Consider the following 144,179-nt stretch of genomic DNA (forward strand, 5'->3'; position numbering starts at 1 on the left):
ATAACCTCAGACAATGTATTCGCACTCTGGCTCTCCTCTGTGATCCTGTTGATGGTTTTTGAAAAACACAGGCTACAACATCCAGACGTGGTAGGCCACTTCCTTTTCCAGAAGTGATTTCACAGGTGAATGTTGTATCAGCAAAAATGAGTAAAACAGTCCAAAATGGTCACAGACTTTTGTCAAAGTTTAGAGCACCTACCAATGAAACTTAGTAAAAGCAAAGGCTGGAAAATAGAATTTGTCTAGGTATTTGTGAAAATGAAAAGGCTGTAAAAAGACTGCTTGGAATGGCTCAAAAATCCTCTTGCTGCGCCGGACTGCAGAAGTACACTATTTTAAAATTCGAGTTTACATATTGCTTGTTAGACACTCAGAGAGGACCTCTCAAGTGCGGCAGCACTTCCTCAGGACTGACATTTATAAGACTTGAATTTTATTTCCAATTATTCTGGTAAAAACAAGGAGTACATTAATTTTGGTTTTTCAGAGCAGGAGTCTTTAACTTATCGATGAACATCTTTAAGATGTTGTAAATATTACTGTACTGTAATAGATCCCTCCACCAACCCTTACCAGGTCCTCTAAGTTTCATGGAATAAACAAAAAGTGACATGCTTAGTAACAAACATTTAAAACCTACTTTTTTTTTTTTTTTTTTAAATAACCAAATAGGTCACAGTTTACTGATACCAGTGGTAGAAAAAATTCTGATTAATAAAGACTCTCCATGTTTAAGTCATTGGCCCTATCTTGTAGTGAAGTGAACAACTAAGTTGTTGTTCTCTTCTTAAAAATCCCTTGGGGGGTGCCTGGCCGGCTCAGTTGGAAGAGCATGCAGACTCTCGAACGTGGGGGTGACGAGTTCAAGCCCCATGCTGGATGTAGAGTAATGTAGAGATTACTTAAATAAACAACCAAACTAAAACAATAAAAATAAAAATAAACTAAAATAAAAGAAACCCTTACTAGGCAATTACTCAATGGTCTTGTTATGTATTTTCACAGTATAAATCAATAAATAAAACAAAACATGGTTGTGCATCCATCTTTTGATGCTAACGATGGTATCCATATATTATCACAAAGTGTAACTTCAATATTTTAATAACAGAATAGCTGAATGCATTCTGCTCCTCAGTTATTTTTTTAGACAATACTTATAAACGTTGGGATAGTAGCTGCAGAATTTTCATTACAGACTTATTTTAGTGCCAGAAAATAGACCTTCATTTTGGGAAAATGCCTTCCTCCTAAATTATCATTAATAATATATATGTAAAAATACAAGTTCCCAGGCCATTGGTTACAAGAATTCCTTTTTTCCTAAATAAATTGGTCTCCATTACTTATTACATATTTTGCTTAGCATGGTTAACTACTAATTACTATATACATATATATTTACATATAGATGTGTGGGTACACACACATATATGTTCATTTTGGGGAGATGACTGAAGACCTTTATTTTCTGTTTTTAAAATACTTATGTATTTTTAAAGAGAGAGAAAGAGCGAGTGAGATCAAGCAGGTGGGGGGGAGGAGTGGGGGGAGAGGCAGAGGGCAAGGGAGAGAATCTTGAGCAAAGTCCCTGCTGAGCACAGAGTCCAACCTGGGGCTGGCTAGATCCCATGACCCCGAGATGATGACCTGAGCCGAAATCAAGAGTCAGACACTTAACAGACTGAGCCACCCAGGTGCCCTTTTTTAAAATTTAAAATGAACATAACACTCAGTGAAAACTGGATGAAAACCTAGTAAAATTTATCAAATCTTTATTTCTGAACACTCACAAATTCTTCCCACTTTGAAAATCTCCAGTGATCATTCAGTTACACACCAAATAACAGAAGTGAGGCTAGGTAGGCTGGTTGTCTTTTTGAGCTATGCTTCAATTGCCCTGCCTCTAGATACATTAACTCATGGCCACCTTCTTTTTCTTCTCTTTTCATTTTCCTTCTTTTCCTGAGAAGGGTAAAGCAGTCTTGAAGACTTGCTATTTCCATGACCAGAGAGTTTTATATTTATGGAAGACCTAAAAACCAGAGAAAACCCACAAAATAACAGTCATTTGAAACCATAGACAATGCATTTTTTCTCATTTATTCAAATTCACTGCAGGAAGTAAACACTAAAAGATTAAAAAACAAAACAAAAAAAATTCACACCGCAGTATGTACAGTTTCATGATATCACATGAAGAAATTAAATTTCTAATAAAAATGACAAATTATATTACTAAGCCGATAGCATTAAAATTGGTTGTGTAAACCCCAAAATTCATATGAACGGTAATGTCCCTGTATTCCAGCAGACTGGAATACTCCTGGTATAATATTACATTTTCAATGGGATTAAAAAATTCATGAAAGTAGTTGTGTGAACTCTTAATGTTGAAAAGTGGTTGACTTGATTTTAAAAAGTTTTAAGACCCTTGGATTCAAAGCACATTCTTTCACAAAGCTTAAACCACAGAAGTCATATCCAGAAATGGAATACTGTCATGTTGGGATGAACATCTGATCTGACTTGTTAAGACATTTTGCCAAATGCACAGATGCACAGGGTCCCCCATGCACTTTTCATGCAGCAGGTAATCACAACTTAAATAAAAGGTTTATTCTATACATTTGTCCAGACTTGCAACTGTATACATCATGCACAATTTTTAAACCTGTCTGATTATATTTACACTTATACATGGAATATACAGAAACTGAAGAGGTTAAAAGGCTTTTCTGTTGCATTAGAACAATACAAAATATGTATTTTTCATTAAGGAAATCACTATTTACATCACCTTTAAAAACTGATTTTAACATCTTCATGTAACAAGTCAATATATATATATACATATTATATATATATATATATAAAATATATACTCTCACCAGTTTACTCTTCTGTAACACGTACCAGAGAATAAACAGGTAATGCTACCTTACTGATGTCAATGAGAGCTGTAGTACCCTTTCACAAACGACTTCATCGGGAAGAAATTGTCTAGATATCTAAAATAGTCCTTGAAAACGTGTGTATGCGCGTCTTGTAACTACATATGCATAAACAAAGTGAAGTTATGGATGTATGCCCTTTCTGACTGTTCTTTAAAATCACCCTAAAGTCAAACTGGGGACATTCTCTAGTAAATCAGAACATCATTCTTCTGGTCATGTTTATCTACGTATTACATATCCTCATTCCTTTAACTGTTAACAATGACAACAACAAAAACAACCAACCAATCAAAGAAACAAACAAAAAGATAGCAATGCTGGCCCTTGATACTCTTTTCCCTGACCTAAATTTCACTCCCTTGTGAAAGCCCATTTTCCCCCGACCAAAGGGGAATACCAACAATTTTTCTAGCATACCTCTAAGGCTGCAGACCTTTCACAATGGCAGGAAAAAAAAAAATGACTTGCTTAAAAACTTATTTATATGGTGGAGACAATAAGATTGTCACAGAGTCAATATGGGATGGAATAGAATATATTCACTGGCCAGTGGGATTTTCACTTCAGAATAAGCATACGCCTTCATCTCTCCATGATGTAGCATAATATTCACTCCTGACTATTGTTTTATAATATATCCAGTAACTATTTACAAATCATTTTGAGAAAAAAATAATCATTTAGGGTTTTAGATCATATAGGAAATAACGCCCATTTTTAATATAAAAAATCTTAGAAACAACTTCAAGTAGAACAACTTCAAATAGATTTCCTTCTAATTAATAGTTGATTATATAACAATTTTTTGATAGGTCAGTTGCAAACCTGGTTCACTTTTAAAAACAAAAGTATTATCTGGTGAACAAACTGTGGACTGTGAAAGCTGAACTTAAAACATAGGGACTTGTTTCAAGATCAAAACCCCATGTGGCTCGATAAGAAGTTCTTCCAAGAGAACATCAATGTTTATGTCTTAATTGCAATTTTAAAAGAGTAGGACCAATGGAGGGACTGTGTGCAACTTTGTCATGTATATGTGCCCTCTGTACTTTTCTCTTTAGTCAATCTGAGTTGAGTGCCTTTCTTGGGTTTGAGAGAAATATTTTTGTCTTGGTCAGCAATGTTCTTAGGACAATGATTTTAATAGAAACTAAGGATGTATTCAGGAGAAGTTTCCAAACCATCCTGGAATCACCTGAGTTTGGTAAGTGGCCCTGTTATTCCATCCCTAAGGCTAATTAAGTAGATGTTACTCATTAGAACACACAAATAATCACAGATTTTCCTGAGATGTTGAGCCAGATATGAAAGTTGTCCCCTCCACCCAATTTTTTTTTTTGTCATAAAAAGTATTCTGAACCCGATTTCCAAAGACATAACGGTTATATATGAACTACAATATTGCAAATTTTGAGTTGATGTATAACTGTATTGGGGAAAATATAGGCATCAAGTAGTTTGGTTTTTTGTTTGTTTGTTTTTTACAGTCCTGTGTTCTGAGAAAAGTCATAAGCAATGGTTCTCAAACTTGAGTGTGCAGAAGAAACATCTAGGAAGTGTGTTAAGATGCAGCTGGGAGATTCCCAGGTCCACTTAGCAGAGATTCTTGATCTGTAGATCTGAGATGCTGCCTAGGAATCTGCATTTTAAAACAAGTGCTCCAGATGATTCTAATGCAGGTGGTCTGAGTCCAGCTTTTAAGAAACCCTGGTCGTAAGACTCACAGGTACCACAGAAATGGTGAGAAGTAACTTTTACAAGAGATGGTGAAAATTGTCCAAAGAAAAGCCATTTTGCTTCTGTTAAAAACAACTTCTTAAATAGTCAACTATTCAGGAAACCACCTGAAGGTAAATGGTTAACTTTCCTAATTCTGTAAAAGGAGGAATATTAATTTAGTAAAGTAGCTAAAATACAAAAATGGAAATCTGCCTTTTTTTAAGGATCTATCAAACTTCCATCAATTGTAATCAATTTTTACTAAGTAGTACAAGGTTTAAAGAAATACATATTGAAAAGGACTGGGGTGGGGCAGACACATTGGGAACCACAAAACCCCTTCCAAGAGTTAAAAATAAATACGTCTTCTTCTTCTTCTTCTTTTTTTTTTTTTTTTAGCAAAAGTGAAAAATGTAAGCCTATTTTTTCTAATTTATTTCTGAATCGGATAATGAGAAGTGAATTAGGTTCTTTTTTTTAATTCAACGATTAATATTTAAAGAGTCATTGAACAATTTGGATTTAAAAACAAATGTGTTATGTAGGCCGACGTCTGAAAAGCAAAATAAAGTACCCTAATAAAGGCAGCAAAATGCATTAATCCACTATGGATGGAGATTTACATTTTAATTTACGCCTATTACTGGATTATAAAAGATTTTTCATTCATAGGCTACTCACAGTTGTTGTTTGGTGCATACAGAGTGTTAAACAACCAATTTGCTAGTTCAGTAGTTTCCTCATGACATCTAACGTAAAGCAAAAAAGTAGTGTGCATATTTAGACATCACCAGCAACCAATACTTCTCGAAATGAAAAAAGTTTCAGTTATACCATGCTTTTCTCAAATCATGCTCTTATTTATACAGGTCGCAAGTTCATACTAAGCAGTTTGCAAAAAAAAAAAAAAAAAAAAAAAAAAAAGAAAAGAAAAGAAAAGACAAGGAAAGAGAAGATCGGGAGCTGGATGGCGGGTACATTTCACTCGGCTTCTTTCTTTATGGCCAGCACGTTTCCCAGCAGTCCGTACCCCTCCCCGTTCGCGCTGTGCGGGCGAGGGGCGCTCCTCCCCGGGGGGCTGCTGTAGGGGCCTCTCAGGCTGAAGCCGGCCGCCCTGGTTTCCGCCGCGGGGAGGAACTCTTCCTTGACCGTGACCTGCGCGACGCTCTCCGCGGAGGAGGGCTCCCCCCACGCGTCCTTGTCCTGCGTGTCCCGGCCGGCGACGGGGCCGCCCCCTTTCTGCAGCATGTAGTAGAGGATGGGGTTGGTTTTGGTCAGCCGCGGGCAGTCCCTCTCGTACCCGTTCCTGTCCGCGTCGGCGATGACCCACTTAATGGGGCCCTTGTCGCCGGCGCCGCCCGCACAGCCGTTCGCTGGCCCCGGCTCCGGCCTGGAGCCCGCGCAGCCCCCGGGCTCGGGGAAGGGGGGGCTGGGCGGGGCGCGCGCCGGGCAGGGGCAGGGGCGGGGGCGGGGGCCGGGGCCGGGGCCCGGGCGGGGGCCGGGGCCCGTCCTGCTGTCCCCGCAGCCGCCGGGCTGCGCGGGGCCGTACAGCAGCCCGTCGAGGGCCGGAATGCTCAGCTCGGGCTTGCCGCCGCCCGCCGCGCCTCGGTGTCCCTTCCTCCTGCCCTCCCCGGCGGAGCCGCTCCTGTGCTGGGACAGATCCCGGACGCAGTTTTCCGACAGGAGCAGCTGCTTGAGGACGTTGAAGCTCTTGCTCTCTCGGGCCCACGCGCGGTGCTCGGCGTCGCCCGCGGGGCCCTGGCTGCCGGGGAATTTGAACTCAAGATCACTTCTGCTGCATTTCAGCTCCTGCTGGCTCAGCGGGGGCCCGTACAGCCCCTCCGGGGCGCCGTGGCTGTCGGCGGCGTCAGCTACGCTGTTCCTCATCCTTTTAAACGGGTTTTCCAAGGGCTCGCTATAAAGCTTCCTCTTCTTGGGGACCACGCAGAGGGTCCTGGCCTCCAGGAGCGCCAGCTCCCCGCTCCTGCGGCTGCCGTCCCCCTCCTCCGCCAGGTAACTCTCCTGGTTCTGCCTCAGCAGCCGACTCAACAGGCCGTTCTTGGAGAAGGAGAAATCCTGCGGTGAAACGGGCTCCGCCTTGAGACCGTCGGGCGCGCTCCTCTGCGCGGGAGGCGCCGCCCCTGGGAACGGGGCGCCCCTGGCGTCGGGGCTCAGGCGCACGCTCGGACTGGGGCTGCGCGGGTCATCGCAGGGCTCGGATTTTATTTTCACCGTCAGTATCTGTTCGCTTAAAGCCCTGTCCGCGTGTTCCTGAGCACTTTCATCTCTCAGAGGAGTCTTGTCTTTCTTGTCGCCCTTCCCTTTGTTGGGGTTCCCCAGGAGCAGCTGGAGGACAGTGCGCCTCTCCAGCAGATTCTCGATCTCGGAGCCAGAAAGTCCCGCCTCGGGGCCTGCCGCTGGACTGCCGAACGCCCTGTTGTCTTCCGCCGCGTTGGTTTTGTTTGAGAGCAGAGGGCTACTCAGCCTCTCCACCATGCCCAGGGGCCGGTCCGCGTTCACGCTCAGCAGCTGCTTGCTAGGCCGCTGCTCCTCTCCCGGGGCGGACGCCTGCACTCCGCACTGAGCCAGGTTCTGCAGCAGCTTGCTGGCACTGAAGGTCGCGGAGTTCTGTGCGCCCTCGCTGTGGGCCGGCTTCTCTCCCAGCGGGTCTTTGCTCTTTGTAAGGTCCATCAGGGGGTTCGACGCGGAGGTCGCTGGCTTTTCAGCCTGGGAGCCGCAGGCGAACGGTGGGGGATTCCACTTGATGACCAGAGAGTGTTGGGAAAGGTTGATGGGAGACTCTGCTTTTGTGGAGGAAAGTAAAGGAGGAGTGCTCACGGGGGTAGTCCTGCTCGTACTGGGGCTCTCTATTACGGAAGTCCTCGCGAAGTTCTGGCTACCGAACTTGGTCACATCGCCGTGTACTTCCTGGGGGCTGCTGTTTCTTTCTACACTTTCTTCATTCTTATGGCCAAGTAGCAACTGAAGAAGAGTCACTTTCTGGTGCGAATTGAGCTTAGAATTCTTTGAGGTATCTTGATCTTCTTTGACGTCTACAGTGGGGACTTTGGGATCCCAAGTGTTTAGCAAGGACTGGGTTAAATTATCAAGAGAAACAGGCTGGTCAGGTTCTGGTTTCTCAATTCGATGTTTGCAAGACAAGTCTATGGGAACACAGTTGGAATAGGAACTTTCGTCACCACTGCTATCATCTGTAAAACTAGGGTTGTTATCCGAGTACTCATCGATGGTTGTAGGGGTACTACTATCCTCAAAGATGCTTCCTCTCTCACTGTGATTATGTCCATTCATCGGCTTTGGTATGGTCTGGCTCTTCAGAAGATGTAAAAGCAAACTATTATTAGCAGCTTGTTTTAGATGGTTTCTTTCCAGTGAGTTCTTATAGCCTGCATTTTTGGGGGAAGAAGGAACAACACCCATCGGGTTCTGAAACGCTGTATTTTTGCTCGCCATTAGCTTGCTCGATGATGTTCTCGCCTGACCATTGAGATGGCTTGACATTCCTTTTGAGAGCTGGAAACTGCCAACCTCCTTCTGGCCATTTTCTTGTAATCTGGCCATGGCGGCAAGTCTTTCACTTGCTGCCTGATTCGCATTTTGCGTTTTTAAAGCGTGTTCTCGAGAATACTGCTGCAAATGGGCTTCACTTGAAAGGAGTAACGCTAACTGGCTACAAGCAACACTAGGTTTGGGTGAAGTGGCTGGACTAGCCCTCTTTTCCACCATGCTTGCAACAGCCTGTAACCTGGCAGCACATGACAACGGTTCGCTCATGACTTTTGTTCCACTTTGTCCAACATGATGTGGTGACTCTACGAACCTGTCTCTGATGAGGTTTTTACTTACGTCAGGAAGATTGGTATCAGGCTTTTGATCTTTAGCTTTACTTTTCTTCAACAAAGTTTTTAAGTGACTTGATGCAACACCATAGCACCTTAAATCTTTCTCCACTTTTAAAGAATCATGACCGAGTGCATATCCTTGCTCCTTGAGGCTCTGCCTAATTTGTTGCGACAGAGCAACGGTCTGCAGCCTGGAGCTGAATGACTGAAGCAAAGAGGCCAGTAATGTGCTATCTTGTTTGCCTTTAGGCACATTGTCAACCATGCCAGCCAGCAAAGCTTCCTTCTTCACGTTTAAATTTACGATGGAATCAGACAGCCTCTTCCGCTTCGCGGCATTCCAGTCCTCAGAAGACTGCAAGAGCCTGGCTTTTTTGAGGTGCAGCATGCCAGATCCCTGATATGAATGTGTATTGAGAACTGGACCATTACTTTGACAGGCGGGAAATGCATTACCAGAAATGTTAAAGTTCTGATCTTCTTCATTATGCCCAGCAGACTTTTTGTCAACGGCAGTACCTGAGCCCTCTGCTGCCTGATGCATTAGTAATCCTTCTAGGTAAGTTAAAACAATAGAATCCTGGTGCACATCAGAGCCAAGCTCTTCTCCATGAGTCATGTTCAATAGAAGTGTTCACAAGGGCTTGGTTTCTATTCACGTTAAAGAATGGTTTTCTGTGGGTGAGTGAGATGTAATTTTAATAAGTGAGTGTCAGTTTATCACCTTCCATAGTCATCAGACAGAGATGCACGGTTACATTCCAACCAGGGTTCCCTGTGACAAGAGGAAAGGCAGGCAGATTCCAAAGTAGTTTGACCACAGAGCTGATCAACTCCACAAGAAGCAGCAGCAGAATTCCTTAATACACAGGTCTGCGGCGGCGGGCGGATAGAATCCTTAGTGAATACACTGCTTCTCCTTCTTCATCTTTTGTTTCCAATTAAATGCCAACAGCGGTGTTCTGAAAATAAAAATAAAAAAGTTAAGAAGAGGCATAACTAATATTATGTTACGATACCAAGAAGCAAAAGAATCTAGTATTTGTAAGTCTATATATGTGTGTGCGTATATGTATGTAAAACATAACGTACATACGTATATATGCATTATAGCCACCTCTTTAGTAACATAGTTTGCCATTCCTATTAAATTGGAAATCGCTACCGGAAGTCCTATAAATTAACCCATATTGTTAAAGTGATCAAATCAATTAAAGAAAATACTTTGGTGTTATATAACTGTCTTCCAAAGCACACCGAGTTTCTGAATTTTCGTGGAGATGGGAGGGAGGGAGAAGGGAGGTGAGGGATGAGGGCGGGAGGGAGGGAGGGGGAGGGAGGAGGGAGGGAGGGAGGGAGGGGATGGAGTGAGGGAGGATTGAGGATGGTGGATGAGAGGAGGGAGGGGAGAGAGAGATAAGGAAGAAAGAAAGAAAGGGGAGGCAGGATGGATGGAGGGATTGGAGTGAGGGAGAGGAGGGAGGGAGGGAGGGGATGGAGGAGGGAGGGAGAGGGAGGGAGGAGGGAGGGTAGGGTGAGAGGATGGGAGGTCTGATTGGAGGTAGTTAGTCTGGAGGGATGGATGGAGGGATGGGGAGGGGAGGGATGGAGGGAGGTAGGGAGTAGTGAGGAGGTAGAGGGAGGGAGGGAGTGAGAGCTCTCTCTCTCGCCTCCTTACCTTCCCTTTTATTCCTCTTTCTTTTTCTTTTCTTTCTTTCTTTCTTTTTTAGCTTCTTCTTTATTTCTTTATTTCTTCTTTTTTCTTCTCTTCCTTTCTTTATTCTCTTTCTTTTCTTTCTTTCTTTTTCTTTCTTCTTTCTTTTCTTCTTTATTTTTTCTTTCTTTCTTTCTTTCTTTTTTTTTTTTTTTGAGTTTCTGAATTTTCATGAGCACTTTCCACATAGTAACAATAAGGATGCTAAGTCTCTTTTATAGTGACATAGCTCTATATGGGAGCTAGAATTAGCTTTCTTACATTACTGGGAGCTTATGAAGGAAAAAGTAAAAGTGCAGAAAAAAAAAAGAGAGAGATGCACATGACATGGACTCATGTGATGAGCTAGATGCAGGGTTGAATACTACAGATTAGGTTCACTTCTGACATCGTTCTTGAAACATTACATATTCCATAAGTAATCCGTGGGATTTCTGTTTTTAAAGAAATGGAAGCACTGACAAGTATCTTGTAGGCCTATGCAAAGTGTGACAGTCTTAGTCATATTCATAAATACTGAAGTATAATCACAGGCTTCATTTTTATCATGACCTATTGGAAACAGAAGAGAGTGATTCTCTAGATGCTCATCAAGTCTATCAGAGGCTTAATGTATCCATTTTTAAATCTTCACTCATTTGCTGTATGTAGAACTTTTAATGTGTGGTCCATTCCTAACAGAAGCAGAAGACAGGTTACAGGTGAACCCGTAACTCTGTTTCTAAGGTGTTCCTCACAGAAAATACTCCTTTTCCCCACCCATGCTATTTCTTTTTGTGTGACTTCGCTATTATAAGTATAAATAAATTCAAATATTATACATGATTTGAAAAAGTTTTATAAGGTTTTAAAATAAAAATCATTAATTTAGAAAAATGTGTCAAGGTACTTGTACCAATTTCTTAGTTCAGAAAATGTGGTTTCTGGGACACTTGGGTGGCTCAGTAGGTTAAGTGCCTGTCTTTGGCTCAGGTCAGGATCCCAGCGTCCTGGGATCGAGCCCTGCATTGGGCTCCCTGCTCAGCGGGGAGCGTGCTTCTCCATCTCCCTTGCTTGTGCTCTCTTGCTTTCTGTCAAATAAATAAATAAAATCTTAAAAAAAAAATGTAGTTACTATAATATGTGTAAATGTAACTGTGTACACAATAGGTAATCACATCATCCTGTAGAAAAGTGGGCAGGAAATAAATTTAGGATAGATTTGAAGGGAAGATGAATAATTGCTTTCAGAAAATTCTAAGTCAATGTGGTTATTTTTCATTAATTTTTTTTTAAATTGTATAAACATCACCATTATGAAACAGGGAGGAAGACCTTCTAATAGAAACCTATTTTTTAATAAGATGAATCTGTAAATCAAAGAGTATTTCCTGAGATGCTGCTTCCAGAAGCACTCAGTTGTAATACCTTCCATCGTTCTAGCAAAAAATGAAATGCTGAAGAAAGAAGGAATTCTGAGACTATCTAAAGCCTGAATTTACTCAGATCCTACTATTAAAACTCTTCAGGGAACTAAGTGAGCCGAATTTCTTCAGATAACTTCCTTTTCTTTCCTTTAAATAACTGAAGCAGGAGAAATCATTAACAATCCTTCCTACCTTTCCCAAATCATGCCTTTTCATATTTCTATAATAAAGAACAGAATTTAATTGAGAAATTTCTTAGAAAAGAAACAAAAGGAGGCAAGGTGCTTGGATACAGTACAGCTCACTAAGACTATAGATATTAGGGTATAATGTAAAATATTACTGCCACCTAATAAATAGACTTCTTAAAGTTAAAATCATTTAAAGTTAGTATTAGCCTGATTCATTTTCTTTTAGCAAAAAGACAACCACATTATTTTTGAATCACCAACGTATAGTTTGTTTGCTTTTTAAATTTTATATATGTATTACTTAGGAATGTTGCCAGATGTTTAACACTACTTGAGTATATTTGGTTAAAAATATCTAAATGTCAACACACTATTAAGAATCAGACTTCTTGAGAGATTGGCAAGCAATATATTTTAAAACTGGAGTATTTTACAAAATGCTGTGATGCAATGGCTTATCAGTGTACCTACTTGCATGTCCATAACTTCAAGAATGATTTTATTAGAGCCCGTGTCTATTTAAAGATACTCAATGGTCTCTTCATAAATATAATAAGGAAGAGACTTTGCTTATATGACATATACTGCTAAGTGATTTCATTGCAAAGGTAACAGAATCATCCACAACATTTGGTTTATGGGCCCGGGGGTGTGTGTGTAAAAGACAACAAAAGAGAGTAAAAGTAAGGAGGAGGCAGGAAAAAAAATTATAAATGAACAAATGTAGGCCTCATAAGTTTTGTAACTCTCATGAGATTTTACAAGAAAAAATTTATTTAAGAAACTAAAATAGGTTATATTAATATCCTATCTTTAAACTTTACGTTGGCAGATATGACAGGCAAACCCAAGAAAGATTTTTTTAATGAACACTAAAAATACATGTATATGAAGGAGAAAAAATAAAACCTACCCAGTGATAAAAGCTGATTGAACAATGTTTGTTTCAACTTACTTGTCATTTTTATAAGGTGGTTCCATAAAATTTTTAGAAAAACTGACTTTGACAAAAAGCTTAGTGTAACCTTTAATCATATATGGAGGGGTGACTTAATCTCAATTTTAGATTTACCATCCTAAATCAAAATCAGCTCTTTGTAATTTTAATGGATTCGTTTAACCCTCAATATACCAAGAAAAATACCATCACCATTACCGTCTGGGTCCAACAAACATTTTATTAATATTTAAGTCAATTTATGAATAATTAACAGAGTAAGAAGGAAGAGATACCATGAAACAACATCAGAATTTTAAATAAAAATGTACACACACTAAATCCATTAACCTCCTGGTTTTGAAAGACAACATATCCATAATGGGCAACTGACAGCTCATCAACTGTCATGCATGAACCTGGAAACATTTTCTAAGTACCAATTCCAGATTGGTAAATCTAAGAGGTAAGCTTTATCACCACTTCTGGGTCTTCTCTTTGTACTTGTATAATTCAAAATGTGTTACTTTGGAAATCTTCAACAGCTCATAATTATGCTGAAGAGAGGATAGAAATCTTCCTTGTTCCATAATTGCCAAATATATTTATCTTTTAGTTTTAGTTTTACTAAAACCAATTACAATGATCAACACAATGGATTATCTCATTTTCAAGTCATCTATTTTCTTCCAGTCTCTTTTATTACACCCCAGTTTTCAATATTTGCCCACTTATGAAGCATTTCAAATAAATCTGGATGTGTCAACGTCATAAAAGAAAGAATACTGTTATTATTCCTTTGAGCTAAACAGGACCATTGAGGTTCTTGTCACAAAATAGTGATGAAACAAACCCTTCTTACTGATCAATTGACTATATAAAATACTGTATTTCCTTTTTATCTTTAGAAATATATTGTTAATGAGAACAATATGAGGTGATGGATGCATTAACTAACTTTATTATGATAATCATTTTGCTATGTATATGCATATCAAATAATCACACCGGACACCTTAAACTTTCACAATGTTATTACACGTCAATTATACCTCAATAAGCCTGGGAAAAAAACGAACTATATTGTTGAACTATATTGTTCACTCATTGATGCCTGAGCTTGAAAAATCCATTTAGGATGTTGTCATCTGAAGACAACAGTCAACGATGTTGCTTATACAGTCAATGTCACCATCATCATTCATGCCTAGAGTACTACCATCATTCTCTTTGCAGTCATCCTCTGATTCATCTAATTGAAGCATCTTCCTATGCCAACTTTCTTTTCTTTGATGCTATAGATGGAAAATGAAAAATACTGAGTTCTCCATTGTGTTTACTAAAAACTTAGAATAGGAAGACTACAAAGACGATTGTCTCTAGACTTTTTAAACATTCATGAAAATGTTATAGAATAATGGGCTATGCAATAAGAAAACTGAAGGTGATATAATGATGACTTATTTCACTATTGCATCATCCTTCTAGGCACTTCCATTTTTCTCTTGACTTATTATTTTAGTCCTTACTTGGCATATTTGGAAAAAAAAATGAATTAATTCTCAAGATCAGAAAATAGCAAAATACTTAAAGACATAGGAAAATTAAGATCACTAAGGTTCCATAATGTATCATTGATTTACAAAAGGTTCCAACAGACACATATAGTAATGGCAAAATAACTGTTTTTTTCTATTAAAAACACATTTATTAAAACTTTAAAAAATAAAAGTCATGTAATATAATCATTCCTAATAGTTAGAAAAAAAAAGTTTCAAAAACTAACACCAGGGCCAAAGAACCCTACTTGACAGCATATCCAGGGTTAATGCATTTCATGACAATTTAATAAAGTTCATGTACAACTACTAATGTTAAAATTATAAACTGAATCTTTTATTAATTTAAAATTGTTTATAAGCATGAAAATCTTTTGAATTTTATAAAATTGACATTTTATTGCTCTAGCTAGCAGACTGTAAAAAATTATTATTGTTAAATTTAAAAAAATAGTAAAATCAAACTAAATCATTAAAGAATTCTTGACCATATGCATAGATTTGGAGAAAGATCCAAGTTTCAACACAGGCTAGTTTAAATATCTAGTAAAATGTATGAATTCAGAGTGTATTTTTTTTTTAAGTTGCATGTTCTTTTTTTAAGTATCTGAAAAATATGTAATTATTTTGAACTTTTTTTCGAATGTTAATCAATAAGATAGTTGTAAATAATTTGCACGTTAACAGTTCCCAAATGAGTGTTAATATTGATTCTTTGAAGTAGTTAAACTATTTTCATTGCAATGCACTTTGCACTTTCTATTTGGAAATGGCTTATTAAGCAAAGGGAAAATCTGAATTTTTAAACACTTTTAAAAATGGTAAAATAAAATTTTACTTGGATAAATGAAGGATAAATCTAATAGAATTCTTATATATGGGACTACTTTTGTTTGACAATAAATAAATAATGAATTGGTTTTCCTCCAGCTTTTTTTTTTTTTTTTAAGATTTTTATTTATTTGACAGAGAGAGAGCAAAAGAGAGAGAGCATCAGCATGGGGAGGGGCAGAGGGAGAAGCAGATTCTCTGCTGAGCTCCATCCCAGGATCCTGGGATCATAACTGAGCCAAAGGCAGCTGCTTAACCAACTGAGCCACCTAGGTGCCCCAGCATCCAGCTGTTTTTAAGGAAAAGATTCAGTATCTTACTTCCAAACAAATTCTCCACTGAAACACATTTAAGTGATTAAACATCTACGAAGTCACTTGTATGGTATTTAAATTATATCTAGTGAATACCTCATGACTTCCAATTGTTTCCATGAAATCTCTTCCACTTGCTTATCCATTATTAAGTAATACCTGTTTGAGTATTGAATTTAAAGGTATTTCTCCAATGCCACTTTAATGAGCATTTTAATTTTTGGCTCTGGTTCTTCAAAATGCAAAAGTAACTAAATTGTAACATTCAAGAATAACTCCCATTGGACAATATTACTTAATTTCCACCTTCGATTATTTTAGGGATGCTTTTTACAAAAAAAAAAAAAAAAAAAAAGACTAAGAAAAATATAAAGATGTTCCCTTAAGGATTAAAAGAAAAATATCTAAGTACTAGGAAGATTCCAAAGTCCTAAATATTGAACCTTTTATTAAAGCAATACAAATTGAGGTAAATAATTTAGAATACTCTTGGTGTTCTCTAGGGTGAGACTGTGAAAGAAAGTTTTAAAAGGTGAAAAGGAAACAAAAATCCATGAAAAATTTATCAAGAGGACATGACACCAAACATTCTATACAAATGTGTGAGATTAAGCTTTTCAAACCAAGGGCCAACGACTCAACACTAAATTTCACAAAACAAGAAATAAAATGTAACATTTCAGATCAAGGGTTTTGGGACTTCATTAAAAAGTAAAGACAATAGCAAACCCTCTATTATAAATTAAAATTTATTTTTTACCCAAGTCAACAAAAACTATAAATAAAAAGGGAGACATTACCATCACTGATGCCCCAGAAATGAAAAGGATTGTACAGGTTACCACAAACAATTATACTCCAACAAACAGACAATCTATAAGAAATGGAAAAATTTCTAGAAACATACCACTAACCAAGGCTGAATCAGGGAAGAAAAAAAAAGGAAATCGAAAATCTGAATAGACCAATTACTAGTAAAAAGATTGAATTAGTACTCAAAGATCTCCCAACAAAAAAAAAGCCCAGGCCCAGATGGCCTCACTGGTGAATTTCATTTAATTCTGAAGAATCAACACCAATCCTTTTCAAGCTCTTCAAAAAATCAAACAGGAGTGAGCACTCCCAAACTCATTTTATGAGGCCAGCATTATCTGGACACCAAAACCAGAAAAAGGACACTACTAGAAAACAAAATAAAGCAAAAGCAACCCCCCCCCCAAAACTATAGGTCACTATCCTTCATGAATATAGATGCAAAAATTCTCAATAAAATACTAGTAAACCAAATTTAGCAGCATATTAAAAGAAACATTTACCATGATCAAGTGGGACTAATCCCTGAGATGCACAAATGATTCAACACCAGCAAATCAATCAATGTGATACATCACATTAATGGAATAAAAAAAAAAAAAGAATGATGGTATCTCACTAGATGCAGAAAAAGCATTTGACAAAATTCAGTATCTTTTTGTGATAAAAACTCTTAACAAATTAGGCATAAAAGAAATATCTCAACATAATAAAGGCCTTACATGACAAACCCACAGCTAATGTCCCATTCAGTGACGAAAAGTTGAAAGTTTTTGCTCTTAAATCAGAAACAAGACAATGGTGTCCAATCTCGCCACTCCTATTTTTTTTTTTCGCCACTCCTATTAGACATGGTACTAGAAGTCCTAACAATCAGGCAAGAAAAAGAAATAAAGGTATCAGAATTAGAAAGGAAGTAAAACTTGTCCCTATTTGCAGTTGAAATGGTTTTATATAGAGAAAATCCTAAAGACTCAACCAAACAAAAAACTGTTAGATGTAATCAATAAATTAAGTAAGGTCACAAGATGCAAAATGAACATACAAATATCAGTAGCATTTCTATATACTTAGCGACAGATTTTCTGAAAAAGAAATTGATCCTATTTACAATAGGATCAAAAACAAAATACTTAGAAATAAATGTAAGCAAGTGATTCATCTCCACTCTGAAAACTACAAGACACTGATGAAAGAAAAGGAAGAAGACAAATAAATGAAAAAGTATCCTGTATTCATGCACTGGAACAATTAATACTGTTAAACTGTCAATTCTACCAAAAGCCATCTATAGATTGAATGCAATCCCTGTCAAGATTCCAATAGCATTTTTTTCTTTTACAGAAGTATAAAAACCACTCTTAAAATGTATATGGGACCACAAAAGACACCGAATAGCGCCCCCTTCCCAAATCCTAGGAAAAAAAAGATTAAAGCAGGAGGTATCACTTTCTGATTTCAAGCTATACTATAAAGCTATAGTCATCAAAATAGCACATATTTGCATAAAAAGAAATAGACCAATGGAACAGAATCAAGAGCCCAGAAATAAACCCAAGCACACACAGTCCACTAATATTTGACAAAAGATTCAAGAATACTGAATGGAGAAAAGCCAGCCTTTTCAATTACTGGTGTTGATACAATCGGATATTCATATGTGAAAGAATAAAACTGGACCCACGTCTTCTACCATTCACAAAAATTAACTCAAAATGGATTAAAGACTTAAAAAATGTATGACCTGAAATCATGAAATTCCTAGAAGAAAACAGGAATAAAGCTCCTTGACATGGGTCTTGGTAACAATTTTTGGGATATGACACCTAGCAACAGAAGCACAAGCAATGAAATAAAAAATAAACAAGTTGACTAATAAAACTAAAAAGCTTCCACACAGCAAAAGAAATCATCATCAGAGTGGAAAGACAACCTATGGAATGGGAAAAGATATTTGCAAGCCACATATATGATAAGTATTAATATCCTAAAAATATAAAGAACTCATATAACTTAATAGCAAAAAACCCCAAGTAACCCATTTTAAAAAAGGGCAAAGAACCTGAAGAGACATTTCTCCAAAGAAGATACATGAAAAGCTAACAGGTACATGAAAATATGTTCACCATCACTAGGCATTAGGGAGATGCAAATTAAAAAAACAATGAGATATCACCTTATGCTTGTCAGAATGACCACCATCAAAAGATAAGAGATAACAAATGCTGATATGAATGTGAAGAAAAAAAGCCCTTGTACACTCTTGGTGTGACTGTAAACTGGTACAGCCACTATGGAAAACAGTATGGAAGATCCTCAAAAAATGAAAAATAAACTTACCATATGATCTGGTGATTCTACTTCTGGGAATATGTCCAAAGCAAACAAAGATACTAACTTGAAAATATATCTGCGCTCCCCATGTTCACAGCAGCATTATTAACAACAGCCAAGACATGGAAATAACCTAAGTGTCTATGGATGGATGGATGGATAAAGAAGCTATACACACACAGGAATATTATTCAGCCATAAAAAGAGGTAGAAATCCTACCATTTGTGACAACATGGATGGCCACTGAAACATTATGCTAAGTGAAATAGTAAGTCAGACAGAGAAAGGCAAATATGTTATGATCTCACTTATACATTGAAACTAAGGAAAAACAAAAACTCAAAGAGATCAGACTTATGGTTACTAGAGGCAGAGAGCTGTGGAAGGGCAAACTGGAAGGAGGTAATTAAAAGGTACAAACTTCCAGTTATAAGATACATAAGTCCCAGGGATGTAACATGCAGCTAACACTGCTGTGTGATACATAGGAAAGTCGTTAAGAGAGTAAATCCTAAGAGTTTTTATCATGAGAATAATTGAATAATTTTTTTTCTTCTTTTTAAAAAACTGCATTTATATGAGAAGATGGAAGTTAGCTAAATCTATTGTGGTAATCATTTCGCAATATATGTTTTGTCAAGCCACTATGCTGTACACCATCAACCTGTAGTGATGTATGTCAATTGTTCCTCAAACTGGAAAAACAAAAGAATCCTAAGTATTTGTAAACTTTTGAAAAACTGAGTTATTTTGTCTGAAAAACTGTAAGTATCAATTGTTATTCTCTTAATTATTGCAACTACTGTTTTATTCCACTTTAAAATGGTCTTATCTATAAATGGATGTGGCTTTATTAAAATAAAATCTAACAGACCACCACGACATAATAGAAGCGTAATAAATCAGTGACAGAAATGGGAAAAACAAAAGTTTTTGAAAAAAAATTAAGGAAAAAATAGAAGGAACATGCAATTGCTGCCATTTCAAGCAGGGAATAACGAGGGCATGGTAAAAGAGGAAGCCTGAAATTTCATTTATTGGAACATATTTCTAATTTATTTTAAAAAAGGAATAAATACTCATTGATGTCCTTTGATATAATTTGAATTTCAAGACAGTCACTTTCTTTGTAGTATTATCTCTATCAAAAGATGGATGTGTGATTGTACAATTTGACAGGTGCCAAGAAAATAAATTTATCTAAAAACATTTTGCTCAAATAGTTGAGGGCCTCAACATTAAATTGGAACAAAAGAGCTATTTGCCCTCTCCCAGGGGTTTTCATTTTAGATGAAAATAGTCTTCAAAGACTGGTAAGAGAAGCCACTGACACTGTAGTGAGTAAAACAGCTGCCCAGATTGCCCTCCATTGCCACTTGAGGGACTTACATATTTTTGCCCAAGGCCAAATTTGCTCCTAACTTCCAGGTCCATCAGCTTTAACTTGCTGTCAGCTGCTTCCATAGGAGTAAAAGAGTGTCACTCACATTCCCTATTAAGAGAGAGTCACTAGGACACACTAGTGCTTGACTGACTCAAATGTTCAATAGAAGGACATACGTATCTGAGGACCTCTTCAACTCTAAAATGCTTTGATTCTAAAATGCTATGATTCCAAGTAATTTATCAAATTGTAGTTGATAAAAATGACAAGCATTTTATTTATTTATTTATTTATTTATTTATTTATTTATTTATTTTTTATTTATTTATTTTAATGGCAAGCATTTTAATCAGAAAGATGACAATGCTATCAGAAAGTTGTGTCCTGATCAATATGTGTTGTAGTCTTTCTAGAGAAGTCTGAGGGAAGGAAATGATTTTGAAACAGCCATATGCCCTACCCATCCAATCTCCCCAGATTATTTATCTTCACTGCTTTCTTTTCTTTTCTTTTCTTTTCTTTTCTTTTTTCTTTTCTTTTCTTTTCTTTTATTTATTTATTTATGATAGTCACACACACACAGAGAGAGAGAGAGAGAGAGAGAGAGAGAGGCAGAGACACAGGCAGAGGGAGAAGCAGGCTCCATGCACCGGGAGCCCGATGTGGGACTCGATCCCGGGACTCCAGGATCGCGCCCTGGGCCAAAAGCAGGCGCCAAACTGCTGCGCCACCCAGGGATCCCTCTTCACTGCTTTCTTTAAGGGGATAGGGTATCACAGAATTTCAAATAAATGTTTACCTAAAAGTTAAATACGAGTTTATATTCAAACTAGAGCTTTTGCTTATCTCACAATAACTACATACTAAATAAAATGCAATAGTAAAGATTTAGGATCCTTGATAACATAGAGAAATGCATATGAGAAAGAGGACAATTATTTGTCCTGACAACAGAAACAAATATTCCCTATACTTGATATAGCAAAATAAGGAACAGCTTCTTTGTTCTGAAGGCTTATGTATGCTCAGAAGGCTTATGTGAATCAGATTCAATGAAATCCATTCTCCATTTTACTTTGCCTCTACAGTTTATTAAAAAAAATAATTTTAAATAGAAATAAGATGAAAAAATTGGAGATTTTAAGTTAAAAAAAAGGCTCAACGGAGTCAAAGGAACTAGAGAAAGTGCTTAATTGCCAAATAATTTCTATTCCAAAAATGTAATGCTTTCCTGGATGCTGTGGTGCATTATCTTGAAAACACAGAAAACTGTTAGCTAAAATGAATTCTAACTACAACTTTTAAAAATCTAGAAGAGAATCATTATATGATAAAGAATATATATGATGTTTATTTAATATTAATATTAATGTCTGTTCACTGCCTCCTACTGTTCTTGAAGAAACAACAGTTTCTCTGAAGAAACACAAAACACTCATTAAATAAATTTTTTGGTAGCACATATGTGTGGGAAAAAGGGTTTAAATATAAAATAAACAGAAGGTACAGGTTCTCTTAACCCTTTTCAATAACTCTTTGAAGTACCTGGTGCTTTCTATCGGTTTTCAAAAGCAGAATATTTTCCAATCTCTATCAAGATATAAAGTATAGGGGATCCCTGGGTGGCGCAGCGGTTTGGCGCCTGCCTTTGGCCCAGGGCGCGATCCTGGAGACCCGGGATCGAATCCCACATCGGGCTCCCGGTGCATGGAGCCTGCTTCTCCCTCTGCCTGTGTCTCTGCCTCTCTCTCTCTCTCTCTCTGTATGTGACTATCATAAATAAATAAAAATTAAAAAAAAAAAAAAGATATAAAGTATAATGGAAAATGGTGCTTTCTTCTCCTGGGATTGTTTACAGTGTGTGTGTGTGTGTGTGTGTGTGTGTGTGTGTACACAACAGGGCATCCTTTGAGATTGGAGCATAAATCCTATTAAACTCAACTATGGTCTCCCCATCCCTAAAATAGATTTGACATACAGATACAAGCACAAGGTCAAGGTCACAGATCAGTAAGAAAGATTACCAACAGAACTGATGTAACAGCTGGCATTTGATCAAAGCTCCTGGGGTTTTTAGTACACTTACCAGATACTCTGCATTTACTCACAGGGTACACTCTGTTTTAAAAATGTTCCCCATCTTTGAAGATAAGATCTTCATGCACTTTTTGTTATGAAGCATATTCTTCTAAAAATGTTGCATTGATCACAGAACGTGAGAAACTTGTGTATGTGTATTTCAGAATTACAAGTTTTTATGTGTGTATATGTATGTGTATGCTTGCATGTTAATTTTTTGCTATTACTGATCTTTGCCATGACAACCTGAAATTAATTTAAATTGCAGGTCTCTGAATCATTCTATGCTCCCCCACACCTCTGTATCAGCTGAAGTGGAAATTAACTGTATATTCCTTGGTATCTTGGGACACTTCTTCCCAAATATACAGATTTAACTGCTAGAAATTGGTTCAACCAGGAAAATTTTAGAATGTATCCACTCTTCCATGATAACTTCCAAATTATAAGAAGAAAGTTTTGTTACTGACAACAGCAATAAAAGTGATTCTTAATGGAATATATTATTGAACAGTGCAATTATCTAACAAAACCATGCCTTTTGTTTTAGCTGTTCAAACAAGATATTGAATTGATCTTAAATTACATTTATGAACCAAAAGTTATGGGATGAATGTTCTTACTAAAAGTGTTCTGATTAAAAAAATTACCATTTTTAAGGATACATAATGCTGTTGGGGTAAATTACAATATAGTTTAGCTTTCCTTGTTAAATCAAGTATCACCTACTATAGCTTTATATAATTCGCAAATTAGGATATATGCACATGTAAATGTTCTCAATGATCAAATTTTCATTTTGCGAAATTATTTTTGGTAATTAAATAGGTTTAAATAAAAATACCAGAATTGTACTATCCTAGAAACACTGGGGTTTCTCCAAAAAGAAAAAAAAATATGTATCAAATTAAATACCACAAAAAAATGGAACTTCCTTTACCAGGCAGAAAAAGACTAGGTATTGTAAAATTACTAGTAATGGATACTAATTTGTATATAAAAATTTGATCACAGAAATCCATCAACATTTATTTTCTTTTAAAACAAATAGAGTTCCTTACATACTATTAAAGTCTATTTAGAGGAATCATTTATCAATTAATCAGTTAATCATTCAATCAACTAACATTCTTCATTACGCGCTGCCTGGGTGAAAGTGCTGCTTTGTTCTGAGTGATCCAGGAACTCTGACTCGATTTTCCTGAAATGGTAAACATCACAGTATCCTTCTTGCCTGTATTGGCCCAGAATACAAAGCTTTCCAGATTGAAGGTTGTAGTAAGCTCGAGGCAGAGAAACGTCACCTGGGCAGACAGACATAATGACGATATCTGTAAAGAGGAGACATCAATAACCTGACAGGGTCCCACCCCAGGGGATTAATAAACAAAAAACAAGAGTATGTACAATGTACCTGGAGAATTTTGGTCTTTAAATATTAAAGGGTAATATTAAAATGTGTTCTTCAATTGGGAAGATGAAGCTACTGGCATACCATCCATCAGTAGGCTATTTATTTAAATGGTTTCATTTTTATTGAAGAAATTGCCACCCATACTTTTCCCTGACCTGCCTTTTGCACGGCTGTGCACATAAGAAAATGTTTGCAGTAATAATCTCAGGGACTCCAGGCAGTAGCTGCCAACCTGAACCACAGCTTTGCTGCTACCCAGGTCTCTGGTCTGTTGGGTCTGTGCAGCAGGGACAGCTGCATCTGGCCCCTGCCTCGGCACCTGACACTCAGACACCGATATGGACCAAGTTGGGGGGCAGGGTAGTGAAGAGACTTTATAAGAGGCTCTTCAGAGCTGGAGAAGGAATGAGAAGGGCTCAGTAAGTAATAGAAGTCACAGCTTTTCTGACTTTACTTACTGGACCAGGGACGCCTGGGTGGCTCAGCAGTTAAGCGTCTCCCTTTAGCCCAGGGTATGATCCTGGAGTCCCGGGATTGGGTCCCACATCAGGCTCCCTGCATGGAGCCTGCTTCTCTCTCTGCCTATGCCTCTACCTCTCTGTGTGTGTGTCTCTCATGAATGAATGAATGAACGAATGAATGAATAAATAAATAAAATCTTAAAAAAAATACTCACTGGACCAAAAACATTTCAGAACAACTTTTGCTTTAGCATTGAAGATCCTTAAAAACAACCACTCCTATCTACCATCAACATTACTTCATAAAATTGAGACATTTTTACATTAAAAAATTATATACTCTAGCTTTAAAATCTCAATCTATCATGTATATCATTTTTTGATAGAATGATGATATGTGGAAAGGCACATACATGTCCACTAGTTTGATTACTTCTATGCTTAGTAGTTTAACTCTAACATCAATCAATGACTGAAATCCTTACATCAATTTTTCCTGTTTATATTTTGCTTTATTGTTTTTGTCCTTATCGTGCTTTCAAATGTAGTGTTTATATAAAATGAATAATTTGTTTTATATTTAAATTGTCATTACACATGAAGAGGACATAACAGTGGGAGCAAAGAACCTTCTGCTCCGTGCCCTTCCCTTCCCCCATTTACCCACACAGTCCCTACATCATCATCATTTGATGAAATATACCAGATATAAAAATGCATCATATAATGCATTTTTAAATAATACAATAAGCCCCATTTGCCTACAATCAGGCTAAAGGAATAAGACATCTCTTTTATTCTGTAAACCTCAGCTGAGGACCCACCCACCCCCCTTCCCTGGACAGCTTTCCCTGAACTCCACAGGGTGAGGATAGTTTTTCATTTCTAGGACTTCACAGCACTCAGTAGATCTTTCAATCATCTCCTTACAAAATTGTATTTTGGTTTATGTCTGGTCCTCAACTAGAGGTAAACAACTTTTAGGCAAGGATTACATCTTTGTCATCCCTATGTCCCAGCCCCTGGCAGAGGGAACATTCCCAGTAGAACATGCAACAAGTCAACCTCCTAGAGCCTGAGTCTGTAAAATGAGGGGTAGACTGTCATAATTCTAAGGTACTTTAAGATTTAAGATGATATGATAATGATATCTATAATGGTTGGTTTTGAGTTCAAGATATCATTTCCCCCTCCACTGTGAATATAATCACAAGATTAAAGAGTAATAAAGTATTTTATTCTATGCAGAAAGTTCTATGTTTGGAAGACCGTGTGACTAGTACCTGTTAGAAAAATACAATGTTTAAACATTTTAGAAATATATATCTATTTTTGGAAGATTTTAGTTTTCATAAGATCTGTATTTTCAACATGTTTTTCTTTAAAAAACAAAACAAAACGATCATAGTCATTGAATTTCCTTTAATTAGTGTCTCCCCAGTCAAGTTATAATATGCCAACAGTAACTATATCTAGAATGGGCAAATGTTTCAGAATACTGGTATCATAAAGCTTTCTTTTTTAATCATTTTTCCCCTCTCAAACTATACACTCTCTAGAAAACTGAATAAAACCTAGTTAACATTAAAGTATTACTCTGTTAAATTTTCATATGATAGAGATGTGTTAAGAAATGAAGTTAATACATTGAAAGATTTATTTCCAAAAACCGAACGAATCAAACTCATCCTAAAAAAACAGTTGTGATAACATGGGGAAAGAAAGGCTTTATGAATTAACCTTATATCAAGCACAACTGAGAAACTGTTTCTCTATGTCCACTATAAAAATCAATCACTGAAGTAGAAAATCATCAGGTAGTAAAGAACTTGAACACTTTAAATTATGTGATAAAGATTAAATCTAATTGGTCAAAGCTATTCTTAGGATAATCTTTTTCATTTGAAACTGAAGAGCTTTATGTGTGAGCTTTCATTATTGTATCTGGCTAAATAAAAACAATATTCTACCAAAGTGATTCAATTAGAGTATGTAAAAGTAATCAAATTATTTCTTGAAGACTTAAACCTGAAAAACCAAAAACCAATTCAATAAAAACAATTATACAAGCAGGTCTTGAATACTGATGCAAGAAGAGTCAACATGTCACTGCTGTCTTTTCTACTTTTCACCCTATCTGCACGGCGCTGTTAGTAGTGATATAAAATCAGGACATTCACTCCTCTGAACCATGCTGAAAGGGTAAACTTTAGGTCTCTTTTTGCTTCGTGGCATGCTATTACACCTAAATGTTTCTCAGGTGTGAGGAGGCTAAGAAGTCATGTAGGTCTAAAAGTATCTAAGTTTGATGCAGAATGGATAAGATTTTTGAAAAGCCAAATTTTCTAAAATGTACAATAAACCACTGTTTAATATATATTAAAAACAAAACATATCTGATTGTATCCCAAAAGCTTTTTACTATGTGTCTTAAAGATACTCAACTTTCTAATCAAATTTCCTTGTCATTCATTCTATAAATACATTTTTTTTTTTCCTGGCACTTTACTCACTTGGATTAATGGCTTCCTTTTAAAGCTAAAATGACAAACACCATAGTCTGCATAATACTGGGAAAAGAAATTCATAGAACTTGTATAAAATTGGTAGAGGAGCTAATTTTTAGAAAGATAAACTGTTTTTCCCATAACAACTCTACCACCAACTATCGTTTTCCTAACAGTATGTCTTGCAAATTGATTCTACAAACACAACAGGATTAGAATTTAAAGGTTAAGGGAGAAGTGAAAGGTGACCTGCCTAACCAATCACTCCATAGAATGCTTAAACTCCTTTATAACCTCTTTGCTAACTCTGGTTGTCTAGTTTTTTTCTGAAAACCTCTAGTGACCATGGACTGTGTCTTCCAAGGTGGTATCTTTTGGAATCAGCTCTGGGTTTAATTTCTAGCTCTTCCACTTACCAAATGGTTCTTACCAATTAGTTGGTAAACTGATCTTGAGCAAGTTAACTACTCTTCAAAGTTTTATTTATAAATGTGCAAAAACCTATGTCACAGAGCCTCTGTGAGGGGGTAAATGTGCCAATGTCCATATAGTGCTCAGCACAGTGCCCGGGCACAATGCAGGCACTCAGTCTAGGTTATCTATTATTTAGGAACTTGTTCCACATTTGAACAAGTGCAATGGTATAAACATTCTTTCCCTGCACTGGGCCTTAATCTGTCTCCTCTTAGTCTTATGGCTGGTCTTTTAGAGGCCTCAGACAACAAGGCTAATCCTTGAATTATCCTTCAAACATGAGAAAAGAGCTGCCATATTCCACTGACTAAATCTATCACCTTGTTAAGGTCTAGATAAGATAGTTAAATTCCACTGTTGACAGGAGTCTAACAAAGGACAAACAAAAGAAGATAAATGTTCTGGGGCTCTAGTCTGTGGTGGTTGCTACAAAGATGCAATTCTTTTTCTTTTTTTTTAAGATTTTATTTATTTATTTGCAAGAGAGAGACAGAGTGAGAGAGAAAGCATGAGTGGTAGGGCGGGGCAGAGGGAGAGGGAGAAGCACACTCCCTGATGAGCAGGGAGCCCAATGTGGGACTCGATCCCAGGACCTCCAGGATCATGACCTAAGCTCTAAACAGACACTTAACTGACTGAGCCATGCAGGCACCCCAAAGATGCAATTCTTTACAAATTCCTGGCTGGCCAAAGCAATGTATAAAAGGCTCCTGGGGGATGCCTTAAACAGGCCTTTAAGTAGCTCATCCAAACCTAAGTAGGGTTTTCTGTTCTAGCCCTTTCTATTAGTACGTAAAACTGCCACAGAGTACAGCAAAAGTGAATTTGGAAACATTTGGTATGGCAAATACTTTGTTATAGAACTCTGAAAACTTTGGGTTACTTTTTCTACTCCAAAATCTAGTCTCTACTGTCCTAAGTCTCCTGTTTTTATTAGAAAGTCCACAAAGCACAGTGGTTCAGAGAACAGTGTGTGGATTCCTGACTCTTTAATTCATTAGTAGGTGACTCTGGTCATCACCTATCCTTCCTGGGGCTCAGTTTCTTTAGCTGGAAGACAGGAATCATATTACCTACCTCATAAAGCTGCTGTCGGGTTCCCAACGTTCATAAAGCTGTTGTCTTAAATGAAATATGTACGTAAAACACTTAATATAACATCTGCTATCTTCTAAGCACCTGATAAATGTTAACTATTCTATCAGTCATGGCCATAGCACCAGACTTTTGCAAAAAAATTAAAATAAATAAAAAATAATATATTTTTTTCTCTTCATTTGCCAGTCACCACACATAAAGCTTCATGAGAATTTGAATTTCTTTTGTAATCCTGTGCCTGATAGATTAGAGCCACTCAAAATGATCTGTTGAATGCTTTAACATAATCCCTGGATATCCTGGAAAACTAAAAAACAAAACAAAAAAACCCCAAAACTTTTGATCTGTAAAATAATTTAATAACCTAGCTAATTAATTCTTTAATTTTGTAATATTTTGTAAGACATGTTTCCATAAACCAGAGTAATTTTAGGTACAAAGGATACCTATTATTTCTTTCTTCCCTAGACCTTTTTCTTAAAGAATCTGTTCCCAGTCCATTAAGCCACAAGGAAATGTGGGAATGTTGGGAACCTAACTAAACTGGATCAATACATTTCTTCTTGTGGGATCAGAAATTCAATGAAATGGAAAAACCTTCATTTTAGGTTGCCTTAATGAGGCTACATCACACAGATGACAATGCTGAGGAGTCAGTATGCTGAAAGAAAGGAATGAAGTATGCATATACAGAAAAGCAAAGATGAGGAAAGCAAAAGGAAGAAAGAAAAGACAGTCAGGAGTGGCTGAATGGTTTTCCAGTTTCAAGGAGGTACAATGCACTCTTATCACTGAGTTCCTAACCTACTTCATGTCTCGAAAAAATCCACCATACATGAGCTTTGTGGAGTGAGCCTCTGTCCTGTGCAATCACAGCATCCTTATAATAATACTATACAAGACAAACTGTACTTTTTTATTGATAGTCTTATTTTTTTTTTTTTTTATGTTTTTATGATAGTCACAGAGAGAGAGAGAGAGAGAGAGAGGCAGAGACAACAGGCAGAGGGAGAAGCAGGCTCCATGCACCGGGAGCCTGATGTGGGATTCGATCCTGGGTCTCCAGGATCGCGCCCTGGGCCAAAGGCAGGCGCTAAACCGCTACGCCACCCAGGGATCCCTATTGATAGTCTTAAAGGCTTCTGCAAATATCAACACTCTCCCTTACTTTTCCTACAGTGTCTCCACCTCATACATGGTCTAAAAGCAACACGTACCTCCGGTTTTCAAATGGGGAAATCTAATGACACGAAGAGGTAAATAAGTTGTCCAAGGTCATACTTAGAGTTTGTAGGGGCAGAGCTGATAACAGAATTTCAAATTTCTTATTCCCAGGAGCTTGAACTAACCAATAAACCAGCTGCCTCCCTTGACGGAACTAAAGTATGCCAATTATCCAAACTGTGTAGGAAACATTGACCAAAACAGGGGTTAATTGGACATTGGTTGTTTTAATTCCATAATCAGCTCTTTCCCTGAGCTACCCTGGGAGTGAATAACATATCTTTTGCAGGAATGGGAAAGAGGCCAGCACAGGCCATCTGGCTGAACATGTCCTTTCGTCAACTTATCCTGCAGCTGTGTGAAACTTACTGATGTTGAAGAACTTTACAGTTTAATTTATCATTTTCCCTCTATTAAATTTGAAAGTAGATAAATCTTTATTTTCATATTAGCCAAACAGTTTAACTGACTCTGAGGTTATTGAATCTACATGAACTTATATATGCTGTGGGTATGCATGCACATGTGTGGGCAAAGGGGACTGAAACTGCCTGACGTTAAGAATGACTTCTCATATTCAGAATGAGAGCAATTCATTTAAAAAATGGCCACTAGAAAAGAAATAAGGACTCACTGTTCTTTTTACAGGAAAAGTAAGACAGAATATTGATCTTTCTCTCAATCAGGAAAAAAGGGAACCATGAAAGAGCACAGGTAGCCTATTTCCCTGTCCATGTTCCTGAGTTCTATTTTGTAATTTTGTTAGGATGACAACAAATCTGGACTACTAAACTCAAGAGCAGTTCCTAAGACCTCAGAGTCAGATTCATATCTATCCAGTGGGTTCAAATCAGGATATTAGCACCGCTAGCCTAAGGCAATAGTCAAGAGTTGCTTAAGCCTGTTATTTTTTTTCTCTCGTTTCTTCCTTCTTGTGTCCTCCACCTCTTTCCACCTCGCTCTTCTTTTTTCTACCTGTTAATTCTCAAGCCTTAAATTATTCTACGTGTTTTACTCATCAGTGCTGCTGATACTCAGAAGTACAGAGGTTCCTGGTATTGATGGAAAAGTCCCATTCTCTATGCTGGCAATGGTATACAGGAGTGGGAACAGGATGGGTTATTAATAGTTACTAATGCAGGCAGGAATACCGAATTGTGGCTCAGACTATGGTTGACCAAGCCCTAGATGATGAGCCTTAAACAAGGTTTAAGGTCTTGAGAATGAATGTTTGAAAAATAAGGCAAGCTTAGAGGGAATGTCTTTACCCAGTCAGTATACAATCTGGGTATTTTCTCTTAATTTGAAGGGTAAGGGTCCATGCCAGGGAACTACAGTAGGAATCAGACAAGAAGTGATAAAATCTTAAGGGAGACACTTATATTCAAGCTATATGTGTGAGTGGATGTGGAAAACGAATTCCTAAAGTAGAACCAAGCACTAAGGGTGGGTAGATGGGTTATGGTGAAATTCACAAGCAAATAAAGACCAGATGGTTCTTACTCAGAGGGCTAGATAGCAAAATATTAGATAAGGGGATCTGGATTCAGCTAACCTCTACCATTTCTAGAAAAATATACCCCTATTTCTAATAGGAAATGGGTATGGCATCTAATGGTGAGCAGCATCATACAGGTATCGTGTCTGCAGTCAAACTTCATTAGTGAAGTTGGGTGGGAAGCAGGGTGACCCGGGGTCAAGCAAGTCCAGGATGTACCTAAGAGCTCCAGATGCTTCTCTTGTTTCATTTCCTGCTGTCAACTATTGTATTTCCACCTGTCTCCACTTCTAATAAACTTTGGTGGTTCCAGATCCGAGATTATAGCCTTGGGCAAAATGTTTTGATAATAACTGCCCAAAGATGGAGTCAGAAATAACAGTTATTCCATGGTAGGATAAATAAGACAAGAGGCAGAAGGTTCTACTGTGACAGTTCTCCAAATACTTCTGACTAAATTCCTTCCTGCACATCATGTAAATGCTTCTTCCTATTAATAGGACCAGGGCAGGATCAAAAGAGGAAGACAATGAATTTGGCCATCTGGACCAATTCCTGGAACTCTGGGACTACAAGAGATACTGAAGGAAAAAGAAAAAGTGACCTTGTGTTATTATCTCTTTGTGCCTCACTTTACTCATTTAAAAGCAGAAGGCTCAACAAGATCCTCTTTAAGATTCTATCGCATCTCCCCAGGCTCTAGTTATTTTAGCTTCCTATTTTAAAGTCCTCCTTGAGAATGTTCTTAGTACAGCTAAGACTAATCATTCTGCCTTTCTTTCTCTTCTCCATCTCTTAGAACTGATGCTCCTTTCAGGGAGTAAGTATGTATTTCCACTCTAAATGGAATAAAATGCCTTCTTTCATCTTCCTCCTTACTCACAAAAGAGAGACTTTTTATAAGTGTCACTCCAATTTTTTTGCAGTTGTGCTTTAGAGATAATTATCATGGCTATCAAAAGGAAATAAAAATACCTGCATAAATGATATCACATTTTCAAAAAGTGACTAGAATGCAAAATTAATATACTCTTCTATGCGTACCATAATCAGAGGAAACATGCTACCCACTGCTCCTTTTACTTTCCCCACAACATACTCTAGAGTCCAGGCATGTGCAAAGATTCGCCAAAAATATTCCCAGAATTAAAGTGCAAGAAACTCTAAATATTGTCTGTTTATATCTGAGATGGTAAGGAACCTCATCCAGGATTCTTTTCCTTTAAGAATTTTTCCTCCTCTCCCCTACCTGCCCCAGTTTCTCGGACAAGTGTTTTCTCCCCTATCCTGAATGTCTTACTAATTCAGCTTCAGGGAGTATAGTGGTTTATGATATACTCACAGAAATGGCTGATAAGATTCTGTATTCATTTACATAAAAGGATACCATTCAAAGTTTTAGAAGAAAAGACTTAGTGTTTTCAAAAAAAAAAAGTCTAACTGCAAACATGGGTTTGCTATAAAATAGTTGCCATGGTTGACCTGCTGAGTACCGTGTCCTGTCACCCTCTCAAAAGGTGTGTTCCTGTATGTTCACTACAGGAATACTCTCTAAAAGAGTGACACAAAGTGGGGAGACTCCTTCAATATAGTAAAAACATATATAGGGTACTGAAAAAAGTCCCCACATTTAATAATATTTTTGTTCTAAATATATTACTCAATGGCATAAACATTATGAAGTAAAACTGGTTGGAACACATGTTCAGAATAAAAAGGGCTCCATGGAGTTGTGTATAACTGGCAAAATGAAAGAACAAAATTATACATTAAAACCTGAATACTGGGACAAAACAAATGGCCCGGAATTTCTACTTTTAACTACACAATCAAGAAAAATGGTCATCAGATAGTTGATACTAGTCAAATCTTAGTACAATTATGACTAAAAAGGCTTAAAAATGATTCAACCTCCTTAAAACCTTTAAATTTGGTTTTTAGTTACTAAAAAAGATTGTCAACAGGAAGAACACTTCTACAATTGTAGAAGATAACTTCTGTATTTTGCATTGTTAATTATTTATACCTTTGTGTGATCTGCGATGGGCCAGGGGACAAAAGAGGGTTGGAAGTAACCAACGAAAATGGAGACCAGTAACAACAAAAAGTCAGGACCGAGAGGCTAGACTCCAGAAACTATTTTACTGTAGTGGCTACTCATAGGGTTAGACACCACTCCAATCCTACCAGATTTAATGTCAATAATTTAAAATGAAGAAAGCCTAAGAGTCAGATTTTCCATAGTTCACTTCAGAAAGAGCTTCTTTTACACCTTCAAACAATTTGTATAATAAAAAATTCCTCCCAGCTTTCATTTATAAAACATACTGTGAGCTTCACAAACAGTAGTACTGGGGCTCATCCACTAGCTCTGCAACTCCAGATAAATCTGTCCAAGCTTCAGTTTAATATGTAGGATACCAGCTTACCTAAAGGGACAGTTGTGTAGACTGAATAACATATATATAACATACAACACAGCAAGTCCTTAAGAAATGTTAATTTTCTTCTTTGTGCTACTTATTTCTCTAGAAGATACTACTGATAATTTACTGATTGTTTTAATATAATTTTATATCAATTAGGCAAAACCTATCCTTTCCAAAATCAAATAGTATAATGGAAACTAAAGTAGAAGTGCTATATTGCAAATGTTTTGGATACTCAAGTATTTTCAACACCCTTTTATATAATATCAGTAGCTAACTAATAGAATATCTAACAGAATCTGAAATCTAAAGTTGAACCATATAATAGGTATTTTACTGTGACGTGGTACATTAAGTTACAGCACATTGCTTAGTCATAGTATTGGGACTATTGATTCCACTACCCTATTGTTTATAAGGCCCCCCATTAAAAGCAAACTGCTAATTTTTTATGCTATACAAGGAGAACTTAAGTGTTACCTGATTCCGCCCCCCCCTTATTTTCATTTAATTAAAGGAAATAAAACCATTAGTTTACTGAAAAGTATCAGCTTGTCAGTGATAACACTGGATCAGCTTTAATCCGGTTAAGAAATGTGATTTTTAAAAACTTAATGTTTAAATGACCTTTCTTTTTACAGTGAAAAATACTATTGACAGTGTCAATGTTCCATAGCAGGGATATTGGGAAGTTAATTGGTTCAGTATACCTAAAAAAGTCGATAATATATCGAAGCTAAGAATTTGGACTTTGAATTTTAACTCAGATATTAACTTTTCTGAGATCCTGGGAATAATGTGACCTATCTAAGAAGGCTGTAAAAAGGATTTAATGACATAAAACATGCAAAGTACATAGTATTGTGGCTGGTATCCTCTAAGTACACATAAGTGGAAGCAGATTCTATAGTAAGCTGTATTTTTCCCTCTAAAGCAAAATAAAAAAACAAACAAAAAAAAAACAATTAAAAAAAACCCACCAAAACTATGTTGACATGGCTTACATTTTCTCAGTACTATGGAAAACAATCCAAAACCTGTACCACCACAGAATAGCATGACAGTAAAAAGCTAAAGTTATGAATCATTCCAATGTTATATAAATTAAATAGTGGTACTACAAATACAGCTTTCAAGCCAAATAAAACAAATGACAAATGTAACTCACATTCATGTACACAAATGCACAAGTATACTGCATAAAAGGAACACTCAGATAAGAGGAAATCACAACACGTATCTGAATGATCTGAGTTTTGCCCAGTTTGTCACTTACTATCCTAATAACCTTGGCAGCCTACTTAATTACGCTAAATCTCAAGTTTCTTCATGCACAAGAGAAGGAGAATAAGCTCTACCAAGAGAATAGTTGGGAGGATTAAGGCTGTACAGTATGATGAAGCTTCTTAAATTTAAGAACCAAGGTTCCCAGAAAGGTAGCTGTACAGACCTGCAGGACCCATGATGTCAACAGCTTCCATCAAATCATCAAGTAATTACTTGAACCCCAAAGTATTAAGAAATGTTTTAGGTTTGTCAAAACTCTTAAAAATGTTTAAAGTCATACATGATTACATGATTTGAGGTATTACTATTTTCCATGAATTACAGTGCTCTGGAAAGCTGATAGAGATTTAATTTTATAAGAATTTTAATATTTCATGAACATGGAGGAAAGAAAATTCTTATACATGTAAAACTAAACCAGTGCCTACATCCATACCTTAAGAAATTCCATCAGTAAGACTGAGAAACTCCTTAATGATTACAAGACTTTTTTTTACATAACATTATCTGACAGCTGTTGTGATAACTAGTTTAGCTGTGTGTGTATGTGTACTACTGTACTAGCTTCCTAATTGGCCCCCCTCCAATACATTCTCCACATTGTAGCCAATGATCTTTGTGAAAGGTAAATCCCCTTGGCTAAAAACCCATAATGGTTTCCTATTTCACTTCGAATAAAGTCTTAATTCCTCTGTGGTCCACAAGGCCCTGTATAATCTGGCTCCAGTGAATCTAACCAATTTTATCTCAAGTCATTTAGTCCCTTACTCATTATACTCTACTAAGCTGCTGCCCAACAGAAATACAATGAGAACCGAAAATGTAATTTAAAATTTTCTAGTAGCCATATTTTTAAAAAGTTAAAAAAAAGTAAAACTAATTTGAATATATTTTATTTAACCCAATATATCCAAAATATTGTGATCTCAATATAAAGTTCTTAAGATATTTTACATTCTTTCCATCACACCAAGTTTTCTAAATTAGGGTATATTTCACAGTTAGAGCCCATTTCAATTCAGAGAAAGCTTGTGTGGCTCATAGCTACTAAACTAGACAGCACCATTTAAGCTACAAAGACTTCCTTCAGTGCCACAATGGACAATTTTTTTCTAGCCCTCTAGCCACTGTATGTGAGATTCCCTGTTCCTAGAAGGCTCTTCCTCTGACTAGCTCCTTTGTCTCTTTCCCCGACTTGGCCTAAATGTCACCTCCTTTCCCATAAACCTTTCCCAATGGCTTTATTCGCTAGCAAAGCACTCAGGAGAGCACAACTGTCTTGGGTTTTCTCTCCTTCTGTGTTTTGTTTTTGTTTTTGTTTTTTGCTTGCTTACTTCTCCTTGCTTTTTAAATACTTGTTTAATACCTATCTTCTACCACTATGTTGTAATTATTGCATCATAAAGATGAGGATTAGTTTTATTCTGTTGCCACAAATATGTCTGAGGCAATTGAATTTTGGCTAAATAAGTGGATATCTATATATATTCTTAGTTTCTTTCTGAACACAGAACTTTGATACTGAAAGAAACTTGCAGCATAAGAAATACATATACAATCACTTAAATTTATCACTTAAGCCAAGTAAAGACATTTAAAAGATATAACTTTAAGAAATCCTTTGATTTTGTGCTTTTCCAAAGATCAAAAGAAATAACTTCTTTTAAAATTATAAGTACTACCCAATGAAAAAGTTAAATTTTAAACTCAGATCAATCATGAAGTATTTCTAATATTCCTCTTTTCTGTGCCTTCTGCATAAGTATTGTGTTAACTGCAATTTATTTGGCATTCACATTTGTACACTTAGATCACCTCAGTCCTTGAAAGAAATACAAAAGTCTATAATTGCTAAGTAATTTCTATACTAAAGGGAGAAATGAAGGGTGTGTAAACTACAAGTGTCACTGGAAGAAAACTAAACTTTTTAGCTAAGATTTAAACAAATTAAACTTTATTTCCTTTAGCTTCTCATTTTCCATATTATTTACTATATTTTATTTTTTTAAGATTTTATTTATTTATTCATGAGAGAGACAAAGAGAGAGGCAGAGACAGGCGAGGGAGAAGCAGGTTCCCTGCAGGGAGCCTGATGTGTGACTTGATCCCAGGACTCTGGCATCATGACCTGAGCCAAAGGCAGATACTCAACCACTGAACCATCCAGGCATCCCTATTTACTCTATTTTTAAACTGAGATCCATTATTTACTTACGCTTTTACACTGTTATATGGAAAGGTGGTCGTGAAAATTATGCAGTTTTTATACATATTTTAAGATATTTCATACAAAAAAAATCACATAACTGACGTAGTATGTACTTTTGAGAGGGAATGATATTAAAATTACATGCTCTTTTTTTTAATGTTGAAATCTGAAACTAAATTGACAGTTAAAAAAATTGGAATAAGAGTTTATATGTAGCTTTAATATACCGCATATAAAAGAAAGACAGTATCATTCATTTTGAAATATCCAAAAATTCTATTGCATCATATTATGGTTACCCAGTCAAGTCCTCTATTAACAATAGTAGCATAAAGAATACATTTGCACAGGACATAGCTGTCTTACATTGGGACACACAAACCCCTATACACAAAAAATTCTCAAAAACATATATATAATGGTCCAGGCACTATACATGTGTCCTTTCATTTAATCTTCATAATAACCTCAGAAGGTAGATATATAACAATGCCCATTTTGAAGATGGGCAAACTGAGGTTTAGAGATGTTAAATAGTTTGCCTGTAAACTTTGCTATTGTTGAATCAAAGAGGTAAGAGTGGAGATTTTTTTTTTTCCCCACTAATAGGACAGAAAGGCTTAGAAACAGTTTACTGCAATTCCTATGACTTGCAAGCTTTATATAAACTTGAATTTGGAGCATGAGACAGCCCAAGTCCCCAAACCACACCTCCAACATCCACTAGTTTCCCACTGTTTCCATGTTTGGTCAATTTGGTTTCCTGTCCGTTCTCTAGTTCCTCCTTCATTTCTCTGCTAGAAATAAAATGAGGTTATGAATCTCAGCCCAAGTAGATGAAGGGGAGTCTACTTTTGTCAAGCATGGATTTTTGGATAGACTTTCTCATTCTTTAACTTGGATATTCATCTGACGTGTACTGCTGTGATCTATCTGCAAACCCCAACTCCATCCTCAGGAGTCTAATTTTTCCAAGAACAATTAGAATATTTCTCAAATTTGGCAGTTCAGCACTTAATTATGCTTCAAGGAGGCCATGCCTGGCTAGTATCCCCCACCTTGGAGGTTCGTACTATCCAGCAAGACTCTCTGTTAGCTATTCTCTTTCTCTGCTCAGCTGTTATTACACTATTAAGGGAAACACTGCCATAAAATATTAAATATCAATAGGCTATAATGTGTTTATTTGTAATTGTACCAGTCACAGATTTATTATAATATAGACTTTACATTTTTACATGAAGATTTTTCCTTAGTTTTTATCTATTTTTATTTTATTTTAAAGATTTTATTTATTCATGAAAGACAGACAGTGAGGCAGAGACATAGGCAGAGGGAGAAGCAGTCTTCTTGAGGGGAGCTCGATGTGGGACTCGATCCTGGAACTCTAGGACCACACCCTGAGCCAAAGGCAGACTCTCAACTGCTGAGCTATCCATGCGTCCCTTCTTAGTTTTTAGTGTCTTTTTTAATGATACTCAATATTTTCTCACTCTTTCTGGTATATTCTGGGTCCACATTCATGGAGAACAAGTCACAATTGTTGTGTGTGTATAAAATGATGTATCAGTTCACTTTAATTTACAACCTACTTGGATGTGAATTAAATTTTGTTGTGGCTATAAGATTTTACACTTGTTAACGGATTTCTAAGGTTCCTATCACTCAAAAACCCTGGTCCAAACCTCGCTAATAGACACCAAATAATAAAAACATCTGCTCATTAACTGAGCTTAGAGAATTGTCACCCACATATTTAAAGTTGTCTTCATTAATGACTTTCATTTCATGGCCTAAATTAATGGTCATGATAACACGCTAAACATTTGTCTTCTCCATATGTTTCATGTACCTAGGTATCAAGGTATCAAGATTAGACTTAAGTTAACATGCAGTTTTCTTGGATGTTCAAAGTAATTTGTTGATATTGATTAATAAGCATAATGTACCTAGATTCACAACATGAATCTAAATAAGAAATGGATTTCATAGCTTTAAAAAATTTGGCATCATAGATCAGTACATGAGGGAAAAAGATGGAGTCAATCTGAAGTGAAGAACTCTAAGTGTGTTTGTATATCCTTGTCCAGTGTTCAGAGGAATAACAATGTAAAAGCAGTCACTTGAATGACTCTGCCCGTAAGACAATTCTATAAACATGGCCCCTAGGTTGGTTCTAAAACAATGAATCTCTATTTTTTTGACTCACAGAATACTTTCAGAAAAGAAGCTGAGGCTAAGGACTTACTATAGTCAGCAGAGCAAAAACTGAAACTGTAAATAGACAAGAGAGAAAACACAAAGTGTGTGTGTTGGTTGGTGAGGTGATTGGTTGAACATTTTTTATTCATTTGACCAAGAAATAGTTACTGAGTAGTTATTATGGGCCAGGTACAATAGGAATTGTGGGTACTTTGGTAAACAAAAAACAACCTTCCAGTCCACCAAAAGAAGAAGAAGAATGACAATAATAGGAAAAGAAAACATAAATATCAATTTATTTTATTTGGTATTCCCTTCTCTATCTTCCCATTCTGAGTTGGCTGAACATTATATATATCCATGCCATGCATTTCTTTTGATACGGTGAAAGATAACAAAATTTTCAAAGTTTGTAAAGTACTTACAAAACTAAAAAACTAAAATTAAAGCTAGAAAAAGTTTAAAACATGTTTTATTCTGGAAAATATTCTGGTTCTTAGTTCTATGGCTTATTTTTCCTCTACATTAACTCAATTTACATTCTTTCAATAAGAAAAAAACTACAAAACTAGGTATATAAGAATGTAGTAGTAATCATTTTGATGGCTTATGTTCAACTGAAAACCTATCTAATAGCCTTAATTTTGCCATCAAGTTTAAAAGTTCTTTGAGGGATCCCTGGGTGGCGCAGCGGTTTGGCGCCTGCCTTTGGCCCAGGGCGCGATCCTGGAGACCCAGGATCGAATCCCACATCGGGCTCCTGGTGCATGGAGCCTGCTTCTCCCTCTGCCTGTGTCTCTGCCTCTCTTTCTCTCTGTGTGACTATCATAAATAAATAAAAATTAGAAAAAAAAAAAAAAAAAAATTTAAAAAAAAAAAAAAAAAAAAAAAAAAAAAAAAAAATAAAAGTTCTTTGAAAACATCCCATCCCTTTATGGATACTATGACCTTAAATTTTAATCACATCAAGATTTGGTATATTTGTTATTTAACAAGTGCTTAAAAATGTTTCTCCATTCACCCATCTTCTATGAAAGTATCTGAGAGCAAGTCTAGACCGATGTCTATGACCTTTGATTTCACTGATCTTCTGTATCAGGATGTTTTTGTGATATTAAAATTAGTATATGCAAAACAATTACACATTTACTAATTTTTTTAACAATTACACATTTAAATGGAAGTGAAATGTCATCTGAAAACTGTAAAGCTATATACTAATTTCAGGAATGGAAAAGTAAACAATGGAAAACAACTTTAATTCCATCAGTGAGCTATTCTGCTTCTTCTCTTTCCTAAATCAAGGTTCTGATTATAATCGGAGGATCAGGATGGAGACATAGGAGGCAAAGGGCACTTGCAGTTCACATGTGGCAAGAGGCTGGGACAAGAAGAATTTCTCCTATCCCTTTCACAGTGCAGATTTATATGTAACCTGAAAAGTACAGCCACAACATCTCAGGAATGCCTGAAAATGGCAAGGGGTAAAATCCTAATCACAGATACTTCAACCATTTTATGAAATATTTAATTTGTTACAAGCAATCCCAAATTTTACACTACAAGTATCTGACATTCACAAACTGGAAAAAAAAAAAACCTACAAAAAATGTTTCAATTCCCCATGACAGAATCAAACAGTACAATGTTTGTACAAATGAATGAAATTAGTAAAAGAATAAAGTAAATAACATATTTCTTAATTTACTTAATATAGTTGAAGGTGGCACAGTGGCTACCGTGTTTTTTTTTTAAAGGAAAACCTCTTTTCTTATTCTCTGCACCACATTATGTAGGACCTTTAACAGTGTAATATACTGAAAAATAATTAAAAAATCATTTCCTAAACCAACTAGGTCCTCCATGACTTCTCCCATTCATTTTGTGGTTAAAATCTTATAATATTAGCTTGAATTTCATCTCTGCCTGACACGTTTCAAGCAGTGAAGCAGATTAGTGCCTCAGAACACTTTATAGGGTTTCGTTATCAATCAGGTTATGTTCCTAGTGACGCTTTCAACACAATTATCTTATTCGAATGAACTCTCATGGATTGAAGTAAACAATGCTGTAGCCCACTGCTCTTGTATACTTTACATTCATTTATTTCCTTTTTCTTTACTTAGACTTAAAGCACGTGCCATAGAAAGAGCGCATGTTAAATATTCCTGGAGTGTCACAATATGTAATACAATAAAACAGATTACAACCCTACCTTTCTTTCACAGCAGTGGTGCCAAGCACAGGTACACCGGAGCAATCAATTTGTTCTGCAGACAGTAAGGCTTTCATAGAATACTAATGTAAGATCTCTTTTCTTTCTCCTTTGCCTTGACTCCCCAATGCCCGGGTCCCGACCAATACTAGGAGGAGGGCGGTATGTCTTCTGCTGAGATAACCACAACTACTAATCAAGTCTACGTGTACAAGGGCACAGGATTAAACCTCCACCAAGCTTGAGTCAGGGTTTGAGAGCAGCTAACACATGCACAGCACGGTCAAAATTAAACACACACACACACACACACACACACACACACACACACAGACACCCATGCACATGCCATGAAAATACAGATGTGTCTACTTCGGTGAACTAATTCATCACACTTTACCATGATAGATTTTTTTATTTCAGGAGCATAAAATTACCTCCTGTTGGACTGGGGGCTTAGATCCACAGTAACCAACAATAATTATTTTTTTCCATAAATGAGAATCATGATCAGTATTCTCTGCATTACACTGTTCAGATTTTTAAACATGGCATTTTTCTAAATTGGACTATCCAATACAATTTACATGGACTTCTACTTTCAAGTACTAACATAGGGTTAATGGACTCAGCAAAGATTCTTAAGATTTTGCACTTAAAAAAGTAATATAATAGCTCACGTCCACTTCTTCAAGAAAAGCATGTGCATTACCAATAGTGAAAAGATATCCAAAAGATTTTCATTTATTTTAAAGTTTTTATACTAAGTGTAGCCCCACGCTACTTAAAAAAAAATTTCAGGTCTCAAAATTATTTAAAAAACATTTTTAACACTTTATAATTATGGTAGCATACTGATAACTTTGATGTCATAAATCCAAAATCCAGAGGTTCCTCTCTACAAAGCATTTTTACTTGGCTTATTTCTTCTTTTATCCCAAACGTGAAAAGGTATGCCAATCATTGAGTAGGGTGATGACAGAAGTTGTTAAATATTTTTTAACAACACATATTAACCTCATTTTGATTTGCCTGCCTTAATTTTCAAATAACTCCTAAAAAGTCCTAATGGTCAAGGGGCTGCAAACTAAGCAACAGTTAAGGACAAAACACTCTAGATAATCAAAGAAACTTAACAGGAGGCTTCCTAAACCAGTTCTATTTTCATGTACACAAATGCTTTAACACTGCTATAAAAACATGGGTCTTACTCTGCACTCTTCTCTTAAAAAAAATGCAGCAGGAACAATTAAGAAATACTAGGGCCTTCAATGAAGTATTGCAATAATGTTTAATCGATACTGATGCATTTGTCCTTGACACACTGACCATGTCATCAGGCTACTGTCATGTGATATCATGTCATTTCCCCACCTGGCTCATGACCTTGCCCTCTAAATGACCTAAAGCTTCCCTCAAGTAGCAGGAGGCCCCTCCCCGCTGTCTCAGCAAGGTCGAATGGGTCAGCGTGTCCTCATCTATAATCCACCACCATTTGTCAGCAGGGAGGCTGGAGGAGGCAGGCTTGCTACAAGGGGAGAATGCCCAATTAGGCAGCTGTCACACAAAGCATAGGCTGCAAAATTATCCCCTGTCAAAAGAAAGAGCAGCTGCGGGTGCCAATTACAGCAACCTTTCAACCCTTCAGGTACTGGAAACTACACAGAAGTAAATGAAGAACAATTAGTGATAACAAATCGATGAATTAGGACAGTGAATTAGAAATTACTAGCAGGTGAGCCTGGGTCATATATGACATAAGGGCATACCAGACTCCAGGCAAGGGCCAGGGATGCACACAATCACACTAACCATTTTCTTGCATATAGATTTTCCCTCTGGCATTTTCTTCTTACAAACCCAAAACCCTTTAAAATACCCATAACCTAGAAGTATACATACCTTTTCACTTTTCATGGAAGATACCCAAATAAATTGTTTCTGGACTAGAAGGAAATCTTTCAGAACAGTAGGTCTATAGTTAATTCTAAATCATTCTCCTTACACAATCTATCATGCTATGTCCTCAAACTTAAATTTAAGCGTGGCCCACAAAATCTAAAATATCAATTTAAATAATCACACTTAAAATATTATCCATCTTCATCAAGTACTTGCCCTGATGCTACTTTAATCACACTCACGGGGAACTGTCTCCAAGAAAGCAACTGGGTATGAATTCTAAGACAACTGTGATGTTAATATCATCACGCTGACGTTACATTTCTCTACATGGTGTGATTCTGTGGATAAAGAAATAACTGCAATGTGTGCTTCTGTGTATGATACATATTTTAAAAATCAACTATAAGTTACTCAGGTTACTCTGCTCCTACTGAGGTGATATGCATCAAGTCTCAAGCATAGAAAGCCAATTCACCTGGACTCTTTCCAACGAATGTCTTTGGTAGTTAGCACTGGGAGGCAACAACAGAGGAACAAAATAGGCAAAGGAGCCCCATAAAGGAGAGGGAATCTAATATGGCTTAGTGTTTGTGGACATGGTTTCACTGTGCCTTTAAAAAGTTATGTATGATCAGAAACAACTTTCTTAAAGACCACTTTAAACCAACATGACTTTTTTTTTTCCTTAGGAAAAAGCATGTACCATCCTATACTGATTCTTTGAGAGTTGAGAAACCTGGATGATCTGCGCTACAATTTCTAAAGAAGCAGGGATAAACTGTTCAATGAGAATTCTAAATCACAAATGGGCAAAAAAGAGGGAGACAAGGTGAGGCAATAAAAAGCCCTTCGCTCATCCCCTCCAACATATTATAAATAAATCACAGTTGCCAGAAGGAAAAGTTCATAATTCCTAGCTCCTAAATCAAGTCATTTGATAACATTTCCATGAGAGAACTGTCGGCAGAAAACTTCTCCATTAAAAGTTTATCCAAGAATTTGATTCATAAATTATGTTTCACCCTGTTAAAAAAAAAGGGGGGGGGCACTTACACATTTCCTTTAGTTTAGAATGCCACCTTCTAAAGTCAAACCGAAGGATTCAGAGAAAGAAATGGCAAGGAGACCGGAATGAAGGAGTTAATGCCTTTAAAATTCAGCTTCCATCATACATGGGTGACTATCTCTTTAAATAATTTAAATCCTCTCCATCAACTACAAAGCTGTTTTGAAGCCATTTAGCTTTGTTCTTTACATGTGTTCTAATTAAGAAATGACCTTGTCATCACACACACCATAAATCCGGGATTATTTCCTACAGCAAAAAATTCACAGAGTCCCCCCAAAAAAGAAAAAGCAGGGGGGAAAAAAGACTTCTTCCTCAGTTCCTTACTAAAGGAAGTTGTTGGTTGGCTAAACGCTGAAGCAGTTTCACCGCATAATTTTTTTTGTTGTTGTTGAATGTCACAGGGCGGGTTAGTGTGACCTTGAGCTGCATCCGCAGCACAGCAAGGGTCGAGATGCCTGCAGGCGCCCTTGTACTGGATTTGCAAGACAAAAACCTTCAAACTGGCTGAAGGACATCTTAAATCTCTTCAAAGGTTTTCCGAACTAATCTGGGCTGCTCTTAGCAGGATCTGTGCCAGTGTGAGAGGCAAAATTAAAAACAAGGTCTTTGACAGGATGTTGTCTCCTCTTAACCCTTCCCAAGCAGCACAGAACAAATCACCAGCTTTCTGGAGAGAGAGTTTACCTAGAAGCATTCGTTCATAACAAATTATGTAAGCAAGCGATCACAAAGGATGGGGCAGCCACCAATCCTCACAATTAAACCTCCCATTGCACTTATTAAAGAATTGGGGGGAATCTTCTTCTTGCCCATATTTTAGTGCAGTGATAGGAAAACTTAAAGCTCTATTTGTTAGCTGTTAGGTTTGCGGAACAGTCATAAATTAAAAATAAGGAAATCTTTCCATCAACATTAATCTCTAGAATTTCTTTTTCTTTTAAGAATAAGCCTCTAGCTGGCTAAGTCACAAACTTCATGCATATTACATATAGCTTACTAAAATTGTAACAGGTAAAGAAAATTACATCATATGTTTATAAATTTCTTCTACCTAACATCATGGATACATGGCTACAAGAGGAAAAAATCAGCATAGTGAAAATGAACATATGTAAAATAAAGCAATGTCAGCCTTGTTACAAAAAGTCAGTGTAATATACTGTTATTGTGTGCAGTATTTCCAATGCATGTATCCAGAGAACAGTATCAATGCCAGCAGAGGGTGTGAGTCTTCCCTGGCAATGCTCTCAAAGTTTAATTTAGTAGCTATGCTCCCAATAGTCTAAGGGAACAAACTTTGTAACAGTGATTTTAGGATTTTGCATTTTAAGTATTCCTCCTTCTATAACATGTTCGTTTGTCATCATCAGATGTAAGGTATGTCATAATTAGTTGTAAAGAGTATTCAGTGAAAGGTAAGAATTTATTCAGGTCCCACAGGTTCCAAATTCTGCCCTTTACAAAAAAAAAGACTAAGTAAATTCAAGACTACTCTGAGTAACTCAACATACTTCCACTTATTTGAATTCTGCTATGCTTTCCTGAATGGGACAAGAAAAGGGTAAAGTAATACCTGGTAAGTAGATAACGCATGAGAGTGAACCATACATGTGAATTTCTTGTCTCTGCGCAAAAGGAGTCAAGAGCATATACTGTGCTAAATGCTATGGCTGAAATCTATAAAAAAGAGTACTCTAGGAATGCAGAGTGAGTGTAACTAGGCTTTCAGTTCACAGGTATATGTGTCCTAAGTGGTGGTCAGTTATGGTTAAAAAACAAGGAAAGGCTGGCCAGGGAGAAGAGAATGGCGCCACTCTAGGTTACATAAATAATAGTCAAAGGCAGAGAAGAGCGGAGTGTGATACAGGAAGGGGATGGTCCAATGTGACTAGAGATTAGGCTGAAAACGCAATTGGGACCAAGGACTTTGAATCAAGGCCATGCCAAGGAGCTGGCCTTTATCTTGGTGGGCAGTGGAAGGTTTACAGGCAATGCTATGATTAAATGCATGTCAAAAACAAAAACAGAAGTTGTAGAGTTGTTCATGGCTTGGAGGGGAGAAATTTGAGATGAATTAGTGCAGAGAAGAAAACATGGTCAAAATAAGGCAGGGGGCAGGAACCCTGAAGAAAAAGATAAACTAAAAAAACAATAAAGGTTGGTCTGAATCGTTGGAAAGCAATTTATAGAATATAGTGCTATTAAAAAGGGCATTTTTAATAGTAAATACATTAAGTAAAAAAAAAAAAAAAGATTATTGTTTCTCAAGTCCAGGTTTGTAAATCACAAATCCTGACATGATTTATACGGTTTCAAGAAAACTAAGAACTCCGATAGAGGTATGTAAGAGTCAAAATCAGATTCTGTTGGAGATGTGGATTTTGTACATTTCAAAGAACAATCTTCATTAGGTATCAGGTAAGAATTTTTGCTTAGTAAGGCAGCAATATGTACCTTTTCAGGATAGTATGGAGACATATTTCCCTTGGCTATAAGAGAGAGATGTCTGGCTTAAACCATAATGTGGTTGATGGAGCTATCACATCAAGGGTTTCATCAACACTAATAAGAATAAAATTACTCCAGCAAACATTTATTGAGTATGTACTATGTTTAGAACTCAGAATTAAAAAATAAAAAGTCCCAACATTCTATCAGCTTTGTGCTTCTCATGTATCACTTATAATGATAAGTCCCTAAATTACAGTTTCACACCATGACACCATTACACAACAAAAAGACTATTAGTAAAAAAGAATATTGAGCTGTCAGTGATTTAAGTCTCAACTAGCAACCATCTTAGTATTCCCACGCGGCTGACAAGGTACACAATGAAATCCCAGAACTCTCTGGGAAGACCCAGTACCCATGCAATTTGAAGAGAGTCGTCAAATACTCTAGAGACTGACTGTCCTGCTAAGACCTCAGAAGGAATTTAACAGAGTATCAGCCAAGGTAAGAGGGTAGGGAGTAAAAAAGAAGAGGAGACACTAAGGCCAAGAAACTATCTGCCAGAGAGCAGACTGTACTCTCAGAAAAGGAAAGCCAGCATCAGGGATCATATTGAAGCAAGTGGAGGGGAAGGTCAAAACAAAAGAGAGAAGAAAGATTTTGAAGGGAATATTTCTCACTTCCCTGAAGAAGCAAACTCTACTCTTCGAGATCATTAAGGAGGGACTAAATCTCCAAACCCTCTGGAGTAAGAAGAGGCACCACAGGAGAAGTATTTGGAGGTTCACAAGTCATAAAAAGGTCTAGTAATTGAAAGCCAGTGTAGTGACAGGGCACAACTAGAAATGACCTTCCCAAGTATTTACAAATAAAATGACTTCTCCCTGAATAAGCACCTCCATCCCACTGGTAATAGTTTCCAGCACATTCTATGTCTAGACATTAATATAAGGGTGGGTAATATAAGTCTTGCAAATATTTTTTAAAAACTCCAATAATTTACTAACCTACGAACACAAAGGCTAGGATACATTATTGAAATAAAAATACAGAATATTCTGTTGGCAATTAGTTAAGTAAATTCCTATAAAGCAGAAGTTCGGAAAGCATGGTCCAGGGACCCCAAGAGTCTCCATGATCCATTTAGGAGGCACATGAGGTCAAAATACTTTTAGAATACTAACCTGTTATCTGCTTTTTTGCTTCTTTCTCTCAGAGTGTACAATGATGTCCAGAGGCTACATGACGTGTCATGGCTAATGTGTTAATGGCTAATGGAATATAGCCTTGTATATTCTTGCGTTTTAACATTTTTCTCAGTTTTGATTTCTAATGTGATAAAATATTGGTTGATATGACCCTCACAAAGAAAAGCTCCCCTGGGTCCTCAATAAGTTAAGAGTCCGGAGGGGTCCTGAGACTGAAAAGTTTGAGAACTGCTGCTAGTCTAACTGTAACAGAATCAAGAACTTCAATCTTGTTTTTTTTTTAATCTTCAAACAAAATCTCCACTTTCTAATTTTCAAGAATTTACACTATTAACTATGCCAGACAAATACTATTCTCTGTGCAGAAAAGTCTTAAAGACTTGAGTAGGGGAAAGAAAAGAATGACCTTTTAAAAAAGAAAATTAGGAAACTAAAAATGATACAAAATATCATTCTTTGCATGGTCTCTACTCTTCGGCAATTACCATACCAGAAGTAACAAATCCACAATTATTGATAAAGAAGCTATATGTTGAGAGCTGAAGACAGAAGGATAGCTAAGTGATAAACTGGCCCTTAGTAGGCTTACCCCACCCCATCAGGAAAAATATAATCTACAACATAGTGAGATACTACTATAGGAAAACTCATGCACAAAGTGAAAAAAGCACGAAGGGGAAATTCTTGGAAAGTAGACAGGCAGCGAACACGTTTGTCAGTGAAGGCACCTGACCCCAGAGGTGGCATGTAATTCACATTACATGACTGGCAAAAATCAAGGTTTTGCCAAACGAACAGAAGTTAAAAAGCACTCTTCAAGCTGGAGGAAGCGCATCAGTCCCAGCAGGGAAAAGCAACAGCACAAAGTAGGTTTTAGAAACTTTAGTTTTCTAATCACAGATATTTGAATTCTGTTCAAATAACAGAAACTGTAATTAGAAAGTTTTATAGAATTTGATAATGTAATTTACTATCAGTTAAATTCAATGATGAGAAATTTGGACTTGTAATTTGTGTGCCTTTTTCTTAATTTCCAATCTGTTGTAGATAACAGCTTTTTAAAAATACAAAATAAGTAATTTTTAAAAAAATATATGAAGTGAAAACAAAAACTGGTCCTTCACACAGATATCTGGAGAACCTTAGAGAACAAGATGCAAGATGGCAGGAAGGAGGAGGGTCAACTGGAGACAAAAGCTTCAAGCTAGAGCTTGCATAGCTTGTACTACCAATACTCTATCTTCTTTTTTTTTAGAGAGAGAGAGAGGGTGCATTAGTGCACATGCCTGCATGGTGGTGGGGAGAGGCAGGGAGGTAGGCAGAAGGAGAAAGAGAGAATCTTAAACAGGCTCCATGCCCAGTGTGGGAGCTTGTCCTAGAACTTGATCCCAGGACCCTGAGATCATGACCTGAGCTGTAATCAAGAGTCAGATGCTCAACTGACTGAGCCACCCAGGTCCCATCAATAATTTCTATAAGTCAATACAAAAAAGAAAATAAATGGTGTTTGAAAATGACTAGTATACTTCTAATCCAGAGTGAGTAAGGAAATTCTGGTTATCTAAATAAAATGTGTAAACTCTACTGTTAGAATCACACTCATTTAGGATGTGCAAACCACAGGCCATGTGGTTGAAGGGCAAACATGGCAGAGAATCAAGGAGAATATCAGGTTTATTACAGTTATTTTAAGTGAAAATGACCAGGGTCTGGGTAAGAAGCGAAAGTGAATTAACACTCTTATCAACACATTTTAAAATTATTTTAGTTATTTCATTTGAAATCTTTCATGGGAGGGCAGCCCGGGTGGCTCAGCAGTTTAGCACCGCCTCCAGACCAGGGCGTGATCCTGGAGACCCAGGATCATGTCCCACGTCGGGCTCCCTGCTTGGAGCCTACTTCTCCCTCTGCCTGTGTCTCTGCCTTTCTCTCTCTCTCTCTCTTGAATAAATAAATAAAATTAAAAAAAAAAAAGAATTATGAAATCTTTCATGGGAGAGAAAAAACCTGAGTTGACATGGTGGCTTGGTATAGTGGTAAATTTTCCTCTCAAAATGTTAGGTAGTTACATCAATTAAGGTACTAAGTAGGGGCACCAGGGTAGTTCAGCGGTTGAGCATCTGCCCTTGGTTCTGGGCTGATCCTGAGGTCCTGGGATTGAGTTCCCCATCAGGCTCCCTGCAGGAAGCCTGCTTCTCCCTCTACCTGTGTCTCTGCCTCTCTCTGTGTATCTCTCATTAATAAATAAATGAAATCTTTAAAAAAAAAAATTAAAGTGCCAAGTAAAAGACTTTTAAAAAGTCAATCCTTTAATGACACCAAGTTCAGCAAAATGTTAATTATATTAATGTTTCCCACTGTAATCGTGAGTTAGAATTAAGGAAGGCCTGTTACTTTCCTATGGTCATTATGTTATTGGGATCACTGAATTATTCTATGAGAAAACTAACACAAGCAAACTGGAAGTTTTAGGAAAATGTGATGGCTGTGGAGACAAAGGCGTAAGTAAGGAGGCTTCCAGCACAAGCATTCAAGATGAGAAATGCATTCTGAGATAAGATGCTGGCTGTGGGAAAGGAAATTAAGGAGTGGGTTAAAGCAATCTTGGAAATTAATGCTTCATTTGAGTGCATCATCCACATTTTCTTGCAAAGGCTGTCCACAAAGCCAGGGAAACATCAGTTGAGAAAGCTAAGTTAGTTTAGGGAATTAATTCCATCTAAAATAACTCACCTAGATTCTGGACTGATCTCAGTTTCACCAGTACCATGTTCTCAACTGAATATCTTGTGTAGGAGTTTAAACACTTTTTTAAAGTGCTATTCCTTTTATTTCGGGGCTTGAACTCATGACCCTGAGATCAAGACTTGAGCTATTATCAGGAGCCAATCCTTAACTGACTGAGCCACCCAGGTGCCCCTCACAGTGTGATTTCTTAAAAACATTACTTTGAGAAATATTTTATAAAGTTTGGGGAAGGCATTCCATGTAGATGACTAGACTCATTTTACCAACCTAGTGACCCAATCTGTTAGAACCAGCAAAATCATTGGCCATTGTCTCTTTATACAGATACTTCTGTAAGCTGATGGAAAAGTTTTAGCACTTAAAACATGTGTTGAAATACTTATCAACAATTTAATTAAACTAGAAAAAAAAACATACATTAGAGAACTCTTCCCAGTGAGAATGCATGAGTTATAATAAAAACTCCACTTAGTGAGAAAATGAGTATATTCAAAGTGTTTAAGCTAAATTGATTTATGGTCAATTATATCTAATTGTACCCAAGATAGTCATTATTTTTATGTTATCAATATTTACCAAAGTTCACTAATAAATAAATGTTGCACTCTGAAATAAACAGAGCGTAGAAAGTATATGGAGTCCCCAAAAACCACTTTTTTGTGTTTTTATTTTGTTAGTTATATGGGATGACTAACTTTTTTTTTTTTCCAAAAGGAGCTGACAACTGAGCAAAGGAAATCTGGCCCAAGGCACTGAGAAGTTTTATAAACACTTCATACTTTATATGGCTTGCAATATTCATTTAATCAAATTCTTCTCCTTTTTTCCTAATCACCTTCTTTGGCCTCTCATTCAGAAGGACATTACCTAAAAATGTGATGTACAGAGTGTCTGAGAGGCTCAGTGGATTAAGCATTCAACTCCTGATTTTGGCTCAGGTCATGATCTCAGGATCCTGAGGTTGAACCCCAAGTAGGGCTCCACGCTGGATATGGAGTCGGCTTGAGATTCTCCCTCTCTCTCTCTCTGTCCCTCCCCCATTCTCTCTCTCTCTTAAAAAAAAGTGACATACCTGTTTTTTGGAGTGCAGCTGTATGAAAGACAAACTATAGTAGACCTCATGGAATATATTAATTCAGAGTCTTCAAGTGTTTTCTATCAAATACTAATCTATATAAGGCCCTCCTTTTGGAAACTGAGAATCCAATGGCTGGCTAATGGAATGCCTACTTAAAAGATATTTTATATGATGACAATTTCTCCAAATTTATTTGATCAAGAACTCTCATTCAAAACATAATTTAGAAAACATACAATTAACATATTCATTTCTAAATCTTGAAAAAAAATTAAATATATATAGATGATAATCATGAATAGCTCACTTTTATATGCTTTCAAAACTATTCATTGTACATTCTAAAGAATCTATCTTTTCTATCTGAGAGAAAGATCTAAATTTGATCATTTTTCAAAGACAACTTACTGGCTATGTAAATTTGCCAGCTGGCTATCTATAATTTATTTATCCAACTGTCATAAGTGGTGGTTGCTTACTTGGTAAAACAAGGGCGTTGACAAATTAAGAACAACAAACTAATTATATCTTGTAGGTCACAAGAATTTGCATGATTACAATTTTCACTTAACAAAATTAAAAGTTGGGAATTGGGGTGCAGTAACAACTATAAAAGCAAATTTCAGACTATCAGTCATTAACACAAATAAAAGAACTCAGCATTTAAGAAATACAAGTCTGGTTGATTTAAAATCTCAATTTAGAGGAAAAAATAATAGGTGAATATGTGAAGAATGACTAGCAACCAAATAATTATTAGTAATTGTGATTTTTATTTAACAAATAGAATGTTTTAAAGATTTTCATACTTAAATTACAAGAAAGAATAAACAGAATGATCAAAATAAGAAAGAAGTAGAATGATTAAATAAGTTATTCACTAGCTTTTCTGAACATAACCAGAATAGTGAAGAGAAAGGAATCTGTATCATCACCGTGCCAACCATATTATACCTAAGATAAGGAACAAATTTGGCTCAAAGTTGCCATCCCCCTTTAGAAACATCAGAGGCCATTAAAACACCATGAATTTTAGGATATCTTATCTGCTTTCTTCTAACAAGAGTTTTCAGCTAGCTAATTGAAAGTGAACTCTTCACAACTAATTATGAGCACAATAATTAATCACTATGTCCTTTCCTGGTTTACTTGGAGTGCTTCTCTGCCCAGGCAAAAGCAGCACAAAGTCCAAGAGCTTAAGACAGGACAAATTCATTTAGGTTGTAGCTCTACTAGATAACAGGAGTGTTAATCCAAGGAGAATTAACCACTCACCCATCTCTTTCTGTTGTTCTGCCCACCTACTTGTGTTAATTTAGTCAGATTATTTTATTACTTCTTAGAAATGCTAATATACTATTTGCCTTATAAGAGGTAACCATTTTATATAATTCAAAAATCACTGACTTAGACTATAATAAACCCACAATAACCAAATATTGCTCCTATTTTTCCTCACAACAATAATTAACTTTTTATCTGAAATCAGATTGCTATTTCAGGTTTTATATTAACTGTCCATTTTCTCTGGTTTTTGGTAAAACAAATTAAGTATCATCAACACAAACACTATTTCTGATTTCAAGCTTCCCAATCCCCCTCTCCAGAAGTAATCTACATCCTTTAAATTCAGAAGGAAATTTTTTCTGTCTTTCTTATGGCACTTAGCCTCTTTCTACTGGTTGGTTAAATTTATTTATCTATACTTATACTTTCCCTGTAAGTTCTTTAAAATTGTATCTTATTCACTTTTTTTTTAAACCACGCTGTGCCTAATGAAATAATTTGACAGATAAAACACAAAAAAAGTAAGTCTGGTAATTACAAGCTAATTTATAACTAAGAGAGGATTCTTTAAAATATATTAAAATCACCATTATTGAGCCTTAAGAAGTCAAGAAAAATATTCTCACCATCTGTCTCTGAGTTTGTCTCTACTTTCTGAGAAAGGAAATCGGGAAGGCTGTTGTAAAGTAGCTCTGATGTCATCTGAAATCTTCAGATTCTCCGCTCCTCCTTCGGCCTAGCGTGCATCTGAGGAAAAGGAAAACCAGATTCTGGAATATCTTTTGTGAAGTTCTGTAAGCTATTCCCAGTATCTTTTCTTATTCAAGTTCAATGTAGAAGCAGTCATTTAACAGAGAAATACGGTTTTATGACTTAGGAAAACCTCATTAAAGGAAAGCATGTAACATTTGCTTTTTAGACCATGCATTTGATAAAAGTAGATGCTTCAAGCAAACAAACTGTGAATAAGATTTATAGTTGCTAGGATGTGCTTTATTAACCTGTTAATTTCAAATTTCTGTCAATTTAATCCAATTAAGCCACATCTAAAAATTCTAAACCCTCCCTCCCAAAGATACATATCCAAAAAGAAAAAAGAAAACTAACAAGGAAAAAAGGGAAGAAAAACATAGCTATAGTTTTTTAACTAAACCTTTTCTGTTACAAAATACTACCTATGTAACCTTCTAGCACAAAAATGTAATAAATATTATATGCCTTATGTCCATAGACAGACTTGTACACCAATCTCCAAAGCGGCTTTATTTTAAATAGCCAAAAACTGGAAACAACTCAAATGCCTATCAGTAGGTAAATGAATTATGGTATACCCACAGAACGGAATATTTACTACTCAGCAACAAAAAAGGATGCACAATTGATATAAGCAACAGCATGGATGAGTTTCAAAATAATTATGCTGAGTGCAAGAAGCCAGTCAAAAAGTAATATTTAGTATATAATTCCATTTGCAAAGAACTGTAGAAAATGCAAAGTGTTCCACAGGGAGAGAACACATTTCAGTGGCTACCTGGGGATAAAGGGGTAGGAATGTACAGGAAGGAAGGATTATAAAAGGATACTAACTGTGGCGATAGGTTCATGGGTGTATACATATGTCAAAATTGATCAAACTGTAAACCTTAAATATGCAGTTTATTAGATGTCAATTATAACTCAATAAAACAAAAAAAAATTAAATTTCTTAAAATGTTCCATGCACCTTAATGTAGCAATTCCAAGTCTAAGGTTTATCCTAATGAGAAAAAAAAATGGATATATACAAGTATTTAGCCATAAGTATGTCATTATATACATTGTTTTTAATAGTTCAAAAAATAACAAACAAACTGAAAACAGCCATTAGATGTCAAAATAAAAAGTTTGAGACTAGTTTAATAGATTCTGGTATATTACATGGGATACTAGGTAGCTATTAAAATATAAAAATTATAGGATAGCATTCCATATAACTCATATAATAAGTGATAAAAATAGGAAGCAGAACATTATGTTCAATTTAACCAAATTTATTTTAAAAATATATGAAAATAAATGTAGCAATTATTTCTTCATTTAGAGGTAATTTTTATTTTTCCTTTTTGCTGATTTATATTTCCCAGTTTCTATATAATAAACATGTATTACTTTGGTAATAAATAAAACAAGGGATGAAAATACCAATAGTCTACAACTGTCCATTCCCTAGCACAAGTAAAACACTCCTCATAGGTGGTGCATATTACAGAGTTCTGAGCTATCATGTCACCTCTACCAGTGACCTACTAAACAGTAGTGAGAAAAGGGCAGGTCTGACAGGATAAACTGGAGTAATAATTAGTAAGCTACGTGCTTTACAAAGTGCTTTCATGGACATGACCTCGTTTGATCTTCATAACTCAGTGAAATGAGCAGAGAAGGCATTATCCCATTTTATAGAGGGGAAAGAGACAATGAGCAAGGCCAGCTAAGTGTCATGTCCCAAAATTACAAATCTTGGATTTAAATTGAGCCTTGACTATAAATTCTGACAGGCATTCTAAGAGGAATAGGGAACAATCACTTCTGATTATTTATAACTAGAAGGCAGTGATTTATATGTGAATTTAAAAATAACCGTATTTGCAATTGTATTAGTATTCCTATTAGAATATGCTGGGGGCCTCAGGGATTTCCTAAATCCCTAGGGCCCAACCGTGGAAGCTATATCTTGGCAACCCCAGCTTGCCCCTAGTCAACATTACCTACTAAAGCACTGACATTCAAAAAGAATCTAATTGCTTAGTTTTCAGATGCATTTCTTTCCTTCTTGAAAAACAGAAAGTATCACCTTTTAGTTTAAAGCTGGTAAAAGAAAGTAACCATAACTATATTTATGAATCCTGCAAATAGTGACTTACAAGTTGATGTCAAAAGATCTAACTTAATGGTACTTTAAAATACCACCTTTTGGGCCAAACTTTTGTGTATACCTGTAGACAAGAAACAGTCTCCAACTTCAAGTATATTCAGTGAAGAAAATGATCCAACTCCTCACAAAAATATCAGTAAACATCTTTGGAGGCGTATTATTAACAAGCTGGTCAGCATCTACTAGTGAAGCTTTGAAGCATAAGGAATCCGTATAGCTAACCACTCCTACTAATACTCCCATGACTACCAGAAACTTAAAAGGTAATTAATTAATGGTAGCTCTTGTTTTCTGGGCACTTCCTGTGTTATCAGACACTCAACTAACCTCTTTATATACATGATCTTTAAAACAACCCTATGAGATGACTATTATCAACTCCATTTTATAGATGAGGAACCTGAGTTTAAGTTACCCCAAATCATAAAACCAGTAAAAGCTTAAAGTGGAATTCAAACTCTAGTATATTTTATTTCAAAGATGGGGCCTTTGTAGTTCTCTGGAATACAAATATAACTTTTCTCTAGTGTAAGCCACCTACAGTGGTCTCAACACTTGGCAATGAATGGTATGTGAAGTTCATGAGTCTATATTTTCCAAATAAAGAAAAAATATCCAGAGCCCACAATTTATGTCTGATACTTTGCCACATTCTAGAATAGTTTGCTTTAATAGCTGGTTTCTATTAAAGCATTGTTTTAACCCTTTTGAGCTGACATGATCACATGAAAGATAAATTAAAAGAGTATTTAAATAAAAGTTAGCAAAAGATAATATTAAAGAAACTACTCTCATAGATTAATATTTTAACACTGTCTTATATTAATAAATGAGTAAATTAGTCTTAAATCCAAGTCAGTGGAACTGAATTTGCCAGATGTTTTGGATCATGAAGACAGGAAGCATTTCTATGAATAAGAAAGTGTTTAAATGACTATTATAATTATAAGTAATGCAATATTTCTATGGAATATTATGCAATCATCAAAATATATAATTTCAAATAATATTTAATGACAGATACAATAAAATGAATGTGATTCTAAGGAAGCAAGACACTCAACTATTTATGTGTTAAGCTGAACAAAGCTTAGAGGTTAGGCACTGTGCTAGGTGTTGGAATTACAAAGTGAACAAGAAAAGCACAATCCCAAATGCTGGACTACTTCTCACTGTATTCTTTGCCTGATTAGGACTTTCAGGTTGTTTAAATATCAGTTTTAGTGTCATTTCCTCAGAGAAGCTTCTCATCACTTTTTGTAAAGTAGCTTCCCCTCTACCTCTTCCTTTGTTTGAACTCTTTATTTTGTTTTCTGTTTCCTTGATTTTCTTTTATCTGCATCTACTGAGATATTTATGAGGTTCTAGTCCTTCATTCTATTAATAAGGTATATTACATTAATCAATTGTTTCAGGGTGAAGACAACCATTCCTTTCTGAGACAAGCATATACAACTAGCATCATACTTAATGGTAAAAGACTGAATGCTCTGCCCTATAATGCTGGTAAAAAGGCAAGATGTCTCCTTTAGACATCACTATTCAACACTGTACCAGAGAGTTCACTCAGTGCAATCAGGCCAGAAATATAAAGACACATAGATTGGAAAAGAGAAAGTTAAAACTCTATTCGCAGGCAACATCATCTTGTATGTAGGTAATTCTAAGAAGGCTACAAAAAAGCTACTAAGAAAGTTTAGAAAGGTTGCAGGATATAAGCTCAAATGTAAAAATTAATTGCATTTCTATATACTAGAAATAACCCCAAAATGAAATTTTAAAAATTCCACTTACAATAGCAACTAAAAGAGTAAGAGACTTAAGCATAAATTTAATAGGGGTGCCTGGGTGGCTCAGCCGTTAAATGTTTGACTCTAGTTTGATTTTAGTTCAGGTCATGATCTCAGGGTCATGATATCAAGCTCCACATAGGGCTCCTGTGCTGGGTGTGAAAACTGCTTAAGATTCTCTCTCTCCCTCTCTCTCTGGTCCTATGCACTATCCCCACCCTGCTTGCTCTCTCTAAAAAAAAAAAAAAAAAAAAAAAAGTCAATTTAACAAAAGAAGTCCAAATCCTATGCACTGAAAAACTACAAAACACTGTTTAGAGAAATTACAGAAAATCTAAATAAATATGCATTCCATGTTCACATATCTAAAAGAACCAATGTTGTTAAAATGGCAATTATACAAATGAACATTCAGAAACCAAATAATCCAGTTAAAAAATGAACAGAAGAAATGAACAGACATTTCCCCAAAGAAGACCTCCTGATGGCCAACACATACATGAAAAGATGCTCAACATCACTTATCATCAGGAAAATGCAAATCCAAACTACAATGAGATATCACCTCACGTTTATCAGAATGGCTAAAATCAACAACACAAAAAACAATTGGTGTTCATGAGGATGTGGAGAAAAAGAACACTCCTGCTCTGTTGGTGGGAATGCAAACTGGTACAGCCACTGTGGAAAATGGTTTCTCAAAAAGTTAAAAATAAAACTACCCTACTATCCAGTAATTGCACTAGTGGGTATTTACCCCCCAAAATACAAGGCACTAAATCAAAGGGATACATGCACCCCTATGTTTATGGCAGCATTATTTATAATAGCCAAATTATGGAAGCAGCCTGAGTGTCCACTGACTGGCAGATGGATAAAAAAGATATGGGAGAGATATAGATAATGGAATATTATTCAGGCATAAAAAAAATTGATATCTTGTCATTTGCAATGGCATGGGTGGAGCCAGAGAGTTCAATGGTAAGTGAAATAAGTTAGAGAAAGACAAATACTATATGCTCTCACTCATATGTGGAATTTAAGAAACAAAACAATCAAGTGAGTGACAAAAAAGAGAGGGGGGGGGAGACAAAAAACAGACTTTTTATTGAGAGCAAACTGATGGTTACCAGAAGGCAGGTGGGTTGGGGGATGGGTGACATAGGTGATAGGATTAAGGAGTACACTTGTGAGGAGTACTAGGTGATATATGGAATTGCTGAATCACTACATTGTACACTTGAAACTAATATAACACTGTATGTTAACTATTCTGGAATTAAAATTAAAAAAAAATAAAACATTCTTAGAAAAAAAAAAAACGATGGCAAATCTCCCCAAACTGATCTATCAGTCCCAGTATACTTTTTTTTTTTTTTTTTGGTAGGAATTAATTCTAAGATATATATGAAATCTAAATAAGGATTTAGAATATCCAAAACAATTCTGAAAAAGAAGATTAAAGCTTTAGGACTTAACTACCTAACTTCTATCCTTACTGTAAAGCTACAATAATCAACACAGTGTGATATTGGCAAAAAGACAGACACACAGATAATGAAATAGGATGAACCCAGAACAACTCTCACATTCATGGTCATCTGAATTTCAACAACTGTGCCACTGCAATTCAATGGGGAAGGAATGGTCTTTTTAACATATGATGCTGGAACATGTCAATAATCACATGCAAAAATAAATAAGTATAAATGTTTCAGAATTTACAAAAAAAAACTTAAAATCAATCATAGCTGGAATTATAAAACTAAAACTTCAAAACTTCTACGAGGCATAGGAAAAAATCTTGTGACCCTAGATTAGGTAAAGAATTCTTAAATAGGACAATAAAGGAGCAATCCATTAAAAAACCAAAAAACGGAAAAATTGGACTTCATCAAATTCTTCAAGTCATAACTTAGATAAAAGACAAGCCCCAGAATAGAAGAAAATATTTACAAATCATATACATGATAAAGAAATAGTATCTAACATATTAAAACCCTGAGACCTAAAGAATAAGAAGATAAAATAATTTTTTTAACAGGCTAAAGATCTGAAGACATTTCACCAAAGATACATGATTATTTAGTAAACATACAAAAAGATGCTCACCATCTATCCCTAATAGAGAAATCCAAATAAAACCACAATGAGATTCCACTATACAACTCACTAGACTACCTATAACTTTAAAAAAACTAAAAAATCCAAAGTTTGGCAGGATAGAGAGAAATTGAAACCCTTATACATTGTTGATAGGACTATAAAATGCCACAGCCACTTTGGAAAACAGCTTGGCAGTTTCTTAACAGCATACTCATATATTTAATCACATGACCCAACAATTTCATTCCTGGTATCTAACCAAGAGGAATGAAAACATGGGTCATTTGTGTGCAAATGTTTATAGCAGCATCAATCATAATAGCCAAAAACTGTAAACAATCCAAATATCTATCAACTGGTAAAGGGATAAGCTTAAAGTAGTAACCAAAATAAAATAAATAAAAATTAATAATTCATGCAATAAGGATAAACCTAAGAAACATAATGCTAGTGAAGGAAGCTAGATATAAAAGACATATTTTTATGATTTTGTTTATATGTAAAATGTCTAGAAAAGTCAAAATTATATAGACAGAAAGCAGGTCGTCTCCTGGGACAGCAGAAGGGAACAGAAATTGACTGCAACAAATGTTCTACAGCTGGACTGTGGTGATGGTTGCACATCTAAACAAACTGACTCAAAATCATCATACTGAATGCTTAGAATGGGTGAATTGTGTAGTATGTAAACTATACCTCAATAAGGCCATAAAAAATAAAAAGGATACATTCTACATAGAACCACAAATTGTCTTAAAATGAAACTGAGGTTAAAATAAATTGCCATTTCTCCCATTATTTAAAATAATCATCATAAAGATAAACCTAATGTGTAACAATTACTCTTTGGAGAATGCAAAAGTAGTTTTAAGAGGACTATTCACCTGTCTCATATACTGCTGGTGGAAGGGTAAAATGGTACAACCGCTAAAGAGAACAGTTTGGGAGTTCCTTAAAAGTTAAATAGATAATTACCATATAACCCAGAAATTCTAACCCCTAAGGTATAAATAGAAAAGAAATGAAAACATGTCCATGAAAAAAATCTGTATATGCATGCTCATAACTGCATTATTCATGATAGCTAAAACCTGGAAACAATCTAAGTGTCTATCAGATGAATGGGCAAACAAAATATGATATACTCAATACAAAAGATAACATCCAGCCAATGAAAAGGGATGAAGTACTGATAAACACTACAACACAGATGAACCTTGAAAATTACTATACTGAGTGAAAGAAGCCAGTCACAAAACAAAAAGACATGTACTGTATGATTCCATTTATGTGAAATGTCCAGAACAGGCAAATTCAAAAACAGAAAATAGATTCACAGCTGTCTAAGGACTGGGAGTGGGGAAGGAAAGGCATGGGTAGTGACTGCTAATGGGTGTGGGATTCTTTGTAGGATCATAAAAATGTTCAAAAATTAGATGGTGGTATTGGTTGCATACCTGCATGACTATAAAGAACAGTTGAAACTGATGAATTTTATTGTATGTGAACTGTATCTCAATAAATTTATTTAAAAAGATGATTATTGTGCTCACTTCAACTACTAAAATCAGAACAATACAGAGAAGATTAGAATGGCTCCTGCAGAAGGATGACACGCAAATTCGTGAAACGCTCCATATTAAAAAAAAAGAGATGGATTATTAACCTAGGATTTATTAAAATATCAAAAATAATTTCAGAGTAAAATTCTGGATTTCTAATCTTGTTTATTTGTTTTTCAGCATTTCTAACATTTACTTACACAAGTATATTCATGTTTAGTTCATTGTGGCTAAATATAAATCACTTCTAAAAAATCAACTGCATTTTTACACACTAGTAACAAACAGAAAATAACATTTTAAAAACATCCAACAAAAGGGGCACCTGGGTGGCTCAGTCCTTAAGCATCTGCCTTTGGTTTAGGTCATGATCTCATGGTCCTGGGATTGAGCCCCACAGGGGCTCCCTGCTCAGAGTGGAGCCTGTTTCTCCCTCTCCCTGTGCCCTTCCACCCTGCTTGTGTTCTCTCTTAGTATCTCTCTCTCTCAAATAAATAAATAAAATCTTAAAAAACAAAAACAAAAAACAATCCAACAACAAAACGTACCTGAAGAATAAAAGTTAACTTGAAAATATATCAGAAGACATTAAGTACAACCAAAATAAATGGGAGGACATACCATATTCATGATTGAAAGACTCAGTATCACAAAATCACAATTCTGTGATACATTTAATGCAATGCCAATCAAAGTCCAAAAGGTTTTATAAGTGGAGTAGCAAAAGCCCAAACAGACAAGCCATCCAGCCAGAAACAGAATAGAGTAGGGAACTTGCTATATCTACACTAAGATTTATTATAAAGCTGTACTAATGAAATTAGTGTGCTTCCAGAAAAGAGACATACTGACTGCTAGAGAAGAAACACACCTTCATATAGAACAAAAACAATATTTCACAAAGGTCATAACATTGCAGATCACTGAAGGAAAGAGGAATCATTCAACAGTGCTGAACAAACTGGTTATTTTTGGGGGGGAAGAAATTGGATCCCTCCTATGTAAAAATTCCATAGGGATTAAAATTTTAAATAGAGAAGACAAGTCTTTAATTTTTTTTTTTAAGATTTTATGTATTTATTCATTAGAGGCTCAGAGAGAGAGAGAGAGAGAGGCAGAGACACAGGCAGAGGGAGAAGCAGGCTCCCTGTGGGGAGCCTGATGCAGAACTGAATTCCAGAAACCTTGGATCATGACTTGAGCTGAAGGCAGAGACACTCAACCACTGAGCCACCCAAGTACTCCAAGTCTTTAATATTTTTAAATAAAACTTAAAGGACTATCATTATGAACGGAGTATGGAAGGTTTAAAACTTAAAACACAGAAAGGGCTAACTATAAATATATGAATAATAAATTCAACTACCTTATCATTAAAAACTTCCACTCATCAACAAATACAACAAGAAAAAATAAAGAAGATTAAATACAATACCACCAAGCACATTGCCAAAAACAAAAACAAAAACAAAAAACGAAAAAACCACTACAGTATCCAGAATGTACGCGTGTGTGTATATCCTTTAACATTTTATTTAAAAATAGGAAAAGCGTACGGGTGCCTGGGTAGTCATTTGGTTAAGCATCCAACTCTTAACTTCAGCTCAGGTCATAATCTCAGGGTCAGGAGATCGAGCCCTGTGTAGGACTCCATGCTCAGTGGGGAGTTTGCTTCAGATATTCTTCCTCTCAGGCTGCTCCCTCTGCTCACACATACACACTCTCACTCTCTAAAATAAATAAATAAAATCTTTAAATAAAAATAAAAATAGGCAAAATACAAAAAAGTATCCCTCATGAAGGGTATCAGGGTCTGAGCAGGATGAGGCAGGCACTCAAGCTGGAAAGGAGGGAACAGTGTGACCTGGGAGTCAGAGCCCAAACTTTCGCAGAGTGGTATGGGTTAAGCAGGACCTGCACAACAGATGTCAATGACTGATCAGGGGGAGGAGAGTGCCCACAAAAAGATGCACTGGACTGTACCTGTAGGAACTGACATAGGGTTGAAGGGGGCTTCCGCATGAAGGGTCTTCAAAACTTAAGAATTTGGGGAGGCGAGTGCAATGAATATGGCAGGTAGATTACATACAGTGAGACTGGTCCAATAAGTAAATTTAGGTTAATAATAGGCAAGTTTCTCACTTTTAGAGAAGGGGATATATAAAAAAGGAAGAAAATGTGATTAAACTCTATAGTGTAGGAATGAAACTGGAAGTAGCAGTCAAAAAGACACAGAAGCCAACCTTAAAGGAATCCCATTGGCTGAATCTGGGCAAGATGAGCATCAAAATAAATAATTATAGCTCACTGAATACAAGAAAGAATCATGAATTTGTACTGATATAAATTAATTAATAAGTTTGATGAGGAAGGAGATCGTCACATAGTCTTAGAGCACTTCCACACAAAACAATTACTAAACAGAGGGAAAATGAGTGATTTCACAAGAGAGAAACGTGACAGACACCATCTTCATCATGTAATCAAGTTAACATAAACACTAATGCGTCAAAATGAAAATCATGTGTCACCTGATAAGATACTAAGAGAAGACACAGCATAACATCTGAGGTATTCCTGCCAAATATTCATAACTTGCATGTAATCATTAGGAAGCAGCAGACAAATCTAAAGGAAGAGAGTTCTACAAAATAAGTGGCCTATGCAGTATAGTCTTGGAAAGTGCCAAGGTCTTGAAAGTCAAACAAAGACTGAAGAACTGTTCCAGATTGAAGGAGACTGAAAGGATGTGACAAGTAAAATGAAGGCGTGCTTCTAAACTAGATCCTTTTGCTATAAAGGACATTATTGGGACTACTTGTGAAAATTGAATGAGATCTGAGGATTAGATGGTAGTAATGCATCAATGTTAATTTCCTGATTTTGATGGCTTTATTGTAGCTTATAGGACAATGTCCTTGTTTGTAGGAAATATACGCTCATTTATTCAAGGGTGATGAGGCATCACATCAAATCTTCACAGGAAAAATTTTTCTTTCTTATGTTGTTACTTAAAATTGAAAAAAATTAGAAATAAATATATTTAATGCATAGTTTTAAGTACATACTGGACAAAAGACATAAATGAGCAATTCATGAAAGTAAAACACCAATGGTGAGTAATCACATGAAAAGATGTTCAACCTCATTAGCAATCAGAGAAAAGCAAATGAAGACATAGTAAAGATGCCGTTTTGTAGCTACAATATTGGAAAAAGTTAAGTGGCCTGAGATTTCCAAGTTTTGGCAATGATTTGGTTCACTGGGAGCTTCTGTGGTGTATTAGTGGTATATAAACCACTAATTTGTGATCCAATGACTTCGGAAAACAATTGGCATAAATTTGTATAACTGATTAATAAACTCATATAAGTAATCATAATTCTCTATACCTCTACTCTTAGGTATATATTCTAGAGTCTTACACATGTGCACTAGAACATACATAAAAGAATTCAGACATAAGCAATAATTGTAATAGCAAAAACATACCTGTATCAGTGTACAGAAGTACACCAATCTCAATATAGATATATCAAAAACAAAACAGGCATACAAAAACATCCAACAGCAACAACAATCCAGATGTCTACCAATGGTACAGTAAATAAATTCAGACAATGGAATATTACTCAGCAGTAAAATAAATGAATTGCAAACTACATACAATAAATAAATTTCAAAGAACCATAATGAACAAAAAAGGCAAGTTTCAGGCAACTATGCACCCTTTTTATAAATCTTTACAAAAAGTAAAATTAAACAGCATATTACTTAAAGATCCATGTGATAAAACCAGTATTATTAAAAAGTAAGTGATAAACACAAAATTGAAGACTGATTAGGGAATCAGGGAAGGCATTAAGAGCAGGGCCATGGGCAAGAAGGGATATATGCTAATAGATGCACACTTTCTCAGTCAAGTTCTGGTTGGTGGATTCTTGCTGGATCATTTTAATATTATGCTTTATAATATAAATATATTTCTATTTGCATAATAAAAAATAAGCTGCCATGTTGTGGCAAAATAGAGTTTTACTTTGACAAGAATATAGTTTTAGGTGAACATCGTAATTTGCAGACATGAACAAATGCTAATTGCTGGGTAACAGATTTTCCTAAATCTCTTTTTCAAAACAAAATAAAGGAGGGTATAAGAAATACACTCCAAAGAACTGGAAAGTAGACTTGTAGATAAAAACTTAGAGCTCAGTCAACCAAAAAATGAGGCCAATTCATATCTACCATCAATTTGGTCTTAAAACTAGCATAAATGCTTGCTTAATCACTCCAAATTTGCAGAACTCTCTCATGGGAGTTGATCATTTTGCAAAAATTACTTAACATGAGAAATAGGCAAACTGAAGTAATTCAATATACTCCAGGTTCTGACCAAACAGTATTTCCCCTCTAATTATAAACATTTCCCCTCATTGATCGCATAGGCTAGTGGTCATATACTCACCCTGATTGGCAAAAAGTGTGATAAGAAAAGCCTAACCCATCCTTAAGAGCAAAACTGTCTTGCCCAATAAACAATTCCTTATAATTATTTTATGATACTTTTATCTGAAAAAACCCATGATAATTCAATATTCTCAACAACCTTGCATTGTAGGTAGGGCACATTATTACCAAGCAACACCTATGTCATGCAGCATAATATTATTAAAAGTTTCAAAATAAGTTAGAAATGTGAATGTTCTAAATCAAATTTTCTTTCTATTTATTGAGTACCTATAATGTAAAAGGTACTTTATAAGGTGTTTCTCAGCATTTTACGTGATACACACAGATTGAAAATCTTAGCTATGGGCAGCCCGGGTGGCTCAGCAGTTTAGTGCCGCCTTCAGCTCAGGGCCTGATCCTGGAGACCCTGGATCGAGTCCCATGTCAGGCTCCCTGCATGGAGCATGCTTCTCCTTCTGCCTGTGTCTCTGCCTCTCTCTCTCTCTCTCTCTCTGTGTCTCTCATGAATAATTAAATAAAATCTTTAAAAAAGAAAAAAAAAAAGAAAATCTTAGCTATGTGCTGCATCCTCACTAAATGCAAACAAATATATAATCTGGTTTAAAAACCATCTTGGACTAATTCCTCTTCAAAAGAAAAGCCATTTATCCTGATATATATATATATATAAAATAGCAATTCTTTTCCTGGCTTGGATCACTACTGAATATTATGCCTGAGTCTTAACTAGGTTGCATAATACTGAGGAAATTGGGATGGAGACCATACTTGGTTAACAATACAACATCCTTTAGAGGAATTGTTGCATCATGCTATAAAGGGAATGAACAAAAACTAAATCCACACTATTGATCCTTGCGGTGTATTTCACTTTTTATGTATATTTTTGACACAAGTTGGGGCTTCAGGAATGAGGTATTGATTGAAAGAATAAATATACTTCTCACACAATTTCTGAAACTAGACTATAGTGGCCACTAAATAAATGCTCAGTATATAAATGCTTCTTTCATTAGTCTATTTTAAAATTACCTCCAATACTTCCCTGTATTTGTTCAATGGAACATAAAATATCCCTCTCCGTATACACTTTATTTCTCCATTTCCTATTCTCTCCCTATTTTTTTAATTTATATTCTTTTAAAAGGCATGCCCTGTTATTAATGACCAATGTCATCCTTTTAAAATATATATATTGATCCATCTTCAAGAAATACGTATATTCAGTTGTTTATTTTACATCTCCATCTGACATCCATCAATTGTTTATTTGACATCTGAGATTTAACATGTCAATAACTGAGTCCCTCTTCTTCCTAATCTCAGATTATATCAATTCCATCTTCTAACTGTTCAGGCCAAAAACCTGGCTGCCATCCTAGATGCCTCTCCTCTTCCCACAGGCTACATCCAATTTGTCAGCAAAGTCTGTAGGGTTTGCCTTGGAAATATCTACATCCAACTACTACTTACTGCCCCCATTTAAATCACCATCATATCTCCTGGATTATTACAACAGCTTCCTGACTGGTTTCCTTGTTTCTGTTTTTAATGTCTTTTGGTTTACTTAACACAACTGCCAAAGTGATTCTGTGAACACGTTTTATTGTGTCACTCCTTTGCTCCCCACTCTGACCTCACTTAATGTGACTCTCCCTCATTCACCCACAGGGGCTTTGACTAGAATATTCTTCTCCTAGAGAGCTGTAAGTATCACATCAACTCATCCTTTCCTTAAGTTATCTCCTAGGCAAGATGTTCCCTGAACATAATCTAAAATTTCATACACCCCTGCCCCAGACCTTCCACACTCCTTTCTCTGCTTCAGTCTCTACTTAGCACTGTTTGTAAGATATCATGAAGTTGAAGTGTTGCATACTGTTTGTCTATCTCATGAATAAAATGTAAGCATCAAGGGGGCAGTAATTATTCCCTTTTCTGGTCACTGCTCTATTTTTAAGACAGAGAATAAATGGAATACTCAATAAACATATGTCAAATGAATCAAGGCATGACTGTCTATATTCTGTGATTCCATAAGGAAGGAAGCTTGCAAAAATTTAAAAAACTGTGACCTTCCCTAGCTGTGTCATCCACTGCAGCAGCCCTCTAAGAGACATACCCAGCCCCCCTTCTTACTTGCTGGTAAAACACTCTTTCTCTTAGGAGGTAAATCCTGATTAGGTCAAGCCACTAAGGCAAGTATTGTTTACTTTGCCAATCAGGGGTTTAGGCACGGGCATATGATGCAATTGCAGCCAATAAAGTTTACTAGGAAATGTTTTTCTTACCTAAAAAAAAAAAAAGTAGCATGGAAAAATGGCCACCTTGCAACCAATTGCAAAGAAGCAGCAGAGTAGAAAAATGGAAAATACCCTGTGCGTTCTTGTTAACACCATTAGGACAATTAATTACCTCTATTCTAAACTTCATGTTGCATAGGGTATTTATCCCTCGTTTAAGTTAGTTTAGTAAGGTCTTCAATTACTTATATTTTAATTCACATAGAAAAAAGTTAAAAATAGTTACACAGTTTCCTGCAATGTGTTAATCCAACTAAAATGAAGATAGATGTCAGGTGTTTTTCCCCTTTTCTATGCTGCAGGCCTACAGAACATGTCATATGACAATAAGACAAGACCTCTTAATATGAGTCATACTTTCTCACAGGAATTAATTTATAAACAGTGTGTTCCTAATTAAGAGTTGAAAATAAACATATGACCAAGGCAAAGGCAATCCAAATATAGAGCTTTGAAATAAATGGCAAAATGTACTCAAAATCATGATCTGCCTAACTGGATTCTACAGAACTATCAGTATTCACTCAAAGGAAGGAAGAAAGGGAAGGGAAGAGAGAGGAAGTTAGGTGGTAAGGAGGTACATGGGAGGTCCCGTGACCAAACAAAATTAGGACGTGATGAATTAAACATAAATAATTACACTTCCTTTGTGTGTGTACACACATTGGAAGGCAGGTGGGGGACACAATCTCAAATGTTCCCCTTCATCTTTGAAGTAATCCTAGGTTTGAAGGGAAGCCGGGTTTCATGACTCAGTAATGGGTTGAGTCCAAGACTAAAAGTCATCAGGTTTTGGTTTTTAACTCAAAGCCAAACCATTAGTCAGTAACAAAGCCAAAGCTTTATCTATCCAAGACTCTAACTTAACTCTTCACGTTCTCACTGTATGAACCTATCAAACTACAGTGCTTTCTCATAAAAGTCTTATAAGGTTGGAAAATTTCTACAAATTAAAATTCCTATACCATTAAATAGCTTCTTTTAGACATACTGATCACCAAATAGAAGATACAGAAAATTAACTTTATAAAGGAGAAACTCAACTCTATACTTAATATGATACCTATAATATGTGGTAACTATTTACTTACCAATCACTTATTAGCTGTCACTTTGAAAAATTACTGGATGAATTATGTTATGGCTCTGAAAAAAATTATTGAAGGATGGTGGGAAAAGTAGAGATTTCCTTTAAAATCTTCTCAGTAGGGCAGCCCTGGTGGCGCAGTGGTTTATAGCTGCCGGGTGTGATCCTGGAGACCCTGGATCAAGTCCCACATCGAGCTCCTTGCATGGAGCCTTCTTCTCCCTCTGCCTGTGTCTCTACCTCTCTCTCTCTCTCTCTCTGTGTCTCTCATGAATAAATAAATAAAATCTTAAAAAAAAAAAATCTCAGTATATGTAACAATAGTAAAAAAAAAAAAAAAAAAGCATTAAAAATCATTCTGTGGTAATACTTGAGAAAGCATTCATGAGTCAATTTAATTGAGGACTTTAGTCCTGAGAGTATATCTGATCATGGTAAGGTTGACCATCTATTGACAATCCTGCCTACTCCTGCTTTCCCTGCTTCTCCTTTGGGTCACTCTCAGGCAATGAAGCAGAAAGGAAAGCAGAAACATGAAATAAAGACTGGATTAAAAGTACAGAGCCATAAAATTGGATGCTTAGTTCATTCAGGCTGTTATAACAATACTATGGACTGAGTGGCCTATAAACAACAAAAATTTATTTCTCAGAGTTTTGGCAGCTGGTAAGTCGAGGACCCTGGTACATGCAAGCATGGTATTCAGGGAGAATCTAGCTTTCTTGTTTATATATGGCTATCTTTCCACGATATCAAAGATGGCAGAAAGGGAAAGGGATCTCTCTCAGGCCTTTTTTATAAGGGAACTCATCCCACGGTGAAGGCTCCTCCTTCATAATCTGATCACCTCCCAAAGTTTCCACCTCCCGATACCATCTCCTTGGGGGTTAAAATTTCAACATATGAATTTTGAGGGGAAAATAAACATTCAGACCATAGCAGATGATATGTAAAAATGTGTTTTTTCAAATATAAATTAAGTGCTATTTGGACTATAGGAGATTCAAAATATTTTATCTTAAGTCAACTAGATAAACATTATACAAACGGGGAAAAGGGTATTGATTCCAAAATTCCTACATTAAATATTACATAAAAAAAAATTCAGGCTATATTTCTTATAAGTACTCATGGCCATGTCCAAAAGGGTATCTGACTAATAAGAATAACTAAACCTGGGGATCCCTGGGTGGCGCAGCGGTTTGGCGCCTGCCTTTAGCCCAGGGCGCGATCCTGGAGACCCGGGATCGAATCCCACGTCGGGCTCCCGGTGCATGGAGCCTGCTTCTCCCTCTGCCTATGTCTCTGCCCCTCTCTCTCTTTTTTAATAAATTAAAAAAAAGAATAACTAAACCTTACTGTGCCAAGAATGACATTCTTTCAATTCTCAAAACAACCCTATAAAGTTACCCCATTTTACAGATGAGAACACTGAGCCTTAGGAGGTAAGATGATTGGTCCAAAGTCAATAAAGTAGGTGGCAGAGTTAGGATTCACACTTGTTCAAAACACCACACCACAGTGTCTCAATTCTTGTCAAATTCAGTCTATTAGCTATAAACACTGCTTTGACTCTAATGTGGTTTCCTAAAGATTTTAAAGAAATCTCAAATATACTTCTATACTTAAATGACTCTCAACATGGAATGCAAGTTTTTTTAAACATTTTTTCATGATTTCTTTTTTTTTTTTTAAGATTTTATTTATCCATTCATGATAGACAGAGAGAGAGAGAGAAAGGCAGAGACACAAGCAGAAGGAAAAGCAGGCTACATGCCGGGAGCCCGATGCGGGACTCAATCCTGGGACTCCAGGATCGCGCCCTGGGCCCAAGGCAGGCGCTAAACCACTGTGCCACCCAGGGATCCCCTGAATGCAAGTTTTTTAAACTAAGTTTTAGAATTCCAGTACAGTTAACATAGTGTTATATTGGTTTCAGGTATACGATACAGTAATTCAACAATTCAAGTGTGTGTGTGTGTGTTTTTAAAGACTTTATTTGAGACAGAGAGAGAGAGAACACACATGCACTGGGGGGCGGGGGCAGGGAGAGGCAGAGAGTCTCAGGCAGAGACTCCACACTAAGCTGGAGCCCAATGAGGGGCTTGATCTCAAGATACCAAGCTCATGACCTGAGCCAAGAGTTGGGCACTTAACTGAGCCACTGAGGTGCCCTATTAAGTGCACTCTTTAGGAATGCAAGTTTTAAAACCTACTCTTTGGAGGGTTAATTCCCAGCCATTATAATTAACTAGATGGCAAATAAATGCTACTATTTTACAATCATCCTAAGTCATATATTATCTCACTTAATCACTATTTATAAAGCAGATACTATTCATCCTTACAGATGAAGAAACTAAGGCTCAGAGCAATGGAGTGACTTGCCCAAAGTTATACAACAGGTAAGGGGTAGACTGAGGATTCAAATTCAAGTCGCTGTAATGTACTTCACAAACCACTACTGAATAAAGTCTCCACAGTGTCCAACCAATTGCCCTAGTCAACCCAGCCCCTGATCATTTCAGAAAAGACTAACAGTCTGTTTTTAAATTATTGGCCAAATTTTCTGTACCTGGAGCTGAACAAATATAATTACTAGTCTTTGCCTCTTTAAATAAAGATAGATCTCTAGGGTAGTCTGGTTTCTGGCAATTTCTATAAACAAATTCACCAAATATACCGCTTTTGTTCCTACCATGGCGTAAGCACCCTGAATTTTCCTTACTGGAATAAAGCCTATTAAGTTTTCTTGCAGGAAAATTTCTAGGACTTTTGTAAGTATCAAAATGCTGAGGAAATGTTGATACTTTAAAATAAATCTTGACCCAGTAAGAACTGGCACTAGGCCTTTTATTTTCTTGCAGTCAGCAAAACTACAAACCTATAAAAATTCAAATAGTAGTTAAGGGCATGCATTTTGAAGTACTTGCATATGTGGTGAGTCACTTGACAACTCATACTTTATACTGAAAACTTTTTTAACCTGGATATGTAGGCAGAAATCACTTTAAACCTGTAAGTACTATGCAATGGGAAAAAAAAAAAAAAAGGCAAGTCCATTTGGGGTGTTACCAATTGTTTTCTCTGATAACTGTCTTCCTTAGGGGAAAAAAAGGAGTATTATTACTGGTTCTTCTGTACCTTGTTTTATTTATAGTTCAAACACATGCAGAAGCTGCTGTTTCTAACCCTGTATTAATCTAGATCATTGGAAAAATCAAATGAAGGCCAATTTAATCACCCAACGAAAATAAGCATGTGTGTATGGGGAGAGCTCAGTTGAAGGAAGTAGAGAGAACTGGGTCAGTAGGTGGCAGATGGTAACTGGTTCAAACTTGAAAGGAGTTCAAAAGCGTGGAGCAGGGTTTGTGAAAACTCTTCAAGTGGAATAGAACCAAAAAAAGAAAAATGCAAAATGTGTGGAAGAGTGGTCCTAATTTAGAAGGGTATGCTATTGAGTAAAACAGTAGTCATCCAAAAACCTATTTTATTTCTTTTGGAACACAGAGAATTAACAATATTGTCAATAAAACATTGTCTTTCTAGAAGATTACACCGGTGACAACAAACGTTATTTCCTCATTCATTCTGCATAATATTCCTTTGATGTAGATTATGTCCTCATTTTACAGATTAGGAAACTGAGGCTCAGGTTAAACAGTCTGTTTGATGAGCTATAGTTCAAATATAAATCTTATGCCTCTAAGACCAGCATTTTTCCCTAGCACTGTATTAAACTGTGGCCACGGTAGGACTACTCTTTGTATCTACACAAGGGGTAAAAGAAATACAGTTAACCCTTGAAAAACACTTTGAACTGTGTATCTTTCAATAAATATATTGGAAAATTTTTTGGAGATCTGCAATAATTTGAAAAAACAGATGAACCATGTAACCTAGAAATATGAAAAAAATAAGAAAAAGATATTATAAGACTACAGTATATAATACATATAACATATAAAATATGTGTTAATAGACTGTTTATGTTATCAGTAAGGCTTCCAGTAAACAGTAGCTTATGAGTAGTTAAGTTTTGGAGGAGTCAAAATTAGAGAATTTTGATTCTGTCAGGGATCAGTACCTGTAACCGCCGTGTTGTTCAAGGGTCAACTGCATATCGTTTATACATATATAAAACAGAGAAACAACTATTTCTGCCTTCTCTCAGGCTACATTACTGCAAAAGACTTAAAAGCTAAGAAAACAGCATTCTGTAGTCACCAGACTAGGTTGAAATTGTATGTAACTTTCCAACAAATGCTGCTCACCCTTAACAGAAACTCATGGGAGTACTTAAATAAAATGAAAGTGTTACTTATTCATTTCTTATTTACTAAAATTACTGTGTAAATAGCAAATTAGCATGAACTCAGTATTGATACAAATTCTGTGCACATATTTTTAATATACTGGTCAAAGTAACATTAATAACACTCACTATCAGGTTTTATCTATTTCTACTAGGATAAATAGCTGACTTTCAGAATTTTTGTCTGTAACATAATATAAAATCAAAGGATCCAATTTTTAGTCACCATTAAAAAAGGCTAAATATTTTCTACTGTGGCCTAGGTAATGAAATAACGGCTTCATACACTCTCGATCTAAAATATATCTGGGTGGCCTGTAAGGGTAACTTCTCAAATCTAGTTAGTTGCCAAAGGAATAGTATCCAAACTGCACATCATATTTTGTCATGAGTAAGGAACACACTTAGAAACCATAATCACTGCCTCATACTTAATAAACTCAGTCTCTGGTACCAATTTGTGTTATCAACATCTGAGCATTTAAATACACAAGACCATATGATACCATATTTTCAGAATCTACAGATAATGATTGTATTCATGGTTCAAGATGCTGGTCCTATAATACTATTTCCTCCCTGAAACTCAACCCTATCTCTCTTTCAACTAATTCACAGCTATATCCCAGATATACATGATACCTAGATTTTGTTTTGGAGAGAAAAAAAAATCTCTGAAAATCAGAAACTTATTCCATTTCTAGATGCTGTTCTTAGCACCAGAACTATACCCTACCCAATTAAAAAAAAAAAAATTCATCATCCCGATTTCAGTCTCATATAGAATGTCCACTAGCCAGGTAAGCTATTTAATTTTAAATACTCCTAGGAAATAGAATTGACAGGGATGGGGTCACCTCTGAGAAATTTATGGAAATCTGTGAGATGATGCCCTTCAAAAAATGTATTTTACTCCATGTAATTCAATATGATGAATTAAGGAACAATTTTGGAAAGTTGTTAACAAAACTTTCAAATTCATTCATCTCTGAAATTGTTGGATTCCACGCAGGTAATTTATTACTTTCATCAAAGGCATCTCTATTTTCCTTCTTGTTTCAGATGAATTGTAATGAGACTTATTACAGTAAACATTCAGCTAACATATTAAATCAATCTTGCCATTAGTCAGGTAAGGAACATTAAAACAACATTCTATACATTTTACATGAAGACAAAGAAACTTATATAGTCCACAAAATGCAGTTTGAGAACTATTAGAAATGCTTAGATTACATTTTGGAACCTACAAATTGCTAACACACATACTGTCATTTCATCTTCACACAAACCACATGTAGAAATTGTTGCAGCCTAAGCTTAAGGAACTTGTGTAATACAGGTGAATTTGTATCCTTTTCTTAATTGTTTCCTTTTTTCTTTTTTTGGATTTTATTTATTTACTCATGAGAGACACACAGAGAGAAAGAGGCAGAGACACAGGCAGAGAGAGAAGCAGGCTCCATGCAGGGAGCCCGACATGGGGCTTGATCTGGGGACTCATCCGGGTACTCCAGGATCACACCCTGGGCCAAAGGCGGCGCTAAACCACTGAGCCACCCGGGCTGCCCCTCTTAATTGTTTCTAAAGCTCCAGGATATACCCTGGAGTTACTGTCTCCTCAGTGTTTTGATTTATCACCTTCTATGTGTAAGGCTTAGAGCTGGGTGTTTTACAAATCACAGATTTATACAAGATATGATCCCTTCCCTTTAGAAGTTTACAATCTTGCAGGAGAGACGAATTAAATAAATGCGGTGTGAATGGTACTCATCAACTACTAAGGGACAGTGGAAGAGGGCACTTCAGGGTGATTATTCAAATCACAGACCAGGGAGTGTTTTGGTAAAAGAAAATGAGCAGGGATCACAGGACACCTGTGAGAAAGATGACAAAACCCGGGTGGCAGCATAAGAAATGTGCAGTTAACATTTTTGAGGGTGAGGCAAATGGAATATGATGCTGGGATAAGTAGGAGACAGATAAAAATAGGACTTGGCCTTTATCTTGTTAGGCAAAGGCCTTTGTTCAGTTATAATACTTTCTTCAGAAAGGCTTATTGTCCTACGGTGTGTAGAATGGGTTGAATAATAAAAATGAAAAGACAAAAAGAGCAGTTAGAAAGAGACTGTCTAACAAGCATGAAATACTAACATGTGAATTTGGAAGAGAGCAGTAGAAAGAGAAGGAATAAACCAAAACACATAGCTCCTCCTGTTCTCATGAAAATGATTATTGAAATAGTCATATCTATTATGTGTTGATATATAAAGGCACAAAATAAAACCAAACACTTGTAAACAGACTTGCAGGGAAAACTTTGCTTAAATCATCACATAAAAGTTACCTATTCTGCTTTGGAAAAAACATTTATAACAACTCCTTTCAATGTGAATACAGGTAGCATATACCATTTCTTAATATAAGTCTTTGATTATATTTTTGTACTATTTTAAAAACATTTATTGTAGGTGGCCTAAAAATAAAACTTCAAAAACTACAATTAGAAAATGTCTATATAAAATGAAATCTATACTTTATTACAACATTGTTTATATGAACAATTTATACTTTATTACATACAAACTACTTTTTAAAAACTATCAAGGTCTGTTTGATTCATACTAATTTTAAGATACCAAAATACCATGTGTGTCTCTCTAGTTCCTAAGAATGAAAGAAGTATCTTATAAATACACTTCTCTGAACCAACATTATTTTTATGACCCAAATGGAAAAATGTATATACAAATATCCAAAAGATAAATTACCTGACCATAATAATAAACCCTATTTTTTTGAAACCTCATATTTACATGTTACCTTTCATAGGCATATACACATCAATTTGATAAACTACTTTCAACTAATTCAAAATATCAAAATGTATTATTATAATATATACAACTGAAGATCTTTGTTTTCTCTTGATTTAAATGTTCTCCGCCCCCAGAAAATTCTCAAAGGCAAATTTCTGGGAGGGGAAAAAAAGTGTAGCTTCTCTATACATTCAAGAAATATTTAATCAATACTTAGGAGTTCCTTCTAGATGCCTATCACTGAACAACAATTTTTAAAGGTATAATTGATTTACAAAATGCTGTTACAACTTGATGAGTTTGGAAATAAGTATACACTCATGAAACTACTGCCATCGTCAATGCCATACACATATCCAACACCTTCAAAAGTTTTTTCCCCACTCTCTTTATTTTTTGTGTGATTAGAACACTTAACATAAGACCTACCTCTTGGAGTGGCTCAGTGGTTAAGTGTCTGGTTGAGGCTCAGGTCATGATCCTGGGATCAAGCCCCACATCAGGCTCCCTGCTCCTCTCCTTCTGCCCTTCCCCCAACCATTCTCTCTCTCTCTCTCTCTCTCTCTCTCTCTCTCTCTCTCTCTCTCCTCTCCCCCCCAAAATAAATAAAATCTTAAAAAAAAAGACCTACCTCTTAGCAAATTTTTAAATATAAAATACAGTCTTGCTAACCATAGGTACTGTGCTGTACAGTAAATCTCCAGGATTTACTCCTCTTACATCATTTAAAGTTTATACCTTTTGACCAAAACCTCAGTTTCCTCCTTACAGAATTCCTGGTAACCACCATTCTATTCTCTGCTTCTATGAAGTCTTTCTGGATATAAGTGCAAACGTGTAATATTTGTGCTCCTGCCTAGTTTACTTTACTTACAATGATGTCCTCTAGGTTCATCCATGTTGTCACAAATGACAGGGTTTCCTTATTTTTTAAGGTATGGAAATAAATACTGCATTCTCTTTATTCATTCATATGTGGATGGACATGTGGGTTGCTTTCATGTCTTGGCTACTGCGAATAGTGCTGCAATGAATATAGGAGTGAAGGTATCTCCTCAAGATCCTGATTTTAATTTATTTGGATATATATCCAGAAGTAGGATTACTCGATCAGATGACAGTTCTTAATTTTTTGAGGAACACTCTACACTGTTCCACAGTAGTTGTACCAATGGATGCCCAGGATTATTCTTGGTTCTTTCAGATGTACTAGTGATGAGCACAACATAAAAAGACTCCTGCCCTCAGGGAGCTTTCATTTTAGAAGAGGAAAATAATCAATGAGCAATCATTTTATAAGATTAATTTCATGGCAGTCTTAAAGGTGATAAATGCTGTAGAAAAAGAAAGGAGAAGAGGCTTCCACTTTGAGTGGCCACCAGACTAGGCCTCATTAATAAGATGCAGATGGCCCTGTCAGCAAATACAAGAACTTTAATTTTACTACAACCAAGACAAGGGCTTTTCAGCAGAAGGATGATTTTCATTTTTAAAAAGTAGCCATAATATGCACTATTAGAACGGGGTGTCAAAAAAGTAAAGTTGAGTTCTTTTAAAAAAGAAGAGGTAAGTATTATTAAAGAAGTTAGTGGACAGGACTATGAAACAACTACCTCCAATCCAGAACCCAAAATAACAGCTAACATATATAATTATGTCAAGTATTGCTAAAGGTGCCCTGTCCCTCATGACAACTCCATGTGTGACCACATTCGAAGGTCAATAGTACTTTATCCATATTCTGAACTCTAAAAAAGCTTAAAGCAAGCCAATTTAGTAGTAAAATCTGACCTGAGTTCGTATGAGATAGCATATGGTTCTTGATTTATCCTACTTGGCAAATATATACATGAAGAAACATTAACCCTCAAAATGTAGGTAACTTTAAATATCCTAATTAATGAAAAATCATTATAGGTACATCTATATGTATACATATAACCTTTTTTAACTGTCCTATTTTATGCAGGAGATAGTGGAGTTACATCATTCCGTTTACCACATTCAAATTAAACCAGCCATGCTTTAAAAATAAATTTTTTTAAAAAAAGGAAAAAAGCAACAAAGATTAAAAACCTATCCAGCATAAAACCTAGAGTAAGATGGAAGATGTGAACCTGCCGTTACAGATTTTGATTTTACAGTTAAAGACATGTATTTTCCATACAACATGTCCCCTAAACATTGGATAACTGCTTTATCTGATGTTCAACCAAAGAAAATGTCATTTATTCCAACACGGAAGGAAAAACAGGTAGTTTGAGACATATACTGAAAGATGGTATATTAGCTTTTGACACAGCAGCTTTCTATTGGATTTTAAAGGATAATTTTTTCAAGATTTATTTATTTTTGGGAGAACAAGAGCAGAAAGGGGAGAGGCAGAGAGAATCTAAAGCAGACTGTGTGCTGAGCATTGAGCCTGGTGAGGGGGGCTGGGAGCCTCGATCTCAGAAGCCTGAGATAACAACCTGAGTTCAAACCCAGAGTCGGAGGCTTAACCCACTGCACCACCCAGGCAGGTGCCCAGAAAGGATAATTTTAGCTAGATATGGATTTGACTAAAGCCTTGTCTTTTAAAACCAAGATGTAATTCTGTAACTGTGCTGTCAGATATGGTAACCTATAGACACATGTGGCTATGGAGCATGTGAAAAGGGACTAGTCTGTCTTTTTAAAATTTTTATTTTTTAAATGTTTATGTATTTGTGTTTATATTTATTTACACACACACCTGCAGCAAGAATTACTATCAAACTCATTCACTGGGCCAGAGACCCTTGTGGTGTTAGCCAGACTTGCCCCTCATGTAACACAACACTACCCTACACTTGAGTTCACTGGCCAGGCTGTGGCCTCAATTCCAAGCTCTAACAATGAATAGGAAAGGTGACCAGTTTAAATTGAGATGTGCTCTAAGTGAAAATATGCATTGAATTTTAAAAACTTATTAGGAGAAAAATGTAAAATATCTCACAATTTTATATTAATTATGCAATGAAATAATATTTTGCTGATAATGGGTTAAAGAAAATATTTTATTAATTGCTCAGTTTCTTTTTCCTTTTTTATGTGCTTACTGGACAATTTAAAATTACACTGTACTTTTATTTATTTTTTTTTACATTGTACTTTTATTGAATAAACAGCACTGTTCTATAGTAAAGACTAAGAAGAAGATCTGACATAAAATTTCTCAAGTACTTATGCTCTAAAATGCATAATTTCACTTTACCAAAAAGATTAACACAACACAGATAAAGGCAGAAAGAAAGATTCATCAGAAATGCTAAAGTAAGTTTTTTGTAACTCAAGAGTATATAGTTTTAGATATTCCAAAGGTATCCCAATATTCAAGAATAAAATAAAAGCTTCATGTACAAAATGTCCAATTTATTTTAAAATCATTTTTTCAATATTTCCACAGTAGTAGGTATATATATAAGGAAGGTTTTATGTCCTCCTTTCCTTCCGTAGGGTTAGGACAGATCTAAGTTTCACAGATCAAATACATACCATGCTGACATCAGAAAACAGGCAACTTATTTTAAATAGATGGTAAAATTTCATACCTCCTAAAAAACAATTTTAGAGTTTACATGAAGTTAGAGAAAAATTAGTCTGTATCACAGTATAAGCTATCATTAAGAAGAGATACACTAATTGACATTTCACAAGTATCCTTAAAAGCACTCCAAGTATGTATCATACTAAAGTTAGACATATACATACTCCATGATTCAGCAGTTCCATTCCTGTGCATATACTCATCAAAAATGAATGCTTATGATATGAAAGATATAAAAAAAAAATTCATGGCAGTCTTATTTGTAGCCCCAAATTGTTAAGATATTCAATATCCATTTATAGTAGAAAGGATAAATGGTGGTATAATCATACAAACAAATACGGACAATTGGGGTGGGGTACAAATAAAAAAAAAAAAACAATACATGGGTGACTCTCAGAGATGTAATGTTGATCAAAAGACTCAGACACAAAAGTTCATATTATATGATTCAGACACAAGAGTTCATATTATATGATTCTAATTGTATAAAGTTCAAGAACAGGCAAAACTAACACATAGTAAAAAATGCCATAGGCTGGTTTCTGTTGAACAGAAGTAGTACTGCCTAAGACAGACAGTCTCCTGGGATAGTGTTAGTTATGCTGGGTATGCTGTGTGGAAAAAAAAAAAAAAAGAAGAAGAAGAAGAAAGAAGGAAAAAGAAAAATCACTGAACTAGCAAGTAAGAGTGCCTGTTTGACTACATGAAATTATGGCTTGGTAAAAAGTTTGTTTTCTTTAGGAAACTTTTTTTTAAAGGGCCTTAAGTATTTTGAGTGAGTTTCAAAAGAATTACTTAAAACCAATTCCTATTTTGAATTTACATAAGAGTCTGTCTACTTAATCCTACAACTAAACTTAATTTATTTGCAGTTTTTAATCAAAAATAGTAACGAGTTCAACTTTATTCAAACATACTCTTAATTTTGAGATTACATGATAAACTTTCATAAATGGAGAATTCATAATGACCTTAAAAGTTTAAGAATCCTTTGTATAACTAATAAACTATTTGAATGTATCGTCAATATTTCCTTGTCATAGTAAATTCTTCGATTTAAAAAGATACCTTTCCATGCTCATGGATTAGAAGAATATTGTTAAAATGTCTATATTACCTCAAACAATATATACATTTAATGCAATCCCTATCAAAATACCAATGGCATTTTTCATAGAACTAGAACAAAAAAATTCTAAAATTTATACAAAAGATCCCAAAATGCCAAAGCAATTTTGCAAAAGAAAAGTACAGCTGGAGGTATAATTCCAGACTTCAAGTTACATTACAAAGCTATAGTAATCAAAAGAGTATGGTACTAGCACAAAAATAGACACATAGATCAATGGAACATAACAGAGAGCCCAGAAATAAACCCACAATTATAGGGTCAATTAATCCTTGACAAAGGGGCAAGATTATGCAGTGGGAAAAAGACAGTCTCTTTAACAAATAGTGTTGAGAAAACTGGACAGCTACATACAAAACAACGGACTAGACCACTTTCTTCCACCACATACAAAATGCACTCAAAATAGATTAAACCTAAATGTGATACTTGAAACTATAAAAATCCTAGAAGACAGCACAGGCAATGAGGTCTCTGACATTGGCCACAGCAATATTTTACTAGACACATCTCCTGAGGCAAGAGAAATAAAAGCAAAAATAAACTATTGGGACTACATCAAAACAAAAAGCTTTAGCAAAGTGAAGGAAACAATCAACAAAACTAGAAGGCAACCTAGTGAATCATGTGAAAAGATATTTGCAGATGACATATGAGATAAAGGGTTAGTATCCAAAATATACGAAGAACGATATAACTCAACACCCAAAAAACAATAATCCAATAAAAGATGGGCAGAACACATAAGCAGACATTTCCCCAAAGAAGACATCCTGATGGCCAAAGACACATGAAAAGATGCTTGTCTTCACTCATCATCAGGGAAATGCAAACCCAAGTTACAATGGGATATTGCCTTACACTTGTCAGAATGGCTAAAATCAAAAACACAACAAGCAACAAGTGTTGGAGAGGATATGGAGAAAAATGAACCTCTTAGGTTCTGTGGAAAACAGTGCAGAGGTTCTTCAAAAAGTTAAAAATAGAACTACCTACCTTAGGATCCAGTAATCCCATTACTGGGATGCAAGACTTGATCTCATAACCCTGAGATCATGACCTGAGTGAAAATCAAGAGCTAGACGCTTAACCAACTGAGGTACCCAGCCACCCCCCAAAACCAGATTTCTTTTATTGACTTACAAAAAATTCTGAATTACCCATATTGAAATATATCCCTCTCCTCCATTTTAAACATCAACTAGTTAATCAATATCTGAAGCTTAAAGAAAAATAAATAACAAAATGCAACATAATTTTCTTTCTATAATTGAAAAGGCTTAACTACATTTTAAAAAATAGAGCAACAGACAAAATACAATACCTTCTGGATGTGTTTCTCCTGACTGTTAAAATAATGGGTCCTGAGAACAGAGTTCTGAAATAGCTCACAGTCCAAAAACTCCCTGAAAATTAAGAAAAATAAATATTACTTCAAGTGCATCTTATCTCAAAGAATTTCAGTGGCATGTTTTACAAGGAAATCTTAACTACTAAAATAAATTATCTTAAAAAATAACACAAAAGATGTAAAATAAAAAATAGTTTTCATTATACATGCTTTCCTTGGGCATAGCTGTTGACCACAACTGATGACCCATTATAAAATTATTTACCAAAATATACTGTCTTTATATACATAAACACTATCACCTATTCTCAAGGTGAGAAGTTAATGGTGATGAAGAGAAATTCTGATCAAGGATTCTGAGAGAAAAGGTATTAGGATTATTTGGTAGTCAATACAGAGTTTGAACCACCTCTTTTTTTCCCTCTCTCTAGATCACCAGGAACAAAAAAATGTTAAACTGAGAATTAGAAGCCTTCAGATACAGAATGACATCAACCATATAGGAAAGTTCATAACTCCAGAAATAAAAAAGTAGGTGAAAAGTTTTGACCAGCAAGAGACACAGCCTCTACTTTAATACTGTGGTGGCAGAGGAGGCTTTATATTGATCAATAGGCTAATGGACAGTGAAGCTGGTTGGTGATAAGGAAGGCGTGATGCAGATACCCTGATTCCATTATAGCAACTTCGACTTCCCAAAATAAAGGAGCTACTTTTCATTGTTATTTCATTTTACCCGTACCTGTCAGTTTCCCTAAAACCATACAGGGGAACCAAACTTCTTTTAGTAATGCTTTCTCAACACCCTACCAAAGCAGGCTCTTTGACCATTGTGCTTCCAGATCATTTTCTCTGCCTCATGCTTACTATTATTCTCATTGTAATTGTGAACCAACCCTTTATTCATCTGTGAATCCTCCAACACTTAACATGGTGCAAGGCCAAGAGCTGATGTGCAGTAAGTACCTACTCAACAAAGTGAATCTTAAAGACTTTATCAATTAATATGCCATGCTGAAGTAAGAATAATCCATAAAAGGAAAGAGGGTAATTATACAGGTCAACTACAATGAAGAGTAGCTGCCCTTCTTCTAATTACTTCTCACACACACACACACACACACACACACACACACACACACACACATATATATACACACAGTTCTTCATCAGCAAAATTCTTCTAGTATCTATGTCAATGCTCTCCCAACCCTTACAATCAGCCTGGTAGGATAGCAGATCTCCTTTCTGAACCAGGACTCTAATCATGCTGTCTGAGGTCCTGCACCAACTGGCATGATAACTGGACATTAACACAAATCCTCTAAGCACATACATCAGCTGCTCCTAAGCAACCCTCCATCAGCAGCAGGAAATGTCTCCTACATGTATGAGTCAAAGATACCTAGAATCATAACTAAGGGTAGAATGTTCCCAAAATTTTACAAGTAGACAGAAGGTATCATCTTAAAATAGAACTATAACTATTAGAAATAACAAACAAACAAAAACCCTGAAAAGACCTCCCAGTGGTTTAAAGAAAAAAAAAAAAAAGCATTATCATTTCCTATTAGGACATTACTTTTTCAGCAGCTAAATAAAAACATTACCAAATCATTTTATGTAATAAAATTTAACCTTATTTTGACCTTCCTCATAAAGCAAACAAATCTCTCTATCCAATAAGGTTCCATCTGAACTATGTAAGATGATAAGCAATACCTTAATTGCATTCATTTACATGACTTTGAAACTATTCTGGGCTGAAGTCACTGACTGCAAGGTCACAGCATACAAAAAAGTAAAGTGTACGTAATTTGCTGAGGAGGAATGATCCACTTAGAATGATAGCACCTTCTCCCTCCCTCATTAGAAGATACCAAATGCTTAATGCAATCAACAGGTGCAGAGTTCTCTTTTTGAAACATATTACATATATACACACTGATTTTATAACTATAAATATATAGATATACTCAGAATATATTTTAGAATAAGTTCATCATATAATCAGTCTGCTTAAATAGAGGTAAAAGACAATCCACTAGCATTTAAAATCAAAAGATGAAACAGAGCTATTATTTTTTCCATTATCTCATAAAATTTCTAACAACTAAAACTCAGATAACAAAGTTATAATAATTTTTAGGACAATAACTACAAACACAGGATCTAAGGTATATTAAGAGTTACTGCTTTCACGTTTTATAACCTAAACAAGCGTATGTTCAACTATTTTGCTTAGAGAAGCAGACTTTACGTGTCTCAAAGTCAGTAATACAACATTAGTAAAAGGAAGGAAATACAACAGACAGAAATAGACTATCACAGATTATAAAAGGCTATGTATATTCTTTGAAAACCTCAGAATATATCAAAACACACAAAAACAAGTTAACCCACCGGAATATTTCCCTGTAGTCTTATCAAATTCTAACACAAACTGGAAAATATTGGTACTTGAGTTTACTGGAGAAAAGAAAAGGAAACTAAAATAGGATCTAGGGGTGCTTTAAAAAGGTTTATATTATTAGTACAAACGGAGAGCAGCAAATATTTATTTCAGGTTTTATATATCATCACCAGAATATTCATTTAAGAAGTTTCTGTCCAGAGGTGCCTGGACACCTAAGTCAGTTAAGCACCTGACTCTTGGTTTGGGCTCGGGCCAGGATATCAGGGTTCTAAGGTTGAGTACCACGTCAGGCTTGCACCAGATGAGGAGCCCGCTTGGGACTCTTCTTTCTCCCTCTGCTTCTCCCTACCTCCTCTCTCTAGCTCTCAAAAAAAAAAAAAAAGTTTCTGTCCATTAAATTAGATAAATCTCCCACGATTAATTTACTAACCAAGTACTTTTATACGACTCAAGCCAATTTTTGTAATTTAAATGAGTCAGTAAAAGAGAAGCAACACTATTATAAAATGTATGCTTCTTTACCTTCTCTACCCTCACAGAAGGGCAAGACTTTTTTTCATGCAAATCTCTATTAGATCCAAAGAGTTTCAAGTGATGCTCCTCCACAAAGAACACAAGGATAAATATATATTTATTCAAGTACCATATTCCTAAATAAACCCCAATACCAAAATGTGACTTTGTCCTTTTTAAATGAGAAATAAAATATCTCAATTTTTCTCTAGAAGGTAAGCCAATTCACTTTGGATTAGCTTAGCAGTTAAATAAATGCATACATATGTCGTTAAAAGTATTAGTTACTATTACGATCCACGTGATATGTATAATTTGTATAACTATATAACAGGCAATCGATGGTTCATATCCTATGACAAAGATAAAAGCACGGGGGCCTATCAGAATCTTCTAATATTGTTTCCAATATTCTTGGTCACATTCTTACTTAAATCTCAGATGGACAATAATTTTCTGATAAAGATGATAACTTTTTGTTATCTCTAGAACACTTCCCCTTTATCCACCCAAATGACCACCGAATGTCATGTGTTCCTACAGCTCATTGATTACAATCACAATAATCTAAAATTCTATCTTATCCACATATTTAGGATCTTCCTCTTCTTGGATATCAGAACATGTTAAAGCCAATTTTTATAGCCACAATCTAGCCTTTGTGTAACTTTAAATGGGCTACAACCTTGAACTGAAAATGAACTATATTAATGGCATCACTCTTACATCTCTCAAAGAAAGAAAGAAGTCTGAGCCTAGGTTCAGATACACTTCATTTTAACAACATGCATCAATCTCAGGTGAGCCTAGTGAATCCTGCCTACAAAGCAAGTATGCATGCATGCATGTGCACGTGTATATGAGCCTCTTCCATTTTCTCTTTTCTTTTCCGTTTCCTCATCCCCAGGAGGTTAATGAACAAAATATGACACTTTTTAAGTATTAAATCCTGGACTGACAGGGTTGCTCAGATAACACTCAGAAAAGCACAACGTGACTCAATCCGTAAGGAACATGCCAAAAACACTCCATAAAACCAAGTGTATCTAGAATATGCCATATCTCTATTTGAAACACCTGCTAAGACTATGTGACTTCACAATTCCATCTAGGAAACAGTTTTCTTCTTCTCTCACCTGTTCCCCCACCCATCTTGCATTCAACTCCATAAACAGCAGTAATCCACCATTATAAAACAGTTGACGGTTAAAACAATGAGCCAACGAAGAAAGTACAATATTCTATAACTGACATTTACTGCATTGGCCTTGGACTTCTAATCTTTACCAGACGGGCACACAAATCAATCCATCAGCTCATAAAGGTGTGCTTTTTTAACCTCTAAAACAGATGGGATTGGCCAGAAGTGTCTGGCATGTCAAACTGCTAATCACTGCTGCCCTTTGCACAAAATAACCCACTTAAGTTGAGGCATGGTTGCACTGTAACCGACATTAGTCTGTGGGAAACCCATTTAACTGTCACACACTCCTGCCACTCCTGCTCTCCCTTAATTAAGCCTAATGCCTTATGCTTTGACCTTTTGTTCTAGCCTATTAACCCTATCTAGTACAAGTTCAATTATGTTAAACTAAAAACTTTGCTGTAAAATATTAAATGCCAACCTCAAAAAATCATAAGGGACATCCTCCCAGCCCTTAGTTCTATGCACCCTGTTACTCCATGCATGCAACAGTAAAACCTCATTTTTGAAGTGATACTGATTCTTACAGAGTTGAGAAGAACCGAATTATGATCCTAGTCCACCCTTATTTTAGAAACTGAGGCCAGAAAACATTTAACGACTTGCCCATTTCATAGCTTTAGCTGAGCCACAATGAAATCTATCTCATCACTAGCTCTAATCCTTTATTCTCCAAGGTATTTCTTTTTTTAAATTTTTTTTTTAATTTTTATTTATTTATGATAGTCACAGAGAGACAGAGAGAGAGAGAGGCAGAGACATAGGCAGAGGGAGAAGCAGGCTCCATGCACCGGGAGCCTGATGTGGGACTCGATCCCGGGTCTCCAGGATCGCGCCCTGGGCCAAAGGCAGGCGCCAAACCGCTGCGCCACCCAGGGATCCCCTCTCCAAGGTATTTCTGATTAATAGTTAAACCAACCAATGGTTGTTAAGGATACTAATATTTTCACCACAAATTTCTATCTTTCACCACCCTCTAGCATGCAATACACAAACTGGCCTAAAGCAAAATAAATGAGCATGTGAATAGACCTCAGAACTAATTTCCCAAAACACACAAAACTTTCTATCCCCTCGCTATTTTTTTCTTTTTAAAAGTAACAATGATCATCAAAAACTGCTAAATTCTGCAACACTCAAATCTAAGGCAGTATGTATGAATACAATTTTTTTTTCTTTTCTAATGCTTCATCTAAGTATTTAACAGAGAAAATGACTTAAGCTACAGAAAGCAATTACAACTCACAATTTCTCCCCAGTGGACAAATTCACAGCTGGATATCTTTAAAAATAGCTCTATTTTACACCTATATGTATAAGGATTGCTGTTCACATCTACCAGAATTCCAAAATATAAAAATAAAAAACTTTGAAATTCACTGTAAAATGAAATCAAATGTAGTCCAAACTAACATGCTGTCATCACTGAGGTATTTTAGTTTTAGCATATAGCAATGTGTGTTATTATTCCTCTATTTTCTTCACACAGCTAGAAAAATTTTCTTTTACTATTCTCACTGTAACACATGAAAATAATTTAAAGATCAATAACATCTAACAAATTTTAGATTTCCACCTGTGATTCTTGTGAGAAAACATATATTAATTTCAGATTTTCAAAAGATTAAAAGTCAGATTTTAATTTTATCCTTATTGTTGACTGCCCAAAGCCCATTTACCTATTTTCATTATTAAGCAATACTCTCATTTTACTGGAACCTTACAGGTTAAGGTAACACACCATTTATTGGAATGTACAGTAATTTTTTTTCTAAAGATTTTGTTTATTTATTCATGAGAGACACACAGAAAGGAGAATGTATAATAATTTTTAAAAGAAAGATCATTCAGAGTTGTACTAAAATGATGAATAAATCCAGTGAGGGAATTTATTATGTTTTAAGCGGTAAGAAAACATGGTATCGAGTTTAAAACCCAAAGTAAATGTGTTCATGCTATTAGAATGACACCTTCAAAGGAAAGTGTCACTTGACATTATCAGAAGGAATATATATGAGGATGTATAAAATGTCAAATACGTGGATGGATGAGTAGCCAGAATTAAAACAAACACTTGTAGCAGGGACAATTACCAGTAAAATAATGATTCAGCATTGTATTCACCTTTTTTACTGCAAAGGAAAATGCTGTTAATTTATATGAGACACCATGTCTTAGTTATAAGAGTCAGTTCATGAACATAGAAATTAAGTCTGATTCTCTGTTGAGGAATCCTACTTTGGAAAATTTATACTACTGTATAGAACTCATGCATTCTTTAACAATGAAAGGCAAAGATAATTCAGTTAATCAGGATAAATCATGATGAAAGCACAAAGTAGAATATATCACATAATTAGTAAATGTGCTTATTTTTCTACCCTTTTACCTTGGACAATAGTCTACTAGCCTACATATCTTTTTTTGCTATGATTTATAAGAATGTGACATATAAAAAAATATATGAGCCATGAGAGGAGAAGTTTTTTCTGTTTACAAAAGATACCGACTTCTAAACATGCATGAAGTTTAGTAAAACACTTTGTCTTCACAAAGCAAGAAACTGGGTTAAAGTTATTTTAAGAAGATTTATGAAATCTCAGTGTTGCAAATATATATCCCAGATTACCTATACATTTCCTTTAGCATTTGAAAATCACTAGTTTAGAAATTTCTTAGCTCCATTTTAAAATAAACTTCTTTACTACCTTAGCATTATTAATCTAGTTGAACATAATCATGTTCTAACAGAAAATTCACCTCCAGAGAAGAGCAATTGCTAGTTAAAAAAATAATAATAACAGAGAGGCTTCATATATTACTTAAGTCCCATAACTTAGTAAGGTTTGAATCAAGTCATTCTTAATGGCAGCTAACTTTTAGATTACTGAACACCAAAATTAACTCTAGACATAAAATTCTGAAATACTTTCATCTTTCCAACCAGTCAAATCCAATGTGAGTAAATGTGTCAAGCTAGTATATCTTTACCACTACTATTAGCTAGTAAGTTTTCTTAGCTTTGGAAATGAAGCTAAGGAGACTACCTATAAGGCTCTATAAAAAATGTTGTTTCCTTAAAAAATACTTAAATGTTGCCCCCAACGGTTTTGCTAAACATGTTTTCAAATAGATTGTACGTTGTGTATTTTTGAAGAAACTTAGCATTACAAAACAACTTTAAGTGCCACGTATTTATAACGTCACCATTAATTTCACCTTTTCCTTCATAATTAATATGCCTGGAAAGACGATGATAAATTTTAAGGAAGAATTGTTATTCCTTTTAGAAGTCTTTATTTAAATAGTCTGAAGAAAAAAAATGTAGAATAGCAATTACTATGAATTAGCTATACATAATAATTAGTAGTTGTTACATATAAATACATAAAGGCTCCATTCCTAACCCCCCAAAAGCCAGATTTTACCAATAAATTGGGATTGGTATGGTTCAATTCAACTAATGTTTGTAACAGCCTTCTATGTGCCAGGCACCTACAGTACCAACAGTACACTGATGAATTAGCTCCTATTCATGGAGCTTACAATCTACTAAGAAACACAAATGTTAAAGAAGTCTGGCTATTGCAATCAGGGGTACAGAGAACTGGGACAGACAAATCTGATCTTGTTGGAGGCTTGGGGACTATAGTGAGCATCTATTCTCTCTTGCCCACTGGCCCAGGAGTGAGAATATTCCTTTCCAATTTTCTGGCTAAAACGCAGTTTGTGACCATATAAGTGACTACCTTAGGTTTCTTTTCTCTTGCTCTCATTTTAGAGGGGTGGATCTAGATGCACCTGGTTCAGGGCACATTACACTAGTCCACACAGTGCCATCTCATCTTGTTACCCTTTCACAGGAGAACACTGAAACACTGTCCATGACATTTGTATTATATTCCCAATTGAGCTGATAGACCCAACTACCTGCACTAACGATTTTATAACATTACTCTTTAGTGATAACTAGAGCTGACCTGTAGTTTGATCCCACTGGTCAACTAAAGGTACCTGACTCTGTTAATCTACAAACAGAAGTTTCCCTACTGATTTTTAAATAGAACTCAAAATGTATATAACATGTAGAAACAAAGCTGCTGCACGAATAGATGCGCACCTGTACTGTAAAACTTGTTTTTAAATTCTCAGCCTAGAAAGTACATTCTAAGTACTAGAATACATGAATCACAAGACTGTTCTGAAGACCATATTTCAGTAGCAAGGAAGAAAATAGACTACAAAAACTAGGGGGATGTGGTTGGCCTTGTCTCACCCCACTTCTCAAGACTGTCTTTCTGGAATCATAAGGTCAGTTTGGACTTTACTGCTGGATCCATTACCAAAGGTTATTAACTATTTCTTAACATGTGGTACACAAGCCCTCTTGCTAAGACTGCCTTAAACAAATGCAAAGTGTGAAATAAATTAAGACTTGAAAAAAAAAAAAAAAAGACTTGATTTCTTATCTTGGGTTTACCCAACCACTAGCTGTCAAGTTTTAGAATTTACCTAAATTCTCAGGGACTCAATTTCCTCCTCTACATAAATTCTCAGGGACTCAATTTCCTCCTCTGTAAAATGCAAACAATACATGTTTTGGAAATTTTATTTTTATTTTTTCAAGTTTTTATTTAAATTCCAGTTAGTTAACATGCAGTGTAATATTAGTTTCAGGTACAATATAGTGATTCAACATTTCCATACAACACACAGTGCTCATCACAGCATTAACAATGACAATAATGTTGGAAGATAAGAAAGTATTTACCCCGTTGTATCACAAGTATACCCTGGCAATAAAAAAATTAAAAAAAAAAAAAAAGGACAAGTGAGAAATTGAGAAAACAGGGAAAAGAGGAAACAAAAATAAGAGAAAGGCGGATCAAAAGAAAAAAGTGTGTAAGTGCCAAAAAGTAGCACTTATCACTATTTGAGTTATAGTTCATATCAACTACCTATCCTGTGTGATCTTCCATTAAGCAAGATGCCTCTATAATCCAACTTGCTTGAAAATAGGGAACACAAAATACCTCTATGACCAATATACTTAAACCTGGAGCAGCCATAGCTTTTATCAAATTTCCTTCCAATCTGAAAATCTAAAAATTCTTTGTAATTACTTCAACTTGTGAAAGCTAAAGCAAAAAAAGAAAGAAAGAGAGAAAGAAAAAAAGAGAAGAAAGAGAAGAGAAGAAAGAAAAGAAAGAAAAAGAAAAAGAAAAGAAAGAAAAGAAAGAAAAGAAAGAAAGAAAGAAAGAAAGAAAGAAAGAAAGAAAGAAAGAAAGAAAGAAAGAAAGAAAGAAAGAAAGAAAGAAAGAAAGAAAAAGAAAGAAAGAAAATATGATGCTGATTCAGGTCCGTCAAGGATTACTAGGATGATAGGTAAGAGCAATGTTCTACTAACAAAGCAAACAATGCATTGGTTTGTTTTGTGTCAACAACACCAAACATATGGATATTGGGAAAGAACTAAATGGTGAATACAGAATTTCCATCTTCAATCCTTGGCTTCAAGGAGATTCAGTCTATCAATTAAATTTTTTAAAAGGTATGAATGGGTTAGGGAAATAATATAACCACATATCTGAACTCTAGAAAGTGGGGGGTGGGGGAGTGTTTTTTGTTTTTTTCCCCCAGATGGCTCACTTACAGTTTCTCTCTTATTTGGCCAGATACAATATATTCTCTTAATAAAACATCATAGTAAAACATTTCTTTGCAGCTTTTATAGAAGCCCTTTTGTTTATCCAACATTTACTTGGCAATTCCAAATCCAAAGCACACTAGAAAATATGTACATGAGCCTTATTACTCATCCTTGTGTCTCCAATATAGTTTTAATTTGACTGTATCTTTTAGCGTAAAGGGAACCACTTGGCTTCTTTTGAGTTCCAAATTCCATAAATTTTAAATGAGTTAAGTAAAAAGAGGTGGAGAGATTTATAAACAATGAACAATAGAAGAGCATTTCTGATGTATACTTAAAACTATGCTATATGCCACAAACCTCCCTAACTTAAAAATCTCTTTCCATAGTCTACTCCCAAAATGAAGTCAAATGCTCATCTTTCTATTTCCACTTCCTTCTGATAAATTCACAATCCCATTACTAAATTCCTCTTCCTATCAAAGAGACTAGTTTATTAGCATAACGTAGTCTTTAAAATAAAATTATAGTGGGTGAAGATAGGGCAATAAAACAAATTCATGTCAGGAACTGTTACAGTCAAGAATTGTAACTTTTCAATCAGGAAGAGCTAGGGGTCTGAATTTGTGGCAACTGCTCTTTGAAGTAGACAAACATAATTAGCCTTGGGAATACCTGGATTAAGACCATGACAAGGTATTTTAATGAATTATATCAAGACACATAGTTGCTTTCTCTGCCTCACAGAACTCCACAGTAATTCTGTGATATACTTCACGAGGGTTAGCATCTGAGGAAGGAAATGAGTTTGCATGGTTACCCTTGTTGTCTACATTTCTCTTGAGAATTAACAGCAAATCCTGCAGAATTATCGACTGGAAACAGAGTGCCTTTCTCCTGAGACTGGTCTGAGAATCCAGGCTGGGCAGATTTGGAGGTGCTGCATGAGTTCTGTGCCTATCAAGTTTGGGAGCAGGATTTTTGGTGACTTTTTAAAAATCAAATAGAGACTGGTTCTCTCTTAAAAAGATGGCATATTCCAATGAAAAAGCAAATTATTATCAATGAAATTAACTGTGCAATCTCAAGAATTTCTGGGATTCCTGGGTGGCTCAGCAGTTGAGCATCTGCCTTTGGCTCAGGGTATGATCCCGATCTGAGGATCAAATCCCACATCAGGCTCCCTATGAGGAGCCTGCTTCTCTCTCTGTCGGTGTCTCTGCTTCTCTCTCTGTATCTCTCATGAATAAATACATAAAAATTATTTAAAAAAAAGAATTTCTCAGACTAGTTTTATTTGTAAATAGAGAAAATGACACCTAAATGTCACATGGAAACTGTAAAGCAGCCAGCTCAATGCCTGGACAAAGCAGTTGCCCCCAATTCCTTTTTTCCTGTTATTTTCTCAATAAAAAAGAAAAACACAAAAAAGGGCAGCTTTTCTATATTCTAAGTTTTTACCCTATCATGTCTACTCTTCTTCAAACCACAGGCTTGGGTACCTGGGTGGCTCAGTGGTTGAGCATCTGCCTTTGGCTCAGGTCGTGATCCCAGGGTCCTGGAACAGAGTCCCACATCGGGCTCCCCGAAGAGAGCCTGCTTCTCCCTCTGCCTATGTCCCTGCCTCTCTCTGCGTGTCTCTCATGAATAATAAAATAAAATAAAATAAAAAGAATTTAAAAAAAAACCCACAGGCTCGAAATCTTTACTGTTTACTGACAACAGCATACATTGATACACAGAATGAGAATTCAAGAACTTAGAAGTCCAACTAATCTCCTTGTTCTATACTCTACAGATGTTGCCCAGAGAGATAAAAGGACTTTCCCATTATCTATATCATACATTGTCATAGCAGCAGATCCTAAGCTGGAAAAGTACATGTAGGATAACAAAACAAATATGTAAAAATTTGTTTTTCAAAAATCAAACTTGAGCCTAATGACCCATTGTGCAAATACTCCTTTTACAAGAAAAAACTGCAACTGTGATTAATTCATTTTGAGGATGCGTCTTATTATAACCTATTTGGGAGGGGTTCACACGTTTTCTAACACCTTTTCCTGGTGCTCTCCACCTTCTTCTGTCCTCCCTCCTTTCCTTATTGTATTTCTTTTCCAGTGTATACATCTACCATTCTGCTGTTGTAGATTACTATAAATTCATAAATTCAAGAATCAAAAAAAAAAAAGTATCTAAGAAAGTATGCTTTTCAAAAGCCAGTTACACGGACGCCTGGGTGGCTCAGCAGCTGAGCATCTGCCTTCAGCTCAGGGCCTGATCCTGGGGTCCCAGGATCGAGTGCCACATGGGGCTCCCTGCAGGTAGCCTGCTTCTCCCTCTACCTATGTCTCTGCCTCTCTCTGTCTCTCATGAATAAATAAATAAAATATTTTAAAAAAAGAAAAAGCCAGTTACAATCCCTTAAAGATTTCATTTCTTTCAAATTCTGGAGAGATCCCTCAAGGGAGAAGACCCTTTTTTGTTTTGAACTTCTAATTCTCAAATTTGGATTATGTTCTGTCAGGTGTCAGCTCTCTTATCTACATTATGTCATTAAATCAACACAATAATCATAAATGCTACTCTTATTTTTAAGAATGCATATAAACATAGTTTCCTAACTGTTACAATGCTAAATTATCATCTAACTTTTTTTTTAATCGCAGTAACATAATTCAAGATGTTCACAGGTTGCAGACAGTATGGGCAAATTCAACAGTTAAAAGCACACAACTACAAGGAGAAGCTAGCGTAGCCACTATGGGACTTAAGCTTTCCTTTTTATCTACCTAAAGCTCATCACCTGACTTTTACCCCGTATCCTCACGTAGCTAGTAAAGAAGGTAAAAGTAAAATAAGACACCCCAGTAACAACAGGAGCTCCTAACTCCTTACTTCCTAATTTGTCCTCAATTCATGAGCAAATTACAGATTTGAAAATAAGGAGTAGCCCTATCATTTAACACATGACTAAAAAGAGAACTTTCTTAATTAGAAGTCCAAGCGCAAGAGACTCCTTTCCATCAAAGTTCTGAATAGACACCAACATCAGGTCAGTAAGAGTTGTCCTGGTCCTCGTGGTATCTTAAGCTGATGACTCAAGTTCCCAGCAGGCTTCTAGTTTAATATTTCTTGAAACACCAGGCTTAGTCAGAGTGACCTGGAATTTAAGGCAAATGAGGGTCTCTTCCTTTCATCCTTAAAGACATTTTTGCTAAATGACGCAAAGTTAAAGAGGCAAGATGAGTTTTAATTTAGAGCTTTTATTCCCTAAGTTATAAGTCAAAAAATTTCCTGGGGAGAATGAACCATGCTAGCTCTGAATTTCAAACACAACTATCAACCCTGTCAGAGGAGGAATTCTATTTCCAAATTTCTTAACAAAATGCCTCTTCCCCTAGTCCTATTTATTAAAAGAGGAAGGAGAGATGGGAAGGAAGGGAGGGAAAGAGGAGAGGTCAAAGGAAAAGGTGGAGGAGGAGAGGGAGGGTGGAAGGATGGATAAAGGGAGGAATGGATGTCATAAGCACCCTCCTAGCCAAAGGTTCAACACATTCTGGAGTTATTCTGGAAATTAATTCAACCAAAAAACAACCCACATGAATTACCCAAATCAGCTTAATTACCCATAACATTATCTTCAAGAACAATCTATCTTAAAATCTGGTAAAGACATTTAAAAAAATCTTAATACTACTAATATAGTGCAGTCCTTTTTTTTTTTTCATAACTACATTCTTGAGTTGCCAGTCTCCTAATAAATTCTTTAAGTCTGCTTCTCATTATAGTATTCCTAGAGTTCTAGGCCAAATGTTATCCCTAGCACGGTTTAAGGTATTAATTTTAACAAAATGCTAATACAGTGGTAAAATGTGCCACATTTTTCCCTCTTTCTTGTTCTTCTCAATGTTTGATGAATGAAAAGAAAATCACCTTGTTTCAGGTGTACTGATACCCTAAAATACCACAAGTTTTGGAATGCTTTATTTGTAATATTTGCAAGACAGAACTTCCAGGTTCATAATGCACAGTGTGTACTATTACAGTGACAACAGTTAGTATAACATCCTATTATTTCAACAGCTGTATTTATTATGAAAAATTAAAACTACCCTTCATAACTGTAGTAAGGTGAAAGGAAAGGTCTGTTCTAAATGACCTCTAATTTTGAGAATCCTAAACATTCACTATCCATCAAATTGAATGTTAATTTTCAAGGAATTGGAAAATAACAGATGGGCATTTATGCCATAGTTTGTGAAGAAATCCTGGTAAGACCTCAGATGTCTCTTAGTTACAGTTTTCCCCTGCCCTTGATAATATGCTTAAAGGAAACACTCTTTCTGTAGTTATTTACATCATTATCTTTATCAGAAATCATATGAAAAGGGTCTCTAGTTCACCACCCAAACCTCAGCACTGTTTCCCATGTTGAGTAAGACCCTTAGAAATCACAAAATCTTAAAAGAATAAAGAAAAGGTGATCTAAGACGAATTCATTTTCTTCCAAACTGTAACTCCTGGTTCTCTTCTGGTACCCAGTTTTGATCTTCCACCTTAGATACACTTTAGAGACGTTCAAAAGCAAAGTGTGCAAAGGCACAAATGGGGAATTTGCTGTTTTTCCCCCCTTCAAACAACCACTGTTTATATAATATTGCTGCCCTCATAAAAGGGAATCCATTACCATCAGCAATTCATGTCCCTGCTTCAGCATCAGATGCAAACGGGATACGGAAACAAGATCTCTCTCCTCCATTTACTTTTTGTTCACTCCAACCTCTGGACATATTCCTCAGTTCCATTCCATTGGCCTGCTTCATCATCTGACACTCCTGAGTTTTACCTTCTCAAGTCTTAATGACCCTCCTGATGTTGTAGTTCTTTGATTGTTCTGGTATCTAAATACTATAGAAGGAGTTTGCCCATTAACCCTCCCCCACCAAAGCAACCTAAGGAAATGAATCTTCAACAATTCAATTCACAGATTCGAACATATCCTGAAGTCCCTCGCCCTGCCATATTCTGTTGCAGATGTCTGACTTTTCGATGGTAATCAATGTGCTTTTTGGTAATCAATATGCTTTTCATAAAAATATGTCCTCGGTTAGAACTCATGAGTACTGGGGCTTTATTAAAAGAGCAAATGCTTCTTTCCCCAGTCTTCATCCACAAAAATGGTAAATTGGTATTTAAACAAAACAAAATGCATTAGCCACGTGAAGGGGCATATGGAAAAAACACACAGTAAAGAAACTGTACCCGCCGCAGCCAAGAAAGGAAGCTACAAATGAAGGTGATTCTCATAAAAGAACACACCCCAAAATGCAGAAGCTATTTATTTTAGAAAAGGGGGTGAGAGATGAGAGAGCAATACAGAGAAAGGTGAAATACTGACAGATAAAGTACAATTCTTCTCTATTCACCTACACTCTAAACACTAACTGTATCCAGCAATCTAAAGTTTGAAAGACAAAACTGAACCTATCACAATTTAAACCGAACAATATTTTCTTGATGAAAATTAGATGTGTTGGAACTTATTTTTGGCCGAATCATCTTTTAACCTGATACACAAAACTAGTATTGCTCTTCCACAACACTTAAAATACGAGCTTTTGAGTTTCTTACAATCTGCAAGGCTTAAAATCAAAAGCTTAATCCCTTTAGCATCATATATCCCAAGCCACTCCGATTTAAAATTACCTTCTCTATCATTGCCTCCTAGTATTGGTTTGCAATGGAATCTGTACAATTAATAATAACCTTCTTCCCTCTCATCTTTCTAGAGAGCCAAGGATGACATATCTTCTTATCTCCCTACTTGTTCCATTAGATTGACATATTTTGCCTCATCTGTCACCTTCCATAAAACTCTGCTTTCAGATATGAGTTAATTCATTTTTAGTTGTCCTCAATGTTCTAAAATAGTGATGTTTGATAGAATTAATACAGTGCTCTAGTTCTCTCTGTTCAACTGGTACTTAATTAAAGATCTTGGAGGCCATCTTTCTCTCAGGTTACACCATTTAAAGAAGGAACGTTACTTCCTCCAGACAATGTGATAAGCCACATGGCACTAAAGCTGCCATCCCCAAGTCTCCCATTTAACAGATTGCTTTACCATGTATAAACTACCAGCAAGACAGATTACCACTTTATTTCACACTGATTTACTTTTCACATCTCTGAACCGTTAAGTCTGCTTTGCCTACATTCTCTCTTACCTTTTGAATTTCCAGAGTTTCTGGAGTTTTAAACACTCCCTTACACTTTTCTTACTGCTTTTGTTTGAGGTGGACCTGGAAAAGTCCTAATGACGTTTAATCTGCAAGATTTCTTAAATACCCTGATAACGATGCAGAGAGATCTTGAAGCAATGGGAGAACTACCTTGGAGCACAAACCGAAAATTCCCTGTTTTAAATTCTTTTGAATTAGTATCTTTTGGAGAAAAGCCACTCAACTTGATATGTCATAATTTTCATTTCTAAAGGTAGCATGGATAATTTAAATCGGCACATGCTATTTATTACACAAATAATTGTTCTCTTGGATGGCCTTCGAACACTAGCACTTCTCAATCATGTTTTGGTTATACTGGAGCCACAAGAGACGTGTCAATTTAAGCAAGCTTTAGGAGCAATAAACTAACAAACAGACTCTAGGTGGTGGTATAGGTTATTTTTTATCATGATGTTTTGCTCTTAAAACTGAAAGAGTCAGGAGAGTATTTAGCCTCTTTTACAGACACTTGATTGCAAACTTACAATCTTTCAGGGTGCTTAAATTAGTAAAATCCAAGTTCTACAGAGTTTGGGAGATAAATGCAAGGAATGGATCTAAGTCCAGTTTTCCCACAGACATTAAACATGGTTTTCAATTGCTTCAAAAGCACTGTAGAGATCTCACTTGAGTAAAGCAAACAATGAGCAGTTCTCTCTCTCTCTCTTTTTTTTTTTTTTTAATATGTATTGAACTGACAGTCTTAGGGCACTTTCAGAGGTAAGTACGGAAAGAGGTATTTCCCCCACCAGACTGAATGAAGCGGACTAGAGTTAACTATCCCTCAGTCTGCAGAGGAGTAGCTGTTCCATTGACTGATTCTTCTTCTTTGTCTCTAGGAACTAATTCCAGACAGAGAAAAAGTTACTACTGGTGATGAAGCCACTACTTTCTGAACCAACTAAACCCAACTGACATTACCAAACCGCCGGACAAAACCAAAACAACTTATTTCTAAGTTGAAAAACATTTCAACACACTCTAGGCAGCAACCCACACTTGGGCGCCAAGCAATTGAAACATTACTTGTTTAGAAAGTCCACTTATTTCAGTGTCTCTTCCACGAAGGTAGCAACCTGGTTACTAAACACTGAATAATCCGTCGGGAAAATACACCCACTTGCTAAACCTGTGATTCACTAATAAGCAGGTTCCATGGAATTCATAACTTTAAAGAATGAATTACCAAAGCCTTCTGCTTCACAAATCCCCCACCCCCAGAAATGCAAAAGCATTCATCGTATAGATCCCAACAACCATTTTCACTTTGGACATCAACAGACGGTCTTTCTTCCCCTAAAGACAGTTTTTCACCCCCCGCACGATCTCACGATTTAATCATTTACATTACCGGAGACAAACTCCAACTCAGCCCCACCGGCTGAGTGAAAAGTCCCTGTAGCTAGGGACGTCTTCCTTTTCGTCCGAAATAAAATAGCCTATTAAGAAATGTAACGCAAAAGTACTCATCACTCTGTTCTTCTTTCACTATCTTCAGCAGCCAATTAAACCACTAATAGGATGGGAGATGGGACCGCCTGTAAGGCTTCAGAGATCAACATGTGTCAGACTCCCAGCCTGTTGGCCCGTGAGACACAGTTGATTCCTTTGTTCCTTCAGACTGCACAGCAACTCTTGGTGGAAATTTGGAAACTACTTTGGAAAGGACGGGAGGGTTTGTAGAATATTTCCAGGGAAACCGTGCATAAAACAATATTCACTAGTAGCTAAGGAGGACACAGATAAGAGGGGAAGGAAGCCTCCCAGGACCTCCGCAGGGCTCACCCCAAACGCGAGCCCCGCTTGGGGCTCAGGGGGAGTGATGGGTGAGGCCTCGGGTGCAAAGAGCCTCGCCCTCGGGGGAGGGCTGCGGCGGGGGCGGGGGCGCAAGGGCCGAGCGGCCGGGCCCGGGGGCCCGGGCAGGGCCAGGAGAGCTGTCCCTGCTCCTGATCACTTTTCTTGGCCCGGAATCCAGCGAGCGCGCCGCGCCGGCAGGCACCGGGCGGGAGGCGGGAGGCGGGGGGCAGCGCCCGGCGCCGCCCAGGTCGCCCCGGGCTGCAGGACCCGGAGCCGCGCGGCCACACGCGCCCGGGCTCCGGGCCGAGGGGGCAGCCGAGCGGGGCGCGACCGCCGCCTCCGGGGAACCCACCGTGAGCCCGGGGCCAACTCCGCAACTTGCCGGGCCGGCCGCCTGGGCCCCCCGAGGTCCCGGGAAGACCCGGCGCCGGCAGGAGCGGCGATGCCCCCGCCCGCCCCGCCGCCCCGCCGCCCCCGCGGCCCTGCCCGCCGCCGCCGCCGCCGCCGCCGCCGCCGCCGCCGCCGCCGCCGCCGCCGCGCTCCCGGGCCGTTTCCGGCGGCGCCCGCGGCAGCTCGCGGAGCTCCCGGCGCCCCCGGCCGCGGCCGCCACTCACCGGAGGCCGCCGCGGCTCCGCGCCCCGAGCTCCGCCAGGCTCCCGCGGCTCCGCGCCCGCCGCCCCGTCCTCCGGCGCCCCGGGAGCTCCGCTCGCACGAGCAGCGCCGCCGAGCGCAGGGGCGGCCGCGGGCCACGGGCGGGCGTGCGCGGGGCCGGTAGTCCCTCCGCCTCCGCCTCCGCCTCCGCCGCCGCCGCCGCCTCGGCCGCCGCCGCCGCCTCCGCCGCCGCCGCCGCCGCCGCCGCCGCCGCCTCCCGAGTTCGGGGCTCTGCTGCAATGTCTGCGAGGCTGACTTTGAGCGCCTCGCTCGCCGCCCGCCCGCCCGCCCGCAGCCGCGCTCCTCCCTCCGCCGCCGAGTCCGCCGCGGCCCGGTCCCTCCCCTCGCCGCTCCACGCCATTCAGCTCTTCAGCCAAGTTTCTTAACCCTTTTCTCCCCCTCCCTCCCATGGCCGCCGGGGCAGGGGCAGCCTCTCGGGGCCCCGCAGCTCGCGCGAGCCGAGCCCCCGCCCTGGGCGCCCCGCGGCCGGCGGGCGGGGGCTGCGGGCGCGGAGGCGGCGGGAGGCCCGCGTCGGGGAGGGAGGGCCGGGGGCTGCCCGCGCCGCCCCCCCGGCCCCCGGCCCCCGGCCCCCGGCCCCCGGCTCCGTGCCGCCGCCCCTGCCCGGACAGCTGCCCCCCGGCCGGGGGCTCCCGCCGCGACCCGGGCCGGGGGCTCGCGCTGGGGGGCCGGGGCAGGCGGCCGGCACCGTCCCCTGGCGCCGCACGACACGCGCTCCGCGGCTCCCGCCCGCCCGCAGCCTCCCCGCCCGCATCCGTGTGTCCTGCTTCACTGGGGGGGGGGGGGGGCGGGGGCGCCAACTCCGGGCCGCGCGGACCCCACGCCGCAGCCCGCGGGAGGCCCCCAGGGCCCGAGGGGGAGCGGCTCCGAGGGCGAGGCTGGGAGGGAGACCTGAGGAGCGCGCGTCCGGCTCCTCGGCGGGCGTAGGACCCAGGAGCAGGGCTTCTCTCCGGCTGCTTTGTCACCGCGAAGTCCCCGGCGAGCCCGCCAGCCAATCTCCAGCATCCCGGCCAGAATCCGACCCTCTAGCAGCCCAGGCAAAAAGAGCAGGGCTGCCACCTCCTCGGCGGCCCCGCTCTCGGCTCGGTCTCCCGTACGAGGTGACAATTACATCACGAGGCCGTGGCGGCCGCGCCGGGGAGCCTCCCGGGTTCCTGCGGCCGAATCTCGCCGAACCCGCCTCTGAACTGGGGGGATCTGGGGTGGCGGCGAGGGAAAGTGCAGAGGAGACAGCGTCCTACGAACCGTGATTCCTCCCCCCACCCCTTGCCTTTCCTGCTTCAAAACCTTACCCCCAGTGCGCCCCCGAACACCGTAACTGAACTATTAACACCCCTTCCACACCTCCCCAGACGTCAGGTTTCTTTCTGACTCTAGCATCTAGCAGTTAGTAACTCGCCGTGAAAAAAAAAAAAAAAAAAAAAAAAATTACCAGGGGAACTGAATGTCATCGCCGAAATTGTTTTTTGCTTCATTAAAACAAACATAACAAACCAAACCAAAACAGAAACGCTGAAGTACAGCTGAACCCCAACCTCGACTCCGAGAGGGCATGCCTACGGTAAAGCACATTATACAAAACTTGAGTGAATGAGGCACTCCATTCTTATATATAGGTTTTCATACCCTTAAGAATTCTATGACATTTGGAAATAGAGTACTTAAACACCAAAAAACCCACTATCCTAGTCATGAAACAGTTTTCTATGCCTGTTATGTAATGGCTGTGCTGTGCATTTAAAATTTCATTTAACCTTTCAAAATATGAATGGAAGTTCTGCCATACCTTCAAATCTTAAGAGTGAAAGCAACGCTAAAGATAAATCCACCACCTAGCCCAGTGCTGGGCACAGGGTACGAAGGGTTTGCTGAATGGTGATGGTGCATTTTAGAACAATTATTTTACATCACCCTAGTGATTCAACTGTGCAATCTGTTGCCATCTTATATAGTTTACACTTCATAGGATGACTTATTGTGTGTATGTACCATAGTTTGAAATCTGCTCAAGGCAACTTAGTCAAGCCGGCTGTTCTACATGCATCATTATCTAGGGTTGATGCAAAGCGAACTGTTCCAATTAAGTGATGATCAGCAGAACTGGCATCTGGCCCTTTAAGGAGTCAAACTTCTTTAAAAACAACAACAACAACAACACTGTTAAGTGCTATACAAAGATTTTCTAAAATGGGTTATTTTTTTTCTTAAGCAGTTTATTGGACTTCATTTGGCTTTTCTTGAAAATTGAGGGTTAATATTATTAAAAGTGTTTACTGTGGTAGGTTGTAGTGGATTCAACGAATACATCAAGTTTCTATTCTACATCAGGCTTCTTCCTAGGTGTTAAAAGATGCTCCCAGGAGGTACATACACCATTAATGCACTGAAGGACTCTAGGATGTTAGGACTTAGTGATTTTTTTTTTTTTTTCTGCCTTTTGTAGTTCCTCTATTCCCCTTCGCTGACAATCTGTTGGCCTTTTTCTCTGTTGCCACAGCGGGCCTGTCTCTAATATTTTTCTCCTCTTCTGATTGGCAGCTTCTGGTCTGGGGCAGACTGGGAATCTAGATAACCTCCCTTGTCCCAATTCAGTAAAGTAAAACTAAATAGGTCCTATAAGAAACTGATGTGCTCACCAAGGAGTAAGACACATGAACCTCAACGCATAGACTTTGGGACAGCTATTCAGACTACCCAAATGTTGCTTTGAAAAGCATTAGTGTTCCTCCTTAACTGGGTTTTGGATCATCGAGGCTGGTAGATAAACAGTCTTCTAATAAGTGAGGTTACACTCTTGACCCAACAAGCAGAGTACTGGTCCTGCCTTCCAATGCAAGTGTTAGAAAATCTACCGCCATTTGTTAGCGGACTTAACAAAGCCTTTCACCTCTTACTAATCTATCTCTTCAACCCCACAAAAATCCAGTCCCTGAAATCCTGAACTCTTTTTGATAGGGCATCAGTGAAAGTAAATTGCGCACCTTTTGTGGGATTCATTTTTACTTAATCATGCTAATTGTGGTGGGGCTCTTTTGTTGTTGTTCTTTGTTTTTGAAAAATCAATACCTAAGTTTCCTGGCTAAGAGAGTCATTGCAGTGATACTGGGCATATGTGTAATATAAGAATGCCTATTCAGTAATGTGTATTTTGAAGATGACTCTCATTTTAACCAATTGTGATGTGAAAAAGATGCCCTTCGGTTTATACACTTAAACACAAAAGTATTTTTATAAACCCTGGGTTCCTATGGCATCAGACGTTTATGGTTCACTCTCAATATGATTATCCATCACGAAGAAGGAATCTGGGAAAAGTACATTTATGATGTGCTGCCTGAATCTCTGCTGTTACAGCATTTCTCACACCATTTTGTGACTGTATCCCACTCTAAATGCAAGCACTGCTGGCAGAGACAGGGTCCATATCCCCCTGGTTCACATTTAGATATCTCCACCACGTATGCCTGTGCTCAGCAAACAACACTCAGTAGATACTGGGCAAGATTCTGTCATAGTCCAGGGGACAATGTTTAGCTCTACCTGGGTTATAGGTGAGGGAGGAGGGGATTTAGGGAAAATTTCACAAAGAAAATAATGCTTCAGCAAACTATTAAAAGTAAGAATTGACCAGGTAGGCAAAGTAAGAAAGGGATTCTCAGAAAAGAAAAAAGGCTGTTCGACAGTAGAGAGGTATAAAGAAAACAAAAATATACATTGAGAAGTATTGAAACTCCATTATACACAATGAACTAGGGACTAGCAAACTATGACAACTGACAAAAATATTTACAGATGGAACTCCAGTGTAGCTACCCTGCTACAGTCCCCTTAGCCTCTAGATTAAGCACTACCCAATAAAAATATAAAGTGAGCCATAAATGCGAGCTACATATGTACTTTTGAGTTTTCTAGTAGCCACATTTAAAAAAATACAAAGAGGGCAGCCTGGGTGGCTCAGCGGTTTAGCGTCGCCTTCAGCCAAGGGTGTGATCCTGGAGACCCGGGGGTCGATTCCCACCTTGGGCTTCCTGCATGGAGCCTGCTTCTCCCTCTGCCTCTGTCTCTGCCTCTCTCTCTGTCTCTGTCTCTCGTGAATAAGTAAATAAAATCTTAAAAAAAAAAAAATACCAGAAACGGGTAAAGCTAATTTTAACAATATACTTTACTTAACCCCATATATTAAAATATTATGTTAATGGGTGCACAACATAAAAATTATTTATTAGATTTTTAAAAAAGATTTTATTTATTCATGGGAGACAATGAGAGAGAGAGGCAGAGACACAGGCAGAGGGAGAAACAGGCTCCCCGTATGGACGTGGGACTCGACCCCGGGTCTCCAGGATCACACCCTGGGCTGAAGGCGGCGCTAAACCGCTGAGCCACCTGGGCTGCCCACCATGAGATATTTTTAATTCTTTTATTCACACTGCATTTTCACAATCCAATGGACATCTCAACTTGAACTAGTCACGTTCAAGTGTTCAATAGCCACATGTGGCTAACAGCTGCTGCGTTGGACAGCAACAGCTCTAGAGGACAGACGAAATATTTAACAATACAGTGAAAAGAAATCCCTTAAGTTGAAAGTCTAAATCTTGTTAAATCTAAGATTTTATTTGTGTTGATTACCGGTGTTTAGCTCTACTGTGTTATAAAAACCACTTTCTTGTATCTAGGCTTTTATGCCAATTAGAAAATCAGCAAAGTTTACATTTTATGTACTGTGTCTTCATTAACCATACAGTAGTTACAACTACGGCTATCTCTATTAACTCTGGTGGTGGACTGTAAACGTAAACTGGCTTTATGGCAGAAATAAAGCACTATAAATTTGGGGTTGAATGAGCTTTAAAGAAGTCTTCCCTAGAAGATAGAACTACCTCTGTGCTAGTTACTGCCAAGCACCTTCTATAGAAGCCCAGGTTTTGCTTTTCAGTTCTTCCATGCCCAGTTACTCCTGGGCTATACCATCCAGCCCAGCCTCTGTTTGAGGCAGTCACCTGCCTGAAGCCGCAGTGGTTAAGGATGTGCCGCGGCACCCTGGGTACTGAGAAAGGTCTAAAGAGCTGAGATGAAGATGTATAGATGCCCAGCCTGCAGGTTACTGTGAAGTTTTCCAAAATGAGATTGGAGCGTTTTTACTTTTGATAGGGCTCGAATGCCAAGGACTAGAAAACCAGGGCACTCAAAATCTACACTGAAATGAATCCTGAAAACTGAATCTTAAAAAAAAAGTCTGAAAATGATTGTGTACCAGTAGCTGAAAATGTGCAAGAAAAAGACATACTTCAGGGAAGTGCAAATGTGGATGAAGTCTTCTCATTCCCAAAACAAGAAAATCTCTAGTATAGTTAAGGGATCCAAAAAGCAAAAAGTCCTAATGAAGCTAAAGAAAACATGTCCATCTTGATGATATATCAGTCTAGTATGTCTAAATAGTTGAAAGTAAGTATGAAGTGGAATCCTATCCTTTTATCTAGAAATGGGTTATTTAGGGGCACTGATGGCTCGGTTGGTTAAGCATCTGACTCTTGATCTCAGCTCAGGTGTTGATCTCAAGGTCATGAGTTCAAGCCCTGAGTTGGGCTCCATGCTGGGCATGGAGCCTACTTAAAAAAAAAGAGAGAGAAGTAGGTTATTTAGATCTCATTAAGCAGTCAAATGAATACAAAATTTTGGGATTTCACAAACATACATCCATATAATAAATCAATTGAGGAAATATGATTCTATTAATATTCAGACATCTTTTTCAGATACCCTTCAACTAAAGCAAAGTGCATTTCTGTTTTCCCGAATTATTCAGGGTTCTACAGAGAAGAAAGCTATAAAGTTACAAATGTACGTTTACCATTTGTTTGACCCTTAAAAGAAATAAATACAAACTCTGATGTATCTGTTTTAGATTTGTTTAGTTTAAGGAACATAAAGTTCTTATATAGTTTATCTCTTCACAGAACTAAAATTACTTCTCACCTTCAAACACTCACACACACACACATATACACACACCTAAGATTTCACAAAATTCAATGCAGAAAGAGTAGTCTTCAATAAATGATGCTGGGACAATTAGATATGTTTGGAAATGAATGAAATTTGACCCCTTCCTTATACCATATACAAAAATTAGCTCAAAATGGATCTTAGACCTAACTGTAAAAAACAAACTATAAAGCTCTTAGGAGGAAATGTGACAATAAATCTTCATGATCTTAGTTAAGCAAAGCCATCTTAGATGTGGTATCAAAAGAACAAGTGACAAAAGAGAAAGTAGATATATTAGACTTAAATAAAATTAAAATCTTTTGTACTTAAATGGACACTATAAAAAACATGAAATGACAACTCACAGAATAGAAGAAAAAATTGCAAATTATCTACTTTTATAACTCTTACAACTCAATAATAAACACTTAGAATGAGCAAAGGCTCTGAATAGACATTTCTCCAAAGATGTAAATTAAGTACATGGAAAGATAGATGCTCCTTGTCATTAGTCACCAGGGAAATGCACATCCAAACTACAATGTTTTACCACTTCACACTTGCCAGGAATGTCTATAAACAAATGAAACAAAACAAAAGAGATAAAAACACATGTTGGGATATAGGATATAGAGTAATTGGAACCCACATACATTGCTGGTGAAAAACTAAAGTGTTGCGGCTACTTTGAAAGAGAGTCTGGCAGTTCCTCAAAAGGTTAAATATGGGGATCCCTGGGTGGCACAGCGGTTTGGCACCTGCCTTTGGCCCAGGGCGCGATCCTGGAGACCCGGGATCGAATCCCACGTCGGGCTCCCAGTGCATGGAGCCTGCTTCTCCCTCTGCCTGTGTCTCTGCCTCTCTCTCTCTCTCTCTCTCTCTCTCTCTGTGTGTGTGTGTGTGACTATCATGAATAAATAAGTAAAAAATCTTTAAAAAAAAAAAGGTTAAATATGGTTACTGTATGACCCTTCAATTCCACTTCTAAGGATATACCCTCGAAAAATGAAGACTTGGGGATCCCTGGGTGGCGCAGCAGTTTGGCGCCTGCCTTTGGCCCAGGGCATGATCCTGGAGACCCGGGATCGAATCCCACATCGGGCTCCCGGTGCATGGAGCCTGCTTCTCCCTCTGCCTGTGTCTCTGCCTCTCTCTCTCTCTGTGTGACTATCATAAATAAATAAAAAATTAAAAAAAAAAAAAGAAAAATGAAGACTTTTTCTCCACAGAAGGATCTGTACATGAGTGTTCATATCAGTACTCTTCACAAGATCAAAAAAAAAAAAAAAAAAGAGTGAGAGAGAGAGAAACAAACCCAAATATCCATCAAATGATGGATAGATAAGCAAATGTGGTATATCCTTACAATGACATACTACTCAGCAATAAAAAGGGAATAAACTGGGCCACTTGGGTGGCCTAATCAGTTAAGTGTCTATCTTTGGCTCAGGTCATGATCCCTGAGTCCTGGGATTGAGCCCCTCATCAGGACCCCTGCCCCCTTCGGGGAGTCTGCTTCTTCCTCTCCCTTTACCCCTCCCTCTTGCTCATGTACCCACCCTCTCTCAAATAAATAAATAAAATCTTTTTTTAAAAAAGGGAATAAACTGATACATGCTACATAATGAACGAACTTGAAGAGATTATGCTGAGTAAAAAAATTTAGTCACAAAAGACCACATATTGTATAATTACATTTATATAAAACGCTCATAATATGCACATCCGTAGAAATAGAAGTAGAATGGTGACTACCTAGGGCAAAAGCAGGGTAGAAAGGGGGGTTGAAGATTGGGGATTGATCGCTAATGGATATAGGAAGAAATGGGGATTGACTGCTAATGGGTATAGGATTTCTTTGTAGTGACAAAAGTGTTCTAAAATTGATGGTGGTGATGTTTGCACAACTCTGGATATTCCAAAAACCACTGAATTATACACTTTAAATGAGTAATATGGTATGTCAATTATATCTAAATAAAACTATTATATATCTAAAAACACTAAAGAAGCTTTCTGTCTTCTAATTTTGAAAATAAAACTTGACATGTATTAGAAAATAATGTCTGTAAATGTTTAAAAAATTATTTTTTAAACATTTTTATAGTTACAACTCAAAATTGTTTTTGCTTGCTATGATTTGCCAAAATCAGCAAAATAGTATCTATATAAAGAGATAGATACAGATAAATCTTTAAAACCAAAAAAAAAATACACATTGGAAATTAACTTCAGCTGTTTAATGATACTTAAATAGCATAGTACAGAAGAATGGTTTTATCAGGACAGCCCAAGTTCCAATAATTTAGTGTGCACTATCCTAAGTGTGTGTGTGTGTGTGTGTGTGTGGTCTTTCAGCAATGCCAATATGGAATTCTGGGGGTGGCTTAGGAAGAGAATCCTGTATAAATTGCACATACTGCTCATGTCCCACAAAGCTGGCTTACATGTATACGTAACTCAGTAATTTATAGTAATAACTATTTCTACAAAACTAAATGATTACTCCTGTTAGGTAGTTCACTGTATTATATCTCTCTGTCATATCCAAGAAATCTAGTTCCAAATTCCATCATCTAGTAACAACATTTGGTTGATAGTAACAGAGATAAGAACTAACCAAGATAGGAGTTTATTTTTCTCGAAAGTAAAAAAAGTCCACAAATATATTCCTGGAGCTGGCTTGATGAAGCCATCATCTTTAGGCACCCAGATTGCTTCTATTCTGTCACCTGTAGCTCTTGGCTTTCACCCTAAAGTTTGCCTCCTGATGTTAGTTGACCGCTACAGCTCCAGTCATCACATTTGCATTTCTGGCAGAAAGAATGTGGGTGGCCTACCACCTTTTTAACTAGTTTTCCTGAGAGCACCATCAAATAACTCCCCCTAACATACCATTGGATGTATCCAGAGGGAGCGTGGGGTGCATAGTATTTTGGCTAGGAATAATACTCAGATAAAGTCAAGGTTTTGTTTCTAAGAAGATGAGACTCGATATTTAGTGGGTGGATTTGTTACCTCATGCTGCATAAAAAACCACCACAAAAATTAGTAGCTTAAACCAAGAAACACCATTATCTCATAGTTTCTGGGAGGTATAAAATTCAGGAACCGCTTAGCTGGATTATTTTGATACAAGGTCTCTCATGTGGCTGCAATCAGGATATTGGCAGGGTCTGCAATCATCTGAAGGCTTGCCTGGAGCTGGAGTATCCAATTTCAAGAAGGATCCCTCACAAGGCTTTTGGCAGGAAGCCTCAGGTCCTCACATGGCTCTTGGCAGGAGACCTTGGGTTCTTGCTACATGAGCTTGAGTATCCTGACGATGTGGCTGCTAACTCCCCCAGATGAAGCTATCCAAGAGAAAGCAATGATGAAGTCACAACGTCCTCTGTGACCTGGTCGCCTAATTCACATGGAGTATTTCCACCTTATTCTATTAATTAGAGGTAAGTCGTTAAATTAATTCCACTCTTAAAAGGAAAGTCATCTTGAAGGGAAGGGTATCAAATAATGTGTGGGCATCGTTTAAAACCATACAGTAGTCTATTAGTATTTTCTGTCATAATCTACCTCTTTGGTTTCCCAAACCAGCACGTACACCTTTGTTTTTATACGTACAACAGTCTCACTGTCTTTTCCAGGGATACAGACACAAGTCTTTTCCTGTGATTTCATCAAATCTACTGCCCAAAACTTTTGGGTGATATGCAGCCCTCTCCAAGAAGCCCAGACACGACTCCCTGTAGGACGGCAACCTTTAAAACCTTCAGTTTTAAAGACATGTGTTCAACTATCAGCACATTTAAATTTTGTAGAAGGAATGGGTTATTGAAATAAACCTGTCCATTCGGAAAAGGGAGGAGAAACAGTCATTATTCCATCATAATTATAAAGACCTACTAAGCAGGAATAGCCAGGACTCCCTGCCCTAACACCGCAGGGAGTTCCTTGGCTGGCCAACCTGACAGCTACCTGGTTCTTTCTCGTGAATATTTTCCTTCATGTTTTGACCTCTGCTGCTCCTGGATCTGCTCCTGAGAGGCTTCTTCTTGTCAATTTTCCTCAACAAATATATATGAGGTAGGCACAGGGGAGGATGCCCTTCTTGGAGACTACATGGATTTTAAAACACCAGGACATAGAGATTGCTTTCAAGTTTTAACAACCACAGACTATTGTAGACCAAGCTAGCGTTTCTTTGGGAAGATAATTCCTTCAAACATTTAACAGACTTGATTTATTTTCATTCTGTTCTATGTATAAACTACCATGGCCAAAATTCTTGCCTAGACATGGTTTTTCAGCCTGTAGATTCTCCTCTTTTATTTACTAGGCTCTGTACTCTGCCCATCTCTTTGGCCCTTAAATTAATGGTGGTTACCTTGAGAGCATCTGAAATAATAGTCTTAGTTGGAGAAGCAATACAATTCATCACCGACTGCCAGCAATATCACTGCTGCTTTATGACAAAGCAAGAGTCTTACCTCTTGCTAAGACTATAGTTTCATGGCCACAGTTTAAAACTTCTTCAAGTTCAAGTACAGAGGCAGATGACTTTTTCAACACTGCAAGGCCCAAATCATTGGACTCTCCATCAGTGTCGTTAACATGCAAAGGCAGAGAATACCTCCCTTAGTAAATCTTTGCTTCCTTCCATCTCTGTTTCAAGAAGGTTTGGTTCTAGTCTAGTTTTTAATGCATTGGATTTTGCTAAAAATAGCAAAAAATGAACTACCACATACCAACGCCATAAATTTGTTTTGCTTCTCTTAACATTATAGACTCAGTCAGCAAATAGCCTGATTTTTTTAAGGTAAGCAAATGACAGGTTAAGCAAATATTTGGCTACCACATTAAAATTAGACCCCCACCACTCACTATTTGTACTTGGTAGCATCTCACTTCTGGTACCAATTACTACATAGGCCACGGTTCTTGGTTTCAGAAAACAAAATTAACTCTTGCCAGCTCAAGCAGCAGAAGGGTTTATTATAATGTGATATAATAGACAATCTACAAACTTTTTGCTGGGACCCAGGAACCAGGCTTGAATCCAGGAACCAGGCTTCAAAGATCCATAGGAGAAGTGTCCAGCTACATTATGGGAATAGCCAAGTAGAAACTCTATCTACCACCTGCCTCTAGAACTAATGAAGATACAGATTAAGTATTAGAACCTCCATCACAGCTCTATAGAAGAACTAAACACTCAGCCACCTTACTTGCTGAAACGGTCCTATGCTTTCTGCCTGCCATGTTTGTATCTATCTACTTCCCATCTCTGATATAAAGCCATCTCTGGTTGGCACAGACCAGGTCACATGTGAAATACTAACTTCACTAGTATGTATGTAACACTCAGTTTTCCAATCTCTAGCAAGCAGGAAAGCATACTAGAAAGAAATTAGAATGGTATTTAGTGTGTCATTCCATGGTATTTAACATAGTGGCCAAAGTGTTCATTCTGCTAGAGAGCAAGACCGAAACTTTCTGAGGCACGTGAAATATTTCACATTGTAAAATAAACAATAGTTCATCCAATGATCATTAAATTGGGGTATGTTTTGCATTAATTCTATTTCATTGTATTCTAGCTCTTGGAAATTTCATCAACCAGTGTTAACTAGTATACTATATATCTTGATCTTGATGGGATACAAAAAAAATGTCCTTGCTCTTGGATAGGGCATCTTGGTTTTAAGGAAAAGAAACACACCAATTAACTTGAAAAGAAAGGAAATTCTAAGGAATAAAGCACAAGGAATCTAAGAAGCTGCTGTCCCATTAGCCCTCAGAAGACCATAGAACTTCATCCTGGTGCTCCACCAGTAACGTGTCTTCATTGTCTACTTGTTCAAACTGTCTATTGGTCCAACTCTCCAAAAAGAAAATTTGATTGACTCTTGACCAGACAGTGGACTACTTTTATGGACAAGTATCCACCCCATTCTAATCAGCTGTAGCCCTGATTGCAGGTGAAGGAAAGTTAACTTACTACATAGGATTGACACTCCCAAGCCTGTGAAGAGGGCTAGTAAGACTAGAAGGGTAAGATGGGTGTGTAGATCAATAAACTAATATTTGTAGTACAGTCATTATCTTTTATACCACATAAATTAAGACTTGTAATATTGTAACAGCATCATTAATCTTATTTACAAACTGTCTGCCTACAAATGAATGCCTGTGAATCTTATATACAAAATACATTAAACATATTCATTCTTTCACCAATTATGTATTGATTTCCTACTAAGTATTCTGCAGTACACTATATCAAGGTTCTCTTGGTATCAAATGAACACGCTATGGTTACTTGCTTTGTGGTACCCATTTGAGGAGACAGCTGATTAGTTTGGTATGTTCTCTAATAACGATGTAATTAAGATGGGTGTTGTTGGGGAAAGAGGCATTGGCTTGTTTTTTGGGAGTTCAAGTAAGGATTTCTTCCTTTAAAGAGATTATTGAACCATATCATAAATGATGAATTTACCAACATGATTTTTTTCTTATGGTCATCACTGATTAGTGTTTATAAAAGCTGCTTACTATAACGCCCTGTCATCAAAACGGATTTTGCAGATGTTATTACCCTCCCAGCAAGTTTTGTTGATTGTCAACGTGTTAACATATAGGACTAGAATGATATTGCAAGCAGATTCAGATTCCTTTCTGAGGGTAAAATTTGCTTTTCTAATGCCCAGATGGCTTGCATGCAAATCAGAACTTTACAGGTCTACAGTATTGGTTGTTTTTATTTCCTGATCTCTTCCTCAAACAAAGTTATGCAATGTGCCAGCCTTACTTTTGGTGCCAGTACCTGCCCTTTTTCCAACTCAGTACAACTTCATAGTAACATTGTGTATTTATGTACCTATTTTCTTTTTATTTATTTATTTATTTATTTATTTATTTATTTATTATTATTATTTATTTATTTATTTTTACCTATTTTCTTTCTAACACATCGTTTCATATACTATTAAGTAAGAAAATAAAATAATAACAGAATGCTTTTTCATCACATAGAATTTTAGTTTTATACTTATTGGAAGAACCCTCTTAAACTTACTTATACATAGATTTTTAAAATCTTATCACTCTTAGGTATAAGTCAAAGAACGATATAAGTGAAATATATTCAAGATATTCCTAAAATGTTTTCACATTGAGTCTGTCTCCCCAGGATCACTTTTTGACTCAAACATTGATGCTTATGTTTTGTTTTATTTTGTTTTGTTATAATACAACTTAATCTTCTGTGCCATCAAGAAGCATTTGCTAAGTAGCATTTCTTAAAAGAGTGCTCTATGACTCTCTCTGGGATCTTTTTCCAAAGCTGCTGACCTTCCTTTAGCAAGTTTTGATGCAGATGGACTGGCAAATGACGCCACGGACAGTGAGGGTAAGGCACATCACCATTTCAGAGATGTTAATACATCAAATGATGAATCAGTGGTATATGACATAGAATCAAAGACATAGGATATTACTTGATAGCTCCTAAAGTGTTATTGCATACATTGAATCTCTTGAATATTGTCATAATAATGTAAGTCTGGTAGGCATTGATTCTTATTTTACAAGCAAAGTACTGGATGTCCCCCAAAGCTTATAAAAGTGGAGTTGGTACTATGTATGGTAGAACGGGGATATTTTATTCATAACCTAAGTCTCTTTCCACCAATTTATGCTACTTTTCATTATGCCTCTTGGGTATTCATGGCCCTACACTATGTTTCTCAACCTCTTACTTATCATACCTCCACCATTGAAAAATTTAATCCAACAGTTCACAAATCATGCTTTTGAAAAATACTGATGTTTCAAGATTTCCTGTTTTTCAAAATCGAATAATGGTTATCTTTTCTCAATGTTCGGGGGCAGGGGGCATCAGCTGTCAGATAGTTGTCAAAATCTTTTTGCATTTTGTCTTTAAATCCAGTCTCTGCTACCATTTGACCATACTAGAACCTTGTTTCGCGTGGTATTGAATTTATACAAAACATAGAGTCATTTTCATTTTAAGCAATATTTCAGGGTGTTATGAGAAAAATTTTGCCACAAGTGCTTAATTTCTTAATCAAATACTAAAATCTTTTATTTTATTCATTCTCCTAAAAGCCTGCCTTCCTCCAGGGACAAGGATATATCCGTGGCTCCGATATACTAATCCCTCCTAATAAATTGGCTAGTTATTGTATTGGACTCCTTAGAAGAGGTCTTAGAAAATTCACAAGGAGTGAATTGAAGAATGGGAATCTGAAATACTCCATACACCGAAGAAGGAGTCAGTTTTTTTGCTAGTCAGACTTTTTCAAATTTCCTCAATTACATAATGTGAATGAGACATTCTAATTTTAGGATAGCCCTACCTGTGATCAACACTTTTTTCCAGTCCCGTTTGTGGGGGAGTAGCTCGGTCTTGCATCAAAGAACCAAATTTATAGGTTCTTTCCATTCAGGAAAGAGCCGATGCACTTAATTAATCTTTTCAGGAAGCTAGGCTGACTTTCACTACTTCAACACATTGTATGTTTAAAGCATATATAATTTAATCCTGTTTGAATGATGTGTGGAAGGGAATTGACATAAAATAGCAAGAAAACTCTGAAGTGAACTGAGCTATCTAATTTGGGCATAAACATTCTTAATATCACCTTTAAAGGAACTTGAAATGTATTTGATGATGGAAGAAATTTTGGTATAGGCTTGAAAATTATCAAACAGCATCTGCTGGCTTCTCCATTTTGATTAAAACATGCTCAGAGGGAAAATAGTGGTTTGTCTGTTAAGTCAAACGCTAATGAAACATTTGCTAAAATAATCTATTTAATTTGGACAACATTTGGCAATAAAGTGCACTCTTTGGATCATTTGCCTCTATTTTGATCCCTCAGAGTTAACTGAGCACAGCTAAGTCTAACATGGTAATGAGCTCTTTGTTAAAACCTGGGCATATGCATTTCTCATGCTGTATTGTGTCCTACTCTGGTGAAGAGAGATAAGAAACGGTATTGTGATGGCATTAAAGGTTTTTCATTGACATAGCTAAATACCATGAGCCTAAACTGTCTCATTTAGTCATGTCCTGTTTCTATATATCTTATGGATCAAAGGCATCATAACTAGAAGGCTCAGGTGAGTAATGAGGATTAGCAATATTAATCAAGTTATCACAAAAAGATTTGGTAATTAATGTTCAGATACTCTGCATATGCTTCTTGAATTAGCCTATGGTAGTTACAATACTTCTGGGATGTGAAACAAAATAAAATTAGTAGTTAATACTAGCAGAAAATAATAATGCCTCATATTACCATTATTTACTATTATTTTATAGAAATTAGACTAATTGTTTTCAAATTCAAAATGGTTCTTGTTTCTAAATTATTGTTTTATATTTTATGTATGTACGTACGTATGTATGTGCATGTGTGCACACCTACACACATATACACAGGCAGTACTCATTGCCCCCCACACACTCACATCATAATGGACTTTGCATTAACATCTACCATTTGCTGTACATTGTTAGGCAAGAAACTAGTGGACAAAAGCAAAACAAAAAAGCTACCTTTCTGTTTCTTCTGGCACCCTGTAAAACCAGAAGCATCATTCACACATGTATACTTGGAAAAACTGACCTAAATATGCCCTTCCAGAAGATATAAGTGATTAGATCATCGTGTTGAAAGCCTTCATTGGTTTTGGGTTTTTGTACTATTAAAAGAACAGCAAAGTGATGACCTTTTTAGAAGCTTATGCCATTACCGTAGCCAGAGATGGTCTTCCTTTTATTTTTTGTCCATCAAAAGATAGAGTCAGCTCAAATACCAGTCTCTTCATAAAACTTTCCTTTTTTTAAAATAATGTTTCTTAAGGTTCTTTGTTAGTACTTAGTTCTTCTAGGCCTGACTATGGCTGAATGTTCAAATACCTTATACCCTGTTAGACTGTGAGCTTCTGGAAGGCAGGGGCCGTGTCAGATCTGGGAGCGACTAGAGGCAGTGCCAGTGGAGACAGCTTGAGATCATTTAATGGAGATGACAGGACACATGGCAAGGGTGGCTGGGCCTGCAGCAAAGGAAAAGTTGCCAGCAGGCATAAGAGTGGCAGGAGTTACAGACGCAGAGGAGAGGTAACAGAAATGAAACCAGAGGAGAAGTCAGTATGACTGACCTCAAGTCCATCCATCAGCAGCAGAATCAGATTCCGGAATCCATTCCCATGTGTCCACCCACATCATTGCTACCACCTAGAATTAAATTTTTGATAATAGCATGTAATTTGAGGACACATTCCCTTTTATTATAGAGGTGTCACTTAACATTGTTTCTCTGGATGAATCCTTTCTCATCTTGAACACTGAATGTCAGAAAATAGTTTCCCAAAGTTCTTCTTAGTTGAGAGTCAGAGAATGGAGCAGTTTGGTATCAGACAATTAAAATGTCAGAGATGATCCCTACACACAAGTTAATTGTTAAGAGACTATTTCTCTTTTTTTGGCCAAGTATTACCAGGGATTAGCACAGGGCCTGGCCCATATTTAGACCTCAATAAATATTTGTTAAGTGAATGACTAATAATAAATAATATTTATTTGAGAATTATATATGTTGGACATGCTGCAAAATACTTAACAAATATTGGCTCAATTAATAGCAGTTACTGTTATTCCTGTTTTATAGAAGAGTAAACTGGAACTTGAAAGATTAAATAACTCGTTCAAAGTTACACAGCTAGTAAATGGAGAAATTGGGACTTGAACCAAAGAAACCTATAGTGTACTACCTCCGTATACTGAAAGCATGCAAGAAGGAATGATTGAACATTCTACAGTTGCATGAGAGACAATCATTCTATAGGTTGATGGTGCTCCAACAGTACAAAATTGCTTAATGCATGTCAAAGGCTCAGGGCACTGCCCATATTTATAGTTAGTTTATGAAGCAGTAATTATTTTTTGCTTAATTCTTCCTTGAAATTAGATGGAATGTTCTATCAAAACCTCCAACTTTATTTTTAAACTTAGCACATCTACATGATAAAAGGAAACCTAAGATGACAACTACTTCAGCAAAGAATGATAAGCGAAAGACCAGATGCTACATATTTCCAACTGCAAAAATATCACGGGAAGCCAGCTGTATCTTCTAAAATTTCATGATGTCATCATATGGTTTCAGGATCTATTTAGTTGGTTTATAATCTTATTAGCTTATCGCTGCTTCCAGTCATGCACTAGGCTTTAATTGCATAGGTTTGTTTATAACATTGTTAGAATTAGAGCTCTGGTCTCATATTTCATGCAAGAAGCATATTACTGGATAGTGCACAAAAACTTGCCACCCTGCATAATACCTAGTGACCCACTGTAAACTGATGTCACTGTCCCATTATTCCAAAGAGGTCATCACTTCCTGGCATCGAGCTATCACAAAAGTGACTCAGAGTTTTTGATCTTGTTCAACTTTTCCCAAAAGTTCAAGTCTAGGATGATGATTTCAAAGTGTGATGGCAGCAAAGTGTTTCAATTCAGCAAGTTTCAATGTCACAGTGAAATTGACCATGTTTTCCAGGCATCAGTTACGCTGCCAGCTCCAGAGAGATTTCCATTATATTAGGGATGGAAATAATTTTGCATTTCCCACACTTCTACTCTGAATTTCACTGTCCCATTTCTTTGCCCCCCAATTTTATTCATCATTTTATTCAGTCTCAAAGACTTATTCTTTCACAGGTCAATATTTCCTATTACAATTTTTAGGTAAGCCACTGTCATATATTTTCTCAGTGATTCTGCATTGGGGTCTACCACTTTCTAAATTTTTGAAAGGGAAACCACTAGTATTTATTGCCCAGTGGAAGAGCCTACTCCTTATGGCCCCACTAGACCTGAGTTGGGTCTTTCTAGTAAAAGAATGGCAAATTGTCTCCATATGACAGGATCCCTACCTATAAACTACTGGTTGATCAGACAAAAATGAAACCATCTATCTTTCCCTTAGTAACCTCTGTGAATAAAACCTATTATTTAAGACTCTTTTCTGTGCAAGGAAAACTCAATTCCTGTAAGGGCAGTGGGAAATTTGAATTTATTAGTTTATGCAACTGGGAAGTCTGAGATAGGGATGGATTCATGTGGGCTGGTTCAGGCAATAGTTCACACAGTGTCCTGCCAGTCTGGATTTGTCTCATTCCTCTTGGCAGGACAGGGTGCTGAACTTTTGGTGTGTTTGCTTCATTTACAGCTTTGTTCTCAGCTTTCAGTGACAGAAAAAAGATGGTGGAAACATTTCCTGATTTTAAATTTCCCAATCCCTAGCTCAACACAAAGGGGCAAATCTGATTCCTCCAGTGGGCAATATACAGTCCCCCAAATCAGCATTACTGGCTCTGATTGGCTTGGGGTGGGCCATGGATCTTTGGGAACCAATTACTGTTGCTGGAAAAATGTGATACTTTGGCCAGCTCCGGACTGTATGCTGTCTCTGGAATCAAGGTTGCATTTTCACATCAGAGATCATGAGAACTGAGATTAGAGGCCAAGAACAGATCCTCAAATAGATAAATTGGAAACAGTTATCAGAATAGAATGAACGGATATTGGGCACCTACTAAACAATTTTTGGCCCCTGGAGTGCCATTTCAGTTATCTGTTCTACTCCTTCCTATCTTTAGATTTTGTTCCATTTCCGTTTCTTCTCCCTGTTTTTTTTAATAAGCATGTTAAACAGTTGGTCTGTGTTTTCTTTGGGACTGTTTCTGAGAAGTCATCTTACATCTGGCCTTTCTATATGCATCCTATGTTGGCCCGTACCATTTTTACTTTGTCCTTTTCATGCATTATTACATTTTGTTGTTGTTTTCTTTGATTATTATCCTGAAACATCTCATTTTAACAACTGTTACTGTATTTTGTGTCTTCATTTTATATTGTCCAATTTGGGGATAAATGTTGGAATGTTGAATGAGTGGCCAGAAATGCATCTAAGTGGTCTTTTATGCAGATAATATTTTTTGGTAGCAGAAGAGAAAAACCAGTAATTGGTAGTAAGTAGAGTGTATAGATGTGAAAGAATCAAGAATGAAAAAAAATAATAAATTAAAATTATCAAAACACCTCATTTTAATCACCAAACTCAACTTTTTTCCTCATAAAGTCTTTTTATATGAGCAATTAACAATAACAAATAATTTTATTCCAGTTTTGCCTCTCCTTTATGACCATGCGCACTGGAGCCATTAATGAGCAGGAAAATGATTAAGAAGCAGGTGGCAGAGGAGCTAAGGATGTGAATCAAAGAGTCTAGATAATGCACAAGCTCAAAAGTGAGTGCTAAATAATTGATACCTGGTGTAGATAATGCACAGGAGACAATGATATACAGAGCAAAATACTATTGTTACTAAAGGTCTTAGGTTACCAACTACCATACACCAAGAATGACTTTATATTCAATTCTTACAATGATACAACCCGTGTCTTTGAGCTAGCGTATTCTAGAATGAATTCTCCTGGAGGCCTGTGGATGTATCTTGTTCATTTGATAAAATAGCCACAAGGTGACAAAAGAATAGGCACTAAAGTCTGTCACCTATTTACTTCTGCACAGTCATCCTATATACCTATTGACTTGTTAGTAGTATGTCTTAAAACTGATAATATCAGCATAAGGAACTAAATTCTAAGGGAAGACAAATTATACAGGGAAAATAAACCTCTCTCTGTCCCCCAGCTATCCAGTTCTCATCTCCAGAAAAACTCACTATTTCCGGTTTTTTGTACTACAGACAATCTAAACCTTTACAAACACAGGTACTTTTACAAATATAAATTCATATTATATACTCATTTATAAACATACTGTTGCATATCTTACTTTTTTGTTTATTAGGTAGAAAGTTTAAAATGGCTAAATTACTGAAAAGATGTTAAAGACCAAGTTTTAGGGACGCCTGGGTGGTTTAGCAGTTAAGCATCTGCCTTCCGCTCAGGGTGTGATCCCGAGTGTGAGGGGATCAAGTCTGCATCAGGCTCCCCATAGGGAGCCTGCTTCTCCCTCTGCCTATGTCTCTGCCTCTCTCTCTCTCTGTGTCTCTCATGAATAAATAAATAAATCTTAAAGAAAAAAAAAGACCAAGTTTCTGACACGAATTCTACCATTTGGAAGAGTGCTATGATAGTAAGCATAAAATAATTAAGCCAAACGCCTCCCTCACGAGTGAACGTATAAAAAAGAAATGCAAAATAAAAAGCAAATGAGAAAATAACTTTTATCTATTGAATACTCAAATGATAATAACAACAATAAAATAGTAATAATGAAACCAAAATTGCTTATAGTCATTTGTGAGAAACTTGGGGATATTTTCTGATTTATTTCTCTTCTTCATTTACATTTAATCTTTCGCTAGGACCTGCCCTGTCATCCTTTCAAATATACATACTAAATCTCTTCAGAGGATATAGCTGAATTGCAAGTAGATTCCTGACCCACAGAAACTGTAAGATAATAAATGTTTGTTGTTTCAAACCACTATAGTTTGGGGTAATTTGTTACACATCAATATTTAACCAATACACATCTAACAGAAACTTGTTTTTTATAGGCATGGTGCTTTTGGACTTTATAATTGATCATTGTGACATTTATTTAATATTTATTCCCCCCTCCCTTTAAAACTGCATACCTAGGAGAGCACGGTCCTTGTATTTTTGGTCTCAAACATATCTATAGCATTTATTGGAGTTCACGAAATCCATTTGTTGAATAAAAGGATGAATAAATGAATTGACATTCCAGATATGCGAGTGTTGGGAGAGTGTAAACCAGTATAAGCTTGTCTTCTGCAGGCAAGTTTATCACTTTATTTGAAAGGTCTTAACTATGCATATTCTTTGAATCCAGCAATTTCATTGTTAAGAATTTATCCTGGAATATAAAAATTTAACTAGAATAATGTTTGTTGTAGCTGTGTTTATACTAGCAAAATAATGTAAATAATGTAAATATTGTGTCTCACAATAGAGGATTGAATAATGGTGCATCCTCTGTATCTATTAAAAATCATGTATAAATAGATGCCTGGGTGGCTTAGCGGTTGAGTGACTGCTTTCGGCTCAGGATGTGATCCCAGGTCTAGGAATCAAGTCCCCTATCAGGCTCCCTGAGAGGAGCCTGCTTCTCCCTCTGCCTGTGTCCCTGCCTCTCTCTGTGTCTCTCATGAATAAATAAATAAAATATTAAAAAATTATGTATAGAAAAATAAGTATTAACATGGAACGTACTCATTATATGTTGCTGAGTAATGTAAGCAAGTTAAAAATCAGAAATATAACAATAGCTCATGTTTACTGAGTGTTTTAGTTATATTAGGCACTGTGAAACACACCTTTCATATAGGATCTCATATGTGCATATAGATGCAGGATTATGGTGTGCACGCACACATAAATGTGTGAATGTGTGTGTGTAAGGACATATCATTAAAATACTTATGGTGATTGAAAGGAAATGTGGAATTCTTATTTTGGCTTTTTGTTTCTTTCCCTCATTTTTTTTACAATAGGAAGAAAACTAAGGCCCCAAATGCCAAAGGACAGTTGCCAAATGATAAGGGTCACAGATACTGAGGCTAGAAAATGGAGCCAGATAGACAAAGAGCAGAGCAATAGATCAGGATTTAGGCAGAGATCCAGGACATGCCTAGAATAAGGAGCTATTGTTAATGGTTCTGCTGGGATATGCTGCCACTTTTTTAAGATAATGGGGATCCTGTAAAGTCTGGGAAAGACTCTGGGTAGTGCCTTTATTAGACATTGACATGATCAGGCATTTGTATGCGGTCCAAACTGAATTGTCTTGGTTAGTTACAGTATGGTCTGAAGGTCCCCAGATCAGCGGAGCTCTCAGAGAGTTGACTGTACTACCATACCCTGCTGAACGGTGTGCCCAAGATTTAGACAGTGTACTGGTCGAAGTGTTTAAAGAACATGGCCCATGTCACCTATCTAGTCTGCTTGCCTTGGCTCTTCTAGGCTGCAGTGTTTAAATGCCTTGTCGTCATTTGTCTGGAGACTTGACTCAGACTTGGCATTGATTGCCAGAATTTACTGATTCATACGCAGTATGGATTTCAGGAAGGACCAGGTTTCTAGAGCTGTGGGCACTGAGACTTCACTTGCAAGGATGCTCTTGTAGCATTAGCTGTGCTGATGGTGGAAGATGAGGCAGTGTCCAGGACAAGGGTCAATTTCCAACTGTTGGAATGCTAAAGGCTTTTCCATGAGTCAGATTATTCATTTCAGCTCCAGAGGAGGTCTTTATCGGAATGGTCAGAGTGAAAAGGGAGGGCATGAACCACTGTTTATCTAGAAAATCATAGGAATTACCAGACATCTTTGATTATCCTTTTCTTCCATGATTAGTGATATTTATGTAGTTGTAAAAACTTCACTTTGAAACTTCTCAATATGATATTGGTCTTGGTGCCAAGATGGTATATTCACACTATGTTTAGAATAGTCCCAGCTAGTTAGGAACTGATGGAATGGAGCTCCATGATATATATGAAAATAACGATATTTGTAATTAGCTTTGGTCTAGAATCCTTAGACTCACCTCTTGGAACACTTAATGGAATCACTATGCATTTGAAAGTTTGAAAACTGTCTTCCATTTGTCATCTGCTCAGATCAAGTGTTCAGTTTGCAGATGCAGGAGCTGGATGGAGTCAGGTAAGCTCAACTCCTATGGAGCTGATTTAAGTATAGGTAAGGATCTCAAAAGGGAATTTCATTAAGACTATGGTAGATGTAGGTGGGGAAAAAACAACTTTCCTGTTATTTTCCAAAAGGGGTGATAATTATCTATGTATCTTTGGAAATGAACAAAGTGCAAGTCCTTGCTGAACAAACACCTGTTGGTGGGCAGAAGCAGCTGCACAAATTAATTTTCCATGCCTAGTTTGTGTTACCAGATTTCCCAACTTTAAGCTCTCCTGGCACAGCCTAATCCCATAGGAATACATATATATATATATATATATATATATATATATATATATATATACTTTTTTCTTTCTTTTTAGGAAAATTGGTGGGTCCACAGGATCAGCACATGGATAAAGCAGTTATCTGATCCCTCTGAATCTATCACGATTAGAATTGGATATGGGACCCTTCTAACTCTAATTCCATGGGATGCAGTAAATCGGTCTTCTTCACCTAAAGTGTGATGACAATAAGAAAGGAGTCCTGGCCTGCTTCCTTTTTCAGTGGGCTGGTGACGCTTGCATTGGGCATCTGCATACAGAGCAGTCCATTATCATGGCTTTACCATTTGTAGCTAGGACAGTGAGTGCAGCCTGAAGGCACTCTCTAACCTTTAAATTTTGTTCCTAAGTGCCACAGTCTATAGATACCAGGCATGAAGATTAGCTACAGCTTCAAGTATCTTGCTTAGAGAATGAAAATGAGGGAGAAAGGATAGGTCCACAAGGTGAACATCATGAACAGAGTAGGTAAAGCTCAGACAAGTTTGAACAGAGTAGGTAAAGCTCAGACAAGTTTGGCAGAGATTTTTAAACAAATTGTCAATATAAGCATTGTTTATATCAACAGGGGTCACTAGTTAAGCCTTTCAGAAGCCCTTCAACCTATTCGGGAGAAAAGACTATACAGTATAAAATCACACATATGGACTAAAGAACAAGTCAACAGACCACCTGAACTATTTATTTTAATCTGAGCACAAACTGGAAGCAAAGAATGATATATAAATACCAGTATTTATGGGGCACCTGGGTGGCCCAATCCAGCTCTTGATTTTGGCTCAGGTCATGATTTCAGGGTCATGAGATCAAGCCCTATGTCAGGCTTCGTCCTGGGCATGGACCCTGCTTGGGATTCTCTCTTTCCTCCCTCCCACTCTCTCTCTCATAAATAAATAAATAAATAAATAAATAAATAAATAAATAAATAAATAAAATCTGAAAAGAAAATACAAGTATTTCCTTTAGTAAACATGCAGCGTTTTTCCCACAAACACAAATGGTGGCTAAAAACTAACAGTTTATTTGTGAAGCAATTAAAAGTTAAATGACTATTTGACAAAAAATTACTGTGTCAGAATTAGATCTGAAAGTCAATTCCCAAATATCTAATATTGATTCTTCTACCTGGCTAGATTATTGACCATCATATAGCTTAAATTTGTCTTATTGATCTAAGTAGGATAAAAAGAGATGAGATTTCCTGGAAAAAGTATAGCTCTCTCTTTACTATCAATATTTTTATTTGACATCTGTCAACTCAAACCCACATTTGTTTTTAGTTATTCCAAGTTACTAAAAACTATTATTTTTGTGCTATTCTTTTAGAATGCAAAACCATCGATCCTACTAAAAACATAACAATAAAGCATGTATGATCAACCTTTCCCATGACCCAGGTCTATCCATCTTGAGGGAAAAAAACCTCCTATAAAAAAGATCTAGGTCATTATCAAGAAAAATGGTTCTTCAAAGCTCTATTGATTGCCAAAAAAACTATTACTGTGAAAAGAGAAATCTTCAACTACTCCTAAAATAATTGACTGGACATATGTTATGTGTGACCCAATGGCACTAAAAAGAATTTCATTTAATCAACAAAATAGATCTTTCACATAAAAATTGGCCTCCTATAATGACATATAATAATCACCAATTTTATAGTGGACTCCAATATTAAGGAAGCCCTTCTGAAAGCAATTGGCTTATAAGTGGTCTCTCTCTCTCTTTCTCTCTTTTTTTTTTTTTTTTGTTTGACATCATTAGATTCACCTGCTGTCCAAACTAAACTAAACTGTCTTGGTCAGTTGCAGTATGGTCTGCATGGGCAGAAGGTCCCCAGGTCAGAGGAGCTTTCAGTGAGGCGTCTGTTCCACTAAGCCCTGTTGGTTTATGTGATGAAGCATCTGCTTGGTGCTGACTGCCCACGATTAAGACAATGTGCAACTGGAACAAAAAGATGACCACATGCAACTATTTGGAAAAAATTTCAAAAATTTTTTAAAGAATAGATTGAGATTTGAGAACCATTGGCTACAATCTGAACAAGTCATTTTTAAAAAAAAATCTTTGTTTTTCTTATCTACAAAATGAGGAAGGAATTGAATTAGATGATATCTTATTCCCTTTTCACCTCTAAGACATTTGGCTTTTATTAATGCACGCTAATGTTTGTTAATACGTTAGTGGATGACAATGTGTTTATGCGTGTTCATCTCTTGAGACCTTTTCATTTTCATCGAAGGTGAGATCCGTTTTATTATGACTTCCAACCTAAGTTTCATTTTATGAGTAACTCTTTCTACTCAGTTTTGGCTTGTACATAAAGTCACCAGAAATTAAAATTTTCTGAGCAAAAATTATTCCAACAACAATAAAAGTAAAGGAATGTAGGATAATAGCTTCTCCTCTATTCACAGAAAATTCTTTGAGAGCAAGACATTCCTGATTCAGCTGAGATTTCTGGTGGTTTGTGTAGTGAAGGAGGAAAAAAGGAGGGCTGCATCCAAAAGCAAAGAAATGTCATTAGAAAAGCTGTCAAAATGAGAACTATAAAAACATATTGCCTGTTATCAAGCATCATAAGCAAATAGTTTAAAAAGAGTAATTGCTGAATCGAAAATCATGATTATCCATTATTGTTCCTAAGCATATATGAATAAGTTTTACAAAACAAGTGTTTACCTTGTTTTCTCATTATCTTGACCCTGACATTGATTCTGTGTCTACATGTGGCTATTGGATCAATTACTTAAGTTGAATCTTTCTCTCTCTTTTTTTTCCAACTTGATAATTCTGTTATGCTTAGTTGATCACATTGGTAACTTATTCAACCTGATTCAATGAAAAAAAAAAAACATTGAAATCACAAAATCAGCTTTTTTACAAATAGGTTTTCCTCCTTATAAACTCAAAATAAAGATCCATTTTGCATCCATTTTTTTAAATGTATTAAAATTTCTCTAGCTTTCATGACTGCAGACAATGGAGTAGCTCTCAGAGAGGCTGGTTTTTTTGAAGATTGCCAAAGGAATGCAAAATTGCCTTCACTATTGAATTAAGTTCAACCTATCTCTAAATTCACTACTTTATTATACACACACACATTATGTAAAGAAATACCTGTGCAACCCTAAAGAAAATTTGAGAAAATTAAAAGAAATACAAAATTTACTTGTAATTCTATCACTCAATCATTAACATCTTAGTTTACTTTTATCCTAGTCATTTTTCCTAAGATGTAAACATAAACATACATACATGCAACTACAAGCAAAATGATTGCTACTTGTCTTATCTCTCTATCCATGACTTGATTTGCAAATATGAATATATATGTACATATATATAGTATTATGGACTATGTATGTGGTTTATAATTTTTCCTTTTTTATTCCTTATTAAAAGTTTCAACATTGTCATGCACATGTCCCTATATTTATTAGTCTTTAAACACAAGATTTTATAGCCTGCATATGTCATCAAAATATTGTGCATATTTGGCTTACATATTTCTTTATTATTGAACATTAAATTCTCCATTCAGAATTTATTTCATTTTTGAAGACTGTTTCAGGTTTGCCTTTCTCTGATAAGGCTTCTACCTCTACCAACTATCTACCCCCTGATTTTCTTATTTTTATGTTTACTGCCTCTTGTTTGTTTTCTTGCTCATAGTCATCTGATGGAGGCCAGAGTGGAGGAGAATCCTCCTGTCATTTCATTCTGATGACACCATTTATATATAGGAAAAGAACTCTTCTCTTCCAAATGAAGTTCTTTTCTCTTTAGGGCCAACTCAGTGTCTTCGAATATGTAAATGAGAAGAAATCTGGTTGACCCAGAAAGGGAAAAAAGAATTGGCAATTTCCTTAGTCTGTTACCTAGTTTATAGAACGATCTACCATCTCAACCCTGTGGTTATCTCTGAGGAAGAGGAAGGAAAGGGACTAGAATGAGGAGTGGTATAACATTCTATTTCTTGGAAAGAAAGCAATCCTGGAAGCACATTTGGCAAAATAATGGTATTTGTTACATTTGGGTGGTGGCTAGAAGAGCATTTGCTCTATTAATCTCAATACTTCTCCGTAAAATGTCATGGAGAGGAGACTAGAGTGTTTGTTTTGGGTTGGAGGGCAGGTAGGGAAGTGGAAACTGTGAAGACTCAGTGGCTGGGCGCGGGGGGGTGGGGGGGTGGCAGGTGTGCCTGAATGATGGCTCAGGAAATTGCCCTTCAAGGGAGTGGGCATCTGCCCAGGAGGATGAGTGGGCGGATATCCACAGGATGCTAGGAGGGCATTTTTTGAGTGTCCAGCCTCTGGCAGTGCAGCCTTCCCTACAGGCGAACTTCCTGCTGCTTGCCCCAGGCCATATGACAAGTGTCCCTCTTCTCCTGCCTAGGGAGGACTTACACTCTGACGCTTCATCTGTCACACACAAGATGTGAATGACACAGACTTTGGTCTCTATATGACTTGCCAGGTAGACATCTCCCACAATGGTCCAGGATGGCCAGAAATAGAAGGCTCTTGTCATCAAATGCAAATGTGGTTGGAAAGTACATATATCCCTCTCGTTCCCACTCCCTTCCTCTGTCACTCCCATAGGGCCCTAGCATACCATTCTTAAACCTGGTACAGTGGAGACACGTGTCCTCTAAAGTTAGTAAAGAATCAAATACAAAAGCCATTTGTTGCAAAAAGAAGTTGTTTATGTTCTGCACAGTGTTGGCAATAAAACCGGCATTTTGTTCATCTCTAGTGGGATTGCAAATTGGGACAATATGCCATTTAAGTGTCAAGTGCCTTAAAAGCACCATACTTTCTGACCTAATGATTTCTTATCCTAAAAAGAAAATCTAAAATGTGGACAAGTTGTTCACGAAAGTGTTATTCATACAAATTATTTGAAACTGCTTAAATGGGGATCCCTGGGTGGCTCAGCAGTTTGGCGCCTCCCTTTGGCCCAGGGCGTGATCCTGGAGACCCGGGATCAAGTCCCACGTCAGGCTCCCTGCATGGAGCCTGCTTCTCCTTCTGCCTGTGTCTCTGCCTCTTTCTCTCTCTCTCTCTGTGTCTCTCATGAATAGATAAAGTATTAAAAAAAAAAAAAAGAAAGAAACTGCTTAAATGTCCCACGATAGTGAAATGGACAGACTGGTGACTTTAGATCCATAAATGGAATATTCTACAATGATTACAAATAATAGAATACATTGTGATCATCAAAAATCATGGTATGGAAAAAAAAATCATGGTATGGAAGCATATTTATTTGCAAGAGGAAAATATTCACAATATACTTTTGTTCAAGGAAAAAGCAGGATACCAGTGTACTATATACACATTAGCTCTAATTTTATAAAATACATATGAATATTTGCATATATATAAGTGACAGGAAATATTTCAAAATGTCATTACCTAGGATTTTTATTTATTCTTCATTTTTATTTTGAAAATATCCTATCATAAACATGTTTTAATTTCTTTAATAAAAAATAAGCTGTAGGAAAAAATTGGACACGAAATCATAAACATTTTGCAGTCTTCTCATCACTTTTATAACAGATATGTCATGTAAAAGAGAATTGGTCCAGGAGTCAAAAGACCAGAAATTATCTTCCTTCTAACATTTGATTTGTGTGTCTCTCTGGCTCACAGGGTTGTCATCTGCAGAACTGGATGGTGATACATACCCTAGCTAGTGAGTTAGTACTCAGCATGTGAAGACCTTCAGAATCTGTGCTTACTTCTGTTTTTAGCTTTCTCTCTTCTACTCCCCCACTGGAGCCTATTGACCCTGTTACTCTGAGCCTCATTCATGGGCCCCTACTCTGCAAACCCTCCTCCCATCCCGTGGGAAAAAGCACTGCCTCCTCCCACCTGCACTTACCATGTGGCACTGCCTGTTATTCCCATTGGCCACAAGGACGGTGAGCCTCCTGAGTCACTTATAACAGTGGAGTCACCTTTATCCCAGTAGTGCCCAGCTCAATTCCTGATATACAGTCAATAAATATTTGTTTAGTGAATGAAGGAGAATATGTATCGTGAAAGCGATCTGCACACTGCAAAGCTGTAAAGTATTTCTTGGGTTACGTATGGAAAGGTCTTTACATTAAGGGTTCTTTCCCAAAACAGTGCAGTATGTGGAGACTGAGGAACAAACTCAAGATTCTAATGACTGGTTGTACATTTGACTAAATATTCTGAAGTTTTTTAAAATGCACAAGAAATTTTCTTAGCCTATACCACAAGGAAAAGTCAAAACCAACTTAATCCTTTTGAGATACAGTTAGAAAGACACCTACTAGGATCTACTAGGAATAGCATATAATAATGTGGAGCACTTATTAAAAAAGGAGCAATATCGATAACCTCGTCAGAAATGCTAAGTGGTGCCACTGTCATAATATTGTGGTTGTTAAGCACTCTCACAAGACAGAAGTGCAAAGTATAGTAGAGCCACAGAGTGGGGCCATTGCAGCCTGTCTGTTGTTATGAAAGCTAATATAACATGGGGATATACTTGCATACACCACTAAGCATAAAATGCTGTGGTGGCCAGCAAGCCATCTAGAAGCTCAGACTGAGCCAGACCCACAGAAGTCTTTGTCCCATTTGGGGCTCTATATTTTTTAAGTGATTGAGAAAGTTGGACATGAACCAGAGAAGAGCAAGAAAAATAATTAGTGTTGGCAAATGGACCTATGGGGAACAAAAGGGAAAAGAACTCGGAATTATTTGAGCTGGAGAAGAAATTGCTGCAGGGTGACCTCATAATCATTTTCAACTGATGAAAGGGTATTATAAGGATAATAGATGTTGGGGATGGAGGGTGCCAATTAATTATTTTCCTCCTCACTTCCGGTTTTCAGATTTCTGGAACCAGATTGAGAACAGACACAAGCAATTAGGTAAAAATTCAAGAATAGAATCAGCTCTCCTGCTCTTAACAGTCATGGTTTCTTGAATTGGAGAGTGTGGCTTGGGGCTGAGACCCAAGTATAGTTCTATTACTTTGCTGCTTACCTTCCTCCATTCACCATGCTACGTCCTCTACTGAAGTTCACAAATCTTAACTCAAGGGCCAATCAAGCCCAATCACTGGGGCTACAAAATAAGATGCTTAACCATAGACACACGGTTGTTTACAACCAACCTCACGTGTAGTTCAAGGAAAGAAGAGAACCAAGAGATCAGGCCAGACAAGAACAATGATTTTGCCTAAATTTTGTCAAGAAGAAAAGCGACACAAATAGATAGGAAAGTGTTCTCCGTTAGTGCTTCTTCTCAGGAAGGGAAGCTTAAGTGTTCTTTACTCTATAGCAATAGTAGGGACCTGAGTAACAGAACTGCCCTTCCCCCTCAACAATTGGAGCCAGTGATCCTCATTTTCTTAATACATAGGCCAATACCAAAAGGAAGATTTCTCTTGAAATCAAGAATTTCTGAGAGATGACATTAAGTTTCTGAAGGAAAGTTTAAAATTTTCTCTGGAGAACTTCTGGCAATTGCGATCATTTGATCAACATCATTCAAAATATATTTCCGTGTAACAGTGGTTCTACTGCATGTTAACGGGTCATGTGAAAAAAAAAAGTGTTCTGTGGTCAAATCTATTTGAGAAACACTAGGTTAAACCAAGTTAAATCATTTTCTATATTGAAGGTCATACGAAAGCTTTTAATATTATAATATTTATTGTGAGTCTCCATGTTTTCCAGAATCTTTCTTTGCCTTCCTTTAAACATTTCTCTTTTGGCAGAGTGTATAGCTTGGCTTTTGTTTCATAAAATAACGCTTTGGAAAATGTAGCCTTAGCTGGTTTCATTAACTTAACGTGGAGACAGACAAAAAAATTGGATCTCATCTACAAGCCTCTTCTAGCTCTACTATTTCATGACTAAGTTGGGTACAATGACTCATCTTATTACAAACTGTAATCACAACCTTTCACCAAGCTTAAACCTAGAAGCGATTGGTGCAACTTTTTTAATGGAGATGAAACTTGGACTGCATCTGTCTGTCTACCTCTCGCTGGGAGACAGAGTGGCTATGTATCAACCTTGTGCACTGACAAAAACATGGAAAAAACCCACAATCCCAATCCATTTACACAGGCTTTCTGTATTTATCTGTACTTAGCGGCAACATTGTTGTTCAGATGGTTTGGAATAAGGTGTCAGTAAACTTGAGTTTACTACTGGACAGGGCCACTTTATTACATTGCCATTTACACTTGTCCTATGCCCCTGACTTAGGAGGGGCCCAGCCAGAGAGATTCATAAACAGGGAAAATTTGTGGTTGCTTCTTCACACAGGGCTTTCCCCGTAGTAACATCACACCACACTAGAGAAGAGAAAAAAATTTCCTCTCACCGGGAAAGGATATTATTAACCCAAAGGGCCCATGGTATCTGCTGCTTTTGTTTTACATAAGAGCCTTGTGACAATTTTCAGATTCTGAAAATGTTCCCTTTAAAGTCTTCTGTTCCTATGGATAATGAAGTGGCATCTGAAACAACATACTCTGTTTGGTTCAGGGCTTTGGCAGGAAGTGGCTGACAGAAACTGCTTCCATAGGCAGGGAAACGTGCTGAGGCTGCACTTGACCGCGGTGGAAGGAAGACTCTCTCAGCTGCTCTCAGGGCTTTGCAGCTTGGTTGGTTAGTCCAGAGGCTGGTAATTAAAAGATCCCTTTAAGGGAAAGAATTGCTTCCAGACAAGCAAGATTCATGAGTGAATGGAGAGAGAGCTCCACAGTTCAGGTGCTACACGCTGCCTGTCGCAGGGCACGCAGGCTGCCTCCGGACGCGTGGCCTACCTGAGTGCCTCAGAGGAGGCCCAGCGGCTCCTTTGCTTTCTTGTGCGGAGCTCCAAGTTTCTTAAAAGTCACCCCACTGTCAGCATATGCGTGAACCATCTTTTACAAGAGAGCACCGAGAATGAGAGAGCATATTATATTTCCAGCTCTGACGTCCATGTGTTGGCTATATTGTTTGGAATCTGCCATTTAGATGGAAGATTTATCAGCCACTTTGTCATTTCTGCCAGGAGGGACCTGGGTATGAGGTCTGTCTTGGATACAGTGATGAGAATGAGGCATCTGATTAGATAAATTAAAAGTTAAATAGGATCATAGGCATAGGTAAAATCTGGCCACACAGTGCTAGGACCAGGACAGCCGAGTCTGAGCTCTGAAGTTTGCCAGAACAAACAGAGCTAAATATACACATATTTTGGTTGCCCACTAACCCTCAAGCTTTTTCACCCACTTTGCCGAGAAACTTAATGCTTTCAAACAAAGCTACAGACTGGAAGCATAACCCGTGTCTACACAAATACTAAACCTTCTGCACAACTAGAATTCATCTGGTTACCAGTGACCTGGAATAAATGAAAAGAACTGGGTCACTCAGTGTCCTCACATAGCATTTTTTTTTCTTTTTCAAATAACTGCAACAAAGACCCCCAGCCCAGGCCAGGAATGTTATTAAGGAAATACAGCTTATTTAGGACTTTAGGGAAGGATATTATTTTTGTGTGTGTTGTACCATAAATAGATACCTGGATAAATAAGAAATAAGATGTTTCTTTAAAAAAGCAAATTAATCTTTTTCTTCCCCCAAAGGCTTATAATCTATTCATGACAATTGGTATATAGCAATATCCTCCAAAGCCCCAAAGCCAAGGAGAACAGCCCAAAGGAGCTGTCCCAGTAGGAGGTTTTCAGGACTCTCAGAGAAAGAGTAAACATGGTTAAAGAGACAGCAGTTGGCCAATTGTGCCATATGTAAGGAGAGATGAGGACAGAGGGTAATGTCAGGAAAGACAAATATGAGGATCACAGTATCCTTTGGGTTCTTCAAATAACAATCATTGTGATTTTAAATGGTTATGTAAAATAAAGAGAGCCCAGAGATGGGCAAAGGAAATGGGTAGACATTTTACAGATTAGAACATCTAAGTGGCCAATAAAAATGGGGGTAAAATATATTTTGTCAACCTAACCAGTTACTAGGAAAATGGGAAATTAAGTAACAATGGGATCTCACTCATCAAGTTGTAAATACAAATGGTTTATGTCCAGGTGCTCAATGGCTTGTGGGGAAAAAGACATCCTTAGACATTCCTGGAGACATGTGAACTGTTGAGGCTATCCTGGGAAGCACTTTGGCAATATGTGCTAACATCAAATGTATGTCTGTGTATACACACCCATGCATTCCTTTGGCTCAACAATCCTACTTTGAGACACTATTCTATAAAAACAAAAGCAACAACATATAAAGATGCCTATTGTACCATTATTTGTGATAGCAACAAAACTGGAAACAATCTGAATACTCATAAATGGGTGAATAATTGAATAAATTTTAGGATTTCATACTGAGGTTGATTGCACAACCATTAAAAAGAAATGTGTTAATTTTATCCTAGTTGCCCTTGAGGGATTTCAGCAATGTGTGGCTAGGCAGGAAAAGCCCCATACAGAAAAGTATGTGGCACACAAGTCCATTTTGGAGTAAAATATATAATATATTGGCATATGATTGATTAGCAGAAAAGTGTGAATGGAAGGAAAAAGATAAATAGAGGAGAGGTAAATAATGTATAAAATATAAGTTTGTCTAAGTGAAAGTAAGTCAGATAGAGAAAGACAGGTAACTCAGAATTTTACTTAGAAGTGGAATCTATGCAAATAAAACAAATAAAATGAAACAAATCGCAGACTCAAAGATACAGAGAACAGAATGATGGTTGCCAGAAATGGGTGAAGGAAAGCAAGAGATACAAATATCATAAAGTTAAGAAGTCATGGGGATGCAATGTACAGCGTGGGGAATATAGTCAATAATGTTGCATTAAGTTTGTATGGTGACAAATGGTAACTAGATGGTCCCTAGACTTATTGAGATGATAGGTTTGCAGTGTCTACAATATCAAATCACAACATCATACATGTGAAACTAATAGAATGGTGTATGTCAATTATATTTCCATAAAAAAATAAAGTTGCTCATGGGATTTAGATAATCATACTATGAGTATATGTAAATAATAGCATATAGGAAGATATATGTAAAAAAGATGCTATGTGATGGTCACTGAAATGTTAATGGGCCTCTGAGAGGAGAGACTTCAGGTATATCTCTTTTCTATACATTTCTGTATTTCTTTTTACAACAAGCGTGTGTTTTTTTTAATCAGAAGAATAAACAAAGATCTATTTTAATTAGAATAACACTTTTACACACAAACTCACTATTGTTTCTATACGTTTCACACAGAGTAGTATTCATTGTGCAAGTGACCAATGAAGGCAGTGGGAGAGAGGCTGGAGAGAGGAGCATTTGAGCCATAATGTGCATTCTTTTTATTTCCTGCACTCTGGATCTATTCAAATCTCGTCTCCTGCCGAGGGATTCAGTGCAGAACTAAAATATGATGACTTACTTGGCAGCAGCAAAAAAAAGAGCATTTACTCAAATGCAATAAAGATAAGCAATAAGTTTCAGTGATGCATATAGTATGTTCTCTGCTCGCCTGCTTGTTCTTTCTTCTCTCAGCAGAAGTTCAACTGAAAATAAGCTCAAACAGCAATTCACCAAATTAGCTAGTCACCTCACTTGTGACCAAATCACAGAGATGCTGAACCTCAGGCTTTCGCTTCCTAGAATATATGCAGTTTGAAGAGACTTCACTTATTGAGTAAATGGGTAGCCTAGCCAGTTTGAGTTCTCTGGAAATGAGATGCAGAAATAATCTTTGTGCCCAATACCCACACATATTATCTAAGTTAGCTCTCCCCAACTATCCACCTCTCAAAAAATAGTAATCCAGAAAATTTCCTCTTTTGCCTGTCCTTTCATAACCTTGAAAGTAGGTAAAATGATAATTGCATAGCAAAATCCTAAGAGTAAGCTGTAGGAAGAAATAAAGAGAAGAGAACTTTAATAAAGCACTGGCTGGATCATCAAGAGTTTGATACAGGACACAATCAGCCTTTCTTTACCCACAGAGGCTAGGGGTATTTGTTGTTTGTTTGTGTTTCCTTTCTGTCCCTGATTGGTCCCTGGATTGTCAGTGCTTGGTACTGTGAACAACTCTGAATCAATCACCATGCACAGAAATTACTAAGTGCACTTTGGGGTCTTCTGACTGGCTGACATGAAGCAAATGTCAGCCTTGTGGGGGAAGAGATAGTGCCATGAGAACTACCCCATCAGGAAGATGGGCAGCTTCCCCAAAGAAAAAAAATGCTAGGCAGACCAAAGTATTAGCTGTTTACTGTACTGAGATGCTTTTGAGCAGTGATAGCCTAGGCACTATCGGAAGGTGCCTTTTTTTTTTTTTTTTTTTTTTGTTCTATGCTATCTTTTAACATATTTGGCCAGTACAAGCAATATATGAATGCAAAATAATTGTTTTTTTTTTCCCATTTGGATCCAGAGTGAGGATTTTATTCCATACATTCATTTTGAAAAATTCATTCTGGAGGTGTCTCTTATTTGTTTTCCTTATTGGCCAGTGGTAGCACTTCTGTATACTCTCAGAAAGGTTGACATTTGCTTCTTTATAGTAAATGACTTTTGTATGCTATTAGGAAAATCAAATCAAAATGTTACCCTTTAGTCCTTTCAGTTGTTGATTAAAATTCTCAAAAATAGGACACCTGGGTGGTTCAGGGGTTGAGTGTCTGCCTTTGGCTCAGGTCGTGATCCCGGGGACCTGGGATTGAGTCCCGCATCAGGCTCCCTACGGGGAACCTGCTCTTCCCTCTGCCTATGTCTCTGCCTCTCCTTCTCTGTGTGTCTCTTATGGATAACTAAATAAATACGTCAAAAAAATTTTCTCAAAAATAAATAAATTAATTAATTTAATTTAATTTTACCAGAAGATATCTCTTTAAGCCAAAATAAAAATGACTTTTCTTTTTGAGAATTCACCTTAACAATGAGAACAGGTACCTTATCCTGACTTCAAGCCACACCTCGGACTGCCTATGTTAGTTTTCTGTTGTTGTGTAACAAATTGCCACAATCTTAACAGCTTAAAACAACACATACTTATTATCTCACAGTTGTGAAGGTCATGTGAACACAGCTGGGCTCTCTGCTCAGAGTCTCCCAAGGCTGAAATCAGGGCGTTGGCCTGCTTGGGCTATATTGCAGAGTTGTGGAGGCTCTAGGAAGGAATCTACCTCCAAGCTCATTTAAGTTGGTGGATTTGTTCCTGTGGCTGTAGGACTGAGGTTGTCATGTCTTTGCTGGTTGTCAGCAAGGAGCTGTTCTTACTCCTAGAGGTGGCCCTGCATTCCTTCTGGCTGGCCCCCTCCATCTCAGAGCCAGCAACGGGGCTCTGAGTCTTTCTCACGTGATGAATTTCTGTGGTGTCCTCTTCTGCCACCCTTTGGAGAAAGCTCTCTGCTTTTAGGGTGCACAGGACTCGATCAGGACCATCTGGACAATCTCCCTTCCTTAAAGTCAGCTGTGCCATATAATATAATCACAGAAGTGATAACTCATCAAATCCATAGATTCTGGAGATTAAGGATAAGGTAGGGGACATCTTTGGAAACTATTTTGGAAATTTTGCCTGCCACCTTGCCTCGTCCTCGTCCTCTCCCTCCTCATCCTCCTCTTCTTGCTTCTCCTCCTCCTCCAAGCCAACATTTTATTCAGTGCTTGTTGTGTGCCCAACAGGTGCTTTGCTGAGTGCTGCATATGGATTATATTTACAATATCTCTATGACTTGGGTGCTATCATCAGCTCTATTTTCACATAAGAAAACAGGCTTAGGCAGCTAAGTTCTTTGCCCAAAGTGACAGGCCAGCAAAAGGTGATGTCAGGGTATGAACCCAGGCCTGACTCTTGCTTGTGATTTTATTCTTAACTACTTCCCTAGTTTATCTACATGTCAAAGTTTTAAAATTCCACTTAGTCCATGTTTGATATTGTTAGTTCTAGCTATGTTATTTCATATGGACGATATATAATAGACTCAAGAATGTTGTAAATCTAAACAAAATATTTTAATTTTCCATAATGAGTAAAATTTACTGTATTTAAATACAAAAAAAGGAGCTATTGTCATTTTCATGACAAGCATTTTGAATTGTGTTTTCAGTAGAAATGTTCGTTTGGACTGAGCCAATGTCACAATTGCCAGACTATCTTTTGTGTGTGTTTTATAAAAGGCACTACTTCAGACCCCTGGGCAGACCATTCAGAGAAAAGGGGCCCCTCTGGGTGGATAAATTAGAAAAAAGGACTGTCTTCTGGGCTGACACTTGGGGAATGAAATCTAGATTGGCTTTCACAACCACCCACACCCTTGGCAGGCTGCCCCCTGCATGCACAGCCCAGACAACCATAGACTGAGGCTCATTCTGAGCCATGCACATTCTCCAAGCTCTACCTTGCAAATAGCAGTGCTCATTTGCAAAACTGCTATACACATTATGTACTCTCTTGCTGTGGGCCTAAGAAGCTGGTCTGGGCAGGATCAAATATCTTTCCAATGCCTTCCATTAGATCAAATACTGAGGAGACTGGCCCAAGATACCAATGGAAATGTTTTACAAATTACACAGTAGCTAAAGAAATGAATTTTATGGGTATCAATTTTGAGAGACTTTTGCACCACATCTTTGGTTTAACTTTTCACATTAATCTTTTCCATTTTATAATTTAAGTATAGAAACACTGAGAGGGAACAAAAGTCAGAAAAATTATTTTTTGGGAATTTCTAAATTGCCCGATTTACTTTTTATAACCCAGCCTAAGAATTAAAACCCTAAAGACAGGAATAAAAGATTTACTGTGTATCCAAGTCAACAATTATAAACACTGTCATTCAAAAGTTGGGCTGTTTCTTTGCATTTAATGTAGAATTTATGAATTCTCATAAACCATTCACATTTCATTTAGCACTCTTTTGAGTCTTTTGAGTACTAAAACATTTGTTTTAATGCAACACATTAGTGTCAGGATTTCTAAAGTAAGGGGCTAAATTACTCATTGTCTTGAAAGGAAATAATATTTGTTTTCACTTTTATGGCATAAGCAGTAACGACAGAAACCAAAACCAAGCCAAAACAAAAACTTAAAAAAGTCAATGCCTCAGAAAATACATCTCTTTTTTCCAACACCCACAGTTTGTGACTTTCATCTACAGTGTTTTTCTTCAAATCTCAAACTCCACTATAATAGTCAAACATTTGGAATATGAGTCCCCAAGGGCCTGGGTCAAAGTCCAGGTTGACAGATTGGTACTGTTGCCCACGGGGCAGCAATAAAAACTCAGTGGCTTGTTATAACATCCATTACTTAAACCTATTTAAAGGTGTGACGTATTTGTTCAAGGTAAGTCTTTTTCCAAATTAAACTTTTATTTAGTGACATAAAAAATTTCCAATTTTATTTTTAAATTCTATATTTCTTCTAATTACTCTTTAGAAGCAAGTGTTTCAGTATTTCTCTTTTGATTAAAAACAAAACAAAACAAAACAAAAAAAAAAAACAAAGAAGACCCATGATAGTGCTCACCATAGATGACACCATCAGCCAAAATTATTTCACTGCTTAATCATGAAACAGATCCAACACTGAAACAATACCAGAGATTCACTCATTGAAACAGAAGACACCATATCATTCTGAGGTGGAGAAGCATAAATATGATTTATTAAAAACCTTAGTTGGGAGAAGTTTGCATCCTACACTTGACAAACAAAACAAACTGAAATCATGGATTTGCTTTTTAAGCCCCTCCAGAGAAGACATATAAGTCATTTCCTGTGATCAGTCCATAGTTAGATTAATCTTCTGCACCTTCTTCATTTGCTGCAGTGGGTGTTCAATAAATATTGATGCTCAGAATACTGATGCAGAAGTACTGCCAGCTAAGCATCATCAAAGAAAGGCTCAAGGACCAAGAGTCCAGAGAGTAAATAAAGTAGAATAACCCATTATATTAGCATCCACTTGGTTAAAAGGTCTAATTCTTTGTTTTTCTTTAAACTAGGTGAATTGGAGATGGTACAAATTTCCAGATGATAAACCTCCAGACCAAAAGTCAGTGGACTCATCTAGATTATGTATTTATACTGATTTAATTCATCAACTAAATGCCAAATACACATATTATACTCTGAGTGGCTTTAGGTTTGGTCTCTGGGTTTAAGATGCTTCTGCATCCTTTCTTAGCCTTTAAGAGGTAGAAGGTAGTGGAAAGTGAGCAGTATATACTTTTCCTTCTTGTCTTAGCATTGCATTGCTTTTTGTCTCCTGTTTTTGTCTTAGAAGCTGTTTTAGTAAACTTCATACATTATATTTTCTGAAGCTAAAGAGAATGACTACATTCTATTTTTTTTGACAGTTTTTGGTTTTCATACTACATAGGCAAAGAGAGAAAAGAGGGACATGACTACAACCCAAGTGGAAGTTCCCTCTAGTATGTGGATAACTCAAAAGTGCTGGCAGGCTCAAGGTTCCAAATCCAGGGAGAAATTAAGCAATGTCTCATGTTCCTTAGTTCTGTGAATTTGAGTTCACATAGCATTATGCAAGGCTATCATTGTTTCTTTGAGTATATATATTTTTTGTTTATTGTTGTCTTTTGACATTGTTTTAAAAACCCACAAGTTAATTTATGTCATGATAAAAAAATTTGCTCTAGAAAGAAAATCAGTAAATCAGCATGAAATTCTCAGAGGAAAAAAGTGTGATACAAACTTGGAGTTATGACTTGAAAAAGTGTCAGATAGCATAGACTGAAGCTAATTAATGAACCAACAGATAGACCAGGATCCAAAATTACTAAATGAGTTGTTTTGTTTTTTAAGATTTTATTTGTTTATGAGAGAGAGAGAGAGAGAGAGAGAGGCACAGAGACACAGGCAGAGGGAGAAGCAGGCCCCCTGCAGGGAGTCCGATGTGGGACTCCATCCTGGACCCCAGGATCATGCCCGGGAGCTGAAGGCAGACGGTCAATTGCTGAGCCACTCAGGATTCCAAGATGAGTGTTTTTTAAATAGCAAAAGGATTATGTTGAATAGAAACTGTTTGGTCTTAAGTAGATACCTGTCTTGTTTGTTTGATTGATTATTTTAATGAAAATAGAACACTAAATTTTAAAAAAATATTACTGGCAGCAAGAGGGATGCTCTGGAAAAATTTACTGAAAATTTGACTTAGATAATACATGGTGATTTTAATAACTTAAAGGAATTTGCTGTAAAAAAAAGAATACGGCTCTCTTAGTTTCTAGCTTTTAAAGCCAAGTCATTGTATTTTCAAGACAGATCTCACTAAAGTACTATTCTATATTTCGTGTTGTGTGTAAGTGACCAAAAAGTGAAATAAAAGAAAAAAAATGTGTTAAAAGTATGTGGTAATGCAAGATGTAAGGTCGAGTTTTGTTTTGACAGTCTACGAGTCCAAGCTCACTAGCTACCTCGACGTTAATTCAAGAAGGAGAATGTAACGGGTGAGGAAGAAACCTAACTAGAGTCATCATGCCAACTGACTGTTTTGATGACACAAAAATCAGCAATATTAAAACTACCACCTAAAAAGAAAATTATCCTATATCAATGATCAATCCTGGAGGCTAATAAAAATTGTTAATTCCATCTTGTGTTAAACACATGTTGTGAAATCTACAGTGTGACACAGCCCCTTTTACACACTATGACTTCCTTTTTCTTTTCCTGTTGTCACTAGTATTGTCATTGTATGGTGAGGATGCCACCACTGTCTTTGACAAATGGAACAAAACCCATTTATCTGGGATGATCGCTTCTTATTAAGGAACTTTTATATCAGGGATGAATAATGGTAAATAAGAAAGGAGACCAGACCACCCCAAAGATGGCACAGGAGGCCAGAGCTCAGATTTGGGCTTGACTGCTAGACAGATAGCTGTGGATTTTACCTGTATTTGATATTTCCCTTCTTGAACTAATGTTGGGGTAGGTAGTTAGCTTAGATTTGTAAGCTGTGTAGTTCATCTATAAAATGGGAATAATAATAGTACGTACCTTTACGATTAAAGAGAGGATGAAATATATTTAGATATCAAAAGCACTTAGCAAAGTGCCTGGCACACTGTAAGTGCCATATGTATTGCTTATTATTGTTGTTACCATTATTATTTTAAAAGAATTTGAGAAAGCCACTATGAATAACAGACTATAATATTCTATCCATATTAGACTATAGATAATAGAATAACTTTTTATATTAGTTCCCTAGAATACAATAAGGACAACATCTATTATGGATCAATTCCAACAAAGCTAAGAACCCCAAACCAATGCAGATAGAGGTTTTCTTAACTTAGAAATTGCTCCTTCACATGGCATTGATACCACCTATCCCCCATTTATTCATTCAGTGAATATTATTAATCACCTAATGTATGCCAAGCATTAGACTAGATGTAGGGAAAACCATAATGAACAAGCTACCTGAACAAGTGGACCCTTTTGTCAGCTTATAGGTAAATATTTACCATGGAGAACGTGGTTCATGGGCTCAAATATGTCTAGATGTCTATAATGTGGATCTTAGGGAAATGTAAAGGTGCAAGTGCTGGATACTGAAAATTAAAGGTAAGAAAAAGTGGGAAAGAACGCCACAAGGTAGGTAGGAGGAGGCCAGAAATGAACTTCCTTAATTCAAAAATGTGCTCAGACCTGTACCACAAGTGAGGGAATAAACTTTTCCTTTTCCATTCTCTCTTTCTTCTCTTTTCCTATTCATCCTGGGAACATTTTGTGACTGTGATTCCTATGTCTCTGTACTCAAAAGATGGACTGTATAGGCACACATAAAATGCCTAAGGGTTCTAACCATGATGTAGGGCTTTATTTCTATTATAAGTGTCAATGCTCTAAACAACCTACTTGCAAATAAAATTTTGCACAATCCTTTTGCCTGTTGGAGTCTGTATTTTTATTATTGTGATAATTTTCTGGCTCTGATAATGCAGCTCATGAATGCAAGAGAATAAATGTTGATGTTTTCATTTTCTTTATGTGCCCTACACTCATGTTTTTCCCTGTGTTCTTATTACATAGGTTAAAGATATTAACTTTATTTTCAATAGCAAATTCCAAAATGACTTCATGGAGAACAAAAGAGACAGATGGGTGGTTTATACTTGAAAAGAGATTAATTTGCATGGTTTCAAATTGAAGTGAAGAGATTTGCACCTAAACGAAACCAGAGAGCAAAAGAGTGGAACATGGCCTATTCCTTGCTCCATAATTTGCTACCAGCATGGGTCAGTACATGGCAATATTTTCAAATGTAATCTTTGTCTCATTCAAAAGAAAAATGTCAAGTGAGAAATGAAACACAAAAGTCAATTTGTTATTCTGGGGGAAAAAAGTTCTGGGAAATTCTAATTAGCAAATTTGTTTGGATTTTTTTCTTTCCTATGGTAATCCACAATGTCACTACTCCAAACTTAGCCTTTACCTGGTTCTATCACAGTCTGAAATGATTACTCAGGTAACTGACACCAAAAATATTGTGTAGCTTCCATAAACAAATAAACATCACAAAATGCTCAATTTATGATGTTAAAAAAATGATGTCTGACGAAGTTGCAGTACGAGGGCCACTGCCATCTGGCTACTCTGAACTAAACCATCAATAAAGTAAAATCAAATTTTCTTACATAAGAACCTATATTAGAAATATTTCCTTGATTTTCTATACAGAATTTTTCTGGTGCTGTTTGTTATTTGATTTCTGCCGCTGGCCTATCTTCACTATGTAGCTCTGAACTAATTTTGTGAAAGACACTAAGATCTCATAGATGTCTTATTATGTACTTGTTTCCAGAACACACATATTAGCATTGCAAAATTTTGTATGTCCAGATGTCTCTTACATGTTTCCTTTGATTTATAGCCTAAGGGTTGGGAAACTTTCAGAAATGAACTGTCGTGCTAGCATCACAATCCCTGTTCTTCTGGCATCTGCGGGGGAACGGACGACAGCAAAGCTGGGGTAGATAACTAAGGCCTCTGTTCAAAAACATCTTTAATGTTCTAGAGATTTCTGCTTGCTCGGTACTCTCATCAGTGTAGTCAGATTCTTTCCTCCTGTGGGTTGACATGAACACTGAAGAATTGGGATTTTGATGGGAAAGAAAAGAGGAACAAGAGTGCATGTGTGCACATGTATGTTACACCGGAGGCATTTAATAGCTAGAAGATGGTATGAAGGAATGAGATTATTTGAGTCGAGAGAAAGAAGTGTCGGAAGATAGGGGATGAGCT

At 36.9% G+C, this 144,179-nt stretch overlaps 1 protein-coding gene and 2 non-coding genes across 9 annotated transcripts; 1 reads left to right on the top strand and 2 right to left on the bottom strand.

Annotated features, from left to right (window-relative positions):
* Positions 1 to 2,085: 2,085 nt before the first annotated feature.
* On the bottom strand, positions 2,086 to 102,057 carry NRIP1 (nuclear receptor interacting protein 1). 7 transcript variants are annotated; one of them, XM_038581244.1, is made up of 5 exons: positions 101,711 to 102,021; positions 82,257 to 82,338; positions 53,496 to 53,616; positions 23,233 to 23,409; positions 2,086 to 9,504 (listed from the first exon to the last, which is right to left on the bottom strand). In XM_038581244.1, exon 5 carries the CDS (start codon positions 9,159 to 9,161, stop codon positions 5,661 to 5,663), a length of 3,501 nt encoding a protein of 1,166 aa, XP_038437172.1. In that variant the 5' UTR covers positions 9,162 to 9,504; positions 23,233 to 23,409; positions 53,496 to 53,616; positions 82,257 to 82,338; positions 101,711 to 102,021; the 3' UTR covers positions 2,086 to 5,660. The 7 variants fall into 7 exon arrangements, with proteins under 7 accessions (XP_038437172.1, XP_038437173.1, XP_038437171.1 ...); XM_038581245.1 differs by having other exon boundaries at positions 23,233 to 23,436; XM_038581243.1 differs by lacking the exon at positions 23,233 to 23,409 and having other exon boundaries at positions 101,931 to 102,057.
* On the top strand, positions 61,212 to 61,320 carry LOC119867127. Its single transcript, XR_005382495.1, has one exon. It is a non-coding gene; the product is annotated as a U6 spliceosomal RNA (small nuclear RNA).
* LOC119867136 lies at positions 78,965 to 79,117 on the bottom strand. The gene has a single exon (XR_005382502.1). It is a non-coding gene; the product is annotated as a small nucleolar RNA SNORA62/SNORA6 family (small nucleolar RNA).
* Positions 102,058 to 144,179: the final 42,122 nt, after the last annotated feature.

This window comes from Canis lupus, chromosome 31 (genome assembly GCF_011100685.1).
Source record: "Canis lupus familiaris isolate Mischka breed German Shepherd chromosome 31, alternate assembly UU_Cfam_GSD_1.0, whole genome shotgun sequence".
In the NCBI taxonomy this organism is placed as follows: domain Eukaryota; kingdom Metazoa; phylum Chordata; class Mammalia; order Carnivora; family Canidae; genus Canis; species Canis lupus.

Bases quoted from the DNA above. Each gene is read 5' to 3' on its own strand.
- NRIP1 (XM_038581243.1), bottom strand. From the start codon at position 9,161: ATGACTCATGGAGAAGAGCTTGGCTCTGATGTGCACCAGGATTCTATT.